Genomic DNA, 121,896 nt, shown 5'->3' with positions numbered 1-121,896 from the left:
TAACAATTTTTGGAAAATTAAGGAAAATGATGATGCTGGTTGACCGCTCCTAGAATCTGTGTATAAAATATCAAAGGGAAATAAAGCACTCTGTGGCAAAGTTAGCCAGCTACTGGCATCTCAGAACACAGTGAAGGTCAGCAATGAGCTCAGTGATAAAACTGACCAGCTCCAGAGGCACATAAACAGTCTAGAGTTTTCTAAGGACACCCTGGAGGAGAATTTTCCCTCCAGCTGCCACAGAACTCAGGTTGTGGAAAATCAGACCGATGGTGGCGCACTCCTTCAATCCCAGCACTTGGGAGGCAGAGGCAGGTGGATCTCTAAGTCAGAGGCCAGCCTGGTCTACAGAGTGAGTTTGAGAACAGCCAGGACTACATACAGGGATGTCCTGTCTCAACAAACAAACAAACAAACAAACAAAAGACTGATTGAATTACACCCTCAGAGGGTATAAAGCCATTAATTAGTTTAAAAAAATGAGATTCTGTAGCAGGATGGGCGTGTGTGGGAGGACCCTACTAAGGCTGAGAATTTTGAATCCTTAGATTCTTAAGGATTTCACCTGAGGAAGTAGTCTCTTCATCCTCAGCGGATTTACTCCAATCCCCAACCTCTGAGATACTGTCTTCTCTGCCTTTACCTGAGAAAACTCATCCTTCTTTGTCTGCTGACCTGGCAATGACTTTCTTGGAAGGAAATGTCAGGCAAAACAATACTGAGATTTCTCAGGATCCACCAATAGTTGCCTTTAGACCTACGACCGGACAAGATTAAGCAGCGCCCTAAAGAAATCCATGAGGAGGTGGGCTGTACTAGTAAAAAAAAGTCCGGGGAGTATCTATCGAGGGTTTTAAGGCTGTGAGATAACAGTGGAAGGAACCTACAACCGGATCAGGCAGAATTTATTGATATGGGCCCACTGAATGGAGATTCTAGGTTTAATAGAGAAGCTTGCATAGTACAAAAAGTGTTAAAAGTCTGTTTGAATGGCTGGCCGAAGCAGTTATCAAAAGACAGCCTACTGAAAAAGAGCTGGAGATGCCTTACATCCCTTGGCTCAGTGTCGATGAAGGGATTTTAAGGCTTAGGGAAATTGCAATACTAGAGTGGGCACACTGTGTAAAACTTAATCCTCCACAGTGGGAAGGCCCAGGAGACGTGCCCTTCGCTAATCCTATAAGATGCAGACTGGTGAGGGGGCACCAGCACATTTGAAGAGCTCTGTTGTTGCCCTTTTCGTTGTGCCAGACCATAATGGGCAGCATAGCCAAAGCAATGCACATGATGGGCAGCATAGCCAAAGCAATGCCCATAATGGGCAGCACAGGCAGAGTGGATTTTGTGGTGGCGCGACTCACACGGACCTTGCTACTGGCTAATCAATTATGGTGTTTCTAGGCATGAAATAGATCAGAAGCTGACTGCATTTCTGTTTGATCTGTGTAAGCAGAAAAAATTCTCAGATAAAAGAAAGGCTACACTGGATCATGGTGAAGTGGAATCTTGGCCTGGAACCCATTTCCAGATGAGCCAGTTTGCAGACCCAGAACCCCTCAACTGAAGGGACAGCCAGGTCTCCTGAGGAGGGCCCTTGATGAAATACCTACAAGTTCTACTGTTAGCCTTTCTCCAGCTCTTCCCCAGAGGGACCTACGGCCTTTTACAAGGGGGAAAGGAACCAACCAGACTTTCCAGGGTCTGTTAGATTCTGCTCTGAGTTGTTGCTGATTCCAGGAGACCCAAGAAATGTTGTTGCCCTTCAGTTAAAGTAGGGGCTTCTGGAGGTCAGGTGGTTAACAGAGTTTTGGCTGAAGTCCAACTCACAGTAGGTTCAGTGGGTCCCAAACTCATTCTGTGGTTATTGTGCCAGACCCAGAATGTATAATTGGGAAAGACAAACTTAGAAGTTGGTCAGGGGGGCTGGAGACATGGCTCAGAGGTTAAGAGCATTACCTGCTCTTCCAAAGGTCCTGAGTTTAATTCCCAGCAACCACATGGTGGCTCACAACCATCTGTAATGAGGTCTGGTGTCCTCTTCTGGCCTGCAGGCATACATGCAGACAGAATATTGTATATATAATAAATAAAAAAATATTTTAAAAAAAGAAGTTGGTCAGATTCTCACACTGTTCCTTGACCTGTGGAGTGAGGGCTATTATGGTTGGAAAGGAGTTGCCTCCGCCAGGAAAAAGAGTAAATCAAAAACAATAGCGCATCCTTGGAAGAGCTGCAGATGTGTGACCATCCAGGCTGAGAGATGCAGGGGTGGTGGCTCCCGCCACATCGCTCTTTAACTTTCCCATCTGGCCAGAGCAGGCCATGGAGAATGGCATCAGGCAGTGATTCCAATTGCAGCTGCTGTACCAGATGTGATGTCCTTACTTGGGCAGATTAGCGCATCTCCTGATACATGGTCCCCAGCTCTTGATCTTGCAAATGCCTTTTTCTTAGTACCTGTCCTTAAGGACCATCAAAAATTGTTTCTGTTCAGCCGCTTTACCTACAGCAGTCACGGGTGTGGGGAATAAACAAACGTCCCGTCTGCAGAGAGATCTACAACCATCGCCTGACCACTCAAAGCAGAGCCGGGCCGGTCGCGGCCCCCCAAAGCGCACAGGCCCTGTCGTCCACGCCAACGCCCGCCTTCCGCCCGCCGCGCTGCCGGGCCCCGCGCGCCCGGATCTCCCAGACCTGGCGCCGCCCGTCGTCGGCCGCTCCGCCCTGCTCCGGCCCGCGCTCGGCCAGACGCGGCGCCGCCCGCTCCGCCAGCCGGCTGCGAGAGCCCTCCCTGCGGGAGCCGGCCGGCGCTAGCGAGCCAGCGATCCGGTCTGCGACCCGAAGCGCAGGCTGACGCACGACGGCGCCCGGCAATAGCGCGAGGCGACGGGACGGCCGCGGCCAATGGGCTCCGCCCGCCCCTCCCTCCCCTCCACTTCCGCTTCCTTCGCTGAGCGACAGCCAACCGCAGACGCCGGGAGGCGGGACTCCTGCGCGCGCACGCTGGCTCGCACCCTCCCCTTTCTCCTACGGACCCGAAAGGAGTTGACCGTCTCCAACGCGACGACACCCGAGAGGCTCTGTGGGCTGCACTTCGGAATTCGAGCCTCTGGGCAGGGGACAAAATTTAAGAAAAAGCCATTGGAAACCCTGTCTCGAAAAACCAAAAAAAAAAAAAGAAGCCATTGGGGCAATATGTGGGAGGAGGGGGGAGGGAAATAGGAAACGGGGAGGAGGCGGAAATTTTAATTAAAAAAGAAATAAATAAAATTTAAAAATAAATAAATAAATAAATGCTCTTTCTAAAAAAAAAAAAGAATTTCTTTGCAAACAATGTAAACCTATTCCCATGTGCTATTAAAAAAAAAAAAAAGAAATGCTCTTGACTTCTGAGAAATGGTGTCTCACTTGGGGCTGGAGGCTAGGCTAGACTAGGCTGGGTTTCTGTGCAGAGAGGCAAGGGTTCTTTTTAAAAATATATGTATTTATTTATTTATTTATTTATTATGTATACAATATTTTGTCTGTGTGAATGCCTGCAGGCCAGAAGAGGGCACCAGACCCCATTACAGATGGTTGTGAGCCACCATGTGGTTGCTGGGAATTGAATTTAGGACCTTTGGAAGAGCAGGCAATGCTCTTAACCTCTGAGTCATCTCTCCAGCCCAAGGCAAGGGTTCTTGCATGCTACAGCCCTACAGAGGGAAAAAGTGTACCTGAGCCTCCCCCATCAGGCAGGATATACTGCTCTGCTCCCCGCCTGGCTAACACGAGGCCTGAGGCCCAGCCTCATCAGCTGTGACCTCCTTTTATGCCTCTTGTGTCAATTCCAAGGTCGTTGTCCCCCACAAAGAGAAAGGAAACCTGGCCATCTCTCTCTGCCTCTGCCCACACACCCACGAGTGTCCACTGGGCATGCACCTGCCATGTACTCTATCCTGGATGCTGGGGACAGAGGGAGGCCCAGGAAGCGACAAAGCTCACAGTATGGAAAGGCTGGCATCCCAGCTGAGGGTCCAGAGGTCAGGGGAAGTCTTCTTGAGCAGTGAAAAGGCCAAGAACAAAGACCCCGAGGCAGGAGCATGCCCAGGTTCTCAGTCTTGCGCTGTCGGCATTTAGGGCTGAGAATTCCTCATTGTGGACTGTCCTGGGCCTTGTAGGGTGTTTAGTAGAACTAAGCACTGAGGAACTCCAGCCTGTGGTGGCTAACAGCAGGGGATGGACATGAGAAGGCAGGGCAGAGGCAGAGGCCTGAGCAAGGCTACTACAGCCAAGCAATCACATCATGTCCTCTCTGTGTGTGCATGTGCGTGTGTGCGTGGATAGGCATACAGTAGTACACATGGGCACACGCACGCGCTTACATCTGTGTACTGCCTGTGCATGTGACTCTGTACACCAGTGTTTGTGGCATGTCTGTAAGTGCTTGTGTGGCAGGCACAGTGTACACGTGACGTGCTCAGGTGTGAGAGGGAAGGCGGTTCAGATACTCAGACAAGGATCGGGGAGGAACGGCCCTGTGTATCCTCTTAATGGTCTCCCCAGGCCTGAACAGCAGGATGGGGCGGGTGTGTTTGGGGTTCCCTGCTTCTGTACACACCCAAGCTGACCTTTCAGAGCTGTATTTCCCCTGGGTTGTCAGGATCAACCTCACTGTGCCCCAGGGCTGTCTGCTGGCTGTTGTGGGCCCAGTGGGGGCTGGGAAGTCCTCCCTGCTGTCTGTCCTGCTCGGGGAGCTGTTGAAGGTAGAAGGGTCTGTGAGCATTGAGGTAAGACCACCCTGTTCCTCCCTGCCCTGGCCACTGAGATGTATCCTCAGAGATCCCTCATATCTTCCCTCACAGTCCAGGTCCCTGTCAACCACTGTCAGCCTCCTGCCCTCTGAGCACCCAATCCCTACTCTCATATGAGCTACCAACTGCGAAGCGTGTTTCAGGGTTCCGTGGCCTATGTGCCCCAAGAGGCCTGGGTCCAGAATACCTCAGTGGTGGAGAATGTGTGCTTCAGGCAGGAGCTGGACCTGCCCTGGTTGCAGAAAGTTCTGGAAGCCTGTGCTCTGGAGTCTGATGTGGCCAGCTTCCCTGCAGGAGTCCACAGCCCAATAGGGGAGCAGGTGAAGAGCCCCTGGAACCAAATACCTCCCTGACCTGGGGATAGTATGATGAGGGACAATAGGGACAGAAAGGGTGTCGTGAAGGAGGCCCCAGCTCAAAGCCAAACATATAGCAGCTGCTCCGTTATTAAGGAGAAATTGGTTTTAAAAATTAAAACAGAGACAAAAGGAGAGCAGAATGCCCTGCTGAGTAATGTTAGCCAGATTGTTTCCCCTTTCTTTGCCTCACCAAAGTATCTAAGCTGAGATGGTCCCCACACAGGACACAGGCATCTGAAGCTATTGAACACACAGAATCAGAAAACTATGTGCTAAGTTCTGGCCCCCTATTTGTTTTTGTAAATAAAGTTTTATTGGGACACAGTCATCTATTCACTGCCTATGATCTATGACTACTTCAGAGCTAGGAAATTGGGACAGACATCAAATGGCCCTCAAACTTTACAAAAGTTATTCTCTGTCCCATCCTAGAAAATGTGGAGTAGCCCCTGGGTTAGGGAACTGGGAATCACTACTGGGATCAAGCTTTGCAAATTCTGAGCAACTGCTTCACCTCTGAGTTATAGTCTCTTGTTTTGTTTTATTTTTTTTGGGGGGGGTTCTCTGTGGTTTTGGAGCCTGTCCTGGAACTAGCTCTTGTAGACCAGGCTGGTCTCGAACTCACAGAGATCTGCCTGCCTCTGCCTTCCAAGTGCTGGGATTAAAGGCGTGCGCCACCACCGCCCGGCTATCCTCTTGTTTTGGTTTGAGTCAGCCTCAGCCTCTTGAGTGCTGAGACGATGGGCATGAGCCACCACAGCTGGCTCGGGCCCCTACTTTCCATCCTTTCTCCCTTCAGAGCCCAGCAGACAGAGGGTCGTGCCAAGAGTTCAAGTCCCCCCTCCCTCTTTGAGAGCTCTCAGGGATTCCCATTGCCTTCAGTCAGAGCCAAAGTTTTGAGCAGCCCCAGAAAGCCCCTGTGTGACCCCATTTCTCCCTCTACCTCATCTCCTGTCATACTTCCTGCTCTCTCCAGCTACAGGGAACCCCCATGCTCACCCGATCTCCCAAGCACACTCTTCCTGCAGGGCCCCAGCTGGAAAGCTGTCCCCAAAGAACACACAGGGCTCACATCCCGCATCACCTTTGAGGCAGGCCTGCTCTTGTCCCCTTTCCCATCACGTGTTCATTGGATGAAAGGGTCAGGAGAGTGGGACGCTCGCTGCGAGATCCCCTCAGCCAAGGGCATATGAATGAAAATAAGTTAGTTAGACAAGGGGGCGAGTGGCATCCTCAGGGAACATGTCAGTAGTTGAGGAAAGGGAAGAAATACTGGGCAGAGAGGGAGGAGACACAGTGTGAAAAAACCCAGCATCTCCAGAAGGGACACTGGGAAGGGGAGAAGCAGGCTCAGGCCAGCAAGGGTTCTGGCCCAGTGTTTAGAGACAAGCAAGACCCAAGAGCCCCGTAGTTAAAAAAAAAATAGGTCAAATGTCGTGGCACAGGTTTTTAACCTAAGCACTGGGGAATCTGAGCAGATCACTGGGTTTGAGATCAACTTGGTCTACACTGTGTGTCTCCACTGTGTGATGGGCAGATTTTGAAGGACAAGGCTAACATCAGTAAGGCTAGGAAAGAGGCTTTTGTACGACTGAGGTGGGAGATGCTGGCGGTCTGGACTGGTGGTCGTATGGCCAGGCCAGATATCAGACTGGGAATGCATGTAGTGTCTAAGACCTGGGCTGGGATGTAGCCCAGCTGGTAGAGCACTCTAGTGTTCGCTAAGCTCTGGGTTGGTCTCCACCACTGAATAAACTGGCGAGGCAGTGCAAGCCTGCAATCTCAGCACTGAGAGGAAGAGGCAGGAGGATCAAAACTCCAAGGTCACCCTTGGCTATATATGAAATTTGAGGCCAGCCTGGGCTCCACAAGACTTTGCTTAAAAACAAAATCTGAAAAAAAATCTACAAAAACAGTAGCCCCACAGAAGAGTGTCCTTCTGGAACACTGACATCAAGAAGCAAGAGTATCGAAACCACTCAAACGAGCACTGTTTCTTCAAAGAGACAACCAAAGAAATCCTCCCAGCCCAGGTTCATCCAGCTGCTTTTTCAGCGCCTAAAGCAGGCATTGAAAAAGAGAACATAGAGTTATGGCTCTCACTGCACAGAAGCCTGAGGACAGGGCTAGTCCAGACAATTTGTGGTCAAGCAAAAACTTGTACCTCGAAGAAAGAGACGAGGATGATTGTTTAACAGGAGATGGCAGAGGGGCCAGCACACCTGTTATCAAGCAAAGGTTCATGGGTTCCACCCCTAAGAAAGAAGACAGGTTGCAGAAAACATGTGACCAAGCTCAACAATCAAAACAAGTGAGCTCTCTCCAACCCAGACCTTTGGAATTGGTGAAGAACATTGTTTCTGAGAGGAATGTTGTTATCCAAGCTACTTCAATCCTACAGCCTTTGAGTAGAGTTCTAAATGTTAACAGCAGAACAAAGAAAAACTATGAATTCTTCAATCCAGAGTCTAAGAACTGTTCTAGAGTAGGAGCCAAATTTCAGGCCCAAGAGACACTCGTGCCTGACTCCCTTCTGAAGAGAACCTTGCAGAGTCACTTCAAACACGAGCAAGAATAATCGTAATCGTAATAAGTCTTCTGAAAGGAACTATCGCAGCCTGTCTGAGAGATCTCATCGGAGATGCCACAGTCCTCAAAGAAAGCCTAGGAGTCCCTCTGACAGAACCCTTAGAAGCCTCTCAGAGAGGAGATGTCGCAGAGTATACCCCTCAGAGTATCTCTGACAGGAGCCGGCCCAGGCTCTCTAAGGGGAGAGGTCGCAGTCCCTCATAGTAGTACCCGTAGTAGCTCTTGTGAGAGAAGGGGACTTAATCCCTCTCCCAAGTGTCGGCTCGGTCTTTATGGGAGGAACCAACACATTCCCCCTCACTAGGTAGACCAGGCTGGCCTCAAACTTACAGTGATCCTCCTGCCTCTGCCTCTCACCTGTTGGCATTACAGGCATGTACCACCACTCCTGGAATCCATCTTCTACCTGCTCCTTTCACACCTACTCCTTCAACTCCCTGCACTTTTCCCCTCCCATTGGGCTGCCTTGCTGGTCTGCCCTTTTGCGTTTGCTTCCCTTTCTGGGAGAGTGAGATGCTTCCCTATCAGTACTGGTCTATTTTCACTCTTTACCTTTCTAGACTCCAGGTGTTCAGCTGGAGTCTTTGAAGAAGCATCTGGGAAGAGGCCAAGCCCAAGGAGGTTGCCAACTTATACACCATCACAGCCTTGGCGTGGAAGCGGGATGGCTCCCGGCTCTGTGCGGTGTGTTGTTAGGAGCCCCTTTCTGTACTGGCGATTGTCTCCAAACTACAGTAAAATAGAAACTACTCCCTATGCCAAGGGAGTCGCTCTACTCTGACACAAGAGAACTCCAGCTGCCTTGTGACTTCAACCTAAAAAAAATCTACTGTTAAAGGCAGGAAAGGGAAACTTACAGTTTCCAGGAGGCCCTGAGGGACACGCTTGTCCAGGACAGCCTGATTCCCCTCATTGTCCAACCCACATGTGATCCCTGTAAGTCCTGGGATTGCTACTTTTTCTTCTGATATCTTCAGAACCTGCCCACCCTTTTGCTGGCCACTTCTGTCTAGATTGTGACACTGAGGTCTGAGGTCTTGGGGTATATCCAGACACCGTCCTTGGCCAGCGTGCCGCGCATCGCCTTCCATGCTGTCCCTCTCTCTCAGGGCACCCTCTGTGGTGTGGTGGAACAGTTTGACTGCTGCCTCTGAAGGAGTATTTACAAGAACAAGTTTGAGCTGACGTATGTGGGACCCAGTCAGGTGAGCAGCTGATGGCCTAGCATGCTGAGACCTCTCATGGCTCATCTGTCCTCGTAACATTTCCCCCACCTGCTGGCCACAGCCAGTGTCAAATTTAACCTTCCTTCCTCTGGCAGAGCTATCGTAGGGAACTGAATGTGTCAGGGCAACTTCTGGCAACCCTCCTGCTACGTAGTTGTTCTAACCCATCGCAAGCAAAGGTTTACACACCTGGCTCAAGAGATACAGGGATTGGTGCCTGTATCTCCCCAGTGTGAAGCTGTTCTCAGCGCCGCCCACTAGAGTTGTGGACGTGTAGGATCTCAGGCGAACTGTAAACGCACGACTCTGTTGTCCCAGAGACGCGCGTCTCACTCTCCCACTTCCCTTCCCTTGCTCTTATTACCAGTTTGTTCCTGGATCTTTCCAGTCTCTCCAGAAACGTTTATCCTTTCTCTACTGTGTGAGATCTGTTAAGGACTGAGAGTACAAAGGTAATTTATCTGTAAGACATCGTACCAGGCCAGAGATACGGCTCTTACTATTCTTACAGAGAACACAAGCTCAGTTCCCAGTGCCGTGTTAGTGTCTCACAATCGCTGCGTCTTCAGCCTTGGGGATGCAACGCCCTCTTCCGACATCCGGCACCTGCACTCACCTTTGTACACACCCACACATGTAATTCCAATTCTTTTTTAAAAAAGACATTGTGGTCTGGTATGTGGCCAGTGAGCTTGAGGCCAGCCTGGTCTATATAGCAAGTTCCAGGCCAACCAGGGTTATATGTCTCAAAAAAGAAAAAAAGTAGAAGAGGAAGAAAAAGAAAGAAAATCTTAGCATTTAGGAGGATGGCCAATTGGAGGTCATCTTAGACACATGATGATATAATAACGATAATAATAGGTTCATAATTATATAACAGTAACGATGATATAGTATTCTGTCTTCATAGGTAAAGAGCTTTGTACTAAGAAGTGCGGGAACAAAGTGAGTGATTAGTGTTACCGAGTAGAGCTCTCAAAATCGAATGGCCATGGACAGCCCAGGCCATGGGGAAGTATTTCCTAGGTAGCAAACACCTGTGTGGGTGCAAGTGTTGTCCTTATCAACAGCATCCCAGGCCGAGGGAGAAACAAGGTATTCTGGGGTTGCGTGAGGGACCAGAGCACCTGCACTCTTCTCCTGCTCTGGGAAAGCCTGATGGGTTGGACTGGTCCCTTCCCAGGTGATAGTGAAGAACCTGTCTTCAGGGACCAGGGTGGTGCTCAAGTCCCACTATGGCTATGAAGTAGAAGAGGTGAAGATCCTGGGGAAGGAACGCTACTTTGTGGCTCACACATCGGACACGCTGCTGCTCGGAGACTTGAACACCAATCGCCTCAGTGAGGTAGGAACCGAGAGAGGAAGGGTGGGTAATGGGATGTCTTGGCTTGCTAATTCTGAAGATGCGGGCCCTAAGAAGTAAGATTCCCCATAGGATACCATTCTGATATTATTTCCTGGAATATAAACTTCCACAGTCAGACTGGTTTCTCTTGGAAATATGAGGATCAGGGCAAGAGTCTGATACAGCGCACCTTTTGTGTAATGTCAAAACCTCCCTGAATACCATCTCTCTTCCTTGCCACTGACATCCTCCAGCCTTGTCTTGGGTGATTGTCTACATTGTCTATGATGTTTTCTCCTCACTTTGCAGATAGCCTGGCAGGGATCTGGTGGCAATGAGAAATATTTCTTTGAAAATGAGAATGTGAGTAGCCGCGATTCCCTGCCCCCATTTCAGTAAGCGGGAGCTTCTAGTCAGAGGGGCGAGAGGGGAGGGATGGGGAGACTGCAGGTAAAGGGTGGGGATGAAACAGGAAAAGACAGGGAGAGGTCACCCTGAACTACAGTGCCTCTTCCCCCACTTCTCTCCACACCGCCTCCATTCTTCTCCAAGTGTGCATGATCTTCAATGCTAGAGAGCTTATCCTGGTGGAATATGGGAGTAATGACTCCTTGGGTTCTGTACACACTGAATTCATGAACCCTCACCTCATCAGGTAACTGAACCCTGGAAATCCAGAAGGATTCCTTTGGGACTTCTAAAGTGTGTGTCTCCAGATCAGGCTAAAAATGTTGTCCCATGTGCTATTTCAGAACCCTCCAGAAGACCCTAGCAAAGCCCATCTTACCTTACCTTGTTGTTTCATGTTTCAGCGTCCGTATCAACAAGAGGTGCCAGCCAGGAATGGAAGATAATAAGAAACTGGCTTATCTTGTTGATATTAAGACTATTGCTATAGGTAAGATGCTCTTATAACTTTAATACTGACACAGATACCTGTAATGCACTTGTGTATTATGAGCATATTCAGTGATGAACCTGAAAGGCACTAGGTAAGTATGTAACCTCATTTTTACAGTGTTAGAGGAAATGTTTAAGTCCCTGTGGGTATGCCTTTATGAAGTGTCTGGCTATGGATACATTCATGCTCAGGCCTGTCAGAAGGCCTGTCTGTAGAATTACCATGTTCTCTCATCATATATCTTAGGGTCAGCAAGTTGTGAACAGTAGAGAATTATCAGCAAATTTAGGGATTTTCCTGTTTAGACATCATCAAATCCTAGACTCTTTAGAACTGGAAGGACTGTATTTTTTATATTTATGTTATTAGTAACCCTTATTATTAGTAACTAGTAACAATAGAAATGTAATTTGCATTTCACAAGTGTTTCATTTATAAATCTCTACTTTATGATTTCTGTCACCAAATGTTCCAAGCATGGAAGGAAGAACTAAGACTAACTTAGGATCGTGCAGAAGGTGTAGAGACGAGCATGCCACATAGTATGTCTGTAAGGATGGGACTGGCGTCAGCTACCCTGTCCGTACTTACTGCTCTGTGAGCTTACCAAAGTTACTTCGTCTTTCTTAGTGTCTTAACCCACACAGTGAACGAAGACAGCACCTCTGTCAGATGGAAGCACTCAGATCCTTCCCTGCCACATAATCGTTAATAAAGTCCAGCTGCTGAGAGTCATAACCTATTGTTAATACTTGCTTATCCATGCCTAGTGCTGTTAAATCAGAACTTTTTGTTGCATTTACATTTAGTTTTTTACCTCATCTCTTACTCATGAGCATTAGAGAGTGGCTTTTTGTTTGTTTGTTTGTTTGCTTGTTTGTTTTGTGTTTTTTTTCATTGTTTGGTTTGGTTTTATTTTATTTTATTTGAGACAGGGTTTCTCTGTGTAACCCAGGCTGACCTGGAACTCACTCTGTAGCCCAGGCTGGCCTCGAAATCAGAGAGATCCACCTGCCTCTGCCTCCCATGTGCTGGGACGAAAGGTGTGTGCTGCCACAGCATGCTGAGTATTAATTTTTTAAAGGTTTATTTTAGCTGAATGGATATTTGGCCTGCATGTATGGCTGTGCGCCAAGTGCATGCCTTATGCCTTTGGAGGCCAAAAGAGGACAGTGGGATCCCTGGAACTTGGTGGGTGTGAGCTGCCATGTGGGTGCTGGGGATTGAACCTGGGTCCTCTGGAAGAAGAGTCAATACTTTTAACCTCTGAGCCATTTCTTCAACCCCTAGTTGTTTGGGGTTTGTTGTTTGGTGTGGTTTTAATCACATCACTGCTACTTGCCGAGGGCCATGCTTAGAGCAGAATTGCTGAATCAGAGGAGCAGCTGTGCCTTCAGCCTGACTAAGTGTCTCCCATTGCTCTCCAAAGAGGACGATCAATGCCCGTTCCTCTCCCAGTCAGAGTTCCTATCCTTCCACAGCCTCCCCAGGACTTGAAATGCATGGTGTGTGTGCAATGCCGTTTTACTTACTTACTGTTCACTTGGATTTCTCTTCTGTGACTTCCAGTTTCTCATCCCTTATGCATTGTGAAAGTCAAGTGCTCTCTTTGTTAGAGATGTGAAATTCTGTATATTACCTCTGATGGTTACTTACATTGTAGTTTTTTTCCTCAGTATGTGTGGCTTGAGTTTTCTCTCTTTTAGGTATCTTTAGTATTGAGACATTTAAATTTTATTGTAGTTATTTATGTAATGGAACCGGTTGGGGAAGCATTATGCCATGGCACTCAAGTAGAAGTCAAAAGACAACCTGAGAAGCTGGGCAGTGGTGACACACACCTTTAATCCCAGAACTCAGGAGGCAGAGGCAGGTGGATCTCTGTGAATTCAAGACCAGCCTGGTCTACATAGCAAGTTCCAAAGGTACCCAGAGAGACTCGGTCTTGAAAAAAAAAAAAGACACTCTGAGGCGGTAGATCCCTCCTTCCCACTGTGTGGGTCTAGAGGATCAGACTCAGGCCCTGTAGCACACACCTTTAAATATTAATTGAAGGGCCAATGGGATGACTCAGCCTCTAAAGATACTGGTCCAAGCCTGATGACTCAGCTTCAGTCCCTCAGGAGAAGACCAACTCCTGCAAGTTGTCTTCTGACTTCCACGTGTGCTCCTTGCAAAATAGAAACAAAGAACTAAAAATGTAATTAACAAATTCTTTTTTTTTTTTTTTAAATTTTCGAGACAGGGTTTCTCCGTAGCTTTTTGGTTCCTGTCCTGGAACTAGCTCTTGTAGACCAGGCTGGCCTCGAACTCACAGAGATCCGCCTGCCTCTGCCTCCCGAGTGCTGGGATTAAAGGCGTGAGCCACCACCGCCCGGCCTATTAACAAATTCTTAGTTTAAAAAATTGAGTCTAGGGATATAGTTGAGTGGCGGAGTGCAGGGGAGCCCTGTGTTCAATCACCAGTGCTGCCAAAATAATAGTAATAGTAATTGCTGGTTTTTGAGGTCTCATTTAAAAACTTTTCCCCATGTTCCCTCCTATATTTTAACATTCTTAAGTTTTGCTTTCCATTTGGAATTTATTTTTGTATGTGATGTGGGTAGGGTTTTAACTTTATTTTTTCTATCTGTGTAACCATTTACTGAAAGCCCACTAATTAGTTATATCATCCCTGTATTAAGTCAAGCTTTCGTATACATATGGGCCTCTTCTTAAGATAGTTTCCTATTTCATGAATATTACATTTCACATCTGAGCTCAGAAACGCAGGTATCTGCACTGGGAATGATATGTAGGCCAGGAGGCCTAATTCTCGTGGCAGTGATAACTCAGACCCGTCCATTCGCTTGCGCCATGAATTTTACATATTTTTCAATATATGTAAAATGATAGTCAGTTCTCTGAGTCACCGGTCCCTTTTAATGTAATGAAAATTATAGACATTTCTCAGGAAAAATGCATAAATATCAAATTTTATGTATAATTTCAGGGTCCCCATGTGGTCCTGGAGGCTCTAACAGACTTGGTTTGGTCTGGCTTTGGTTACTGTGTTGTTTTTCAGTGTTTGAAGGCAGGGTCTCACGTTGCCCTGACTGGCTTTGAATTTCTGGTCCTCTTGTCTCAGACCCCTGGATTCTGGGATTATAGATATGAGTCACCATGTCTACTGTCATAATTTCTGTCTCCAGGTTATCAGTCTGTGTGCCGGCTGGTCCCATTGGTTATCCTCCTGCCTCAGCCTTTTTGCCTTGTGCTTGAGCTCTGGGTGTGAGCCACTGAGCTTCACTGAGTGAGCTCTCCTCAGGGCTTCCTTCTTCGTCGCCTCACTTGTGCATCCACTGCTCTGGTGACTCCACACAGCCAGGGTGACATCACCAGGTCATTTCACTCCTCAGCTCTCTCTGGTACTCAGTAACACGGTCACCCTCTTTCACTGTCTTTTCAAGATAGGGTCAAACGAGGCAGCTGGAGCTGGCCTACATAGAAGGGCCTGGTCTCAAACCCCTTCTCTTTCTGAGGGCCGGGTTATAGCAGTGTACCACCATTTCTCCATGAGATCTCCTATCTAGTTGCCTATAAAGCCAAGTAAAACATTTATAATTCTAGACAAGTTTATTAACAGTATTTCTCTGTGTAGCCTTAGCTGTTCCTGACTGTCCTTGACCTCTCTGAGTAAACCAGGCTGGCCTCAAACTCACAGAGATCCACCTGCCTCTGCCTCCTGCGTGTTAGGATTAAAGGTGTGTGCCACCACACTTGGCAAGACCCAGTTTTTTAAGCATCTTAGAAAAATCGTGCAATATTGGTCATTTGTGGTCCCCATTGATACCTCTGGACTGATAAAATGTTCCTAAATCCCAACATGATTATAAAGCCAGCATTCTAGAGACCAAATGCAGCCCTCTACATGGCGGGGTTCACTCTTCTTACCCTGTCTTCTTTGCAGTGGATCTTATTGGCGGCTACAACATTGGTACTATCAGTCACGAGAGCCGTGTGGATTGGCTGGAACTTAATGAGACTGGGCACAAGCTTCTCTTCAGGGATCGGAAACTTCGTGTTAGAGGGGTTACTAGGGTTTTAGGCCTGGGCTGGTCCACAAGCTGTTACCAGGGATTGTGGGGGCAATGCAGGACATAAGTTCTTGGTTCCATATGCCATTAGCATAGCAAAGTGGACCAAGGATAGTCTATACGCTGTCAGAACCTGACCTAGGGACTCTGACAGAGACCGTTTACAGGCTGCGTCCTCGTGAAGCTGCTTCCCCTCCTCAGGTCCAGCTGCCCTTTGCCCCATCCCACTGCTGCAGTGTGCTTCAGCCACATTAGCTGAAGGCATGGATGCTGACTCGAGCAGTCTCTTGTCAGGGTGGCATCTCCAAAGAGGTTCGCTTTTCTTGTGATGCTTCATTCCAGTGAGAGCCTCACTGTAGACTGTCAGTTCACTTAGTTTGTGTGTAGCCCTACCTGCTAATCTGGCCCAGGGTTACTCTAAGAACCTATGCTCTATAGTCTGACCTTCACCTGACCACACCTTGAATTAGATCGTGGTTGTTTGGTCATCTCATACTCGACCAGTCAGGATATACCAACTTAGCACGAACTCCAAGGGCTGGCAACTCAGCACATAACTGACTGGTGGGTCATTTCACCGTGGGGGAAATGGGTAGAACCAAATGACATCAGTGCTGTCTCCCTCTCCAGTTGCATCTATATGATACTGAAAGCTGCTCCAAGACAATGATCCTCAACTTCTGCTCCTACGTGCAGTGGGTTCCCAGGAGTGATGTGCTGGTAGCCCAGAACCGAAACAGCTTGTGTGTGTGGTACAACATTGAGGCACCCGAGAGAGTCACCATGTCCTCTATCAGAGTACGTTGGTGCCAGGAGGCCCAGGTGTGTCGCTCTAACTCATTAGCGCTCCAAGGAGAAGTATGTGGAGACCATGTGGTGTTCTCTACCCAAAACCCACAATTGCTATCATAAAACTGGCAAGCGAAACTTTCACCCCCTCCCCATACTGGCATGGCCTCCGGAATTATCCTTGCTTGCGTTTCCTGACCTTGTGTTGCATTCCTAGAGATGAGGCCACATTCCAGTGGCCCTGGGACTATATAAAGTCACCATATGGCATTCTTTGCAGTCTAGAAGACAGACCCCAGTAGGAGGGATGGTTCCATGCCATCATCCTTGTCCTTGTTCTTGGCCATTCAAAATCCCTCCTTTTTCAAATTACACATAAAACACTCTTTACTGTCCCATCGCAACACCACACACACACACACACACACACAAATTCTCCACATACATACCAAACACACACCGCATACCACACATACACACCATACAACACGTACACCACACACACATACACACACCACACACACACACCACACATACCACACACTCATATGCAAGCCCTTGAAGGCTCTCAAGTTAGCCACCATGTAACTTTCTCTCTCTCCCCACAAATAATATAGGACCTTACAAGGCTTTGGTTACCTCTCTTTTTTCTTTGTTGAACAATATTTTCATTCTAACCTTTAAATTTTTAAATTACATTTATTTATTTTGTGTATGTGTGTATGCATCTATGGAGGCCAGAGGACAACTTGTGGGAGTCTGCTCTTCCCACCATGCGGGTCCTAGGAGTGAATGCAGGCCAACAGGTGCCTCTACCTATCGAACCTTCTCTCTGGTTCTTAGTGCTAATCTTCGTTGTTGCTGCTGCTGCTGCTGCTGCTGCTGCTGCTGCTGCTGCTGCTGCTGCTGCTGCTGATGTTGTGCTGGAATCAAACCCAGGCTTCAAGCACACTGCACAAGTATTTACCACTGCACTTCCAGGAGTAGTAAAGGGTTCCTTTAGTTTTGATGGGTTTTGGTTTTTGTATTTTGTTTTGTTTTTCTTTCTTTTTTTGTGTGTGGGGTTTTTTGTTGTTGTTTTGGTTTGGTTTGGTTTTGGTTTTTGAGGGATTTTTTTTTTAAAAAATTATGTATTTATTTAATTTTTTAAGAAAGAAAACACACTATCTTTTTTCATTTTACATGTGAATCCCAGTTCCCACTCCCTCACCTTCCTCCCATTCCCCTGCCTTTACCTCCTAAGCACTTGAGTGCTGGGATTACAGACCTGGGCCACCATGCCTTCCTGTAAGATTTTTTTTAACTCCCAAAATGGGCATCATTCATATTCAATGTCTTATTCTTTCTCTTCTCTCCTTCCTCCCTGAATGACCTGGAACTGGAACTTGTAATCCAGGCTGGCCTCCATGAGGGCTGGTATCACAAACACGGGCCACCACACGTGTTTTATGACACTCAGAACTTAGATTTCCCCACTACCATATTTCTTCCTACTTTTTCTTCTTGCAGTGTTGGTCTCCCCTCAGGAATTAATTTTCTGCCTGGAGAATATTACTTAGAAATCCCTTTGGTGAGGGTCTCTTTAGTGGAAGATTATACTCTCTCAGATATATATATATATATATATATATATATATATATTATGTATACAATATTCTGTCTGTGTGTATGTCTGCAGGCCAGAAGAGGGCGCCAGACCTCATTACAGATGGTTGTGAGCCACCATGTGGTTGCCGGGAATTGAACTCAGGACCTTTGGAAGAGCAGGCAATGCTCTTAACCTCTGAGTCATCTCTCCAGCCCACTCTCTCAGGTTTTGATGATCTGAAAATAGCTTTGTTTAGCTTTTGTTCTAAAAACCCTTTGGGACTAAGTACCCAACTTCAAACTGACAGCTAACTTTTCTTAGCTTTTTGTAACATGTTATCCCAATAGATAACATGTGTTGTGCACATGTGTGCAATGCCTGCTGAGGCCAGAAGAGGGCATCAGATCCCTCAGAGCTGGAGTTATGGGCCACTTGCTGTGAGTGCCCATGTGTGCTGGGAACCAAGCTTGGGCCCTCTGCCATAGCAGTGTTCTTAATCTCTGAGCTGTCTACTCTTGCCCCTTTGGTTGCTCCTAAAACCTACTTTTTTTTCCGATGTTTTGACACTTGACTACAATTTTTGTACATAGTATTTTTCCTCATGAAGGGGTCTTGCCATATCGCACAGACTGGCCTCAGATTTCGGGACCCTGGCTGTCCTCCTGCCCTGCCTCTTGAGAGACAGGGACTGTAGTCACAGGCCACCCATCGGGTTAGAGGGTTTGGGGGTTGTTTTTGCAGTGGATGGCTAGCGACTGAACCTGTACATTAGAAGTGAATTCTCTGGTACTGAGCTGTACTCCAGCCTTTTTACATGAATTTAAATGATATCCCATGCAGCATATGTTGGGTTTCATGTAGTTCCGAACACACACATCGTGCTCAGTCTTGGGAACTTCTCGGCCACTCTCTCTCGGAACGCTGTTACCATTCTCCCAGGAATTCTGACTCAGCATATGCTACGTTTCTTGTTTCGTCTTGTTTGCCTTTTCAGCTTCTTCTTTGTCTCCTTCTTCCGCTCCATGAACATTCCAGATAGTATCTTCAGATCTCTCCTTCAGCTCCTTGGCTCACTCTTTTCCTTGTCTGCTGCTTATGCCACAACTGGGGTTTTGCTTCAGAGTTAAATTTGGGCCAGGAACTTCTCCATGTTCAATGTCTCAGGCTTCACTTCCATAAAATTTTATTTGATTCTTTTTCCAGTATGCCCAGCCACTCCAGTCTTTCCTTAGTTAATTTTCCATTCTTCAAATATGTAATATTTAATTTTATTACAATGCATTGTCTATAACTGCCATTTTTAATATCTAAAATGCTTAAAGACCTAAAATTACTGTTTATAATTACAATTTATTCTTTCATACTGGTTGTGTTGTATGTGCGTGTGCTTGCACACATACACCCACATGTTACTCTGAAGGCAGTCTCTACTTGTTTTCCCTCTGAGATGGTTGTTTGCTTCTGTAGCAATCAGAATCCATGTTAAGGCTGTGCTCCGCTTGCTTTGGTGCCCTTTGCTACAGAACGGGCTAGGCCGGGTTTACTCAGAGACTGACTCAGCCCATCCACGTGCTGAAGGCCCGAGGCTCATTGTCGGATACATGCATTTGCCTTCAGAGCAGCACCCCCTTTCCTGCTGCTCAGATTTTAGCTTTTGGCCTTTGCCCTTCTGTCTTTTCTCTTTTTTATTGTTTATTTATTTTTCTTTATTTATTTTTTGGTTTTTTGAGACAGGGTTTTTCTGTAGCTTTGGAGCCTGTCCTGGAACTAGCTCTAGTAGCCCAGGCTGGCCTTGAACTCACAGAGCTCCGACTGCTGAGAGCTCACATCATGGAACCAGCAAACAGACAGCACTGGAGATGGCAGAAAACTTTTGAAACAGCAAAGCCTCACCCACAGTGACAAACCTCCTCCAGCAAGGCCATACTTCCCAATCCCTCCTAAACAGTTCCACCTCCTGGGGACCAAGTCTTCAGACGTCTGAGCCAGTGGGAGGCAGTCCCATCCACACTGCCACAATGTGTCTGTGTGAGGGTCCATGTGTGGGTATGTCCACATGAATGATGGTCCCTGCAGAGGCCAGAGGTGTAGGATCCCCTGGAGCGAGAGCTTCAGGCAGTTATGAGCCTTCATATGTAGATACTGGGAATTGAACTCAGGTCCTCTGCAAGAGCAGTACACACTCTTAACCACTAAGCCATCTCTGCAGCCTGCCCAAGTCTTTTTAACATACCTCTGTGTCTTTCCTGGGTGTGGCACAGAGGTAATGAACACATTTGGGACCTCAAATTCCTTGAGTTCAAACGTTGGTTCAACTTTTCATCTTGTATAAACTTAGAAAGGTCATTCACCCTTTCCAACCCTGGGATTTGGTTCTTTTCATATAAAATGGGGGCAATGATGACAGTATTTACCACATAGTGTTATAAAAGAGAGTGGCGATGGTAATGGTGGTGAAGAACAAGAACGAATCTGCAAAAGGCTTAGATGTAAGGGTTTAGTAATGTCAGCTGTTTCTGGGAAGCAGCTTGAGCTTTTTCATATATACCCCTCCTCCCTTGACCCCATGTAAGCTGTCCACAAGTTCTCAGGACTCTACCTTGTCTGCCTGTGTGTCTGTGTGTCTATCTATCTATCTATCTATCTATCTATCTATCTATCTACCTACCTACCTACCTACCTACCTACCTACCTACCTCTCTGTCTGTCTGTCTACTTTTTACCTTTTAAGGTATATTTATTTTATTATTACGTATATGACTGTTTTGCTTACACAGGTACCCATGTATGGCTGGCACCCATGGAGGTCAGAAGAGGGTATCAGATCCCCTGAAACTGGAGTGGTTGTGAGCCACTTTGTAGGTGCTGGGAACCAAACTCAGGTCCTCTACAAGAGCAACAAATGCTCTTAACTGCTAAACCATCCTTCCAGCCCCAATTTGGTTTTTGTCTTGTTTTTTTGAGTTTTTTTTTTTTTTTTTTTTTTTTGGATTTTTCGAGACAGTGTTTCTCCGTAGCTTTTGGTTCCTGTCCTGGAACTAGCTCTTTTAGACCAGGCTGGCCTCGAACTCACAGAGATCCGCCTGCCTCTGCCTCCCGAGGCGTGTGCCACCACTGCCCGGCTTTTTTTGAGATTTTGTTTTTAAGCAAAGTCTTGTGGAGCCCAGGCTGGCCTCAAATTTCATATATAGCCAAGGGTGACCTTGGAGTTCTGATCCTCCTGCCTCTTCCTCTCAGTGCTGAGATTGCAGGCTTGCACTGCCTCGCCAGTTTATTCGGTGGTGGAGACCAACCCAGAGCTTAGCGAACACTAGAGTGCTCTACCAGCTGGGCTACATCCCAGCCCAGGTCTTAGACACTACATGCATTCCCAGTCTGATATCTGGCCTGGCCATACGACCACCAGTCCAGACCGCCAGCATCTCCCACCTCAGTCGTACAAAAGCCTCTTCCCTAGCCTTACTGATGTTAGCCTTGTCCTTCAAAATCTGCCCATCACACAGTGGAGACACACAGTGTAGACCAAGTTGACCTCAAACTCAGTGATCTGCTCAGATTCCCCAGTGCTTAGGTTAAAACCGTGTGCCATGACATTTGACCTATTTTTTTTAACTAAGAGGCTAGAGAGATGGCTCATCAGTTAAGAGCACTGCTTGCTCTTCCAGAGGTCCAGGATTCAATTCCCAGGACCCACCTAGAAACTTACAGTCTTCTGTAACTCCAGTCCATGGGATCCAATGCCATCTTCTAGCCTTGGGGAAAATCAGGCATGCATGTGGTGTACAGACCACATGGAACATAGACATATATGCAGACAAAATACCCATACACATAAAATAAATATTTTTTAAAACCATCAATATAGGACCGGCAAGATGTCTCACTGGTTAAAAGGTCTTGCTGCATAAGCCTACTACTGATGAGTGTTCAATCCCCAGGACCCACAGTAGATGGAGAGAATCAACTCCACAAGCACAGCATAACACAGGCATGCCTGCATCCACACACACGTCATACACACAAACAAACAACTAAAATAATTTTTAAGACCATTTTAATTTTAGAGGGCTGGGGCTTGCCTAACAAGCATGCCGCCCGACTTTGATCACCAGCACCCCATATACCAGACATATGTTTCGGGTGTGGTCCCTTGGAGAGTTGAATGTCTGGGTCTCTCCTTAGGGGAACTGTGCCGGAGCTTCCCCTTGGGGCTGTGATGGGGTCTCGCATGGTGACCTTCCTGGTTCCGCTCTAAGCGTCGGCTCCTTTCAAAATGACCGCAGCTGCTGTCAGAGGGGCTGTAGTGAGTTCTCTGAGAATGGCTGCGGTGGAGTCCGGAAGGCCTGTGGAGCCTGGACTTAGAGGGACTGCGGTAGCCTCTTCCAGAAGAGCTATGCCTTGTCCTGCCAGAGTGTCTGGAAGGGGGTCTCTCAGAGAGAGTACTATGGCTCCGTTCTGAAGAACTGGCCCATGTTCTCCGAATAGGACTGAGATGGCTCCTTTTTGAGGGGCTGCGGCATCTCTGAAAAGGGGGACTGTGTTGGTTCCTCCCATAAAGACCGAGCTGACCCTTGGGGGAGGAATTATGTCCCCTTCTCTCACAAGGGCTCCTCCCTGAGGAACTGCGAGGCCTTCTCCCAGAAGGGCTGGGTTGGCTCCTCCCTGCGGGACTGCGACCTCTCCCCTTAGAGAGCCTGGGCAGGCTCCTGTCAGAGATACTCTGAGGGGTTCTTCTAGAGGGACTGCGATCCTTCCTCTGGGAGGGACTGCGACATCTCCTCTCCGAGAGGCTTCTGAGGGTTCTGTCAGAGGGACTCGTAGGCTTTGTCTGAGGACTGTGGCGTTGGAGAGAGCTCACTTGTTTTGATTGTTGAGCTTGGTCACATGTTTTCTGCAACCTGTCTTCTTTCTTAGGGGTGGAACCCATGAACCTTTGCTTGATAACAGGTGTGCTGGCCCCTCTGCCATCTCCTGTTAAACAATCATCCTCGTCTTTTTCTTTGGGGTACAAGTTTTTGCTTGACCACAAATTGTCTGGACTAGCCCTGTCCTCAGGCTTCTGTGCAGTGAGAGCCATAACTCTTTGGAATGCCTGCTTTAGGCGCTGAAAAAGCAGCTGGATGAACCTGGGCTGGGAGGATTTCTTTGGTTGTCTCTTTGAAGAAACAGTGCTGGTTTGAGCGGTTTTGATACTCTTGCTTCTTGATGGATCTGTCAGTGTTCCAGAAGGACACTCTTCTGTGGGTCTGTTTTTGTAGAATTTTATGTTTTGCATCTTTCTGCGTCTTGACTTAGCCCATTTTTCATGCCGGTTACTTTCAGAGCCACTCTCTGACGTGGAGAGAACCTCACAGAATTCATAATGCCCAGAGTCTTTGGCTTCTGTCTTCCCTGCCACGCCACAGCTGCCCCATTGCTTTTGCCTCCTGTGAACTGGTACAGAAGCCGGAGACTGGGAAGATCTGGGCTGGAAATCTCTTGTAGAAGTTGGACTCTTGGAAGCTGGCGTATACATTTTAGCTTCCCTGTGCAGTGATGAAGGGCTCTTCGATGTGTCCGCTCTGTTTCTCCCATGATGCTTTGAGATGTGAGGTCTTTTCCTTATGCGCAACCTAAAACCAAGATGCAATCGAGTCTCACCGTGGCCTTCAGGGTTTCTTATAAGGTGGATCTGTGGGTAGATGAGAAGGTAAGACCCAAAACCAGACTGTAACTCATGACCGCACCTATATCCTGAACATTGGCCGCACTGCAAGCAGATGGGGTATTTCAGGACAAGACCTGACCCTGGGGGTGGAGGGACGTTGTGGGGTATTTGACTGCGTAAGAGTTTTGCTGCTACCTTTAGCTGTAGATCTTTAAGTAGATGGAGCTGTTCTGAGTGATCGGTCTTGGTCTGGGAAAAATAACTTGACTTTGAGCGGTGAGACTCAAAAGTTCCTGTCTGTGAATCGCTCTGGGAGGTTTTACTCGGCTCCCTGGAAACAGGATCTTCCCTATTGTAAAGTATCCCGAGAGGAGACTCTGGCTTCCCTAAGGCAGGAAACTGGGCCCCTGTACATGAGACAGGCACGTGCTGAGTGACTTCCTGGAGTATATCACTGAGTTTTGAGTTTGTTTTCTTTAGTCCCAATCTAGTACCAGAGTACTGCTGTATAATGGAGGATGTGGATCCGCGTGTCCACATCTTTAAGGGCATTCTTTTCTCGTGACCATGGCCTAAGATATGTCTCTGAATATAGTTTTTGGCCACTGACGTCTGTGAAATCGTCCTTGGGCCCCTCTCTAGTAGGCTCTGGGAAAATTCCATCAGTTCAGCTGGAACCCCAAATAAATTCTGAATCGATCGGCAGATATCCATAGTGGCTCCTTCTGTTAAAAACGGTTGAGAACAAAGCTTCCTTTCCATAGTGGTTCCCAGAACATTCCCCAGCATCAGCATATTGGAGAGGTACTTCCTGGGTAGTCGCTGCCTACAGACATGGCTTTCCCAGATGTTCAGTTGTCTGCCCAGGAAAGAACGGATAGAGTTTCTTCGAGCTCCTAATCCTGCCTGAAACTCCGAGGGTAGTAATCTCAGTGGATAAGGAGCATAGCTCTGCAGTAAATTCCCAAATTCTTCCATTTGCTTCTTTTCGGTTGATTCCTTAGTTATGATATCCATATCCCAGATCTCGGGATATAGGGATCCCACAGAGTTCCCTGTTTTATCAGAGGGAAGGACCAAGGGAAGAGCTGGTGACCGCATCCTAATAGTTTCTGTATAGGACTCTGGAGACTGCAAAATGTCAGCATTAGAGTTCTTCATAGTCCGGGCTCTTGACACTTCCGGCCTTCCAGAACCCTGAAGGGGCCCTAATTCGCTTGTTTTGACAGAGCTTGAAATAAATGGTATCGGAGGGCTGCTTATGAACCTAGAGAAGTAATTCTCTGCTTGTAACTTTTCTGATGTTATCATTTCCGAAGCTCTGTTCTGACACACCCGTCCTTGATTCAGATCCATTTCCAGTACTTTAGGAGATTCTCTTTTGAGTCCTACAGATTTTCCAGCCTGAAGCCTTTGCTTATGAGTTAATACTGGAGGTTCCTCAAGTGGAAATGTTTGCTGTACGATTAATTCTGGAAAAGTCTCTTGAATATCTGCCCTTCGAGTTCGTTTTATAGGTTTTATCTTGTCTTGAAGATGTGGTCTTGGGAGTAAATTCAAAGGATCCTTTACTTGAGTTCTTGATCTTGTGGCAACTCCTATTGGTTCGACAGCCTGAGGACTTGGTCCTGGTGCCAACTCTTCGGATTTCACAATCAGAAGCAGGGGCTTGGGAAGCAATATCGTCTTTATCACTTGAAAGCCTGATAATTCTATCGTTTCTAAAATATGATGTGTTGGTTCTGCGATTAATTTCTTAGATTGCACATTTTGTAGCCAAAGTCTTGGAGCAAACTCTGCAACTATCCTATCATGCAGTTTGGGAGTCAAATCAACATATTTTGACCCTTGAGAGGTCGGCTCCGGTATCATCACTGACTCTATAACTTGAACTGGTGGTCCAGGAATCACTGTCAGAGATTCAGAGACTTGAGGAACTTGAAGCTGTGTCTTTGCAGGTTCTGTCATTTGATCGAGTGGCTTTGGACTCACCGTTACGAAGTTTATAATCTGATCCAGTGATTCTATTGGAGTGACGTTCGCTTTTTCAATGCTTGCCTTCTGGGGCGTTGTTAGACCAATTCCTACCTCTTCTGTCTGACATTCCTCAAACGTGAGCTCTACAGAGGCTGTATTTCCCACAACTTGATTGGTTGGCTGGGTGGCCAACTCTAAGAATTTTTCCCTTTGCAGCCATGGCTTAGAGGTCAAACCTACAGATTCAGGAATCTGAGGTCCTGGTGTTATTCCTGGAGCAGAATCCGGAACATGATAGAATGGCCTTGGTGACGAGGCTACAGATTGTTCCCTTGGGGATCTTTTCTCGGAGCTCCCCATCACAGGTCCTAAGTCTTGAGGATATGGCCATGGAGATTTTTCGACACATTCAGTCTCTCTGTTTACTGGTGTTGAAGTCACTCTAAGAAATTCTTTCTCTTGCTGTCTTACCTTACGAGTTAGCACCGTCATTTCTGTGGCATGATTCTTGAGGTCGAGGGTCATTCTCTTAGATCCTGTGGCTGGTTGGGTCTGTGACTGCTTGAAATCTTTCACTTGAGGCCACGAACAAGAAAGCATCTCCAGGGTTTCTAGGCTCTGGTAGTTTTTCTGTGGGGTCAGTTCTGAGGCATTTGAATCTTGATCACTTAGTGTTGGAGTCAGATCAGCAAATCCTGGCACTTGAAGCTCTGGCTGCTGCGGCATCCCCAATAATTCTGTGACTGTATCCGTTGGCTTGGGGAACAACCTCATAGATTTCTCTGTTGTTTCTGTGCTTTTGTGTCTAAACCCTTTCGTCATTTCTGAAGATCCCGCATCTTCTTGATAAACAGGCAGCGGAATATAATTTTCCAATTTAGGGGCTTGGTACCTGATCTTCGTGTTCATCTCTGCATAGTCCACCAGGTGGTGTACTGGTCTGCACGTCACCTTAGAGGGTTCTGTGATTTGATCATTTGTTTGGGGAATTTGGTTCCCAAATGTCACATTTTGAAGGAATGGACTTGGTGATAAGCCCACAGAGTTTCCACTTCGTGGCAGGGACACTGATGATAATTTCACATGTTTTACACTTTGCCCCCTCAGTTCTGAAGTCAAAGCCTTAAATTTCATACATTGCGACTGCGACTCTGGAATTAAATCTGAAAATTTGACACTTGTCAGTGCTGGTCCTGCCAAGGACTTCCTGGTGGACTCCTGTGTTACTACCATTGGCGTTTCATCTAAAGCAATCTGTTGGCAATTCATACTTTGCTGATGCGATCCAAGCCTCAGCTCCATGGGTTTTAGATCTTGAAGACATGGCTTTGGGGCAAAGAAAGACTGAGCACATTGAGACCCGTGGCATGGAGCGAACTCTGAAGAGTTCCCGCTCTGAGACTGTGATCCTGGCTTCAAACACATAACTGTTTGAAAGCACGGTCCTAGTGAAAATTCCTTACTTTTGAAGTCCTGCAGACCATAGCCAGGTGTCAGGTTTACAGAGTTTGTACAAAGCAATGGCTGTTTGCTCATCTCTGGAAACATTTTATCTTCAGGCAGTGGTGTTGGTAAAACTTCCACAGAGTCCACACCAGTTGACTGAGGCTTCTGAGTCAACATGGGTTGTGCAGTTTGCTGCCGTGACCCAAATTGCTTCTTCAAAAATGGGATCTCTTGAAACTTTGCCCCTACCGATAAGTTAGATGGCTTCACACCTTGAAAAGGGGGTCCAGGGCTCAATAGAACAGATCTTGTACACCGCGATTCTGATCCAGATCCAGAGGTCGATGCAAAGGACTTTATGTTTTGCAACTGTGGCCCTGAACCAAGCTTCGCTAAATTTATGCATTGTAATTCTAATCCTGGATTCAATTCAGAAAAATTCACACATTGTTCCTGTGGCCCAGGGTTGTATTCTGCAGGTGCTATACCTGTAATATTTGACCCTGGAGTTAATTCAAGCCTTAAATCTTGCAAGTGCTGTCCTGGGTTAACTGTTATAGGCATCTCTCTTTGAATTCCTGTCCCTGGATTCAACTCAGGAAACTTCATACCTTGAAGTTTAGGAGCTTCTAAATGTGGCCCAGGGTTGTATCCCATAGAATTTGCAGACTGTGATTCTTGTCTTCGAGTACATGCAGAAGAATTCACATTTTGCAAATGTGTTTGGGCACTGCACCAAACACAATTTACACACATATTTTGTGGTGCTGGAAATGTTGTATCAGAATGCATTCCTTGAAGAAGTGGCCCAAGATTATTCCTATTAGAATGTTCACACTGAGGGTTTTGGCTTGGAATGCATGCAGAATTCACACCTTGAAAATGTGCTTTAGAATTGCACTCAGTGGAATTCATACATGGAGGACTTGGCTCCCGGGTGCATCCGGAAGAATTCACACACGGAGGACTTGGTCCTGGGGTGCATACGGAAGAATTGACACACGGAGGACTTGACTCTGGGGTGCATACGGAAGAATTCACACACGGAGGACTTGGCTTCGGGGTGCATCCGGAAGAATTCACACACGGAGGACTTGGTCCTGGGGTGCATATGGAAGAATTTACACATGGAGGACTTGGTAGATCTTTGTTTTGATCCACAGTTTTGATTCCTTGAGGTTGTGGCTCTGATGTTAAGTTCAAAGTTTTTGTTTTCTGAAGCCCTAGTGCTAACGGAGAGGTTTTTACTTGCTGTGACTGTGGCTCAAGATGCAACCCTACAGATTTTTCTTCTTGAGTTATTTTAGACCTGACAGTCAATTCAGAGGGCCTCACACCCCTCCATTTTGTAGACGGCTTCAATTCTGTAGGTGTGGAACTTTGAAATTGCAACCTCAAGTCTGACCCTACCCATTTCTCATTTTTAAATTTAGATATTGGTATCCATCGGACGGATTTTGTACTTCCCGTGTGTGGCTCTGTGAACACCATAGTTTTCACATCTTGAAATGGTGGCTCTAACATTGGCTCTGAGACGTTCACCTGGTGCTCCTGTGGCCCTGGAGTCACCTGGCATGGTTTCATACTTGGCACCTGGGATTCATCTTGGGCCTCTTCAGGTTTTACACTGTGAACAACTGGTTTAGGAGTCGATTCAAATGATGGTGTATCTTTAAATTGTACTTTAAATTTGATCTCTTTGGGTTTTTTATCTGCAGGTTTGGCTTCTTGACCTGACTTCATGGACAACACATTTTCTGACTCAAAATGTTTGCTCAGCTGGTCTAAAACCCTACCTTTCCACTCGGGTGATCTTACAGTTATCTGGTCATCCTGTCCAGGCTTGAGAGTTAAATCTGTAGGCGCCATCCCTCGACACGGTTGTGTTGAGACTAAATTCACAAGTTTTACTCCTGGGATTCCTTGTGTTTTGGATATATTCACAGGTTTTAGACTTTGTGGCTTCAAACATGAGATAATCACATGTTTCCTACCCCGCATTTGTGACTGTGCAGTCAGTTCCTTGGGTTTTATACCTTGTAGTTGAGGCACCTGCAACACCTCCATAAACTCATCTTGAAACTGTATCCCTGGTACAAAAGTCACAGGACTCTCTTCTTGCTTTGGTTCAAGTTTCAAACCCATGGCATTTGCATCCTGAACATGTGTATCACGGGCCAGCCCCACAGTCTTCAAGTCTTGAATTGTTGAACCTGGAATCAACTTCACAGTTTTTGTACCATCTGACTGGGAACTACATGGGGATACCACTGTAGATTTTATCCTCTCTGGACATTGTCCTACAGTTAAGACTGCAGATTTCCTATTCTCTAACTGTGGTCTTGAAGGTAGTAACTCAGATTTTAAACCTTTCAAGTTGGGGCCCCGGGGCAGCTCCTCAGGTACTTTATCTCCTGCTTGTTTCCCTGGGGTTAACAGTATAGCTTTGACTTTTCCCCGCTCTGACTTTGACCTTAACTCCATAGATTTCACATCTCCCAAATGTGGCCCTGGCGTTAACTCTTCCTGCTTTGAAGCTCTTGGCTTAATGGCATTAAGCTCTTGGCTTAATGGCAAAAATGATTCTGGCAAAAGTCCCTGAGACTTCCTATCTTGAAAGTGAATACCTGGTATGACCTGTGTACATCTGAAACCTTGGTGCTTGGGCTCAGGGGTCAGATCAGAGAATTTCACAGCTTGCAAGCATGGTCCTACATTTACTTCCACAGGCTTCACATGTTGCAGTTTTGCTTCTGGAAGATTTGGCCCCGGGATATAATCTGATGATCTGATTTCTGGTACTGGGGAACGAGATAGTGCCTCATCAGATTTCACACCATAACGTGGGGGGCCTGAGATGAAATTTCCTCGTTTTCCCCCTTGGTAGAACGTTGGAAATCTGACACTTTGCAGTTGTGGCCCTGGAATCAACCCAGATTTGATACTTAGCTGCTGTGGGCCTAGATTTAAATGCACAGATTTCACTTTCGGGGGCTGTGTCTCCTCAATCAGTTCCTTCGGGGATGGACTCTGTGGCCCTGACTCTGGCTTTGTCTTTTCAGGACCTACCTCTCCTAGAGACAACTGTCGTGTTACATTTACAGATTCCTCATTTTGCAACTGTGATTCTGTATCCATTTGCCTAAGTTTGACTTCGAGCTGGGGCCCTGGGATCACATCTTTAATGTGTGGTTTGGGTCCTGTAGTTAGTGCGATAGGCTCTGCAGCTAGTACAGGTGGTTCACCAATTACTTCCACAGACTGCAAGTGTTGAGCCAAGGACTCCGATTTCTCACCTTGCACTCCTGGTTCTAGACCCAACTCCAGAGATCCCATTTCTGAATATGGTTCTATCATGGCCCCCTGAGTATCATCAACTTTAGGAAATGTTAATCTGATAGTCTCTCTGTCTTCGTATTCTAGACTAAGATTTATTTCTGATGAGTTAGTTACTTCAGAACATGATTCTAGAGTCCCATGAAGAAACTTCCCATCTGAGGGCTGTGGTTCTGGGGCCATCACTGCTGAGTTCATATTCTGTACTTCTGATTCTGGTAGCAAATCCAGAGCATCTTTAATTGCGTTTTGTGATTCTGGAGTCTCTTCCATCTCTTTTACAACCTGGTTCCTAGTTTCAAGAGTTTCTTGGAGTGGTGGTGAGTACATCTCCATAGAGTCTGAGGTTTGGCTCAGTGGTATCAGCCTCATTCCTAATGATGATTGTGTCAGCTCAACAGATTCTTCCACCTGATGACAAATGTCAGAGCCCACTCTTTCTTCTGGGGCTTGACACCGTAGGGCCAATTCTGCAGGTTCCAGGAAATGATAACTTGGGTCGGGGTTCACTTCTAAGGATTTTACCGCACAAAGGTGTGTGCTTGGGACCAATTCACTAAGATTCACACTTTCCACCAGTGCCTCGGGAATTAAACTCCTACCTTCTACCAACAATAGAGTCTTTCTATCTTCGAGCAATGGTACATGGGCTGTCTTCTCAAAGCTGGTGCTTTGTGAATATGGTTTTCGGGTCAAGTTCACAGATTTCATATCTTCAAGTGATGGTCTTGGAGCCAACTCCACCATTTTTGAATCTCCTTGTAACTCCTGCGATAGGGCTGAATGAACAACCCCTTGCATACCTTGAGTCTGTGAACCAGGGGTCAAATGTACTGACGTATCACTTTGCCCCTGTGGACCTGGGGCCAGCCCAGCAGCCTGTATGTTTTGGAGTTGTGCTTCAACTATCACTTGGCCAGATTTCACATCTTGAAGTTGAGATTCAGGGGCCGATGGCACAGATTCCTCACCTTGCAATTGTGGCATGTGGGTTAATTCCTCAAACTGCATAGTCAGCTGATGCAATTCTAGGGTCAAATCTGTAGATACTGCTCTTGAGGTCGGTGGTCCATATTTTACCTTTTCTGGGACTAAATCCATGGCTATGTCCACAGATTTCATATTTCGCAATCTTGGATCTGGGATTAAGGGCTCAGATTTTACGTTCTGTAACTCTGGCTGTGGAGTCAAACCAGGAGGCTCTACAACTTGGAGTGGTGGGATCATTCCCACCCCAGGTGGCGCCTGTACTATCGGGGTCACCTTTAGAGCATGCGGGGACTGACCTGCTGGTAGCAGAATCACTCCTGATGACGCTAGGGCTGTAGACGGTAGCTGTGGAGGTATGCCTCGAGATTCTGCTGCTCCTCTTGGGACAGCAGAAGTCAGAACGTCTGGCTGAGCTGGCAGTGGGGTCAAATTTTTAGTTTGGATCAGAGCCCGAGGTTCTGGAATGTGTGGCTGTCCTGGTGGAATTTCCTGCATGAAATCCATGGTCTGTTGTGCCACTGGGGTTGCTTTTGTATAATCAATGGCTTTAGGAAGTGCACTTGAGCTAATTTCCAATATATTTTCACGTATTGGACCGGGAGCAATCCCAATGTGTTCTGGGGCTTGATTCTGTGGCCCCAAGGTCGTGTTCGGTGTTCCCATGACTTTATGCTGAGGCTGGGGGATCACTTCCACAGTTCCCAGAACTGATTGCTGTAGCCCTAGACTCTTATCTTCTGGTCGTATGGCTTGGTGGCCATGCAATGTATCCACCTTTGGCGACTCCATGACTTGGTATTGTGGCTTTGGGGCTATTGCTGCTGGTTCTATGACATGTGGGTATAATTCATCAATCAGCCCCATGGAATCCATGATGCGAAGCAATTCCACAGGAGTTACCTTCATTTTATCTGTGACTGGACTCAGTCTTGAGGCCATACTCTTTGATTCCGTAGCTGAATGCTGAAGACTTGTTACTGTTTTTGGTTGGTCTGATGGCCGGGGAGTTAGACTCACTGTTTCTGCTTGATTTGGTGGCTGCGGGGGAAACCCCACGCTGTCTATCACCTGCGCGTGTGATTCTGGGATCATTCCCATCAAGCCCATAACCTGAAGCAATGCCACTGGAGTAACCTTTACGCTGTCCGTGGCTGAGCGTGGTACCTGGGCTGTCAGTTCCATGTCAGTTACTTGTGCCCTTTGTGGCTGTATCCTTTTTTCTGGAAGACCTAGGACCCTCTGATCTATATTCAGCTCTAACACATGTCTTGGATCCTTTTTCAGTAAAGCTTTTTCTTCCCGAACTATGTTAATGGGAGCTGGAGTGCCCATTGATGTAACTACAGGGTTGTAGCTAAGAACCTGGCGGTCATTAGCAGACTCTAACTGCTTGTTTGAGGTCAGCGGCTGTGACACTTCCGTCCTGCTTAATTCAGAATTCACCCCAATGTTTACATGGACATGAAACGATGGAGCATCTGGAGATCGGTTGGTATTTTGCTCAGCCCTCTGAGGGAGGAGTGTAGGTAACTGAGTTTTGGGGAGCCCTTGTTCAGGGACTCCTTGTACATCCATGAAATGATTGAGTATTTCCCAGGATTTCTTCACAGGCAGAGGCATCACTTGTGCCCGCAAAGTAGAAACCTTATGAGACATGTGTCCTTCCAGTTCTCCTCTGACTAAAGGAGAGAGCTGGAGTGGAGCCCGTACTAGGGGGGGGCCTGGGCTCTCATTCAAAACAGAATTTGGCCCAAGACCTGATTGGGCCAAATGATTCTTTCTTTTATTTATTGTATTCTCTTGTTTGCTAGAATCTAGGTTTTCTAAAATTGAATTAATAAAAAAGCGTTGAGTTTTTAAGGGAGGAAGAGCTGCCAAATTTTGAAAAAGATCTGATTTCTTAAGATCTGCCTGCTGAAAAGTCGGCAGGGATGAGCCCTGGCTCCTGGGAGCGGGCGGTTCCTTTCGGGAGAAAGCAGGTAAGCTATGGCTGTGCAATTGCCACGTTGCTCCTCCAGGAAAGACTGGAAGGTAAGATGGGTTCGAGCTGTCACTGGATGATACAGCGGACTCACTGGATGATACAGAGGACACGCTGGAGTCATAAGAACGGTTTCCCGACGTACAGTAGCAAGAAGGTGGGATAGCCTCCCGACCCACAATGTCAGAGACAGAGGAGGAAGATAAATCTTGCGAGTCTTGTAAACTTATAAGTGTTGACCTGACAAAAAGAAATGTTTTCATTTTCTTTGGGATCAGTATGCATAAAATTAGTAAGAAGAGAGAGAGTGGTTGTTTCAAGTTCAAAACATTTTTGGTCTAAGGGCGAGATGAAAGGAGGGGTTGCATTCACAAACATCAGTTGTTTATGTAAAGAATCCCTCCACCAAGAGCAAAATGTGTGAGTCAGTGAGGAAAGGACATGCTGTACAAAGAGAGAAGCTGAGTTCCATCCCCAGGACCCACATGAAAAGAAAGGGACACAGTGCCCCAGTGCTGGGGAAGCAGAGAGAAGTGGGTCCCCTGGGCTCACTGGACAGCCAAGGCTAATTATCTCAAAAATCCAGCTGCATGGCTCCCCAGAAATGACACCCAAGTTTTGCAGATATATACATGCACACACACACAACCTGTGCTTGCCATTAAGCCAGAAGACCTGTGTTCGATCCCCAAGACCCACATGTTAGAAGGAAAGAACTGACTCCTGTGGCTTCTCCTCTGACCACCATGTACATGATGTGGTACACATGTGAACACATGCACAAAAATAATAAATAAATACCTAAATAAATGTGATGTGTACACACACACTTTGGGGCCTAGAGATATGGCTCAGCAGTTAAGAGTAGTGTCTGCTCTTCCAGAGGACCCAAGTTTGCTTACCAACACCCACATGGTAGTCTACAAACATTTGTAACTGCAGTGCCAGGGGATCCAATGCCCTCTTCTGGCCTCTGTGGGCATCAGGCATGAATGTGGTGCACAAACACACATGCAAGTAAAATACCCATATAAAACATGGAATAAATAAAGCTTAAAATATTATTCTCCATTGCTCAAACTCAAATTTCTTTTACCTCCCTCCTTTTACTCCCTCTCTCTCTCTCCCCTACCCAGAAACTCTGTTTCCTGACCTTGCATTTTCCAGATGTTGGAGGATCTGTTGAAGACTCCTGTCTATTGACGAGAATACATATTCCTCGCTCCAGCCCATAGAAAGTCCTGAAATACTGAACACAAAAGGGGATGTCAGTAGAATTGAAGTGATATTAAAGTACCAGTAAGCCAGCCAATAAGAATAGGAAGTTAATTTAGGAAGGAGGCAATTGCTGTCACAGTAAACGAAGTAAAAGTCCCAGGATTTTACAAACAGCATCTACGGTTAAGATGGTGTTGCAGCCAGGATTTCCATTGTTGTGCTGAAACACGATGGCCACAAGCTTAGGGGGACAGGGTTTGTCTCAGCTTACAGTTCTCAGGTTACACTCCATTGCTGACGGAAGTCATGGTAGGACCTCAGGGCAAGATGGACCCAGGAGGCAGCAGCTGATGCAAAGGCCATGGAGGAACCCTGCTTACTGGATTGCTTTCATGGCTTGCTCACCCTGCCTTCTTGTGCTACTTGAAACCACCAGTCCATGGGTGACATCACCCACAGTGAGCTGGACCTTCCTATATCAATCATCAATTAAGAAAATGTAGCTGGGCAGTGGTGGCCCACACCTGTAATCCCAGCACTTTGGAGGCAGAGGCAGGTAGATCTCTGAGTGAGTTCAAGGCCTGTCTGGTCTACAGAGTGAGTTCTAGGACAGCCAGAGAAGCCCTGTCTCGGAAAACCAAAAATAAATAAATAAATAAATAAATAAATAAATAAATAAAATAAAAAAAAATTTAAAAAAGCAGAACAGGCTTGTCCACAGGGCAATCTATAGAGGGCAATCTCTTCCAAAATGATGCCAGTTTGGATCATGTTGACATGAAACCAGCCATCATGGTATTTGTCATAGGACAGTCTGAAGACAGACTCTGCTTACCATGTTAGATCAGCTTCAATGACATTCATCATTCCAGCTTTGTTCAGCTGTGAAACTGCAACAGGAGTAAAGAGACCGTGAGCATAGTGACTACTGACATCATCTAACAATTAGGGGAGCAAAGATGAAGTTACGTCGTGAAACTGATGAGTGGTACGGCCCAGCTATCAAGTTTTGTTTTACAAGCAAACTATACTGTCTTCATCATGTACTAGAAGTGACCCCGGAATGCAGTAGTGAGGGACACAGAGGTTCCCAATACATCTTTTCCTTTAAAGATGTCTACCCCACATACACATCCGTGGGAGCGGAATAAAGGAGATGGACCTCCCTCACCAAACTCTTGGTAGTTAATTTTTGCCCATTCTCCTTTCCCATATTTTGGGCTTTCCATGAAAATATATGGGACAGAGAAGCACGAGGAAAGCAAACAACGTAGGAATTATGGAGCTGTCTGCATGACTTTGGAAGTGAAGATGTCAGAAAGATGGGGGTACTCTCCAGGAACACCCTCTTTTTCCACTTTCTTCCACCCGCTGTTCAAGACTAGAGTTTGAAAGCATGGCCCACGGTTGATCAGTCACCAGCCTTGAGCTGATCAGTAAGGGAGAGAATCATTCTGACCGGTCATTTTCTGGATTTGTTTTACATCCTGTTGCTTGGAAATCTAGAGAAACACACAAAAGAAACAAAGTCAGGTTTATGCTCTAGATTGGGGGTTTTATGGACAACACTTCTCACCTTATCTATGGGATATTGACACATTTCATATCAGGTATCAACACGGTTGTCATCTGTAACCATATTATTACTTACCATCTCATCAAATTACGTGTGAATAATTTATTAAATATACTGAGGGACCAGCAAGATGGCCCTGGTAGGCACAGGTATTTGACACCAAGCCTAATGCCCTGAGTTCCGTCTCTGGAGCCCACAGAGTAAAAGAAGAAAAGCAATTTCCACAAGTCGTCTTCACCTCCACACGCGTGCCATGGGCATTTGTACATGGATGCACACACATACAAATTAGTCCTAGATTATTGTGTGTAGTGCTGAGACTCTAGAGATAAATATGAGTCCTGTACTCTAGAGACTTGCATTCATAAGGAAAATAGTCAACCAAACAGGTAAGATGCCATGTGGAAGCCAGCAAAACGACTCAGTGGCTAAAGATACCTGTGGCCAAGCCTTGGCAACCTATGTTCAATCCCTATGACCAGTACGGTACATGAAAAGACTCTTTCAGGTTGTCCTCTACTTCCACATGCCCCTGGCCCCATGTCCTATGTACACATGTACACACACACACACACACAAAATATAATTTTCATTTTGTTTTGTTTTTGTTTTTCGAGACATGGTTTCTCTGAGAAACCTGGCTGTCCTGGAACTCACTCTGTCGATCAAGCTGATCTGGAACTCACAGGGATCCCACTTCTGCCTCCTGAGTGCTTACAAATGTAATTTTTTAAAAATGGGGTACCTCACTCAGGATAGTGTTTTCTAATTCCATCCATTTGTATGCAAAATTCAAGATGTCATTATTTTTTACTGCTGAATAGTACTCTAATGTGTAAATGTGCCACATTTTCTTTATCCATTCTTCAGTTGTGGGCCATCTAGGTTGCTTCCAGATTCTGGCTATTACAAATAATGCTGCTATGAACATAGTTGAACAAATGTCCTTGCAGTATGATTGAGCATCTTTTTGAGGTAACCCAGACCCAAAAAGATGAATATGGTATGTACTCACTCATAAGCGAATACTAGCTATAAACAAAGGACATTGAGCCTATAATTCATGATCCTAGAGAAGCTAAGTAATAAAGTGAACTCTAAGAAAAACATATATAGATCCACATGGAAAGTCGAAATAGACAAGATCGCCTGACAAAATTGGGAGCACGGGGTGGATGGAGAAGGGAGGGGAGAAGGGGAAGGCTAGGGGAGAAGGAGAGGAGTGAGGAGAACTTGAGGGAATGGGATAGTCGAGATGGAGGAAGGACAGAGATGAGAGCAAGGAAAGAGATAGCTTGATTGAGGGAGCCATTATGGGGTTAACAAGAAACATGGCTCTAGATATAGGAATTCACAAGGATGACCCCAGCTAAGACCCTAAGCAATAGAGGAGAGGGAGCCCAGTCTTAATTTGCCCTGTAGTCAGACTGATGAATATCTTAAATGTCAACATAGAACCTTCATCCAGCAACTGATGGAAACAGAGGCAGAGACCCACTTTGGAACACTGGACTGAGCTCCCAAAGTCCAGTTGAAGAGTGGAAGGAATGAGAATATGAGCAAAGAGGTCAAGATCACGATGGGTTCACCCACTGAAACAGTCTACCTGAGCTAATGGGAGCTCACCAACTTCAGCTAAACTGGGAAGGAACAAGCATAGGATCAAACTAGTCCCTCTGAATGTGGGTGACAGTTGTATGGCTGAGGCAGATTGCGGGACCACTGGCCCTACTGCATGCACTGGCTTTTTGGGAACCTACTCTCTTTGGATGGATACCTTGATCAACCCAGATATAGTAGAGAGGGCCATGGACCTTCCCCAAAGCAATGTGCCTTAACCTCTCTGAGGATGGATGGGGTAAGGTGGGAGGTGTGTGGATGGAGTGAGAGGAAGGGAGGGAGTGGGAATTTGGATTGGTGTGTGTAATGAAGGGAGATAGTTTGTTTTCTTTTTTAAATATAGAAACAAAGATGGGGTGGGGTAAACGTCATAGAAATATATCAGCCGAGCTGTGGTGGCGCACACCTTTAATTCCAGCACTTAGGAGGCAGAGGCAGGTGGATCTCTATGAGTTCAAGGCCAGCCTGGTCTACAGAGTAAGCTCCAGGATAGCCAGGGCTACACAGAGAACACTGTCTCAAAAAAAGAAGAAGGAGAGAAAAGAAACAGAAAAGAAAGAAAGATATCAGTGAACACAGAAGACCACGATTAATTTCTTAAGAAAGAATGGAAGAATTGCCATTTGGGGTAGATATCAAAGAGTCAGTGGCTTTTCAGGCAAGAAACTTGGTTTTATGGACATGTTACTAGTATGCAGATTCTTATTCTTTGTCTTCTATTGGTTACATGGATCCTGTTCTTACCCAGCATTCAACAGTCAGTGCTGCTTGCCCATACAAATCCCTACTTTCCCCGTCTTCTCTGGAACATGGATCCAAAGGCTCCTGGACCTATGCTTCTTGGATTGCTACTTATAGGACTCAAATAAGTTCTTTTAATTTTACAGGTTCGGGTTGAATTGATTATCACGTGTCAAAGAGTGAGAAATCCGGTATGGGAACAAAACAAAACAAAAACCCGAGGAGCAACAGTGAAACCTCAGAGGCCACCCTGAAATCCTAAGTCACGCCAGTGTCAGACTCTAGAAAAATCTGGGTTAGCAAAAGAGTTGGGACAAAGAATGCCCTGTATAAAATAACTAAGACCTTATTAAAAAAAAAAAGTTATCAAAGTGTCACATGCTCAGAGGAAACAAGGCGCCCTTCTCTGGGAACCCAGACTGTGTCCATGGGGAAAGAGAAGCGAGTTGAAGTCTGGACTCCTCGCTGATCTCTTCTTTACTGCAGAAGCAATGTTACCGCTACCCTAAGCTCCCACGCCCACGATTTCCCCAGTGGACCATAACCTTGGGAGACTGAGCAGAACTGAACCTTTTCCCCAATTAAGTCACTTCTGTTAGAGCAGTCAGGGGACAGGAAAGGAGCTAAGACAGTGGCAAATAACAAAGAGAAAAATAAAAGTGTATCATTTCTCAATATGGGATGCGGAGAAGGACGCTAAGAGGACTGCGAATTCAAATGTGGGGTGCTGGAGAGGTGGCTCAAGAGTTAAGAGCGCTGGTTGCTCTTGGAGAGGACCCAGGTTTGGTTCCCAGCACCCACACTGTGTCTTCTAACTGTAACTCCAGTTTCAAGGGACTTGATGCTGTCTTATGACTGCTGAAAAAACCAGGCAACATGTGTTGTCATGTACACAGGCAGGCAAAAATCTCATACACAGAAAATAAAACAATTCTTATTTTTTTTAGAAAAAATTCAAATGTGAAAAACAATGTGAATTTTTTGTTGTTGTTTTCTTTTTTTCTTTTTGTTTTTTCTTTCTTTTTTTTTCCGAGAGAGAAGGGTTCCTGACTGTCCTGGAACTCACTCTGTAGACCAGGCTGGCCTCAAACTTAAGAGATCTGCCTGCCTCTGCCTCTGAGTGCTGGGACTAAAGGCATACAGCTCCCCAATACCCCGCCGACTACTACTGCGAATTTTAAAGAATTCAGGTGTGGAAGACTGGAACAGAGAAAATAAATGTGTGGTTTTTTTTTTAAAGCCCTACAATCTTGGGCAATGAACTAATTAAAGAAACTTTTTTGTTTGTTTGTTTTCGAGACAGGATTTCTCTGTACAACAGTCTTGGCTGTCCTGGAACTTGCTTTGTAGACCAGGCTGGCCTCAAACTCACAGAGATCCCCCTGCCTCTGCCTCCAGAGTGCTGGGATTGAGGGTGTGTGCCATCACCTCCCGGCTGAAAGAAAACTTCTTAAAAACTGTAATTGCTAAAAGGATAGATCTTAAATTTCTTATCATACACATGAAAAAAATCTGAAAAGCGTGTTAACTAGCTTGATTTAATTATTATGCAATGCACGAAGCAAAACATATTATGCTTCATAAATATGTATTTGCTAATAACATTTTCTTATGTGTATGAGTGTTTACTTGTATGTATGTGAACCATATGCATGCCTGTTGTGGGAGGTCCTTCTGCTCCTCCAGCCAATAGCCGCCGAGATACCAGCCCATTGGGGCGTGGTCTCTTTCCCTTTAAAAAAAGCGGCTACTTCCCTCCTCTCTCTACTTCCTGCTCCGGTTCTGGCTACTAGACTTCTTCCTAATTGCGTGCGCAGAGGGCTGTTGTCTGGGACGGTGATCTGTAAGTTTATTCCCCTTTAAATAAATACCACCCTATTAATCACAATTCCAAACTGGTGTGGGATTGTTTATGACTTGCGCCATCACATGCCTGGTGCTCTTCTGAGTCCAGAAGTTGGTGTCAGGTTCCCTGGAACTAGAGTTACAGATGGTGAAATCTCTATGGATTCTGGGAATTGAACCTGGGTCCTCTGCAAGAACAGCAAGTGCCCTCAATCACTAAGCAATCTCACCAATTGATATCATTTTTAATCCAGCAGAAGTCACCCCACATGCTCATTTAGAAGCACTCAATGACAAATTTACCACACATTCCTAGGCCCTGGAAACTGTCAGCGGATTCGGCTTCACACTGAAAAGTTGCAGCAGATGATTCTCAGTTTCTATCAGTTACTTCTATTGCTGCGTCAGCTGCACTAAAGCGGACTGAGGAAAGAGGAAGGAACGGTGTATTTTGAGGGTCAGACCATCATGGTGGGGAAGGCAGGCCTTAGCTGGTCACATTCCAGCCCTAGTCAGAGAGAGATGAGTGGCGGTCAGCTCGTTGACACCAAAGTCCCTGGAGCCATGCTGCCCACATTTAGAGTGGGTCTTCCCACTTCAATAACACAGTCTACAAACTCCTTCACGGGCATGCTTATCTTAGGAGACTTGAGACAGCGTCGAGTTCACATTATCTGAGTGCTCCTCAAACTACCTTCAAACCGTGAATTATAAAGTGTTTCTGGATTGATGGTGCCATCCTTGAAGGCAAATGGAGCCAACGAGCATAGGAGATACAGCAATAAGAGCCCCAGAGGCAAGGGCAGCAAGAATGTAGCAAGACATTACTTGAAGATCAGTAACACTGAACTACATAGAAAATCAGTATTTTCTGTTCAGTTTTCCAAGACTCTGAAACCTGCTTTATTTTTATGTATGTTTGCGCCTGGGTATGCATGTCCCTGTGGTGTACAGGGTGTGTCTGCCTATGTGGCGGGTGCACATGGAAGCCTGAAGTCAGCCTTGGTGTCATTCCTCTGGTACCATCCACCTTGATTTTTGAGACAAGGCCTCTCATTGCTAAGAAGTTTATAAACTAACTGGGCAGGGAGCCCCAAGGGTGTACCTGTCTCTACCCCCAACCCCAGTGCTGAGGTTACAAGCGTGTGCCGCTGAACACAGATGTCTTACATAATTCTAGGATCAAAGTCGGGTCCTCATGTTTGCCAAGCAAGTGCTTTACTGATCTCTGCAGCTCTGAAAACTGCTTTGAAGCAGTCTGTCCTTGGACTTAATAACTAGGAACTTGTGAGAACTGAGAAGCACTGCCGTGTAAGAGCCGTGACGGCAGATGCCGAAGAACAGCTGAGTTAAGTACATTCAAAACTGTTGGAAGCGGAAGAGAAAGAATTCTAATACTTGTCCCCGAATAAAAGAGCTATCATAGCCACATGAATAGTGAGGTGAAGAGCTGGTGTGTTTTCAGAAACATCAGGCATCAGAAAATAGCAGAATAAATTCTCCAATGTGCTAAAAGAAAACAACCGCCCATCCTGACTTAAACTTTGCAAAACTACTCAAAAATGTAAGATAGGGCAGAGAAATTGCTATTGAACATAAACATAGTACACCTAACTGGGTAGGCGAGATCTTACAGAATGATGATGAATATAAATATTTGGAATTTATTCAAACAATGTATGGATGTTTGATGTGACAGAGACACTTACACATCAGCGTTTACCGCAAGCACCATTCATAACAACTAAGTTATGGAGCCATATGTGAGCAGCCGCAGAGGAATGGGTGTTAAATATGTCCGTATACTCAATGGATTTTTTTTCTGTCATGAAGAAGAAGTTACACAGTTTTCAGGAAAAGGGATGCAACTGGGGCTCATCTGAAGCCAGCTAAGCCAGCCTCAGAAGGACCAGCACCACATGATCTTTCTCATTTGTAGTTTCTAGATTTTATATAGATACAAAAAATCATAAGTGTAACCATGCCCCTAAAGCAGAAATGTAATTACCTGCAAGAGTAAATGAAACCAATGGGGAGACAGTGAAGATGAGTGGGGAGGAAAGGGGGATTTTGCTCAATGTACAACACTTACTCTGTGAAATTATTCTTATGGAACAATGCCATATACAACAGAGATACACCATGAAGATGATTTTTTAAATAACGCATAGCTATTTAAACATAACACAAGGATCAATACATTACACCATACTAACTGCATAAGTAGGAAACTGTCATGTCATCTCACTGGTGCAGAAAAATAAAAACAAACATCCAACAAATTAGAAATACCAGGGAACTTCCCCCGACACACACTGGGTCCAGTGCTATCCCCCAACTTGATATGTAGAAACCCTAACCCCTAGGTAATAGTGTCAGTAGGTGGGGTCTTTAGGAGGTAGCTATGTCATGAGATAGAAAACTACAAAACATTGTCGTAGAAAGTAAATAGTAATTAAGACATTCTTTGTTCATGATTGGAAGGTTTGATGCTAAAATGATATTACCAACACAATCTATAGATTCTATAGGGATACTACACAATTCCTATCCAAGCCCCTCTTTTGTATAAATGACAACTCTGTCCTAAAAATCCCTGTGGAATTACAAAGGTCCCTCAGGAGCCAAAACAATCTTGAAAAAGAAGAGTTGGAAGGCCCATATGTTCTGATTTTAAAACTTTGTACAGAGCTGGGTGGTGGTGGCATAAACCTTTGATCCCAGCACTCGGGAGGCAGAGGCAGGCAGATCTCTGTGAGTTCGAGACCAGCCTGGTCTACAGAATGAGCTCCAGGACAGCAGGGCTGCACAGGGAAACCCTGTCTTGAAAAACAAAGCAAAACAAAGAAAAAGGAAAACTGTGTACAAAACAAAACTACAGTGCTCAAAAATAGTTGTGGTTTAAGAATCTAATATTAAAAATCAGCTGGTTCTCTATAGAGACTCCATGACCATTCAATGAAAAAAAAAAAAAGAACCTTCAACAAATGGTGCTGGGACAACTGCATAACCACGTGGAAAGGAATGAAATTGGGCCTTTACTCATATGCTATTTAAAAACGGACTTGAGATGGAGTCAAAACCTAAATGTAAGAACTACTTAAGTCATGAAACTCTTTACAAATAGAAAAGAAGGGGGCTGGAGAGATGGCTCAGTGGTTAAGAGCACTGGCTGTTCTTCCAGAAGTCCTGAATTCAATTCCCAGCAACCACATGGTGGCTCAGCGCATCTATAATGAGATCTGGTGCCCTCTTCTGGCCTGCAGACACACATGGAAGGAATGTTGCATACATAATTTAAAAAAAATAAGTCTTTAAAAAAAACAAATAGAAAAGAAGAAAAGAAAGAACCGGGTTTGGAAAGATGGTTCAGCAGTTACAGCGCAGCTCTTGCAGAGGACCCAGGTTTGACTCCCAGCACACACAGCAAACGCTCACAATTGCCTGTAGCTCCACTCCAGGGGGTCCGGCACCTCTGGCTTCTGCTGGTTCCTGTGCTCATGTTCAGACTCACAATTACACAAACACAATTTTGTACACACACACACTTTTAAAAATGATAATGATAACGAGAAGTCTTTTTTTTTTTTTTTTTTTTTTTTTTTTTTGGTTTTTTGAGTCAGTGTTTCTCTGTGTAGCTTTGGACCTGTCCTGGAACTCACTGTAGACCAGGCTGGCCTCAGACTCACAGATATCCACCTATCTCTGCCTCCCAAGTGCTGGGATTAAAGGTGTGTGCCACCACTGCCTGAATGATAATAATAAATCGAAGCAAGAGAAAGGAGTGTAATGGTTAATTCTTATGTCGACTTGGCCAGGCTATGGAGCCTAGTTGTTTGGTCATATATTAGTCCAGAACATTTCTTTGACAGTAATTTTACATATGATTAACATTTAGAATCAGTACACTTTGAAGCAGATTGCTTTCCATACTGTGAGTGGGCATCACCCAATCAGCTGAAGGCTTTAAGAACAGAGACCAGAACACCCTGAAGAGGAACAAATCCTTCCACAAAACAGAAGCACACAGAAGTTACCTATTTTACTAGCCTGTCCTGTCCTGCAGATTTTGGACTGGGGACAATAATATTAACTCTTACCTAAGTTTGTCTATGAGTTTCAGAGGAGATGTGAGAGGTTTTTCTGTTTGGTTGGTTTGGTTTGGTTTTGGTGTTTGAGATAGGATTTCTCTGTGTAGCCTTGGAGCCTGTCCTGGAACTCACTCTGTAGACCAGAGGCCTTGAACTCACAGAGATCCCTTTGTCTCTGCTTCTCAAGTGCTGGGATTAAAGGCGTGCACCACCGCGGCCCAGCTGAGAGCCAATTTCTTAACTTTAGTCACTATTCCTTTGGAGAGAGAGAGAACGTGTGTGTGTTGCGTGTGTGCATGTGTGTGCATGTGTATGTGTGCGTGCGCGCATGCGTGTGTACATGTGTGTGTGCATGTGTGTGTACATGCATGTGTGTGTGTGTGTGTGTGCATGTGTGTGTGCATGCATGTGTGTGTGTGTGTAATGAACAATCTGGTCTTTGTTCCAGATTCTTAGTACAAACTCCCCAAACCCCTGTAACTCCGTGAGCATTGAGGGCGCCTGTTCCGTTAATGAGATGGAAATGTGGATTTGCTTCTGTTTTAATGGAGGAAGCTGGAACAATCACCATTCTAAAATCTAATTAAGACCTGACCACTCAATATATTTATTCAAAAGTTGCATAAGTACCAAACAAAATATTAGCAAACTGAATCTAATAAATCTAATTAAAGTGTTGGATCCAACATTACAAATGAATTATACATTTCCTAGGAATTCACAGTTGATTTATTATCTTACATTCTCATGCAACTCGGTACATTGATTGAACAAACAAGAAAAAATATGACCATCTAAATAGAGGCAGGAAATATACTTAATACTTAGCACCCAGTATGAAAAGATTAAATTTAAAATTTTAGAAGATTTTTTTTAATTAACACCAATTCTTGCTAAAATTTCCTTGATTTGATAAAGAATATTTGAAAAGCTACAGAAAACATTATACATAACTAGAGAATTACTGAAAACTTTCCTTGACTTAATAAAAGAGACAGAGGCCCACAACACACTGCTCCTGAATATTGTACTGGAAGTCATATTCATAAATGAAGGCAAGGAGAACAAAGTCATGAGTAAGAACTGGAAAATAGGTAATAAAACTGTTGTTATTTACACATAACATGATTTAGAGAATATTCCTTCAGGAGAATAGATTCAAAGTGAGAAATTTAGCAGGGTCCTCTAAGCAGATCATTATGGAAAGATGTTGTATTTGGGGGTTTCAGCATCATTTAGAAACGGTATTTACAAGGGGCAGCAGTGGCACGTATCTTTAATGCAAGCTCTCAGGAAACAGGAGCAGGTGGATCTCTGTGAGTAGGCCAGCCTGGTCTACAGAGTGACAAAGTGAGTTCCAGGGCAGCCTGGGCTACACTGAGAAACCCTGTCTTAACCCCTTCCCCCGAAAGAAAGAAAGGTGGTGGACTGCTTGCCTAGCACACCAGACCCTGGATTTGATCCCTAGCACTAAAAATACATAAAAAGATAGATATAGGCGGTGGAGGATAGACGATAGAGAGATAGATAGATAGATAGATAGATAGATAGATAGATAGATAGATAGATAGATAGATAGATGATAGATAGCCATACCAGAGCAGACAATATGTGCCTCCTGATGAGTATCATGACCTATGAAGTATGTCCTCTCTTCTCAACAGAAAACAAATTCCTCCTGGTTCTAGTTCATGTTGAGTTGCAAAAAATAGAATATTTGTCATCAGCCTATCTATGAAGGAAGGGGTTTAGTTGGCCTCATGGTTCCAGAAGTCTAAGAGCCTAGTGCTAGCTTGTCCTTAACTCGCGTGACGTCTTTGTACAGCTTCAACTCACAGCAGAAGCAGAGGAGCTGGTGGGTGCATGCGGAAGACAAAATGGATCCGACTTCTGTGGCAGCTAACCCAGTCCTCAGAGAGTAAGGAGCCCCGCCTGGGAGACCCTACCCAGTCTGCAAAGAATGGCATGAATCCCTCCTGAAGGTCACACTTGGCAACCCTGATCCCCTGGAAGATGCATATATTTCTACATGAGTTTTGGAAAAATCCCAACTCACAGGAAGTACAAGAGGCAGCAAAATGTATCAAATCACAACATGGAGGGGTTTTTAAATAATTTTTCCTAATTCAAAAATATTTTATACATGCATACAATAAAATATAATCATACCCACCCCTCCCCACTCCAACTTCCCCCATATACCTCACAACATATCCAACTCCCAACCTCATGTCTGCCTTTTTTTTGATAACCCACTAAATCCAAATAGCATCATCCTCATGTGCACGGCTGCACAGCACGGGTATTTGATCAACAAAATGTTGACTGTAAAATCTAGACAAATGTCCCTTTTATCCAATACTTAAATAAAACTATTAAAAGAAAAGAAAAGATTAGAATAAAGAAGCATTCTGGCAAGAAACCTGGCTCTAGAGAAATTCCCAGGAATCCGCATAGATGACCCCATCTAAGACACTAAGCAATAGTGGAGAGGGTGCCTGAACTGGCCTTGTCCTGTAGTCAGACTGATGACTATCTTAAATATCACCATAGAACCTTCGTCCAGCAACTGATGCAAGCAGAGGCAGAGACCCACAGCAGAGCATTGGACTGAGCTCCCAAAGTCTAGTCGAAGAGTAGGAGGAGTGAGAATACAAGCAAAGAGGTCAAGGCCATGATGGGGTTACCCACTGAAACAGCTTGCCTGAGCTAATGGGAACCCACCAACTCTGACCTGATGGCGAGGGAACCAGCATAGGACCCAACTAGGCCCTCTGAATGTGGTGACAGTTGTATGACTGGGGCAGACTGTGGGGCCACTGACAGTGAGACCAGGATTTATCCCAACTGCCTCTACTGGCTTTTTGGAGCCCATTCTCTGGAGGGATACCTTGCTCAGTCTAGAAATAGTGGGGAGGGCGTTGGTCCTGACTCAAACCTATGTGCTAGACTTTGTGGACTCCTCTCTGAGGAGTGAATGGGGGGAGGTGGAGGAAAAGGGAGGAGAGGAGAGAGTGAGAACTGGGATAGGTATGTAAAATGAGAAACTATAGTTTTTAATAAATAAATAAATAAATAAATAAATAAATAGAAACATACTGTTGCCAGGCGGTGGTGATGTACACCTTTAATCCCAGCACTCGAGAGACAGAGGCAGGCAGATTTCTGTGAGTTCGAGGCCAGCCTGATCTACAGAAAGATCTCCAGGACATCCAGGATTACATAGACAAACTGTGCCTTGAAGAACCAAAAGGAAAAAAAAAAAAACTAAAACAGACAAACAAATAAACAAAAATCAAGGAAAAAATGCACCAGAAATGTAGTCATTGCTTTGCCTGGAATGAGCAATGACCTGAATTTGATCATCACTAACATACACACAGACACCCAGATGCTCACATGCTCACACACAAACACATTCACACACTCACACCCACACACACACACACACAAATTCACACAAACAAAAAATGCACAAATGACTTGAATAGGCAGTTTACAAAGGAGAATTTCCAAACGACTAATAAACCTGAGATGTTGTTCAATGTTATTATTTATTGGGGGGCAGGGTGGGGGATGCACGTGAAACCACAGTGCAATACCACACACTCACTGGAGCGACTCAATAAAGAGGTGGGCATGCCAAGTCTGGGAAAGATGACAAGACTGTAGGAGAGCCAGCTGCTCATGGTCTGCTCAGAGGATCAGACTCAGAAGAGGCGTGATATACTGATGTCTCAAACACATGAACAATGTACTCAGACAATCCCTCTCCCACTGGAAATAGAAACTCCCCAACCCAGCGGCACTTGCAATTCACTCCCTGAGACCTTTGTCTTGTCATATGGTTATAAATCTTTCTTTGTAAGACAAGCTCACTCTACCATCTGCCTCCCATCCATGCGATGGACAATATCCACACCACTCTTACTTACCACATTCTTTTCCCTCACTTCCCCAGAGTTAAGTCACATGAATGCTCCATTTCAGCTGGAACTCCTAGACAGCACTTCCTCTATAACTAGTAATCCTCAGTGTCTATTTGATAACAGATCCTGAAGCTACCGAAGCTACTTCTTTCTTCTTTTTCTTCTCCTCCCCTTTGACTTCTCTTCCTTGTCGTCATTGTCGTCGTCGTTGTCTTCTTCTTCTTCTTCTTTCTTCTTTTTCTTCCTTCTTTCTTCTTCTTCTTCTTCTTCTTCTTCTTCTTCTTCTTCTTCTTCTTCTTCTTCTTCTTCTTCTTCTTCTTCTTCCTCTTCTTCCTCTTCTTCTCCCTCTTCTCCTTCCCCCTCCTCCTCTTTCTCCTCCCCCCTTCCTCCTCCTCTTCCCCCTCCTCCCCCTCTTTCTTCCCCTCCTCTTCCCGCTCCTCCTCCTCCCCCTCCTCGTCATCCTCCTCCTCCCCCTCCTCTTCCTCCTCCCTGTCCTCCTTGTCATCCTCCTCCTCCCCCTCCTCCTACTCGTCCTCCCCCTCCTCCTCCCTCGTCCTCCTCATCTTCGCCTCGTCCTCCTCCCCCTCCTCGTCCTCCTCCTCCTCTTCTTCTTCTTCTTCCTCTTCTTCCTCTTCTTCTTCCTCTTCTCCTTCCCCCTCCTCCTCTTTCTCCTCCCCCTTCCTCCTCCTCTTCCCCCTCCTCCCTCTTTCTTCCCCTCCTCTTCCCGCTCCTCCTCCTCCCCCTCCTCGTCATCCTCCTCCTCCCCCTCCTCTTCCTCCTCCCTGTCCTCCTCGTCATCCTCCTCCTCACCCTCCTCCTCCTCACACTCCCCCTCCTCCCCCTCCTCCTCCCTCGTCCTCCTCATCTTCGTCTCGTCCTCCTCCCCCTCCTCGTCTTCCTCTTCCTCCTCCTCCTCCTCCTCCTCCTCCTCCTCTTCTTCTTCTTCTTCTTCTTCTTCTTCTTCTTCTTCTTCTTCTTCTTCTTCTTCTTCTTCCTCTTCGTCTTCATTTTTTGAGACAGAATCTCTGTTCAGTCCTGGCTGTCCTGGAACTCACTATGTAGACCAGGCTGGTCTTGAAATCAGAGAGATCCTCCTGCCTCTCCCTCCCAAGTGTTGGGACTAAAGGTATGCACCACCATACCCATCCTAAAGCTTCTTGAAGTGAATTAAGAGAAAGACAAGGCAGGTAGTGCTGGCTAATGCCCTTAGTCTCAGCACTTGGGAGGCAGAGGCTAAAGAATCTCTGTGAGTTCAAGGCCAACCTGGTCTACAGAAATCAGGTGAGCCAGGGCTACACAGAGAAACCTTGTCTTGAAAAATCAAAAGAAAGAAAGAAAAGAGAGGAAGCATCTAGTAGTAATGTCTCAACTCCCTTCTGCCCTCCATCCAGGTCCTCCTATGGCCCAGAGAACAGGCATTCAGACAAACCTATAGGACGTCAGCATGGGGAGAAGTGACTTGAGAAAGAGTGGTTATCACGTACCTCTGTCTTGGCTGCCACCTGGCCCTGGATCTGATACCTAGAAAACAGTATCCATGCAACACAAACTAAAAAACCAAGTAACATAAGGCTGAGATCCACTGGCAGTGGGGCAGCCAGGCCCCACATTAGCGCCATTCCTCAAGCCTATGCCCCCTCTCAGCTACAGCTTCTGCCTTTATACTGAAATTCCATGACATCACAATAGGCCCTGCCAGGGAAAGCCAGGCTGTGGGCACGCCCAGGTACCAGCTGCTGCCCTTCCCTGTGTCTGCCCGTGGCTCTGAGAGCTCTGATATCTAAAGCTCATCTGTGAATCTCCTAGGGTTCAGCTAGGCAGACTTGTCATTAAGGGGGGCGTGATGAGGCAGACTTTCAAAGGTCTTCCCAAATGACTTGTTCTGACTCACATTTTCTTTGGAGCCGGTCACTGGTCACTGTCAAGTTTGGACTGGGTCTATGGCCATAAATTGCAAACTGCAGGTTAGAACACAGACCCAAGTGGAATCTAAGAGAGCTGGGATAGATCAAGTGGAACCCCTCAGGGACTTGGAGGTGCTTGGTGTTCTAGGTTCACAGGTCTCCATATTTCCTAGATGCTGTTGTCCTGACACACGTCACACTGAGCAGTGGCCTCAAGAGAGGATCGACGGTCTCATTGCCCAGCTCGGTCCTTACACCACCCATCACTCCATCTTCCCTAGAGTCACGGCAGTGCAAACAAGACTGATGTGATCACTGATAAAGAAAATGCTTGTCTTCCTCTAGAACACAACGGACTACTGCCTAGTAGGCACCGTTTTAGGAGACTAGGTCTTTTCCCCACAGGGTCTTCCGTCTATAGGGGCAGCGCAATTACTATTCTTGGGAAGCCCACTAAAAAAAGAATAAATATGGAGTGTGTGCTTTATGAAGCGCTGTGCAACTCCTACAAGGATTTTAATCATCAAGAACTCTGCCCTGTACCCTGAGCACCGGGCAGGTGCTAGCCACATAGCATGGATGTATGTACACCGGGGTAAACCAGCCTGGAGTCCTGGGAAATAATTAGCAATGAAACATCCCTTCGGGTTCTTAAAACATTTGTGTGCAGTTCAACAGGAACCCTTAAAAATTTGCTTTTCTTACTATTTTAAATTGTGTGTGTATGCGTATGCACGTATGAGTGCAGGTGCTATGGAAAGGGGCCGAGAGGGAATCTGCAGGGACAGGTGTTTGAGAACCACACAACATGGGTGCTGGGTACTGAACTTGAGTCTCTGCAAGAGCAGCCTTCATTCCCCACCTCTGGGCCACCTCCAGCCTAACAAGGAGCTTTTAGGCCCTGTCATTTAGATTATGATGTCAGCATGTCCCTTGAGGGTTCAGGGGGGGAATTTTTTTTTTTTTTTTTTATTTTCGAGACAGGGTTTCTCCCTAGCTTTTTGGTTCCTGTCCTGGAACTAGCTCTTCTAGACCAGGCTGGCCTCAAACTCACAGAGATCCACCTGCCTCTGTTTCCCAAGTGCTGGGATTAAAGGTGTGTGCCATCATCGCCCGGCCAGGGGGGGAAATTTTATCCCATAGTGAGGCATTAAGAGAGTAGGAACTTAATTCAACTACATAAATAGCTGTTAATTATTAAATAAAATGTTTACTATTTTATCTAATATTTTTACTTAACATTTTTGATACAGGACCCAATTGGGCCTCAAATTCTCTATGTAGCCAATGCTGGTCTTGAACGTCTTCCTTTTTTAAATTTTATTTTAAATTTTTAAAAATTTATTTTACATATTAACCCCAGTTTCCCTTTCCTTCTTTCCTCCACTCCCATCCCCTCCCCTGCAACTCCCTTCTATCCCCTTTTCCAACCACTCCTTCTCTAGACAGGGAAGGCCTCCCATGGGTTTGAACAAAGTATAGCACATCAAGTTGAGGTAGCACTGAGCTCTTCCCCCTGCATAAAGGCTGGGAAAGGAAATCCAGCATGGGGAATGGGTCCCCAAAAGCCAACTAAGGGCCAGGGCCAGGTCCTGATCTCACTGCTAGGAGCCTTACAAACATACCAAGCTACACAACGGTCACACGCACGTAGAGGGCCTAGGTCGGGCCCTGAACTTCTTGGTCTTTCTGCCACCACCATCCCAGTGCTGGAAGGGCAACCTAAGCACCACTAGCCTGACTTCAGCTACGGTGTTTAAAAATGGGGCCTTTCAGGGGAGATTAAGCATAAAATTAAGCAAGCGGAGCCCCCATGGTCGAAGACTGCTAACCTTAGAAGGGGAAGAAATGAAAATGGAATACATACACACATGTGCTCCCTATCTCTTGCCATGTGACAACCCTCTCTGTTCCACATCTAGACTTCACCAGCAAAAGGTCACCAGATGTGGCCTTTCAACACTGCTTCAACTCAGAACCAAAATAAACTTCTTTTCTTGATCAAGTAACCTCCTAGTCTGTACAGAAAAGCTATCCTCTCTTTCTTAATTGCTTAGCCAGTCTCTATATGTCCATTCGGCCCACTTGCATAGTGTCTATGGCTGCTTTCATGTCACTTTGTCACAGGAAAGTAGCTGTGCTGAAGGACTAGGTAGCAGCGTAGGAAACCTTTATATGCCTTTAGGAAATATCTTTTCCGCCAGTGCTGAGAGTTTCAGACCAGGGACTCATACACGCTGGCCAAGGACCCGACTACTAAGCTACCCCTAGTGAATGCCTTTTTACAAAGCACATTTATCACTTGTCTCTTTAGTGTGTGTGTGTGTGTGTGTGTGTGTGTGAGAGAGAGAGAGAGGGGGGGGTGTATGTGTGTTTTTGTTGAGAGAGAGAGGTGTGTGAATTCTTGACTCCTACATACGGAGGTCAGAGGGCAAAAAGATAAAGTCCACTCTCTCCTTATTTCCAAATATATATTTTTTAGATTTAGTTCTTTTTATGTGTTTTGTCTGCTTGTATGTATCTGTACCACATGTGTGCCTGGTGCCCAAGGAGATCATAAAGGGACATCAAATTTCTTGGAACTGGAGTTTGAGATGGTTGTGAGCTGCCTGTGGGCGCTGGGAACTGAACCTAGGTCTTCTGCAAGAACAAGAAGTGCTCTCAACCACTGAGCCAGCTCTTCATCCCTGCACTCTTCCCCTTCTGAGAATCAAACTCAGGTCACCAGGCTTGGAAGTCAGGGCCTTTACCTGGTGAGTCATCTCACCAGCCCTGGGTATCTTTTACAGTGTGCTATACACACTAATCAGAGTGTTAAATCAATCAAACATTTATTCTATTATGCATGATTCAGGGTTCTTAGATCATTTAAACTCATTTAGCCTTTCCCATGCAAAACATGCTATTATAGTCAGGACTGCGGCTGTTTGTTTGTTTTGTATAGCCCCGCCCACCCTAAAACGCTCTGTAGACCAGGCTGGCTTTGAACTCAGGGATCCTCCTGCCTCTGTATCCGAGTGCTGGGATTAAATCATGCACCACCACTGCCTGGCAGGAATTCTACTTTTTATTTTGGAGTAATCACAAAAGCTGTAATAAATGGATAGTAAACCCCATTTACCCTTGCTCCTCTATCCTTGACACCTTTTTTAAAATTTATTTTATGTATATGGATATTTTGCCTCCATATATGTCTGTTACCACATGTGTGCCCAAGAGAGTCAGAAGAGGACATCAGATCTCCTGAAACTGGAGTTACAGACAGTTGTGAGCTACCATATGGGTGCTGGGACTCAGCCTAGGTCCTCTGCAAGAGTAGCCAGTGATTTTAAACACTGAACCATCTCTCCAAACTCACTCTTTTGTTTGTTTGTTTGCTTGCTTGCTTGCTTTAGTCTTTGTTGTTGCTATTTGGGACAGGGTTTCTCTGTGTATCAGTGCTGGCTGTCCTGGAACTCACTCTGTAGATCAAGTTGGCTTTGAATTTACAGAGATCCAACTGCCTCTACCTCCTGGGTGTTGTGATTAAAGCCGTGCGCCAACACTACCCGACCCCAGCCCCACTCTAGATATCTTATAAAACTTTAGTACACTTGTCAACGCCATGAGATAAACCTGGAAGGTGGAGGCAGAAGGATCCAGAATCTAAGGTTATCCTTGGCTATACTGCAAATTCAAAGCAAACTTGAGCTACATAAATCCTATCTCAAAAAATAAAATAAAAACACTGGCATATTTACTATTAACTGAGCCTCAGCCTTCACTTGGATGTCATGTTTTCCCACCGATGCTCAGGATCCAACCTGAAGATGCCAGGCTACAAAATATCCAGAGGTCACCAGACTTTCAGTAAATATTTTCAGCTAATTTTTGTCCAATTTGTTGCTGTTGTTTATGTGGAATGCGGCTCTGGCAGACCTTGAACTCCTTCCTGTGAGCCTTGAAGGTCTAGACTTCTGGACTCTGCCAGTGGCCTGTGAGGAGTAGTTAGCATGTGCGCATGGGCGTGACAGGATACCACAGAAACTATAAAACAGGCAGTTTGCCAGCTCTGAGACAGAAAACAGACCCCAGAGAGAGAAGCCTACTTTCCACTAGCCAGAAGTCTAGTCCAAAAAGAAGGCAGGAGCTGGCTTGTTGAGGGCAGGAATGGCACCCGCATGGGCCACTGCCCTGCTGACCAAGCTCTGAGCTTTGCTTAGTCCCTTCCTGAGAAAGGCTATCGTACCATTTCACAGATGAGCAAACCATCTGTGAGGAGAAAGAGTGGCTGCCCAAGGTCCCTCTAGAGCTAAACAGCAGACATGAGACTGGAATCATCATGACCGTTCTGGCACTTAGAAATAAAATGATTTGTCAGGGCACCCTCCCCAAAGCAGACACGTGGGGTGGGACCTTTGCAGGTCAAGGTCCCAGGACAGAGTTCCCAGGAAAAGGTCTACAGAAAGCACAAAGGGGGAGCAGGCTTGGGAGAGCTCATGATAGGAGCAGGCTTTATCTTACCTTTGTATTTCCCAGGGAGCACTTTGTCAGAGGTAAAGGTCATGGAGTTGACCTTGACAGAGAGCTGGAGGCTGCGTTTCTCACCCTGGCGGCTCAGTGACTGCAGGGTCACCAACAGGTCACCGCAGGTATCTAGAGAGAAGACCCGAGAACCTCACAGGACTGCCACAGCAAACCCTGCTGAGATTCTGAGTGCTTAGCCTGAGCAATAAGCCCTGGAGACAAGTTCAGAAAGAACGCCTGGGAGCCCCCAAGAGCAGCTCTGGCCCACTTCCTCCAAGACAGTACAATGACCCAGTTCTCAGTCACCCCAAGACAGGGGAGAGTTAGTAACTTGCTCCAGGTCACAGTCCTTGGAATCTAACCAGAAGCAGCAACAACATTGAGGAAACTGCATTTAAATCCCTTATAGACTCCAAGAAGGGCAGTATGTCCATTTTACAAAGTGAAAGTCTCAGGCCTGCCGGGGGGTCGTGGTGCACACCTACAATCCTAGCATTTGGGAGCTGAAGGCAAGAAAGTTAAGATCATTCTAAGATGGCTGGAGCGATGGCTCAGTAGCTGCGGTGCCTGTTCCAGGATCCTGTTAGATACTAGAGTCTGAGTCAAGTCTCTCCTAGAAAATGGCCAAGTGTTTGTACACAGCTCCTCTCTAGATTCCTTACAGTACTGAAGATATTAGCATGTGTTGAGAGCAGATACAAAGCAAGTTTACATGTATTCTGTACAGACACAAGTATTTAAAAGTATTTGTGGTCAGCAATTACAGAAATTCACATATGGAACACAAGGAAACCAAAGACCAACTGTAGCAGAGAATTTGAGATATTCAGACATAGTTGGGTAAAGACTCACAGTAGATATATACACACTTTTCCGGAAATTTATTGCTTTTATGTGATTCAATACCAAAAGAACCCCAGAATAGCAGGTTGCACTGTCAGTCAGCCCAGATGCATCTCACTGTTACTTGGAACCCTTTAAATGAACCTATTCATACTAATGAACAGGCCTACATTTCTGCTCTAAATGATACCAATGCTGAAGACTTCTGGTGAGATAAATCCTGGAAGCATCTGTTGAATCTGGGAGGCAGAATACTATTTAACTGTCAAATTAGTGTTTACAGGTTTAAACGAGTATGGCCATAAACAATGGACTGGAGAGGACCCTACAGCCTCCACTAGAACCTTACTAACAGCTTTATGCTCTAAACTGCCCTAAGACTACTGAACAGGTTTGAGGTCTTCCAAAGATTTTTCTAAATAATTGCCTAACAAATGAAAGCTAGATGTCTTTCAAATGAAAGGGCATACCACACCACCTTATTCTTCATTGGCAAAATTCTTCTGTAAGCTCATGCTGTGCTGGCTCTTCCTTATGTCACCCTGACACAAACTAGAGTCATTCGAGAGGACAGAACTTCAACTGAGAAAATGCCTCCTTCAAGCTTGTTGGCATCTCTTAGTGAGTGACTCATGTGGGAGGGCCCAGAGCATTGTGGGTGGGGCCACCTCTGGATTGGTGGGCCTGGGTTCTCTCAGGAAGGAGGCTATGCAAGCCATGAAGAACAAGCCAGTAAGCAGCACCCCTCCTCGGCCTCTGAATCAGCTCCTGCATCCAGGTTCCCACATGGTTGAGTTCCTGCCTTAGTTTTCCTCAATGGACTGTGACTGGGCATACGGAAGGCCAAACACACCCTTTCCTTCCTAAGATGCTTTGGGTCTTGGTTTTTCATCACAGCAATAGCAACCCCAACTAAGATAGAGCCCTAGTGCCAAACAGCTGATTGCAATGACTTGATTTCCATTTCTTTAGTACAGTCCACACTAATGTTCAACTCCATTCTCTGAAAAGTCAATCTTCTTTTTCTTTTCCTCTGTTTGGGGATTGTTTCTGATATCTCATTTAAAACACAAAACATCCACCAAATATTGGTGCACACAAAAAAGAAAAAAATAAAAATATTTCTGCAAACAGAATTCAAGAACATATAAAAAGATCATTCACAATTTTAAAAAATGTTTTGTTCAATGCACCACATAAATTGGTTCATGGACAGAAATCATAAGATTATCTTAATAGATGCAGAAAAGGATTTCAACAAAGTAATCTTCATATTAAAGTTCTGGAGAAAATAGAATAAAAAAGAACATATCAACATGAGAAAAGCCATATATAACAAACCTATACCCAACCTTATACTAGTGGGGGTAACCTGAAAGCATGTCCAATAAAGTAAGAAACAAGACAAAGATGTCCCATCTGTACTTTCTTCAATATTATGCCTTTAGTTTTATGTAGGACAACATAATGAAAGAGAAATAAAAAGGATACAAGTGGAAGAAAGAAAGAAGTCAGGCTAACCTTATCTTCAGATAGTATCTACACATAAGAGAACCTAAAGACCACCAGAAAACTATCAGAGCCAATAAAAACCACTTTCAGCAAAGAGACAAGGTAAAAAAATCAGTATACAAAAATTAGTAGCTCTCCTAGATACCAATAATGAACATGTTGAGGAAGAAATCAGAAAAATAATCCCATTCACAATTACCTCATAAACAAACAAGCAAAAGCCTCGTAATAAAGTTATCCAAGGAAGTAAAACACTTCTACAGTGAAAACTTTAAAATCCTGAAGAGATTAATCAAAGATACTATATGATGGAAAACCATCCCATGCGCACCAAGTGAACAATAAATTCTATGAAAATAGGAAGACTATAAAAACAATCTACAAACTGGATGCAATTCCCATCAAAATTCCAACACCATTCTCCTGTACAAATAGGAAAAAAGGCTAAAAATTCACAAAGAAACACCAAAGATCAGTTAGTAAAGTAAAAGAAAAATGCTGGAGTTTCTCACCATACCTGATTCCAACATGTACCACACAGGCATGGTAATACAGACATCACTGGCACAAGCCTTTAATCTCAGCACTCAAGAGGAAGTGGAAGGGTAGATTTCTGTGAGCTTAAGGTCAGCCTTGGGGATTTAATGAGGTCCAGGCCAGCCGGAGCTACAAAGTAAGACCCTGTCTCAAAAAGAAAACAAAAGGCATCATAAAGTAGGACAAAGGCAGAGACAGAAATCAATGATGGCACAGGAGACCCCATATAAACCCAGAGGCCACAAGATGTTTTTACAAAAATCAGAAAAATACACATTGGAGCAAACAGTCTTCTCAACAGACATTGCTGGCAAAACTAGCTACCTACAGTGGAAGAATACAACTAGCCCTGTGCCTCTCACAACATAAAAAAACCAACTCTAAACAGATCAAAGACAATGCAACACCTGAAACCCCAAATCTAGTAAGTACGAAGTAGAAGAAATATTTAACATACCAGCACAGGCAAATACTTCTAAACTCAGTCTCTCAAGAAATAGCAGCGACAACGAGAAATGGGTTTGCATGAACATAAAGAAAATGTATACAGACTCAAGGAGACAAATGCACGAAGAGACAGCTCACAGAATCAGAGAAACCCTTGCCGCTATGCATCTGACAAAGGGTTAAAATCTAGAATACTCAAAAATCTCAAAAACCTGATCAACAGTTAACAAAAAACTAAACCACCTAATCAAAAACCGGTCTAATGAATTAGATCGACAGTTCTCAAAAGATGAAGTACAAACAGGCAACAAATGTAGGAACCCAAGAATGTTAGAGCACATCTTTAATCTCAACATTTGGAGCAGAAGCAGGTGGATCTCTGTGAGAGCAAGGCCAGCCTGGTAGACACATCAAGTTCCACATAGTGAGATCTTGTCTCAAGAGAAAGAAAATTTCAAAATATATGAAAGAACATTTAACTTCACTAGGCATTATAAACATGAATTAAAAATAACAATGAGATTTTTATCTCACTTCATTCAGAATGGCCTTTATTAAGAAAACAAATAATGACAAATGCCGGTGAGAATGCAGAGAAAAGGGACACCTTTATACACTGCTGGTGACCACGTAAACAAGTCCAGAATGTGTTAATATGGATGTCCTTGAAAAATCTAGAAATGAATCTCCGTTATGGCTCTGCTATAGCACTACTGGGTATTTGCCCCAAAATTAAAACAAATCACAGAAAAACTTGCACTTCAATGTTTACTGCACCACTGCCCAGCACTGAGGAATTGAAAATGAGGATGTGATTTACAGACAATGGAATTCATTTCTGTCATGAAGATGAAATTACGTCATCCTATGTAAAATGGGGACAACTGGAGATAGTTATAGCAAGCAAATTACGTCACCTCAGAAGGACAAATCCCCATGTTTTCTCTCACTCATGGGCCCCATACTTAACAGGTACATCGAATGCTCTGTGTGGAATGGTATGCACATAGAAGCAAAACTGGGAACAAAGGAGAGTGATGGGAAAGGGGAGGCGTGAGAATGGTGAGAGGAGGGAGGGATGGGGGATAAACTCAAAGTCCACCGCATACCCGTCGGACGTAAACCTTTATAACAATAAAATGAACTATTAAAGTATCTCGTGTGCTTTTGCTTGTCAGTCGTGGACAGGACTGGTACCAGTCTTCTACAATGAACCCATTCCTCTCTTCACTCCTTTTAAAAGACAGCTTTATTATGGTGTTCAGGGGGATTTCTAACTTTAATATTCTTCTGCACGTTTTAAAATGTATAAACACATGGCTACAGTTCAAAGTCATCTAAAGAGAGGATCAAGCTAATGGACACAGAAAGTAACACCGAGCGGCTGGACAGATGGCTCCGTGATTAAGAAGGAATGTTTCCTGTTCTTCCCGACAACCTGACAGAGGTTGCCAGCATCACAACCACCTGGAACTCCAGATCAAGGGGACACAACACCTCTCTCTGACCTCAACTGACGCCACAAGTAACACATTCACAAACACACAAACGATAAATAAAAATAATTCCTAAATGACACTAGAAAAATCATGGAGTACCAGAATTTACTATAAACTGTGAGTATCCTTATTGAATAAAGCTGCCGTCCTAAAATGAAACGCTGACAAAATCCTTTTCTTTAGAATTTAAAAGTAGCTTTTCACATTACAATTCACGCTCCATTCCAAAGACAGTCTACTCGTTCTCATAAATACACTTCAAGTGAGTTTAACTAAATTGTGTGATGATTAGAGGAGAAAACAACAAAACCAAACCAACGAAAACAACAACAAATCGAGGCATAAGGTATATTTGCGACTTCAAATATTGTGAGTTAGGAATCACATAAACTGTATTTTATGCCCAATGCACAAGCTACTTATAAAGTTTGATGATAAAACAATACTGAGAAGGTTATTGCAAAATCAGTAAGATAAAACATGGCTAGCTGTAGTAATGACTCCTTTAACTTCTTCAAATATACAAACCAGGTCATCCAGATGAATCTGAAATTCATAGGATTTTAATTGTAGCCCTTGCAAAACCTAAATCACTTAACCCTCAGTCGCCTGATAATAGTTTTTTGTTGCTCTTGTTGTTGTTTTAGGAAAAAAAAAAAAAAACAGCATTCTGAGGTGAACCTTTTACTTCAGCTCTGGGCAGGGGACCTGCAAGGCTCCAAGTCGCGCTGGGGAGGGGAGGGAGAAGAGGGGCAGCTCACCGTCCAAGTTTTCCAGGTCACTGATGTGCCACAGGTTGCAGCCCATGTCCTCGCGGCTGAGGTCCCTGTCGGCCCGGTAGGACTCCATCCTCGAGTGCACATTCCTCCGGAGTTTAGGGCTGAACGACACGCAGCACGGGGCTGTGTTTCCCTCGTTGACCGCCCGGCCGGTAGCCCCCCGGGCCCAGGCGCCCGCTACAGCGCAACGCAGGTCGCCTGTATCCCGCGGAGGACGGAAGCCGCGCCGGCCCCGGTTCCGCAGAGACAGCAGGACACCGCCATGGATGGAGACGACAAGAGGGTGGTTAATGCAACAGGCCGGCCCCGGCCCTGGAGGCTACGACCTCAGCCCCGCTTGGCAGCAGAGGAGCCCGAGTCCGCGACTGCGCCCCGCGCAAAGCTCACCCACGCGGTGCCATGGCGGGCGGGGCAGCGCAGGCCGGCTCCCCCTCACCCCCCGCGCTCTCGTTCGGCGCCCAGCTTGTACAAGCGGTTTCGGTTAACTCGGGGGACATGCGAGGGACACGCGAGGGACACGCGCGGAAGAGCCACGTTGAGGCAGGAGTGGGAGCGGCCCAGGAGGGGCGTGGCGAAAGGCGGTGCGCGAAGTGGAGTCCGAGAAGCCCCGCCCATCCCTGCGACCTGCTCCAATCGGGTGCGCTTAAGCCACGCCTCTCTTCTAGGTCCCGCCCTACCGGCGGAGATTAAGAGACATTCTAAACCATGCAGAAATAACAGATATAAACACATTTCATCCAACTCAAAAAAGAGTATAACTTCTCAGAAATTCCCCCAAATTGAACATATACTCAGTCACAAAGCAAGTCTCAGCAGACACAAGGAAATTGAAATAATCCCCTTCATGATATTAGAACACCACCGATTAAAGTTGGAGTTCAACACCTGAAACAATAGAAAGCCAACAAACTCGTGGAAACTGGACAATTCTCTACTAAATAAAAACAAGCTCATGAAAGAAATAAAGAAATTTAGGGCTTCTAGAATATAATGAAAATGAATATACAACATACCTAACCTTATGAACCTAACCTTATGGCACACAATGAAAGTAGTGCTAATAGAAAATTTAATTGTAGTAAGTGCTTATATAAAAAAATAGAGAAATCTCCTAGCAACTCAACAGTATACCTGAAAACTTTAGAATTTCTGCAAGCACACCCAAGAAGAGAGGGAAGTAGGGAATATCCCAATCTGAGAGCAGATTCAAATCACAAAGTATCAATAAAAACAATACAAAGAATCAATGAAGCAAAGAGTAGGTTCTTTGGGAAAACTCAACAAGATAGACAAACTAAATAAACTAAATAAAAAACAGGAAGAATACCCAAATTAATAAAATCAGAAAAGGGGGGGACATAATAACATATACCAAGGAAATCTAAAGAATTTTTATTACACTTTAAAAACCTGTACTCCATAAAATTGGAAAATAAAAAAGGAATGTACTAGGAAGGTGAGCATCCAAACCGGCTAGGCTCCCACAAAGCCAGTAGACGCAGTAGGGTCAAAACTCAGTGCCATTGTCCTTGGTTTCTCAGCAGTCCTCATTGTCCACCATATTCAGTGAGTCCGGTTTTAACCCATGCATTTTCAGTCCCGGTCCAGGTGGCCTTGGTGATCTCCTAGTAGATCTCAGTGAGTGGGTGCCCGCTTCGCGGTCTTGTCTTCTTTGCTCATGTTCTCCCTCCTTCTGTTCCTCATTTGGACCTTGGGAGCTCAGTCTATTGCTCCAATGTGGGTCTCTGTCTCTATCTCCATCCATTGCCAGATGAAGGTTCTATGGTGATATGCAAAATATTCGTTAGTATGGCTATAGGATCGGGCCATTTCAGGCTTTCTCTCTTCAGCTGCCCAAGCTAGGCCTGGATGGAGGGAGGAGGACCTCGGACTGCCCACAGGGCAGGGAACCCTGATTGCTTTTTGGACTGGAGAGGGAGGGGGAGGGGAGTGGGGCATGAGGAGTGGGGAGAGGGGGAGGGAAAAGGGAGGCGGGGAGGAGGCGGGAATTTTTAATTAAAAAATTTAATTAAAAATAAATAAATAAATTCTAACCAAAAAATAAATAAAAATAAACTTTCCATGATAAAAAAAGAAATGGATAATGTTCTTAATAGGTCCAATTGACAAACTTAAATCAAGATCAGATAAATATTTTAAATAGACATATAACCACTGTGGAAATAGTAGCAATCATTAAAAGTCTTTGAACACTAAAAAAAAATGCCCAGGGTTATCTGGGTTTATGGCAGTATTCTATCACACTTTTAAAGAAAATACTCCTCAAAATATCACACAAAGTAAAAGGAGAAACATTGCAAAATTTATTTTATAGGGCCAAAGTCACCCTGATAGTCAAAGCATACCATGATTGAACAAAGAGAATGACAGACCAATTCTTCTCATGAACATAGGCACAACAACACTCAAAACACATTCAAAAACTAAATCCAAGAACACATCAAAAACATCATCCACCATGACCAAGGAAGCTTCATTCCAGAGATGCAGAGATGGTAGCTCAAAATATGAAAATCAGTAAATGTAACCTACCATATGTTTAAACTGAAAAAAAAAAGTCACTTGATCTCATTAGATTCAAAAAAAGGCTTTGACAAAAATCCACACTGCTTTATGAGAAAAGTTCTGGAGAGAGTGGGGATACAAGGAACATACTTCAACATTGTCAAAGCAATCTAAAGCAAAGCTACAACCTACATCAAATGAAATGGAGAGATACTCAAAGTGATTCCACAAAAATCAGGAACAAGACAAGGCTGTCCACTCTTTCCATACGTATTCAGTATTGTACTTAAAGTAATAGCAGGGGAATCAAGATAACTAAAAGAGATCAAGGGATACAATTTGGAAAGGAAGAAGCCAAAGTGTTATTTCTGCAGATAATAGAATTGAAAGCACAAGCAGCCGAAAAAAATTCTACTGGAGAACTACTACAGCCGATGAACACATTCAGAAAAATGGCTGGATACAAGATAAACTATAAGATAAACTCATTATTTTTCCTATATGCAAATGACAAATGAAATTAGAAGGCAATCAGGGAAACCCCCTTGACACTAGCCACAAGCAATATAAAATAGTTGGGATAACCCTAGCCAAACTAGTGAAAGACGTTTATGTCAAGAAACAAAACTCTAATTGGGTTAATTAGCATTTTAAAGTCTAGTTTCTTGAGTTCTTTATATATTTTGGAAATCAGACCTTTGTCTGTTGCAGGGTTGGTGAAGATTTTCTCCCAGTCAGTGGATTGCCTTTTTGTCTTAGTGACAGTGTTCTTTGCTTTACAGAAGCTTCTCAGTTTCAGGAGGTCCCATTTATTCAATGTTGCCCTTAATGTCTGTGCTGCTGGGGTTATACGTAGGAAGTGGTCTCCTTTGTCCATGTGTTGTAGAATACTTCCCACTTTCTCTTCTATCAGGTTCAGTGTGTTCAGACTGATATTGAGGTCTTTAATCCATTTGGACTTGAGTTTTATGCATGGTGATAGATATGCATCTATTTTCATTCTTCTAAAGATTGACGTCCAGTTCTGCCAGCACCATTTGTTGAAGATGCTCTCTTTCTTCCATTATATACTTTTAGCTCCTTTATCAAAAATCAGGTGTTCATAGGATTGAGGGTTAAAATCCGGGACTTCTACTCGATTCCATTGATCGACTTCTCTGTTTTTATGCCAATACCAAGCTGTTTTCAATACTGTAGCTCTGTAATAGAGTTTGAAGTCAGGGATGGTAATGCCTCCAGAAGTTCCTTTATTGTATAAGATTGTTTTGGCTATCCTGGGTCTTTTTGTTTTTCCATATAAAGTTGATTATTGTTCTCTCAAAGTCTGTGAAGAATTTTGTTGGAATTTTGATGGGGATTGCATTGAATCTGTAGATTACTTTTGGTAGAATTGCCATTTTTACTATGTTGATCCTCCCAATCCAAGAGCATGGGAGATCCTTCCATTCTCTGTTATCCTCTTCAATTTCTTTCTTCAAAGACTTAAAGTTCTTGTCAAATAGATCTTTCACTTCCTTGGTCAGAGTTACCCCAAGATACTTTACGCTATTTGTGGCTACCGTGAAAGGTGATGCTTCTCTGATTTCCCCTTCTGCTTCTTTGTTTTTTGTGTGTAAGAGGGCAACTGATTTTTTGGAGTTGATCTTGTATCCTGCCACATTACTAAAGGTGTTTATCAGCTGTAGGAGTTCTTTGGTAGAGTTTTGGGGTCGCTTATGTACACTATCATATCATCTGCAAATAAAGAAAATTTGACTTCTTCCTTTCCAATTCGAATCCCCTTGATCTCCTTATGTTGTCTTATTGCTATTGCTAGAACTTCAAGCACTATATTGAAGAGGTATGGAGAGAGTGGACAACCTTGTCTTGTTCCTGATTTTAGTGGAATGGCTTTGAGTTTCTCTCCATTTAATTTGATGTTAGCTGTCGGCTTGCTGTATATTGCTTTTATATATTTAGTTATGAACCTTCTATCCCCAATCTCTCCAAGACCTTTATATAAAGGGATGTTGAATTTTGTCAAAAGCTTTTTCGGCATCTAATGAAATGATCATATGGTTTTTTCTTTTAGTTTATTTATATGATGGATTACATTGATAGATTTTTGTATGTTGAACCATCCCTGCATCTCTGGGATGAAGCCTACTTGATCATAATGGATAATTTTTTGGATGTGTTCTTGGATTCAGTTTGCCAGTATTTTATTGAAAATTTTTGCATTGATGTTCATGAGTGAGATTGGTCAGTAATTCTCTTTCTTGGTTGAGTCTTTGTGTGGTTTTGGTATCAGGGTAATTGTAGCTTCAAAAAAGGAGTTTGGCAATGACTCTTCTGATTCTGTTATGTGAAACACATTAAGGAGTATAGGTATTAGCTCTTCTTGGAAGTTCTGGTGGAATTCTGCATTGCAACCACCTGATCCTGGGCGTTTTTTGGTAGGGAGGTTTTTGATGACAGCTTCTAATTCCTCACAATTTACAGGTCTATTTAAATTGTTCACCAGGTCTTCATTTAACTTTGGTATATGGTACTTATCTAAAAAAAAAATGTCCATTTCTTTTACATTTTCCAGTTTTGTGGCATACAGGCTTTTGTAGTAATATCTAATAATTCTCTGAATTTCCTCTGTGTCTGTGGTTATGTCCCCCTTTTCATTTCTGATCTTATTAATTTGCATGTTCTCTCTCTGCTGTTTGATTAGTTTGGATAGGGGTTCGTCAATCTTCTTGATTTTCTCCAAGAACTAGCTTTTTGTTTCATTGATTTTTTTGGATTGTTTTCTGTGTTTCTATTTTTGTTGATTTCAGCCCTCAGTTTGACTATTTTCAGTCTTCTACTCCTCCTGGGTGAGTCTGCTTCTTTTTTTTTCTTTGTAGAGCTTTCAGGTGTGCTGTTAAGTCTCTAATGTGTTCTTTCTCCGTTTTCTTTATGTGGGCACTTAGTACTATGAATTTTCCTCTTAGCACTGCTTTTATAGTGTCCCATAGATTTAAGTATATTGTGTCTTTCTTTTCATTGAATTCAAGGAAGATTTTAATTTATTTATTTCTTCCTTGACTCAGGGATAGTTCAGGAGTTGACTGTTCAGTTTCCATGAGTTTGTAGGCTTTCTGGGGGTAGAATTGTTGTTGAATTCTAAGTTTATTCCATGGTGATTTGATAGTACACAGGTGGTTACTACAATTTATTTGTATCTATGGATGTTTGCTTTGTTACTGAGTATGTGATCAGTTTTTGAGAAGGTTTCATGAGATGCTGAGAAGAAGGTATATTCTTTTCTGTTTGAGTGGAATGTTCTATAGGTGTCTGTTAAGTCCATTTGCTTCATTACATTGTTAGTTCTCTTATTTCTCTGTTAAGTTTCTGTCTGGTTGACCTGTTTATTGGTGAGAGCAGAGTGTTGAAATCCCCTACTATTACAGTGTGGGGTTTGATGTATGCTTTGAGTTCTAGTAATGTTTCTTTTACATATGTGGGGGCTTTTATATTAGGGGCATAGGTATACAGGATTGAGACTTCTTCCTGATGAATTGTTCCTGTTATGAGTATAAAGTGTTGAGGTGTGTTTCTTGTAAACAGCAGAATGTTGGATCCTGTTTTCATATCCATTCTCTGAACCTGTGCCCTTTTATAGGTGAATTGAGTGCATTGATATTAAGTGATATTAATGACCAGTGGTTGCTAACTTCGGTTATTTTTTCTGGTGGTAGAGTTTGTGTGTTTCCTTTCTTTGAGTTGTGCTGGTGGAGGGTTGTTAGATGCTTGTGTTATTATGGGTGTTGTTGGCATCCTTGGTTTGTGGTTTTCCTTCTAGTATTTTCTGTAAGGCTGGGTTTGTGGCTATGTATTGTTTAAATCTGTTTTTGTCCTGGAATATCTTGTTTTCTCCATCGATGGTGAATGCAAGCTTTGCTGGGTATAGTAGTCTGGGCTTGTATCCATGGTCTCTTAGTGTCTGCAGCACATCTATCCAAGACCTTCTGTCTTTCATGGTTTCCACTGAGAAGTCAGGTGTAATTCTGATACGTTTCCCTTTATATGTTACTTGACCTTTTCCCATGCAGCTCTTAATATCCATACTTTATTCTGTATGTTTTGATTATTATATGCGAGGGGATGCTTTCTTTTGATCCAGTCTATTTGGTGTTCTGTATGCTTCTTGTACCTTCATAGGAATATCCTTTTTTAGGTTGGGAAAGTTTTCTTCTATAATTTTGTTGAATACATTTTCTGGGCCTTTGAGCTGTAATTCTTCTTCTTCTTCTACCCCTATTATTCTTAGGTTTGGTCATTTCATGGTGTCCCAGATTTCCTGAACGTTTTGTGTTAAGATTTTTTATATTTGTTATTTTCTATAATCAATGAGTTTATTTCCTCATGAGTGTAGTATCTTCAGTGTTTGAGATTCTTTCTTCCATCTCTTGTATTATGTTGGTTGTACTTGTCTTTGTAGTTCCTGTTCATTTACCCAGATTTCCCATACCCAGCCTTCCCTCAGTTTGTGTTTTCTTCATTTCCTCCATTTCATTTTTCAAGTCTTAAACTGTTTCCATTACCTGTTTGATTGCTTTCTCTTGGTTTTCTTGGGTATCTTTGAGAGATTTATTCATTTCTTCTACCTTTTTGTTTGTCTTCTCCATTTCTTTAAAGCAGTTTTTCACATCCTGTTTAAGGTCCTCTATTATTTTCATAATGTTACATTTAAAGTCAATTTCTTCTACTTCTTCTGGAATAGGGTGTTCAGGTCTTCTTGTTGTGTGATCCCTGGAATCTGGTGTTGTCATGTTGCCTTTCAGGTTGTTGGAGGAATTCTTGCTTTGGTGCCTGCCCATCTCTTTCTTCAAATGCAGCCAGGAGAGTCTTGGCGTCTTTGTCCAATCTATGCTACTGACTCTGGGTGGATCTCCTCAGTGCAGGAGCAAAAACTGTTCCTGGGCCAACGACCTCTCAGACAGTAGGACAGACTTGGGGGAGGCAGGATCATGTGGAACAAAGAAGCCCCTGCAGCAGGAGCTTAAGGGGCCCTGTGCTCCCTTCCTAGACTTTCCACCCCGCCCCGGGATGGCACCCACTCGCCGGTCTGGATGGTTGTCCTTAGCACAGGGAGAGGGACTCCTGGAGGTCCAAGGACCCCACAGAAAAAAAAAAAAACTTGTTGTCCAGTTTTTTTTAGTTCCTTTCATGTTTTACTTTTTATCCCTCTATCAGATGTGAAGTTGAAAACAATCTTTCCTCATTATATAGTCTGCTGCTTTGTCCAAATGATGGTGTCCTTTGCCATACAGAAGCTTTTCAGTTTCCTGAGGTTCCATTTATTAATTGTTCTTCTCACTGCCTGTGGTAATGGCGTTCTGTTCAAGTCTTTTCTGTGCCAAAGAGTTCAGGGCTGTTCTCCACCCTCTCTGCTATCAGGGTCAGTGTATCTAGTTGTATGTTGATGTTGATCCATTTAGAGTCAAGTTATGTGCAGGGTGATAAATATGGATATATTTGTGTTTTATAGGCCACCATCCAGGTTTACTAGCACCATTTGTTGAAAATGCTGTATGTTTTCCAGTGTGCATTTCTAATTCCTTTATCAAAGGTTAGGTGTCCATAGGTGTGTGTCCTTATGGATAAGTCTTCAGTTTGATTTTCTTCATCAATGTCTGTTTTGATGCCACTACCAAGTTTTTCTTATTACTCTATCTCTGTAGTACAATTTGAGATCAGAGAACACCAGCAGTTCTTGTATTACATAGGATTGCTTCAGATGTTGCCTCTGTGTGTGTGTGTGTGTGTGTGTATTATATAGGATTGCTTTAGATATTTCCTCTGTGTGTAAGCGTGTGTGTGTGTATGTATGTGTGTATTATATAGGATTGCTTTAGCTATTTCTTCTGTGTGTGTGTGTGTATTATATAGGATTGCTTTAGATATTTCCTCTGTGTGTAAGAGTGTGTGTGTGTGTGTGTGTGTGTGTACTTCCATATGAAGCTGAACATTGTCCCTTCAAGATCTGTGAAGAATTGTGTTGGAATTTTGCTGACTTCATTGAATCTGCATATTGCTTTTGATATGGTGGTCATTTCCGCTAAACTGACCCTTCCAGCCCAGGAGTATGGAAGATCTTTTTGTCTTCTGATATCATCTTCAGTTTCTTCCTTCAGTGTCTTAAAGTTTCATTCTACAATCTTTAACTTGCTTGGTTAGAGTTACCCCAAGATGATACATGTATAATTCGGGGCTGTTTTGAAAAGTGTTGTTTTTCTGACTTGTTTCTCAATCCATTTGTCATTTGTATTTAGGAAGGCTACTGATTTTGTGTGATAACTTTGTACTCTGCTACTTGCATGAAGTATTTGTCAGTTTTAAAGGTTTCTTGGCGTAGAAGTTCCTAGGTTGTTTGTACATATGTAGTCATCTCATCCGCAAGTAAACACTTTATGGTCTTCCCTTTCTATGAGTATGCACTTGGTCTCCTTCAGTTCTCTTACTGCTCTAGCTAAGAATATAAGTACTCTATTGTATAGGTATGAAGGGAATGGACAACCTTGCCTCATTTCTGCTTTTGGTGGAAATGTTTGGAGTTTCTCTCCATTTAAGTTGATGCTGACTATGGGCTTGCTGTAAACTGCCTTTATTGTTGTCAGTTATGTCCCTCAATCCATAATCTCTCCAGGAAAGTTGTCATGAAGTGGGATTAATTTTGTCAAAGGACCCATTCGTAGTCTAATAAGGTTACCATGTAGGTTTTGTCTTTTAGTTTGTTTATATGGTGGATTACATTTATGGTTTTCTGTATGTTGAACTATGTCTGCATCGTATTCACATATCTACATATGTTTATATAATTTCATAACACACAATCCATCCTCCATAGCAGCATTCTCCGACTTTGCCTAAAATCTGTTGAACTTCTGTGAATGAGCAAAGTACAAAGTGGTTATAGTCTTAAGGCAGTGTCTTAGGGATTCTATTGCTATGGAGACACCATTTCCCCGACAATTCTGAAGAAGGAAACATCTGTTTTGGGGACTTGCAGGTTCAGAAGTTTAGTCCATTATCATCATGTCAGAATATGGTGACACAGAGGCAGACATGATACGAGAGAGGTAGCAAGGACTGGAGAAGGGGCTATGTCTTGATGGTACAGAAAACAGGAAGGGCTGTGAGGCACTGAGTGTGGCTTCAGCATAAATGAGACAATCATTGAAATATAGTGTCATCTAGCATTCAATACTTCTATGTCTGGTTTAGAGTATTCCAGTTTGTAAGTGTGCTTTTGATTGCTGTTAAACAGCAGCTAATATTTGTACTCCTGCTGATGGTAACGAATGTGTACACTTACCAACAGGTGAGACAAGCCCCCTTCAGGCATGAAGGAGAACTGCAGGCACATGACAGTCACATTACTGACTTAGAAGTGTTTGAGGGTATTATCACCTGCAAAATGGTATGAATTTTCAGCTACTTTGGAGAGTTAACGAGAAAATACTGTATTATAGCCATGAAAGCATTTACTATATCTTACATCCCATAACATTCTTAGATTTCAGTCACATCATTTTCTATTTTCCTTTGATGTATATTAACCAGTTTTCCAAATTTTAATATTACTTCTGTGTGAGTCATCACCCAATTTAGTGTCCCTATGGGACAAAAGCACATTTCAGTGTCATGACCCATCTTGTGTCATATTGGGTGTGCTGTCCATATGTTCTAGATACTCAGTAGGAAATAAAAACCATGGTGAGATATATGAACAGAAATGATTACCTTGGTCAATCTGTACACATGGGTGGAGCTCTGCTTGTGAATGTGTTTCCTCTGGTCTATTGTCTTGCCTAAGGAGGAGCTCAATGGCTTGATGGTTGAGTGGGAAGACGAGATCTTCTGTGCCAAACTCTAGGTTTCCGTACACCCTTCAGACACTTATTTGCAAGTGCTTTTTTCTGAATCTGAGAGGGCAGTTGTGTTCTTAGAAGCCAACACATCCTCCCTGAAACATATCATCAATGACCATTTCACAGATTGTCTTGGGACTGGAGGACACCACAGGGGCTGCAGAGGATGTTGCTTCCTTGAAAGACACCCTTGGTGATATTGAGCTTGATGCTGGGCTTGATCGACAATGGTAAGTAGTAAATTTTATAAAATATCATGCGTAATAGATGTTGCTCTATAATAAAGCATTGGCCTATTTCAGCACCCAAGTTAATTACTGAATACATGTGGAGAAAGCTTGGAGAGCATAGAATGGGACCTAGAAGAGCATACTAATACAACATGTATTTAGCAGGAACTACAGTTTTAATAATCTCCTGGACTATGTGGCTGGAGAGATGGCTTGGAGGTTAGGAGCACTAACTGCACATCCAGAGGTCCTGAGTTCAATTCCCACCAACCACATAGTGGTTCACAACCATCTATAATGAGATCTTGTGCCCACTTCTGGCATGCAAGCAGAACACTGTATATATAATAAATGAATAAATCTTTTATAAAAAAAGGTCTCCTGGGCGAGCCCTGAAGCAAACAATAATGTTCTTCCCCAATGAATACAAAGGCACCCGAGCGGCGGCAGAGGGAAGCCATGCGGCAGAGGGAAGCCATGCGACAGAATTCCTAATGCGCGGTGGTTGTGAGCAGACCCACGGACACAGAAAGTAGCCATAAAAGCATTTATTAAAAAGGGGAGAAAGGGGGGAGGGAGGGGGAGAGAGAGAGAGAGGGAGAGAGAGAGGGGGGGGGGAGAGAAAAGAGAGCGCGTGGCCACGCTAAAGAAACAGAAGAAGGAGAGCCAAGATGGCGCGGGCAGGTCAGAGGTCAGATGGTGTGGGCAGGTCAGAGTGGGTGTGGCTTGTCCCTTAAAGGGAAAGCAAAGCACAACAGAAAGCATCTTCAACAAATGGTGCTCGCGTAACTGGATGTTGACATTTAAAAGAATACAGATAAATCCATATCTATCCCCATGCACAAAACTCAGGTCCAAATGAATTAAAAACCTCAATATAAATCTGACTACACTGAACCTGATAGAAGAGAAAGTGGGAAGAAGCCTTGAATGCATGGTCACAGGAGACCACTTCCTAAATATAACCCCAGTAGCACAGACACTGAGAGCAACAATAAATGGGACCGCCTAAAACTGAGAAGCTTCAGTCATTAAGACAAAAAGGCAGCCTACTGAATGGGAAAAAAATCTTCACCAACCCCACATCAGATGAAGGTCTGATCTCCAAAATATATAAAGAACTTAAGAAATTAGACATCAACATTCCAACCCAATTAAAAATGGGGTACAGAACTAAATAGAGAATTCTCAACAGAAGAATCTCAAATGGCCAAAAGACATTTAAGGAAATGTTCAACATCGTTAGCCATCAGGGAAATGGAAATCAAAACAACTCTGAGAATGACTAAGATCAAAAACACTAATGATAGCTTATGTTGGAGAGGATGTGGAGTAAGGGAAACACTCATGCATTGCTAGTGGGAATGCAAACTTGTACAACCACTTTGGAAATCAGTATGGTAGTTTCTGAGAAAATTGGGAATCAACCTACCTCAGGATCCCGCAATACCACTCTTGGGCATGTACCCAAAAGATGTTCAATCACACCACAAAGACATTTGTTCAGTTGTGTTTATAGCAGCATTATTTGTAATAGCCAGAACCTAGAAACAACCTAGATGCCCCTCAACAGAAGAATGAATACAGAAAGTGTGGCACTTCTACACATTAGAGTACTACTCAGTGGTAAAAGACAACGACATCTTAAAGTTTGCATGCAAATGGATGGAACTAGAAAACACCATGCTGAATGAGGTAACTCAGACCCGAAAAGATGAATGTGGTATGTACTCACTCATAAGTGAATACTAGCCATAAACAAAGAATTGCTGAGCCTATAGTTCATAATCCTAGAGAAGCTAAATAATAAAGTGAACCCTAAGAAAAACACACATAGATCCACCTAGAAAGTTGAAATAGACAAGGTCACCTGACAAAATTAGGAACATAGGGGTGGGTGAGGAGGGTTGAAAGGGAAAGAGGAGGAGAACTCGAGGGAATGGGGCAGTTGAGATGGGGGGAGGACAGAGATGAGAGCAAGGAAAGAGATATTTTGATTGAGGGAGCCATTAAAGGGTTAGCAAGAAACCTGGCTCTAGAAAAATTCTCAGAAATCTATAAGGATGACTCCAGCTAAGACCCCAAGCAATAGAGGAGAGGGTGCCTGAACTGTAGTCAGACTGATGAATATCTTAAATGTCACCATAGAACCTTCATTCAGCGACTGATGAAAACAGAGGCAGAGACCGGACACCAGAGCACTGCACTGAGCTCCCCACGTCCAGCTGAAGAGTGGGAGGAGTGAGAATATGAGCAAAGAGATCAAGACCATGATGGGTTCACCCACTGAAATAGTCAATATGAGCTAATGGAAGCTCACCAACACCAGTTGGACTGGAAAGGAACCAGCATAGGTCCAAACTAGGCCCTCTGAATGTGGTTGACAGTTGCATGGCTGGGGCAAACTGAGGGGCCACTGGCAGTGGCACCAGGATTTATCCCTACTGCTTGTACTGGCTTTGGGGAATGTATTCTCTTCGGATGGATACCTTGCTCAGCCCAGATATAGTAGGGAGGGCCTTGGACCTTCCCCAAACAATGTGCCTTACCCTCTCTGAGGAGTGGATAGGGGTGGGGTGGAGGAGGATGTGGAGAGAATGGGAGGAGAGGAGGGAGAACTTGGATTGGCATAATGAAAAAAAAGATAGTTCATTTTCTTTTTAAAAAAAAATTAAAAATCAGAGTTGAATCACATATACAGTATGTTATAACAGTTTTAACCATAAAGTTATCATTACTTAAAAGCACATATCAATTTAAAATATTTGAGACTTACTGTATTTTTAGTCTGGAATGAGGTACAATGAGCAGAGGTCTTTGGGACTGCTGAAAACATACTGTCACATTACTACATGTATATATGCACGCAGTTGAACATAAGCGACACAAAGTTGAATGAAAAGTGAGCAAGAGAAAGCTGACTTTTCTGTTTTTGATTGACACTTTCGTGTCAGGACATTTAAAGGGAAAGAGAAAAAGTAACTGGAGAATCCATGCTCCAGTGGATGGGAAAGTAGAGTGGCTGCGGGTTGGGGAGAGCGATGTGCTGCAGAGGTGGGGCTCTGTGTGTGACGGACACCTCAGCGGCCCTGCAAAGGCGTTACATCATGCAAACACATGTAACAGCATAAATGTAATTTTTAAAAGCATAGTTAGTGGCTTAAAGCAGGCCATGTGAGGCTCGCGGCAGAACCTCCCGAGTCTGCGCCTCCTCCCTATCCTAACCTCACACGTTAGCAGCGGCAGTCGTGGTTGTCCGTGCCCTGTAACTCTTTACTTTTAACCAACCGTCCCCTGGTAGAAGTTAGAAATGTAGATGGTTTTGTCAACCTGTTTCCCACGGGTGAGGCAGAAAGATAAAGGACTGGCTCAGGGCATTATCCTTTCGTCCACAAGTTAATGGGGACTGAGAAAGGGCAGTCACCCGAGAGGCACTAGGCCAAGAGGGGACCGTATCCCAAAAAGGATCCGTGGATCCGAGAAGCGAAGGCACCGTTCGGGTGGTGCTGGGGCCCTGGGCCCAAGAAACAAATGCACTGCTCAGCGAGGGCAGTGTAGGGCAAAGCCTGAAACCCTGCTCGTGGGAAGTGCCGGAGGTGATTGTCAGCAGCAAGAGCTGAAGGGAGGAAGTGACGGGAAGGAGGGCGATGTTACCAAGTGTCCAGTAGACCTGGAGTTGGAAAGCCTTGGAGCACCCATGACACAGTGGTGGCAGAGACAGGAAGAGAGACAGATTCTGCTGCAGACAGACTTAGCTGCGGGAAGTTGCAGGGAGAGGGAGACAGACTTTGGTATAGCTGTGATTATACTCTGGAACGAAGGGCAGACGAACACAGAGAAAGGAGAAAGAGTAGAGACCGCCTTTCCATCTAATGGTCACTGGCAGAATGTAAGCAGCTGTTTGCTTGATATCTGAGGAGGGAGTTTTTTTTTTTTTTTTCATGAGTGAGGAAACAAGGCCCAAGAGACCGAACTCCAGCATCCCAGGGGTTCAGTATGGACTGTGGCTCAGGCTGCCCTTGGGTCATCACTTACAAGGTCCAAAGACCTGAGAATGGCTGGGCACAAAATGAACCCCTAAGTCATCACGTGGAGTCAGGGGCCTGAGCTAGGGGTTTTAAGCTCAATAGGCAAGTGGTCAACTGGTACTGGTCTTTTATGCGGGGAACCACCGCAAGGCGATTCCATACTCGTGGAGGCATGGCCGGAGATGGGGAAGGGACCTACTGTTAGTGTTGATGTTGAGCAACCATATAGAAGGGTTGAAGGTTACAGGATCTCTAGCAGTCCTCAGCTGCAAGTTCGTGGTGCCGTGCGTGAGTGACCCTGGCAGGTCCCACAGCGAGTGGGAGAGGCCACCACAGGTGAGAGGCAGACAGATACACCATGCAGAGAGAACTTGGGCATGGAGAGTCTATTTAGTGGATACTGGGAGAGTATGGGAAGGTAGGGAGTATGGGGAGAGAAAGGGGGCAAAGAGAGAGGAAAGAGGGGGAAAAAAGGGAGGCAGAGGCTGCCTCTTCAGAAGAGTGGACACAGAGAAAGGGAAAGAATGGAGACCAGCATGCCTGGGTGAAAATGGGGAGACTGGGAGTGGGCGCAGCCTGTCTCTTAAAGGGACAGGGTACCCAGAACAGGGCAGGCCGGCATAATTATAACAGGATGTTCCTGTGGCAGTTGTTTTTATAGAGAAGCCCTGATGTGCAGTTCCCCTCTGTATGCTGTGAATGTTTTTTTGCCATTGGTTAATAAAGAAGCTGCTTTGGGCCTATGGCAGTGCAAAATAGAGCAAGGTGGGAATTCCAGAGATAGAGAAGAAAAGAAAGTGGAGTCAGGGAGATGCCATGTAGCTGGCGAAGGAGACATGCTAGACGCCAGCCAGAACCTTACCGGTAATCCACAAGCCTCATGGTAAAATACAAAATAATAGGAATGGGTTAAGATATAAGAGTAAGTTAATAAGAAGCCTGGGCTAATAGGTCAAGCAGTGTTTTAATTAATAGTTTCTGTATGATTATTTCAGGTCGGGGTGGCTGGGAAACGAATGAGCAGCCTCCACCTACAAAACCCTGCTTCCCACTGTTGGTAAAACAGGTGCCTATCATATCTAGGAAAGCCCCAGGCTAGCTGGATGCTGGATTTGGCTTTACACCAATGTCCTGACACGGAGCACACCAGTATGCAATGTCTGGATCCTGAGCTCCTCAGCCTTCAAGACAAGTGCCTCTTCCTCAGGTGGAGATGAAGAGCGGGGAGAAGGAAAGGCCTCAGCAGTAGGCACAGCATACTTAACTAAACCATTCTGTCCTGGTAAAACCCCACCTTGAGAGAGTTGGGGAGACAGGGAAGTGGGGGTAGATCTGGGAGAAGCTGGGAGTGCACACAATTGTTTGGGTGGAAGATGCACCCCATTCACTGGCATCCATATATTCAAAGCGCCTGGAATGTTCCAATGGAAGCTCCACTCCATGCCTCCTCTCCCATCTCTCTCCAAACCCTGCTGCATCTCAGAAAGGCCATGATGACCCATACCCCAGAGATGCTCAAGACCACTCCCACAGAGTATTTAAACTGCCCCCCAGGAAACAGACACATGGTTTTCCAGTCTTCCTTTCCCGTCTTCTCTCTGCACGGGGGGGGGGGGGGGGGGGGCAGGGACGGGACACAGCTGGAAAATAAAAAATCATCCAGGAGTGTTGAATCTGGCTTGATTTGATCTGATTTAGATTGCTGCTTCGGTGGTGAGGCTTATCAGGGTGAGGCTTTCCAACAATCAAAATACAATATATGAAGTTCTCAAATAACTAATTTTTAAAAGCAATTTAAAGATTTTTTAAGCTTTCATTTTTTAAATTGTGTCTATGTGAGTGTCCATGCATGCAGGTACCCTCAGAGGTTTAGGCTCCCCTCCCTGGCTGAGCAGACAGAAGCGAGTACTTGGAGGAGGCATGGAGGTCCTTTGTGCTCACAGAGAAGCATGAGGGGAACTAGGCATGTTGAACACACGAAGTTTTCTCTTCAAAGAGAGGGATGTACAACCTGTCTTCCACCCAGAAGGCTGGGAACAGGTGGTTAACAGCCTGGTGGCCAGGCCACACCAGCTTCCCCAGACCCTCCCCAGGTCTTGAGCCTGTTCATCTCCATCAATCTATAGGGCTATTCTCCCTCAGATACTTATGAGTACTATTTATCCTGTGCATGCTTCCTTAATCAACAGAACCTATCTTTATGGATATCATATCCTAAGCTTTGTTGACTTCATTTTCACCAGGAAGCTTTTTTTTAAACCAAATTGTACTGTTGCTATAGAACAATCCTTTTGTACATTATGAATATGTATTACTCTCATGGGATAATAAAAGCTGATAGCCAGGCAAAAAATATAGGCAGGGTGATCAAACTGAGGATACAGGGGGAAGGGAGGAAGGAGTCAGAGTCAAGAAAAGCCAAAAAGCAAGATGAATGCCACATTAATAAAAGTATCACTACATGGGAGACTGTAAAGAAGGAATATGGGCTAATTTAAAATGTAGGAGCTAGTTAGTAATAAGCCTGAGCTATTGGCTAAGCATTTACAATATATGCCTCTGTGTGGCAGTTTGGAAGCAGCTCCCGGGACAGGAAAACTCCACCTATATACTGTGCTTTACTATGCCTAAAACAGACTACTGGGGGTCAGACTGCAAGTTTGAGCCAACACTGGCTACTGAGTTGTGTTGAACTCAATTTCCTTCTTACCTCTTCTGCTGGCCATGGTGTTTGCACACCACACACACACACACACACACACACACACACACACAGTGGGTACTGACAGTAGAACTTGAGGTTCCTGAAGAGCAGTGTGTATTAACTGCCAAGCCATCTCTCCAGCCCAGAATTGTTTTGATATTTATGTGCACGGGTGTTTTACCTGCATATATATCTATACATTATGTGCCTGGCCCTGAAGAGAACTGAAGTTACAGATGATTGTGAACCTCACATTGGTGCTTGGTTCTATGGGATTCTAAATCTCATCAAGCTGACAATCAGATGGACCATCATGGTGACTAAGCCAGCTTTGTCCCCTGAACTTGTCTTTCTCCTGGGTTACTGTGGCCGTTAGGGACCTGCCTCTTCCTGTCTTTGGGTGCTCCATGAGTCTGCTCCATAGCAAAGCTGACGGATTAGCGGAAGGTCCTCAGTCACCTGTACCTGTTGTGATCCACCTGTCACTCACTGCCTACACCTGCACACACACATGTTCTCTAAACACTGGCACACGACACCATCGTTAGGTTCCATTTGGCAGAGGCAGAACACAGTGGTCAGGGACTCTTGGATCTAGGTTCAAATTGCTAACTGTAGAACAAGGTTGACGCTACTCAAGGGCCATGTTGAAGGACATACAACAGGGCCCTGCACAAGAACCTAGGGCCTCAAGCATGCTGGACAGGGAGTGCTCTGAGCTGCATCACTGCCCTCTTTTTACCTTTCTAAGTCACCTAGATTGGTGCCCCTCAGTCCTCCTGTCTCAGCCTCATTACTGCTGGGGACACAATGAGCCCATGTTAGGCTTCATGAATCTTCCTTCCCAACAATTAGGTCCTTGGAGCTAAGCACAAGTATGCCCCCCCCCCACAAAACCAGGAAAGACCAGAAGGAAGCCCGAGGAGAAAGTGCAACATGGCTTTAGAGGGCTCTGACCAGCTTTCTGCAATACTCTCCGCACCCGGGTATCAGGGCTGTTTTCATGGCATTTCTCATGCAGCCCAAGCTGCCTTCACCTCATTATGGAGCTAAAGATGACACTGAATTTCTGATCCTCCTGCCTCCACATCCCACGTCCTGGGATTACAGGTGTGCACCACCAGGTCCTTTGGGGCAATGCTGAGGGTGGAACCCAGCTGTGGGAATGCTAGGCAAGTGCTCCACCAACTCCAAGAGCTTGACACAGCCAAGTGTCTCAACAGTCACAGACTGTGCCGTCCACACCCACTAGATAGAAATGTTTACTTCCCGTGGGAAACTAGGGCTCTGTCCCATCGATCCAACAAATGCAGGAAGTGAGAACAGGCCAAGTTCCACTTTCAAATGGACAGAGAAAGGAGGCTGACCACCATCAAGGTGACCCACGAGTGACACAGTGAAGCTGCTACACAACGGCCCTTCTGGAGCGGGGCGGAGCCCACTAACATTTAAAGCCCCTTAAACTTTAAGGGGTTCCTTCCCTGCTGTGTCCACTTGGGAGTGAGTCGGAAACATATGTCTCGTCTGTCCCAGAGGCTCGTGTGACTCAGCAGCCCTGTGCAGCAAGCAAACCCACACAATGGTCTGTGTGAGACACACACACACACACACACACCCCAAGAAGTAAAAGAATTCTAAAGCCTCGCACTATGAAGTCTTCCTGACTTCTCTAGACTCTAGAATCTAGACTATGTGTCCCGGGAAGAAGAGTGAGCCTCAGCTCTGCCAGGCTGGCTGTGCCATAATCCCCATAATCCCCATGGCTTCTGTGGAGTCACTGGAGCTGAATGCCCACGTGTTCTGCATGCACCCAGCACTACATCAAGCCCCTGAAGATTATCTGAGATGAGCTACATCACAAATGAGTGGGTGACTTTATTCATTCCTGCTCTTGACAGATTCTTCTCGTGTGGACAGATGCTGTTGCAGCTTCCAGAGGGCCAAGTTCAGAGGGGATTTTGGGAAAGGCCCAGCAGGTACTTCACCATGCAGACAAAGGCCATGTTTACTGGACTCTTCTTGCAAACGAATGTGGAAGATTTGAGTTACGGTCTCACGCCACCAGCTAGGCTTAAATACTTCTCTGACAAAAATAATAATAATAAATTATCTTCAACTCAGAAAATAAATTGTGTTCAGCAGGGTGACAGAAGGGTCCATTCATCGCATTGCACCACAGAGCTACACAGGAAAGGACAGACAGGCAGGACACCAACGGAGTGGTCACGGGGCCCAGGGCCTGCCTGCAGAGAGTGAGCATGTGCCTTTGTCCCCAGGCAGGTGGTAGCCCTGGCTGTGCCATCTGCAGGGACGGGCCTCAGTCCTCCTCATGTGCGTCTGGTCTTCTGTTTCTTGGTCTGTCTCTTCATGTCCTCTGGGCCACTGCTATCAGAGGACACCTGGCCAAGTGCTCTGACTCCCTGGAGACGACTCGTCAGCTGCAGCAGCAAAGGGATGAGCTGGAAGGAAAGAGACCGTGAGACCCCAGGTCTGCAGAACGGTGGCCGGGATATTTCACTCCAGATGTTTTCCTCGTACTGCCTCTCTCTGGGGCAGCACCTGGCCTGAGCCTAAGGGTTAGAAATGATGTCACTGGAGCTAATAACCCCCGAAGGAGACATAGGGACCCCAGCACAGCTGCCTGGTCCCCTCTGTAACTTCTGTGACACTGGACACACTCCCGGTGGTCTATCTCCTGACACCTGCCTTCTCATGCAGCTCAGCTTCCCTACCTTGTCATGGTTGTAGCCCGCCAACAGGAGCAGCAGTGTTAGGGGCAGGGCGATGTAGGACCCTTGTGCAATGTCCTGCTCAGGTAGCTTCCTCTGCAAGAGAGCCATGACACCTTGTGAGTTCTCACACTCATCAACACTGTCATCCAGTGCTTCAACCACTCAGCCACCACTCACACTGGTACCCAAGATTACCCATCATTCCTTGGCATCCAAAAAGAAACTAACCAGGGTGTGGGTGTGAACCACCTGAGCCTGCAAACCCTCGAGACTCAGATTTGGAACTCTCTCTTACTAGCACAAGTGTACTCACTTTGGCTGAGGATGACCTTGAACCTCTGACCTTCCTACCCCTCTCCTGAGAGCTAAGATTAAAGGCCTGTACCAGCACGCCTGTTTGCTGCGACTGGGTATCCAACTCAGAGCTCTGTGTGTGCCAGACAAGGACTCTACCAGCGGAGCTACATCCCTGACTCAGCAACTCCAGTCTGTCAGCCAAAGACAGACTGACAGACACTCCAAAGAATGTACGACAGAGCAGACAACCACAGCAAGCTGCACGTCCATGCCAGGGGAGGAGCTGGACACACTGGGCTGCTGTGGCTATGAACACTGTCTCCCCCAGATTACTCTGCTGAGACCTGCTACTTCTGAACCAATGTGACATACCGACAGAAAGGTCTGGAGACACCAATTTCAGGGGGTGATTAAGAGAAGAGCCTTCATGAGTGGGGTCAGCGCCCTCCTAAGTCAGGCTGAGATGAACCGGCTCACCTATCTACGCAGCACGTATGGGGCAGAGTGGGCCTGGCACTCACTGCGCATCCCAACCTCTACAGCTATGAGGAGCCCCCTGGTCTACTGTGGATTTTTTAGTAGTCTGAGCAGTTTAAGACACACCATGCCTCCACACACGGAGAACAGTGCAGCTCTGAAATCTAGAGACCCCCAGGCATCTCAAAGAAACATAAATTCTTACTTTCCCCAGAAGCCATGACCACCTCCATAGCAGTAAAGAATGTTTCCATTGATTTAGTGTGGAGTATGTGTGTTCTCGAGTGTGTCTGCATGCGCCATGCATGTGTGGTCACCTGTGACAGCTGAGCTCCAGGACTGAACCCAGGTCATCAAGCATGGTGGTGAGTGCCCTTACCTATAGCCGAATCTCCTGCTGGCCTGGTGCCAGGGAGTTAGCAACTAGCCCTACAGCCCTAATCCCCGCTGGGCCACACCTGGCCTAGCTCGGGAGTTAGCACTCAGCCCTAACCATTCTCTGTGTCACAGATGCCTTTTGTCACCCTACGTGAATCTTGTCTGAGAGTTTCCCCAAGGATACAAACCCTATGCAAAACTTGGTTCAGAGGAACCCAGAAAATCGTGATACAATTTACTGAGAATTTGCACTTGGCTGTATTTTTGGAAGCTTCAGTCGGGTTGTCTTGAGCATATGGAAATCAACTGGTTAAAGTGTAAATGTGGGGAAATAAAAATGCCCTGGGCGAAGGGAAAGTGCTTCAGTCCACTGAGGGTGGGGACCCTGCGACCACCAAAGGCTAAGTTCATTCTAAAGGTGTCTCTGAGCCTTCTGTTGGCTAACTCACATGAACCTATACCCACACAATGACGTCCGCAATACTTACCTGCTGACCTGCCTCAATGGCATGACTTCACTTTTGTAATAGTTTCTGGGGCTCCACTCTCAGACCCCACCTCTCCCACCACTGACATCTCTACTAAATTCAGTGACTCCACCATACACAAGCTCCCAAACCAACCCAAACGATCTCCTGAATGGAGAGCACACACACCAGCTTTGTTGGACACTGAAGCCACCTACGACAGCGGCTGAAAACTGACCAGGTTCTTTACCCATGGGCATCTTGTCAATCTGCTGTTTTCCTTGCATGTAGTGGTCAAACTATTCGCGCTCTACTGTATCCATGCCTGCTGACTGTGTCCTCTGCACTACCTGTGAAGCTACAGACTGGAGTGTCCTAATGAAGGAATGCAATGACACCGGCCATAGGAAAATGGTGTCTCTCTCCCTCAAACCCCAAGCCACTGATGTGAGCAATTCTGCCCCCCCACCCCCCATGACTAGCTTCTCGTAACAGGCACCAGTGCAGGGAATGGAAGAAAGGTGTCTAGGGGGATCCAAGAGGGAAAACAACCTAGGAGGAGCCAAGGAATCCTACAGATAGCGCTGCTCATGCCCGCCACTCTTACTTACCGTGGGACTGAAAAACAGGGTGACGTGCTTGTGGCAGCCCACTGCAGCGAAAGACACTTGCGGAAGGACGTAGTCGTACTGGGATCTGGGGAGCGTCGAGTCCAGAAGCACAACGTAGTTCTGCTGGTGTAGGACAGGCAGCTCAGGCAGAGCAGGGGACACATGCGGCCACGCACTGCACTTTACGTTTGGTAAAGAAGCCCCAAGTCTGTGCATCCAACCCAAGGTCACTAACTTTCAAGCTCTAAGAGTCATAGGCCTCAGTGGCTCTGAGCCAGCATCTTCTGACAACTTCTTTATGAACATATTCCACCTGGGAAGTCACAGTCCTTCAAGAAGCACCCAGGTTCTTACAGGTGATTCTGATGAAAAGGGGTGTGATGGAGCCATGGATGCCGGCAATAACGTAAACCAAGGTTGAGAGCTGGGATTGGGACTTCATTGGCTCATGACTGGCAAGTTCTATAAAACTGACATCTCTACCATGGTCATGGTGACCACGACAATGGGAAGACGAGAGTGATAACCCCTATTTTCAGAGATTCCAGAGGTAGGGAATAATACTGTGTGGAGAGAGTGGGCAACAACCTTTGTTCCATGACAGCTGCCACCAGCATACACATGGAAGGGCACCATGTAGCAGCCCCACTGGGGTAGGAAGGAGCGACAGGATAGAACACCACACCCTAGGCTCACAGAGAACAGCCCCAAGCTAAAGCCACAAAACCAAGTTCTCTGCAAAGGCGCTCAAGTGAACTTGCAGAGACAGTAAGTGACAACTCTGGGGTGGAAGACAGAAACCCAGACCAAAGACCAGAAAATGCCAAATGGGTAGGACTTAGAGACACACTGTAATTGTCAAACACAGAGACCTGGATGCCACTCAGTGGGACAGAGCTTGCCAGACACGTGTGAGGCCCTGGTCCGATATATAGCAATAGAGGAAAACCTGAGAGCAGTAAGTGGCTTGCCACACAGGAGAAAAGCACCATCATGAGACCAAGGAGTCCAAGAGAAAGATGGGCAGTGGGTCCAGGGCACTAAGAGTGAGGGTGCCCTGGTTCAATTACAGTACTTCCCAACAGCAGAGCCACAAGCAACCACTGGGCAGCGTGCAATGAAAGAGCAGACAGATGGCAGCTCCTTCCCTGAAAAGCACAGATCACAAACAATGTGCCAAGCAGGGGCAGCTCTGAATCGGCAGAATACCTGTACTTTTGGCACACGCGCACACACACACACACACACACGCACACGCACACACACAATACAGATACCAAAAAAACCCCAAAGGAAACCAATCAACCCCTCTCGCTCCTTATTTCTGGATGCTGGGATTATGTCTGATGGTTTTAATTTCAAAATCTCTTGCTAAAATACGCATTATTTCCGTAAATAGAAAACCAGTGACCTGAGAGACTCACCCCTGAAGATCCCACCCTCCTGTGCCTCAACAGGGTTCATGTCTGAAGAGCGGTGTTTAAACTGAGTCACTAATAAGGCTCGGGTGCCCGGGCCTGGCATTACCTCGCCATCTCGGAGCAGTGGTGGGAAGTGGAAGAAAAGCGACTGGCCCAGGGATACCGTCTGGATGGGGTTGTCAAGATTCTCGCTTCTGAACAGCTTCACCTGGGGACAGAAAGGGAGAGGGCAGGTGCTCATGACCCTGAGGTGGCATCTTCACAAGGGGACAACCTCTCAGGCAGGATGGGAAAATGTGATTGATGTGACCAACCAGGCCTCAGGATACAGATTCTGGTGTGAGCCATGCAGAGAAGGCAAGTTCAGGCAGATTTTAAACAGACATTAATGCCATCATGGCAAAGAATGAATAAAACGGCTTCCACATGCCAAGTGTGCAAAAAGCACACTATAAACAATGCCACCAGTCCTGAGGACAAAGGCCCAAGCCTCCAGAGCTCCAGAGAGCTGAAGGCACCCAGGGCCATACAGACTTATCTCCCCATGGGACCTAACTACAAGTGTGTTCTGTAGCCTTCGGTTCTGCACTCATCTGCAGGTACAGCGGCCATCCTCCCTACCATCCCTGGGGTGCAGGAGTGAGACTCAGTCCTGGCCCACAACAGAGGCTATGAGCGCTGGGTCCTTGCCTGCCCCCAGGCCATGCCCAGGACCACGTCTGTGCTCTTTGGCTGGATTCAGTATTGCAGGTAAATATTAATTCACTGGCTACCTTAAAAAACAGGTGATTTCAGCTGACTCTGATTTTAGCTTTTCTAAAACCCTGAAAAGTGATGTGAACCCTGAGTCAAAATTCTAGCATGGCAACAACCAGGTGACATTAGCTGTGGTGCCATCGTCACCTCCGCACCAGCCCCTCCCTGGCAGGAGTGACCATTCAGCTCACACTTCCCTTCAGAGCATTCTGACACTATCTCCCCACCCACGCAGATGCCATCCAGTCCCGACTACATCCAGTGCCAAGAGCCAATCAGAGGCCAAACCTTCACTGCATTCTAAGTGTAATGCCCAGACCCTCCCGGATCATAGGTCTTTTTATAAAAGTTCTACATTTCCTGTGGAGCTCGAGAAAGGTTCTGGGGACATGGGAGTGCTATGTGTGGTCAAGACAGCACAATGGGCAGCTCCCAGACTGCCTGACTCAGTCAGAGTGGCCTGTATGAGGCTGTCTAACGTTATCCTTCAGTGGGCACGCCACTGTGCTGAGCCTTCATGGAGCTCTACTGCCATTGGCCAGATTGAGGGCTGACGTTCTGTCACCCCACACTGGCCTCTCCCCATCACTTGGTAATCAGTCCATATCCAGGTGTGGTAGTTGTCTGGCAGGTCCCTCTGTAGCAAGCTAAAGCCAGACCTAGCTGGGACAAATATGTCTCCTGCTGAACCTGAGAGGTGCTGGTCTTACCCACAAAGTAGAAAGATACTCAGAAGAAGTGACCACATTTCCACTCAAGTCAAACTGGTTGATCTGCCGGAAGACTATGATGTTCACATCATCCACGTCATTGTTCCCAACCTGAAGAGACAGGGATACACTGAGCATCTGCAGGAGCCCCTGCCCATCCCAGGAAAGGAATGGGTCTGTCTGTCTGCGGTCACCTGCCCACACACACGGCACGGCACGACACGACACGAGTGTGTGCTTATGTTCTAAGTCTTCACTGCCCACCAACACACTGTGAAAGCATGTGGAGCCCTGCCTGACTGCAGTCTGCACCGCTGCCCGAGAACCTGGCCTGAGCCACCAGAGGGTGACAGGCAGATCATGAAGCACTCCGGTGTGAGCAGTAGGGGCCCAACTGTTTAAAATGGCCGACCATCAACCCAGTTCCCAGGTCACAAGTACCACAGAGCCCACCGCTCTATGCCCAGTGCCTTCAGGCTTCTCCAGGAAGTTCTGTGCCCAGAAGCCCTCCAGTCTAGCCAGAGGGAGGAACAGCACTTTAACGGTGTCTGAGCACCTCCTGCAGTGACCTGGTTCAAAAGCGCATGGCGGGGAGGCTACAGGCTCTAAAGGACAACCCACTACTGTTGTGTTACCAAGTAGTCATGCGGCCAAACGGCCTCTGGATACTCATGTCTATGCCACAGACCGACGCTGCTCTTACTGCGGGCCAAGAAGCTCACTCTTGCAGTGGCAGTGGTCAGCACAGAGACTCATAGCTAATTAAAGTCGAGAACAAGCGACTGTGAGTGCTCGTGACCACATGGGACATCTGCATCAACTCCCCAACAGCACTGTAAGACTCGGGGGACACTGTGGGAAGGACAGTCATGAAGCGCTACCTCTGGGCATGAGATGGTCAGTGCGCTCATGAGCTCATAGCGGCTGCATTCAGCTGCACATGACAAACCCATCAACACTGTAGCAGATGGAAGGACAGAATGACGGAGCTCAAGACCTAGTGCAGGAGCTACTGGCAGTTTCCTTTGGGGGTGTGGCCATGGGCAGGCAGCCCTGCTCCAATGGATGGCCAGACATCCATGTGCATGTATGGACAGCACTGCCTCAGGGCCCATTGAAATAAAAGACAGGAGCTTGACAAGGGGTTTGAGAGGAATTGGAGGGGAATTGGAAGGAAGGTGGGAAGGAGGAAGGGAGGGAGGGAGGGAAGGAAAGAGGGTGGATATGATTAAAATATATTGTAATACATATGAAATTCTCAAAGAATAAACAAACTATATCACATAGCTTTAAAAAGCAGAGATGGCGCTCGCTGCAGTGTCAGGACCCAAGGAAGACAGGGGGGTGGTAGCTACTCTGTAACCCCAGCACTCAAGAAGGGGACACAAAGATCCCCAGGGCAAGCTGGCTGGCCAAGCTAGCTTAGTCAGTGAGTTCCAGGTTCTGCAAGAGACCCTACCTCAGTAAACAGAGAACAATCAGGGAGAATGTCCATCAACCTGTGGCTCCTACACACATCTTCATGTGTATACATGTATGCACATCGCACACATAAACAAAAAGAAGCCCCTTACTCATGAACTGGGATTTACAGCCCTACCCTGGAGGAGCACTAATGGGTCTCTGACCAGGGAGGCCAAGGCACAGTCATTTACTCACCTCAATTACCCGATGGTGGGGCAGTGCCCGTTCGATGTGGTCATTGCCTTCTGCCTTCAGCTGCACATGGTACATGCACCCTGGCTATGAAGATACCAGCTGTTACTTCTCTATAAAGTCCATCACACACGACCTGAGAATGCCTTTGCTACACGTGGTCACCACACAGTGCATCTCTGCCCGGCCACTGATGGAGGAGGGTCATCTTTCTATCTGTTAATTTTATTGGTTAAATAAAGAAACTGCTTAGCCTTTAATAGGACAGAAAGTTAGGTAGACGGAGTAGACTGAACAAAATTCTGGGAGAAAGAAAACCGAGTCAGGGCAGTCGCCATGATTCTCCTACTCTAGACAGAGGCAGGCTAAGATCTCCCTGGTAAGCCACCTCATGGAGCTACACAAAATATCAAAAATGGGTTAGATCAATATGTAAGAGCTAGCCAATAAGAGGTTAAAACTAATGGACCAAGCAGTGTTTAAAAAAATACAGTTTCGGGGGCTGGAGAGATGGCTCAGTGGTTAAGAGCATTGCCTGCTCTTCCAAAGGTCCTGAGTTCAATTCCCAGCAACCACATGGTGGCTCACAACCATCTGTAATGATGTCTGGTGCCCTCTTCTGGCCTGCAGACATACACACAGACAGAATATTGTATGTATAATAAATAAATATTTAAAAAAAAATACAGTTTCCGTGTAATTATTTCTGGTAAAGCTAGCCGGGTGGCGGGAAGCAGCCCGCCAGCAGCTCCACCAACAGAGTGGCGCCCAAGGAGAACCTCTTAGAAACACGTTGCTGACAAGATGCCACTGGGGCTGTAATGTCTTCCCTGACTCATGGAAGACTAGATGTGGCTTGTTCCCCGATGTCAAGCATTTGTCTTTATCCTTCTAGACTCTTCCTCCCTCTGTGCTCAGCCATCGTCGACCTACACAACTGGACCTACACTGCTAATCCTTACAGTGGACAGGATCTCAGGCAGGCAGGATTGATCTCAGGGAAGCAGGATTTGAGGCCATTTTTCTTTTAAATAAATAATACTACTACCAATTATAATAAATGTTCTTGTTTATATCTGTTTGCTACTCAATTTTACAGGACCGAAATATTGGAAAAGCTCTGGTATCAACTTCCAGCCACCAACACAGCTCTAGGGTCAAGTTCTGAAGCAGTGGGTTAAAGTTTCAGGTGTGTGTCTCTAGGAGGGGGAACACCAGGGTGCACAGCTACCTTTAAACCAGCACAGACTGGATCTCTACTCTCCTACTGCTATGTGGCTCTGAGCATTGCTGTGTGTCCAGCAGCCTCTAGGCCATTTTCCCTTTTAGGGTCATGTTCTTTTTTTATATGTTGCTTGAATTCTACAAAGAGCACATGAGATCTTTAGAGAGACAATGAATCTTTTTACTTAGATGCCCAAACATAATCCCACGCTATTGGTTACCTTCCAGAACTTGATGGTAAGATCCTATTGCTGAGATACCACATACTCACGCCACAGGACGCGGAGACTGACCTGAAGCTCCACCCCTACTGGCTAGCATTATTAGGGCTGGAAGGTGCTGTGCAGAGTAATCATCAGTCTCACCAGCTACAAACCCTGCGAGCTGCAGTAACAAAAGTGGCCCCAACAGTACAGGAGTGACCCAGCACCTCACTATTTTACTTTATTATTTTTGGATCTAAGGCCTGTTCCACAACATGGAGCCCAGACCTGACACTGCTAAAACAGCTAAGAACAGGGGAACCTACTATATCATAATGTAAATGAGCACAGCAATAAAATGACTCCTGGTGACAGACTGCTACAGCCATAGGTCAGGCCTCACTAACCCCACGCCTGCAAAGCTTCTTCCTGCTGCAGATGGTAATTAACATGGAAATCCCCAACTGGACGAGTGGAGTGCTCAGCCCTAGATGGGATTTCTATATCACACCCTTCCTCCCCCTCGGTGTCCAGGGCTATGTAGGACAGGGGTAGAAAGACTGTAAGAGCCAGAGGTAGAGTATGACTTCAAGGAAACACATATGCACTCAGAGACTGTGACAGGATGCCGAAGACCCACAGCTCAAGACACACAAAAACCCACCATGGAGAAGTGGGAACAGAGACCAGCCGTAAGCAAGAGGTTCTTTGCAATTGCTAGTTTGGGGGATAAGGAAAAACCAGCTTTCTTCAATCAAGTAACATTGGATAGGTACATCAACCACACTCCAGTCGGGCCCTGTGCCCAGGAGTGGTCAGCCAGTACAGACTGAACCACATGCTTTTTTCAGCTGGGGAGGAGGAGTGGTCAGCCAGTACAGACTGAACCACATGCTTTATTTCAGCAGTGGGGGCATTGAAAGGAGAAAAAAATATATAAAATTGGGTGAGCAGGAAGAGAGAGGGGATCTGGGAGAAAGAGGGGAAAAATATGATCATAGCATATTATATGAAATACTCAAAGAATAAATAAAACACTGTGAAGCCAGTTAAAGGTGAGTGCACAATTAGACATGTGTTCAGAGGCCTGGGAGTTCTACTCAGTTATTTGCGCTTTGAGGGGCAGAGGCTCAGAGAGAGGAGGGATGAACTATTAAATCTGGAAACTGTGACCACTAACAGGGCCAGGCTACAATCCCTCTGGACTCTCAGCTAGTTGTCCCAAGGGTTTGCCAACAGTCTTTGGCAGCTATGCTGGCCAGCTATGCCAAGCTGACATAAGCTAGAGTCATTCAGGAAGAGAACCGGCAGGTGATTCTGCAGGACACTTTCTTAGTGATTGAGGGGGAGGGCCCTGCCCGAGGTGGGTAGTGCTATCCCTGGGTTAGTGGTCCTGGATGCTCTAAGAAAGCAGGCTGAGCAAGCCAGGGGGAAGTGTTGTAGGATATTCTATCACACTGTGAACCCTGAGTTTGTGTTTGCATTAATTAAATAAAATCAACATTGGTTCAGGGGGTGGAGCCAGCAAGGAGTTGACCGGAACTAGCCATAGAGAGTCCAGAGGAGACAGAAAAATAGATAGAAAGACACAGGAAAGTGTAGGGTGGGACTTGGAGTTTTGCATTTTTCTTTTTGGTTTGGGATAAGTGGAGAGACATGTCTCTTGCTAGGTCTCCAGCAAAAAAAAGGTCAGCTGTTTGCTTCTTGGCCTCTCTGATGTAGCAGCTTTTCACTCCCACATCTGACTTCCAAGTCTCTATTGGTAAGTAGAACGATAGAGACTTAGTTTAAACCTACATATCATGGCAGCAGCAGAGCCGGGGCCACAGGACTAAGTGGCTGGCAGGGTGCTGACTGTGGGTCCACGGGGTCGCAGGTGTAGGTGAAATATCAGTTCAGGCACAGCCAGTAAGCCGACAGAAAAAGGTCAGGGAAGCAAGCCAGTAGGCAGCATTCCTCGGTGACCTCTGCATCAGCTCCTGCCCTGACTTCCCTCCTCAGCTTGATTCTGGTCATGAAGGTGCCCTAACTGAGACAGCAGTCATGTCTAAAGGTGCATCTTTTTTCCGGAGAAGTCTCCACATCTCTGGCACCCTGGCCAGCAAGGTGAAAGGAACAAGTGCAGCCCAAGTGGAGTTGAACTCCTTCATCTAAGAAGGCACCGCTAGCTTGGCCCACTCTGGAGAAGGACAAACCACCAAAGACTCACACCTGGTGTGCGGCCTCCATGTGGAAGCCACTAAAGAGGACCTATGACACGGGTGGGAGTGGTAGTGGCAGCAGAAACCACCACAAAGGGGCTATGTTCAGTTTAATTAAATCAAATGTGTTAAGTGCAAATTTAGAACAAAGCAGACCAGCAGGAGCCCGGGGGAACAAAGGTGGCACAGTTTTCACCCTAACACCAGGAGAAGGTAGAGAGCAGAGCATGGGGGTGGGGCAGTCAAGAAGAAAGAGAAGCTGATCAGTGCAGGGAGGATGAGAAGGCTCTGCTCAGTCCTGCACCACTAACCATTTCCTGACAGCAGCACTGTGTTAGCCCTCAGCCATCTCACTATACAGAGCACACACACAGTCCTTGCTGGGGACTCTGCAAACATCAAATGAGCACACACATATGTAAACAACTTCAACTCCACAAAGAAGGTACAACAGTCCAAAGCCTGTTTCAGTGGCCCCAGAAACAAGTGGCTCCTTGTGCCAGACAGTGAAGCCAAAATTTTTTTTAACTAGTTAACATCCAAAAATCAGGAACTGGGGCTATGTAGGGACAGTGGTTAAGAAATCTGTCAACAAAATAAGCCTGGGGAATCTGTCGTTGTCTGAGTCCCGCTCTCCCTTAAAAACCCTAACCACTTGGCGATGGCATTTATACGTGACTACACGTGTAACCTGGAGCTGTGTGAAGGCACACGTTACCTGTGCCATGCCCTCCAGTCCCGACCACGCCCTGCTGTTTCCCCAGCACCTTAGCCACTCACTCACAGTGCCCCTTGGTTTCACAGCCCTGGCATACACCACAAACACTCTGGGCAAAGCCATGCCAATCCCCCTTTACAGGCCTTATTTTCCCACAGACCAAAGCAGGCCTGTTGGCTAAACACACACCAATCAGCTAGAATAGGGGATTCTAGAGTCCCACCTCCATCCTGCTGACCCACGCTATGCCACAGGGACATCACACACAGCCTCACCAGCAGTCCACGCAACCGGAACTTTCCCTCCTCATCTGTCATGGTGTCTTCTCCATAGATGCTACAGTCCTTCTGGCCCACAGCTTCCACTGTGATGCCCTGCTCTGGTTCTCCGTTTAAAGAAGACACTGCGCCATAGCAGCTCGTGCGACAAGAGCAGAGCAGAGCAGAACGAGGCACCTTCAGTCCTCTGCGCACAGAGACTGCGACCCCCAGGGCTAAGGGCACAGCTGCTCTGTGGGGACCTTGCCAGCAGCAGGCCAGGCTGTATCAACATTTGGAAGACCACTCCAGGAGGCCAGAACAGGGTACACTGTCTCCACCCTCCTGATCTTCAATGCAAATTATGAAGCACTCAACAATATAAATAACTCCCAAGGTTTCCTTCCACATAATGGTCCATTTTTCTACAACTAATCTTTCTGATTATCCAAAGTGCTTTTACAAACCCACAGAAGCCTGTGCATGCACAGAATCTGTACGTATCCTCTGCTCATCCATACAGTGCATATCCACTCAGCTGTAGCTAGGATAGCACAGACTGTCTCTGAGAGCATGTCTCTGGGAAGGTGAGTTGGGGATCAGGGAGTAAAGAACAGAAAGGTCATTTATTTATTCACTTAGTGAATTTGGTGGGATTTTTTGTTTTATTTTGTTTTGTTTTGGCTCCATTTGATTGGGTTGAGGCAGGGTCTCTCTACGTAGCCCTGGTTATCCTCAAAACTCAGGGATTTACCTGCTACCTGTGTATCAGATTAAAGGCATGCACCATCATGCCCAGCCAAGAAAGGTAATTTTCCATTGCCTACTCTTTTCCAACATTTGCAAGTTCTACTTGAGTTATAGCTCATCCTCTTTAAAAATGTAAACATAGTTAAAACATTTGTTAACATAATTTTTTTTAACCAAGGTACTAGTTTCTATAGACTACTTTTCAAACAACACGCTGGTGAGCCGACAGCAAGTGAGCCACTGGAAGTGGGGGACCCTGGAGGGAGGGCAGGAAGTAGGGAGCACTGGAAGGAGGGCAGGAAGTGGGGGACACTGGAGGGAGGGCAGGAAGTGGGGGACCCTGGAGGGAGGGCAGGAAGTGGGGGGCCCTGGAAGGTAGGAAGTGGGGGACCCTGGAGGGAGGACAGGAAGTGGGGGACACTGGAGGGAGAACAGCAGTCACCCATGCATCACAAGGAAGAGCAGAGTCACCTCTCTGATCTCCACCTTACCTCAAATTCCTCCCCAAACTCAGTCAACATGAAGCCTGGGCGGTAAGTCTACATCAGAGCCCAGTGAGGCCCACCTACAGCCTGGAGGGGGCACATACCTGTAGGCAGTCCGAAAGCCAGTGATGGTGATCCTCAGGTTCTGCCCCTCCTGGACTTCTATCATCTGTGAGGACGGCTCAAAGCGAAACTCCTTCATCATGGGTTTAAAGTAGTACTGGCCTGGGCTCTGCCAAGAGACAGGCACAATCAAGATGGCTGCCACACTGTGAATGGCTTAAAGTCACAATGGGGCACAACCAGGACAGAGCATCAGAGCCTCCAGACACAGGAAGGCAGCCCTATTCCTGCACAGCAAGGAAAGGGGGGTGCTCTACCACCGTTAGCACCTCAGCAAAGACAAGCCGTGCCTGAACTTTCTGAGGAATCAGAACTGGCGTAACCAGCTAGAAATGACTCAGTAAGCAAGTAGCAGGGGGTGAGCAGAGGCGGCGTGTCCGGAGCACGTGGCCTAGGTGCCACACTAGCCCCACTTCACTCCCAGGCGTGAAGTCAATGCCCCTGCACTTCATGAACCCAAGGCCAGGGCCTTGGACTCCATCTTGAATGAAAACTTGGTACTTTACCCCCTTTATACATGGAATGGACTTTGTCCCACCAAACAGAAAAGCGGGATCCGTGGAAAGGAGAGGTCTGTCTAGGGAGGAACTGTTGTGTCAGGCAACTGATGGCACTGCCTTCGTGACAAACACAAGTCTAAGACCACAGGGGTCGTTAGCGGTGAGTCCTAGTGCACCGCTAGAGCCCTAGACCACTGCACACCACAGTCTGTCCTCACATTGTCCCGCCACACACCGCTACTGTGTCCCACTCGGGAGCCATCGACCACGGCCTTACCAGGTTTGAGAACGTCAGAATGCCATTGTCTTGAGTCAGGAGGTTGGAACGAAACACACCACCACTGAGGGATAAGAGGACCCCAGGGAGAGGCTGATCATCTTCAGCTTTTATCTGGGGAGAAAGGAACAACGGGGCAAGGTCAGACTTAAGAACCACACAGGTGTGCTCCCTTCTATCATCGCTCTTCCGCCCACAAGGAGCGCTAAAATGCCGCGGAAGTTTCTAGAACTCATTCTATGGCTATGCTCAATGGTGGGTATGCTGGGGAGGGGAGGCAGAAATGGCGGGCTGTGCATGGAGCTCTGCGGCTTGCTCTCGACAGTTAGTTCACCAGTTCTCGTCAGTGCCGCCTTGCTGCTGTTTACTCTAGAGCACAGGCCAGCTGCTCATTTCTGTGGTACACAACGGAAGCAATCAAAATGTCCCCAAATGTGTACCTTCTCCTGAGCAATCGACCACAATGGACTGCCATTATGGTCTGAATGTCAAATGTCACCACAGGCTCACGTTTGAACACTTGGTCCCCAATGGGCAGGTGATGTTTTAGGAGGAGCCCCGTAGCAGGCAGTGGGTCATGACAGGAGGGGACTTGCGACATTTCCTCTGTTCCTAATCTATGGAGATGTCAGCGTGATGTAGGAGGGTCTTCTGTTTATGTGTTACTTTCATTGATCAAATAAAGAGATTGCTTTGGCTTTTGATAGGACAGCAGCTTAGATAGGCGGAGTAGACAGAACAGAATGCTGGGAAGAAGGCAATGAGGTAGATACCATGCTTCTTCTACCCAAGACAGACAGTGGTTAGAATCTCCCCGGTAAGCCACCACCTCATGGTGCTACACACATTAATAGAAATGGATTAATCAAGATGTGAGAGTTAGCCAAATAAGAGGCTAGAAATAACGGGCCAGGCAGTGATTAAATGAATACAATTTGTGTGTTATTTCTGGGGCTAAGCTAGCCGTGTGGAAGCCAGGCGGGACGAAAAGCAGGCCTGCTTGTCTCCTCCCAACATGAGTGAGTGGCCACCTGTTCCTGCATCACCACGCCTCCCCACCATGGATTGTGAACCCAGCTACCCTTCTTCTTTCTTTGGTTGTTTGTATCAGGCAGTTTGTCACGGCAGTACCATAGATTATCTTTTCACAGCAAAACAAGGTCACCCCATAGATAAATAAATAAATAAATAAATAAATAAATAAATAAATACTCAAAGAGTATTTCTGTGGTAACCTCGCTGGCACTGAGCAGAGTGTGTCTAGTCACTGAGATTACTGCCAGGAAAGCCCATCTGTGTTCTCTCCTCCCTCAGGCATTCTAGGAGTTTCACCCACGGTGCACACGGTCCTTGCACATCTGCACCGCCTTACTCTGGTCAAAGCCACTCAGCAGTGGCTCTTCGGTCTGCCTGTTGTGTCCTTTACACACAGTCACACTCAACTATGCCACAGCCCATGCTGTACAACACACCGCCCAAGACGAGAGACAAGAGGCAGACACGAGGCAACAGCACGCAACCACACAGCACGTGAGAGTGACATCCTAGGACCTAGGGAGACAGCCCGAGTGGCTGAGTGCCTGCCCGGCATGCACAAAGTTCTGGGCACCATCCCCAGTCCCAAATACACTGGGTGTGGACGTGCACGCCTGTCATCTCAGAACGTGGCAGAGACAGGAGGACTAGGAGTTCAAAGACACACTTCACTGCAGGGAGTCAGAGGCTCAGACACTAGTCTGGGCTAAACAGCCTGCCTCCAAAAAAGGGTGAAAGCTGAAACACACACAACCACGTGAAAGTCCATGTCTCCCCAGTGTACCCGAGTGAAGAACGCCACAGTTCACAATCCCATTTATAGAACTGCTCTGGAGATGGTAACTGACTGGCAGAAGCAGTGACATCACCATCAGTGTAGAAGACCATGGGGACAGGAAACTCGCTATTTGACAGTGGTGGTGTCTGCAATGTGTGTGACATGTGTAAAGCTGACTCTGCACTTCCTGAGTGGTTTATTGCCCTCAGTGAAACGGCCTTTGAAACACGTTACCTCGAAGCTTACACCGGCCAAGGCGTAAGCCTTGGAGTCTCCCACAGTTCCTTCCACGGCAGTCAGTACGTAGCCCTCCTTCTGGGAGGTCACAGTGTACTCCAGGTCACTGTGCAGGGGGCCAACGCTGCAGGAAGGAGAACCAAACACTCCAATGGCTGTTGGCAGCTACAGAGGAAGCCTGAGACCCACCTGCCTCAGGGCAGTCTTTTGCCTTCTTCCCCCCCTCCCCCGCTTTGTACTGGGGTATAAAGGTAAACAGAAAATTAAACACAGGCAAACTCAGAACTTGGAAATTCAGCATTCGGGATCCGCTGAGTTGCCCTTCCGGTATTATCCTGTGTCTCTGTGTTTCTTTTTTATCCCCGTTCCTCCTGCCTGATTTTCCTAATCCTCACACCCCTACCCTGGACCATACGAACCTGCCGCGGCTGGGATTGTGACGACAGTCAACTCCAAAAAGGTGGCTCACATATGGCAGCCCAGTGTGGCAATTCAGACAAAGGTGGGGAGCTGGAGAGATAGCTGGTGGTTAAGAGCACTGGCTGCCCTTCCAGAGGTCGTAAATTCAATTCTCAGCAACCATGTGGTGGCTCACAACCATCTGTAATGGGATTGGATACCCTCTTCTGTAATACAGCATACATGCAGAGAGAGCTCTCGTACATAAAAATAAATAAATAAATGTTTAATTTAAAAGAAAAATGGTGGACTGAGCAATCAATGGGAAGCAAGCCAGTAAGCAGCACCTTCCATGGCCTCTGCATCAGCTCTTGCCTCCAGGATCCTACCCTGTTTGAGTACCTGTCCTGACTTCCTTCAGTGATGAACAGCAATGTTGAAGTGTAAACCAAATAAACCCTTTCCTCCCCAAGTTGCTTTTGGGTCATGGTGTTTCATTGCAGCAACAGAAACCCTACAACAGAGGGGCTGGTGGCTAAGAGACTAAGAGCCCTTGGGGCGGTTGCCGAGGACCTGGGTTCAGTTCTAAGCACCCACATGGTAGCTCAAAACCATCTATAAACTCTGGTTCAGATTCATGAACACAGACAAAGCACTCATATACAGAAAATAAATCTAAAAAAGGTTTGTAAAAAGCCAAGCTGTGCCAACTCAGGTTTGAAATCCCAGCACTGAGGGGACAAAGGGACCCTTGGGTGGCCTGGCCAGCCAGACTAGCCTACTTATCCAGTGAGAGACCCTGTCTTTAAAAAAAAAAAAAAAAAAAAAAAAAAGTACTGCTACTGGAGGAGATGCCACCCTTCCCTGCACCCATGGACTGGAGGCTCACAGGAGCCTAATCCTGTGTTTCCCTCGGTGTTCATGATGACTTTGTTTTGTTTGTTTTTCGAGACAGGGTTTCTCAGTGTAGGCCTGGCTGTCTTGGAACTCTCGCTCTATAGACCAGGCTAGCCTTGAATTCACAGAGGTCTGCCTGCCTCTGCCTCCCGAGCACTGGGATTAAAGATGTGCACCCCCACCGCCACCCGGCTCATGATGGCTTTTATAGTGTACAACTACAGCCAGTAACAAAAGCTGATCGTGTGTAAGGGTGGCTCGTAATCATCAGTTGAACGAACACTGTAAGCTGTGGAATAGTGAGTGTAGATGATCCCATATGTGGGAAGGAAGAAAAGGTGTATGTGGGTGGTGGGGAGTCTCCATGTGGAGACAGTGGAGAGGCTAGCCCTCTCTGCCCTCCATCTCCCATATTACCAAAGACAGAACTGAAACCTTCCTTAAGCCCATCACCCTATAATTCTATCTGCTAGCATTTTGGCAAGATCTCTTTGTGGTATTGCTGTTTGTAACTCTTGGCACCCTGGTGCTCCCAACACCTCATCCTCGACTGTGCTGGGAAGCAACTGCTTTTCTGGGGGACATGGGACCTTTTACATAGCAATGTCTACAACTGCCTGGACACTCGGCCGCTTTCTAGTTGTGTCTTGCTACCCATGGTCTCTCTCACCCCAGCTGTGTATGGGTCTGTGCGCTCTCTTGAAGCAATGACTAACCCGTTTGCAGAACTGGCAGCCACCTCTGTGGTGCAGAGGGCTGGCAGCAAGTCCTGATTTAGCTGAGACAGAACACCCACAGTGCCACCCACACAGGCTGCTGGGAACATGGCTCCGATTGGTCCCCAAGTCCTCTCTGATGTGGAACTGTCAGACAGGAGTGCTTTCGTGTGTCACCTGCCTACTCTTGGCTCTGGCTCATCTCTGAGAATGATGGGACCTCTCTTCCTCAGTCAGGCTGAAGCAGGGTCAGCGGCAGTCCAGAACAGCCTGGACTTTCCAGATCCTTGAAGGATCAAGGGATTCTCAACTGTGCTCCAGACGGGGACTGGACATGAGAGCGGGTGCTGAGAAAGAGGTGTTGGGGACCAGCAGAAAATGCCAGTGATTCAGGGACTCGCGGGAAGCTAAGACTGCTGTGATATTTTGTTTGTGCTCTATCAAATAAAGCTTGCCTGAAGATTAGAGGGTGGGGCTAGCCACTAGTTAACCATAGAGGCCAGGCAGTGGTGGCACAGACCCTTAATCCCAGCTCTTGGGAGGTAGAAGCCGGAAAATCATGAGTTCAAGGCCACACTGGGCTACGTGAGGTTTAACCAATCTAGAAGAGAAACGGAGCTCACACCTTTAATACCAGCACGAGGGAGGTGGAGACAGGAAGAGATATGCCTGGGTGGAGAGAGGAATATAAGGCAGGAGGAGACAGGAGCTCAATCCTTTGGTCTGAGGATTGGGTAGAGGTCAGAAGTCTCTCTAGTGACTGCTCCTTTACTTCTCTGGTCTTTCGGCATTTACCCTGATATTTGACTCTTGGTTTTTATTATTAAGATCAATTAGAATTCATGCTATATAAGATCCATGCTTGAGGACATAGAGGAAGACAACTCTCACAATATGATACTTCCATGCTCCCAAACACAGCCTGGCCCCAGCAGCCGGAGTTCATCAGACAGTATAGGAAACAGGCTTGGAGGCTCCTCGGCTTTTCCATGTTAAATTCACACCCCCCCCCCCAACTCATATGTTTAGTATCTCAGTACCTCAGTCTGAGGAATTTGGAAATAGGAGGTTTGTTTGTTTGCTTGCTTGCTTGTTTGAAACAGGGTCTCACTCTGCAGCCCAGGCTAGCTCGAAGATTTTGATCCTTCAGTCTCAACCTCCTGAGTACTGGAACTACAGATGTGTACCTTGGAGGGAGGATCTTTAGTTCAGAGACTGGAGAGCAGGCTTAGTAGTTGCTGCTCTTGTTTTTTTTTTTTTTTAGATTTTATTTATTTATTATGTCTATAGTGTTCTGGCTACATGTATGCTTGCATGTAAGAAGAAGGTACCAGATCTCATTATAGATGGTTGTGAGCCATCATGTGGTTGCTGGGAACTGAACTCAGGACAAGAGTAGTCAGCGCTCTTAGCCTCTGAGCCAGCTCTCCAGCCCCGCACTTGCTGCTCTTCAAGAGTACCCATTTCAATTCCCAGCACCCACATGATAGCTTACAACTTTGTAACTCCACTTCTAGGGAGTCCTACACCCTCTTCTGATCTCTGTCAGCAGGCATGCGCATGTTAAATAGACACACATGCAGACACACACACACAAAAAAACCACAAAACAAAAACCATTTTTAAAGGACTGGAGAGATGATTTGGCAGGTAAGAGCACTTTCTGCTTTTATATTGGATTAGGGTTCAGTCCCCTGAATCTACCTGGCAGCTGACAACTGCCTGCAATGCCAGTTTCGGGGGATCAGACACCCTCTGCCCTCCGTGGGCACCAGGCATGCGCATGGCACACATAAATTCATGGAGTCACACACACATTCACATACATAAAAATAACAAATCAACCTGTGGTGTGGCCTGACCACCTCTGTCTGAGAACCCAGCATGGGGACAGGAGATGTTTCTGTGCTGTCCCAGCCCGTAGATAAATACAGGCAAAACACTCATACACATAAAATAAAAATCTTTAAAGAGCTCATTAAATTGAATTAGATCCTTACCCAAGATGATCGAACTGGAGGTTAGGACATAACCACACACCAAGGGAAGACCACGGAAGACACAGAGGGAAGATACTTTGGCTACAAGGCAGGACGAGAAGCCTTAGAAGATGCCAACCCTGCCGTTGGTGCCTTGAGCATTGCTGCGGCACTTGGCTGGGGCACCTTGCCACCATCTTTCCTAACAGGTGGGATGCTGATGTGGGAGGAAGGGTAAACTGTGGTCCTAGGCACTGATTCAAGCACTTACCCAGTGTCCCTTGTGTGTCAGGGATGTGCAAGGGCAGGAATACGATGTGAATGGCCGAAGTAGTCCCTGCTGGTATTGTAATCTCCAAAGCCAGCAAGAGTGCTTGACCATCAGTGCTTGACTCTAGTGAGTCACATGAAGACTTCTGGGGGTCCATGGGGGGACCTAGCGTCACCCGTCTGCCTGGCAATGCTGTACCAGCTGCACTGCTGTCAGACCAAATAAGGGGGGTACTGTAGTCAAGTTGATGAAATTAGCCACTGAGAGGTAGCTCCGGATTCTGGAAGGGCCTTGGATGGTTCTGTCTGTTCTTTCCCAGGCTAGCCCAGCAGAGGGTACAGAATGCTAGGCAAACATTCCCCCTGCTCTTCTCTTCCCAAGGTCAAGCCCCTTCCCCTTCCTTCTCTATTCACAGGGTCCAGTGACTGAGATCCTTACTGGGTTTGTTGCTCTCAATCCCCTTTGTAAATTATGGAGCCTTTGGAGAGTCAGCTTCCCCAAAGGATTCAAGAGCTATTGATGTGCTATGTAAGGGATTGATGCTCTCCACTGAAGATCAAGAAGGGGGTGGAGGAAGTAGGATGTTGAAAGCATAGAGCTTGGTGGGGAGGGAGTTCTAACAAAGCCCCAGGTTCTGGCTAACCCAGAGGGCCCCAGAAAGAGAATTTCAGAGCAGAGTGTGTGTGTGTGTGTGTGTGTGTGTGTGTGTGAGAGAGAGAGAGAGGGGGGGGGTAGTTACCCAGTGGGGGAGTGGCACCTTTTCCAGCACAAGGCACCTGTGTAGCACAAATTCTAATTGATCTTAATAATAAAAACCTGGAGTCAGCTATTGGGGTGAAAACTGAAAGATCAGAGAAGCAGAGCCTTCTGACACTTGAGTTCTCACCTCTGCGAAATTCTCAGACCAAAAAGGGACTGAGCTCCTGTCTCCTCCTGCTTTATATTCCTCTCTCCGCCCAGCCACATCACTTCCTGTCTCCACCTCCCTAGTGCTGGGATTAAAGGTGTGAGCCACCACTGCCTGGCCTCCTAGGTTAACCAGTGGCTAGCTCCACCCTCTGATCTCCAGGCAAGCTTTATTTGTTAGAGCACAAACAAAATATCCCCATGTACCTGTGGCTTGGAAATCAGGAAGGGAACATTTTTTAGCTATGAAACTGTATCCCCACACCCCAAAATCAAAGGATGGTACCCCGAACCGTCTTGTTGAAGATGGTTGGGAGATAACCCCTGCCTAAATTCCTTACTGGGAAATAATACTGATTGACCTATCTGGTTCAGAGCCAGAATCCTAGCAAAAGAAGTCTGGAAGAAGTTTGTACAGCATAGCCAGGCTTCACAGCAGTGTCGCTAGTCTCCTAGTCACTAAGTTGTGCTGATGATAAACTTGTGATCCACAAGGGACACTAGACTTTTTCTCACCTCCGAACCTCGGGGACACTGTGTAGGACTGTTGCAGGTATCATGATCCAAACGTTTTTGTTGCAGTTTCTGAGACAGAGATAATAAAGTTTGTCACGGAAAAATCTGGGTGTGGTAGTGCATGATTGTAAACACAGCACTTGGGGAAGCTGAGGCAGGAGGATCATCATGAGCTCCAGGCTAGCTTAAGGTATGCAGTGAACTCTAGGCCAGCTTTTGCTACCTTGTAAGATATTGCCTCCAATAAATAAATAATAATAATCCGGGCATGGCATGTATGCCTTTAATCCTAGCATTTAGGAGGCAGAGGCAGGCGGATCTCTGAGTCTGAGGTCAGCCTGATCTACAGGGCAAGTACCAAGACAACCAGGGCTACATAGAGAACCCTGTCTCAAAAAACCAATAATAATAACAATAAGAACAACAATACATTTCCAGGCATTTTTAGACAGTCTCAAAACAGTGTAGGCTTTCTTCAAACCTGCTGTTATTCAGGAATGACCTTGAACTTTTGATCCCTCCTGCCTTCACCTCCTAAATGCTAGGATGACAGGCCTATGCAAGTAATTCATTAAAAAATAAATAAATAAAAAAGGAATTTGTGGGGCTAAAGCGGTGTCTTAAGGGTTTAGAACAAATACTGCTCTTTTTTTTTAAATATTTATTTATTTATTATACAATAGTCTGTGTACATGTATGCCTGCAGGCCAGAAGAGGGCACCAGACCTCATTACAGATGGTTGTGAGCCACCATGTGGTTGCTGGGAATTGAACTCAGGACCTTTGGAAGAGCAGGCAATGCTCTTAACCGCTGAGCCATCTCTCCAGCCCCCAAATACTGCTCTTGCAGAGGACCCAAGTTCAATTCCCAGAACCCATGTTGGGTGGTTCACAACTGCCTGTCTCTTAGTCGGGGTTACTATTGCTGTGATGAAACACCATGCCCAAAGCCACCTGGGGAGGAAAGGGTTTATTTGGCTCACACCTCCACACCACAGTTCCTGAAGGAAGTCAGGACAGAAACTCAAGGAGGACAGGAACCTGGTGGCAGGAGCTGATGCAGAGGCCACAGAGGGTGCTGCTGGTACTGGCTTGCTCAGTCTGCTTTCTTATAGACTCTAGGGCCACCAGCCCAGGGATGGCACTGCCCCCAATGGACTGGGCCCGCCCCCATTGATCACAAATTAAGAAAATGCCTTACAGCTGGATCTCATTGGGACATTTTTCTCAATAGACGCTCCCTCCTCCCAAATGACCCTAGCTTGTGTCCAAGTTGATATAAATCCAGCCAGCACAGTCTGTAACTCCATGGATCCAATACCTCTAGCTTCTAAGGGAACCTGTACTCCTGTGTACATAGGCACACAGGAACACAGACACAACTGAAAATCAAAATAAAAGCTAGGCGTGGTGGTGCATGCCTTTAATCCCAGAGGCAGATTTCCTGCAGAGTAATTTATCTCTGTAAATCTGAGGCCAGCCTGGCCTATAGGGTGAGTTCCAGGATAGCCAGGGTTATGTTATATAGAGAAACCCTGTCTTGAAACACCAAAAAAAAAAAAAAAAAAAAAAGGACTGGTTAAAAATAAATCTTGCCGGGCGGTGGTGGCGCATGCCTTTAATCCCAGCACTCGGGAGGCAGAGGCAGGCGGATCTCTGGAAGTTCGAGGCCAGCCTGGTCTGTGGATGGGCACCAAAGCTACAGAGAAACCCTGTCTCGAAAAACCAAAAATAAATAAATAAATAATAAATAAATAAATAAGTCTTGAGGGGGCTGGAGAGATGGCTCAGAGGTTAAGAGCACTTCTAGAGGTCCTGAGTTCAATTCCCAGCAACCACATGGTGGCTCACAACCATCTGTACTGAGATCTGGCGCCCTCTTCTGGCGTGCAGGCATACATCGAGGCAGAATGCTGTATACACAATAAATAAATAAATCTTTAAAAAAAATCTTGAGGGGCTGGAGAGATGGCTCATGGCTCAGTGGTTAAGAGCACTGACTGCTCTTCCAGAGGACCCAGGTTCAATTCCCAGCATCCACATGGCAGCTAACAACTGTCTGTAACTCCAAGATCTCACACCCTCACACATACATGCAGGCAAAAACACCAATGCAAATAAAATGAAAATATTTTAAAAAGTAAATCTTGAAAAAAATTGTTATGGTAGTAAAAAATTATGCAGAAATATACTGGTCTTTCCACAGCTTCATATGTCTAGAAGGTATAGCTTCTCAGTGCATTCGCTGTCAAGACTTGGGGATATGGGACTGAGGAGTTTGACTCAGTTGGTAAAATGTCCCCCATGAAAACATGAGGACCTGAGTTTGATCCACAGCACCCATGTTGAAAGCCAGACGTGATGGCTCACTTGTTTTTTTATTTGTTTTGTTTTCTGAGACACGGTTTCTATGTGGAGCTCTGGCTGTCCTGGAACTCGTTTTGTAGACTCGGCTAGCCTCGAGCTCACTGAGATCCACCTGCCTCTGCCTCCCGAGTGTTGGGATTAAAGGCGTGTGCCACCACTGCCTGGCAACACAAACTATTTTTAAGAGGCAGTACAAGAGCCAGACATCTGAGTATATACTTGTAATCCCAGAGTTTGGGAGGTAGAGGCAGGATCATGAATTCAGTTCCAGATGTCTTGATACACATACCAAGACTCTGCCAAACAGCTGGGCATTGTGGCTCATGCCCATACTCTGCATTTAAGAGGCAAAGGTGGGGGGATGGCTCATAAATTGGCAGCCAGCATGAGGATTGTGTGTAGTGAGTTCAAGTACAACCCGAGGTGCCTAGTCAGTTCTCTGTCAGCCTGGGCTATGGAGTATGACCTGCCTTCAAAATACAAACCAAACAGCATTCCAGAGGCTGAAGCAGGAGGATAGTGAATTTGAGGCCAACTTGGTCTACATAATAATCCAGGAGAGCCTGGGTTGCAAAGGAAAATCCCTGCTTGAACAAGTCAGACTATGGAGTTAGTGACCTAGCACTTGCTTAGCATACTCAAGTATCAGCTTCAACACCTGCAAATCACACCACACACACCCCCACATACACACCATACCTATCTTCCCACCAGGTGTACTAGTGCATACCTGTAGACCCCATCCTTCAGGAGCAAGAGCCAGGATGATGGTGAACTCAGCTCAAGTTACTAGCTCTTGGGCCACACAGTGAGACCCTAACTCAAAGAAAGAAAAGAAATAGTTACTCTGGGTTCTCATACTGGGTCAGCCACTGACCAGCCAAGACTTCACATGTCTGGGATTGGGGTTTGCCAGGGTGACGTGTCGCTAGTGTTCACTGCAACAGTTGGAGTAGGGGTAGCGCTCAGTGACGGTGTGGTTACCCCAGTGTCTGGCGCAACATACCCACTCAGTCGTTAACCCCTAGTAGGTTTCATGCTGCGAACAAATCCCAATGCAGCAAATCCTGCACCATTTTCAATGCTAATCAAGCTTGCTTCCAAGTACGTTGTAAGTTGTCAGAGCTGCCACACGGTGGCGCGCCTGCTCTTGCCTCCGTGGAAACTCTTGAAGAATGGTGCTTTTGACAGGTGTCCGGCTTCTTTTTTTTTTTTTTTTCAACTTTATTCTGCAGCCTTGGTTTGCTTGGAAATCACTATATAACCTCAGACTCTCTGTGATCATCCCGCCTCGCCCTCTTGAGGGACGAGAATACAGTGTTGAGCCACTACGCCAGCTCCAGGAGACAGGCTTCCAGAACGTGTGCCCTTGACTGCACTGCAGTGTGCTGCCTGCCGGGAAAGGCACACGGAGAAGGATGCTGGGCTTGGCAAGAGCCGCTTTGAGTCAGAGAACTGGCAGTGATGGGACAGACTCTTGCTAAAGCAGGCCAAAGACAGGAACAAGAGTTCGCTGGAAGGGAGGGGCAGGAATGTCTCCGACATTTTCCTTCTTCTTGAGCCCCCACTCATCTGCTTCATTACCCTCTGGTTTGTTCACTGACTCTCAGGTCGCTGAGCTCCTCTGCAAACCTCCAGCCTAGGCCCTTCCTCCAGTAGACCCAGGCTAGAGAGCAGGTCTCACCCAGTTAGCTCTCAGGGAAAGTGGTGGACACAGGAGCTGTCAAAAGGGCCACAGAGGCCCATCTGGTCTAGCTGACAGGGAGGTCATAATGGACACCTCTGGGTCACAGGCTCTGACTTAGAATCTTCTTTTTTACAAAAGCATGTTTTCAGAAGTTTGAAGCCATGTGAGGTTCAGCATCATATGGATTATGTATCCAATGGCGTTTGCAGGAAGGTCGCTTTGGAATCTGGCCCAAACCACGCCACGGTTTCCATGGACCTGAGTTACCTTTGCCCCAGATTACCCTGGGTTTGTTCTGTCTGCTACTAGGAGTCGTGTGTGTGTGTGTGTGTGTGTGTTTTCTTTATACGCATAAGCACATCTCTTGCCTAAGTAGAATTAATTTTCATCTCAGGCATAAACATCTTCAATTTTAAGCAGGGCCATGTGTTCTCTTTGGTTCCAGAGGCCTCGATTATCGTCTTTGGAAATTACCTTTTCTGAGCTAAGCCTCCAGCAGTGTGGGCTCAGAACTCAGCACGTATTTGTTGAGAGAATGAATGTCAATAACCCGCCCACACTCTGGCCACTGGGAACATCATGTCTGAGCCTTCAGAGATGTTCCGGACTTCAGCTGTGAGATCCGGGCAAGGTAAGAACCTCCTTACCTTACAGGCATTGTCTACACTTCAGGCATTAGATGCCCCCACCCCACCAAAGAGAAATGACCTTTTTTCATTTTATGAGGGTCTGTAAAGATGAGAAGGACCCTGGCTGAAAGGAAACCGCAGAAATGGGAAAGCAAAGCTGGGAAGGGGCTGATATTTAGGTAAGGACAGGGTCTGAAGTCCCCAGGCTCCATTCAACTGTCCGGATGTCCCCAGCAATGTAGATGATGTCCTTGACCCACGTCAGAGTTTGAAAAGTGAAGAGGAATCAGGAGGGGGAGAGGTGTCCAGATCACCCCATAAAGTAGTGGTCCTGACGTGGCTAACCATCCAGACGCGGGCGTAGCACCGCCCACTTCGCTTAGATCGAGAAGTCTTTCCCGCCGCCAAGCTAGGCTCGGTGCGCGCTTGCTTCCGAGCAGAAACCCCCGGCAGAGAGCGCTGTTGGACAATGCGCGGAGCAGCGTCAGCACACCAGAGCCGCTAGGTCAGAACAGCGGAGCAGAGGACCCTGGGTTCCCCTGCGAGACCGAAAGGAAGAAAATGTGGGTGGGAGTGTGGGAGACCCTTAAGAACATCTGTGTCTGCAAGAGCTTTCATTTAGTCTGGTCAGATCTCGCAGCTCTGCAGGTCTCGCCAGCTGCGGTTCTGGAGCCCAGAGGAGTGGGAGGGATCGTTTGAGCTGCAGAGTGATCTGGCTTGGTTGGGTCCTGCGGCCTTTCTCCTCCCGCTTCCCAGGCCTGCCAGGAGCGGCGCCCATCGAACGGTGCATCGGACGGTGCTCTCTTGCTGAGTCCTGAGTCCCACCTGCACCCTTTCTTGGTTCACAGTACCCATCTTTGCCCTCTCATTGGCTCCTCCGTGGCTATACTCTAGAAATCTGTTTCTAGGAATGGTCAAAACAGGCAGACCAGAGGCCGGATCGACTTTTAGAAGCCCTGTGCATCAGGGTTGACGACCTGGTAACCCTACAGCAAGTGACCTTGCTCTGGGAGAAGCAGTGGCCGGCCTTTCCTGAGCTTTCCTGGGCCACTGATATTCGAACTTCCTCGTTGTTTCATGGGTTCAAGGCCAACACATAGTCTCTGGGAGACAGTGTCAGGATCCCAGCCTGCCTAGGGTGTTTCTGGGACATATGGCCTTGGAGTCCTTCCTAGGATACCCACCTCATCCTCGCAAGAGTCACGCCTCTCTGTAGCCATGGTTCCCATGAGGAGGAGGAGGGTGTCCTCCCTCAGTCATACTCTTGGATCTGGAAGCAAGATCATACTTGGCCACTTCTCAGTGAACCTGGGAAGGTGTCATGTTGGGGAGGCAATTTGGGCACGGGACACAGTGGTGCTCCCAGAGGGGATTCCTACTGAAGAGGGACCCCCTTCCGGCGCTCCTTTTGTTCAGGAGCGACTTCGAGCCGCTGGAGAGACCTGAGGAAAGCCAAGAAGGGAAATGCCTGCTGTGAGGGTGGAAATGGGAGACTGGAGACACGGAGAAGGTCTTTGCTGGTTGTTACTTCCCCATCCAATCCCCGAGATCCAGTTCCCTCAAAAAGCAACCACTAGCCAAGCATCCAGCGGCAAGCCAAAGGGCGTTCAGGCTGAGGTGAGTGGGCCAGATTCGTTGGAGGCAGTTGCGATCACTCTCTCTGAGAGTGAGACCCGTGTAACCTCAAGGCGAACCTGCCCTTTTCAGTGACTTTATTTCATCCAAAAAAGGCTGCCGAGGGCGGGAGCGTAGGGGACAAGCTTTGACGCAAGGCCCATAGCTGCAGAGGCCTAATGGATTCAAGGCCTGCACAGGCTGAGGCGCACCCGCCGGCCTGCCCGCGCTCTCAATAGCGGACAATGGAGTCCCGGGGTGACCCGAACAAAGAATTTGGAAGTAGTTAAACTGCAGAACACGTTCTGGGCCTGGGTGCCTCCTTTCAAAAGGAGCGCTAGGAGAAGAAAAGAAAGCACTGGGGGGTGAAGGGGGTGAGAAAATGCCCAGGGGAAAAGTTGGTAGGTCGCCCTAGTTGCCGCCAGCTACCAGACGCCAGGAATTGAATAGGAAGTGGGGGAAGGGGAAGAGTGGCCCAGTCTGCCAGACTGTAAGGGGAGCCTGAGAAAGTTAGGGGAATGCTGGGGTTCCAAAACAAGGAATAGCCTTTGCCTCAGGCAAGGACACCCCCACACCCACACACCCCTACTCTAGATCAAGCCTTCAGGTTAGTCTGATCAAAGAGGCCAGAGGAAGACCATCTTCAACTTTAGAGACTACAGCAGAAGCCAGTGGACGGAGTGCAAGGGACCCTTCAAGGGTTCCCCACCAAGAACAACTACCCCACCTCTCTCTCTAGGTTCCTGTGTCTACATTCCTATCTCCCAGGGTCTCTGAGGCTGCTCTAGCAGGTCTCTGGACGTGTCTCCCTCTCAGATCCTTTTCTGGAAGCGTCTTTCTGGTTTCCTTTTCCCATTCAGTTCCAGAAGCCTGATTCATCGCATTTATTCCATCCCCCCCTCCCCTGCCTTCCTTCCCCCTCTCTCTTTCTCTTCTTGCTCCTGCTCTTCACAACCAGCAATCTAGATTCTTCCAATAAGAAAAATTTCATTATTTTTTCTTTTAAGGTCAGGCCTCCAAGTGTCGATTGAGGCCATTTGGTATTTTTCTGAACTAAATTTTCCAAAATGAACATACCACGACCTGGGAAGAGAAGACGTCTAGAAAACCAGCTATGTATGTATCTATCTCAAACTAATTTATAAGAGGAAGACTCTAGAAATATCCTGGAGACCAAAATTAGTAAGAAAGTAACAGGAAAAAAATTTCGGAGTGAGACCAGGAAGAAGAAAGGAGCTGTGGCAGGCGCAGCTTCCGGGAGGTGGTGTCCCAGGAATCCCAGACAGCATTCCCTATTCAAAAGGCTCCCTCCTTTGGGAGGCGAACAGTTTGCAAGGGGTTAACTGCGTTGCTCATGAACTTGGCCTGTCTGTCTGGCTCGTGATGAATGATGAGACCCGCTGACAAGTTCGGCCGGAGGGACCTCCCCTGCTGTGGTGGCGAGAGAAACATACACTGGCAGAAGGGACCCTGAGCGAGCCTCCGGGGCGCAAGAGGAAGAGGTGGTTCCGCAGGTCAGGCACTCGGGTCTGCCTGCCCTTTCTGTTCCCGCCTCCTCTTGACCTCTCGCCCCCTTCCTTGTAGCTTCCCAATATCATCTCAGAGCACTAGAATTTCAGGGGCTCTGTCTCGGAGTCCCAGAACCCTGTGCCCTCCCTGCGGACAATGCCGAGCGAGGTGCAGCCAGGCTCCGGAGCCCGCCCCGGGGAGGCCGGATTCAGCATTTGGACAGCGGCTCGGGGGCGGTCTGCGACCCAACGAGTTTGCAGGTGCACCGCCCACGGGTGAGACGGGGTGGGGGAGGCACTGGGTCTCGGAGCAGCACGATCCAGCCTAGAACACAACCCAGGCTGTCAACGAGACACGTTCCTGAAAACTAAAGGGTCGCTTCCGAGCCCGCACTGGGACCCCCAGGACCTGCCAATCCCTCATGGGTCCCCTCAATCACCACTTGTGTGTGCGAAAAGATCAAAAGACCCCTTTGCGCCCAGGGCGTCTCAAGCCCTCAGTTCTCCATTCTTCGCCGAGCATCCTGGATCCTGGATCCTGGAGCTGCCATCGAGATTTCCAGCCCTGGCTTGTCACCACTTCCCAGGTGGTTTGTGGCTCTGGGTGAGCCCGGTAGTGCGGGTCGTTTGCGGAGAGGGTTGCTCGAACGCAAGCTGGGCAGGGGCAGACAGGGCCGGGTCTCAGGACAGGGCGCCCCTAGCCTCCTGCCTCCGCCTCTCTGTTCCGCACTGGTCCGGGTGAAGCCAGGGGGGGCGGGGGGAGCCGCGCTGACGTCACTGCGGGCCGTGCCCGCCCGAGAAGGCGGCGCTGAGCCGCTCAAAGCCCGGAGAAGCAGCGCGCCGCCAGGAGCCCCCGCGCCACCTCCGCCGCGCCTGCCTCTAGCAGCTCTCGGCCACGCGACCGTGCGAGTAGCGGCTCCTGGAGGGCGACCGGAGCTGGGCCTGAGCCTGGGGACTCGCCTGATCCTGGGCGACCGAACCACCGTCACCACAACCGCCCCACCCCCGCCGTCGCCTCACGGGGCCCCGGCCCCCTCCCGGGTCCGTAAGTTCCAATGCCTTTTGCGTTTCGGTCAGGCCAGCAAAGAGGAGCTGGGGCGCCAGGGCGGTAGTCTGCACTAGGACAGCGTCAGGAAGACGGTTGGACTGGTGAAGGGGCCTGGGGTATCCCTGCGGGTCCCTCTTGGGTATCTCACGGGGGCTCAGGGCTTTCCTTGACTACAGGAGGGATGGGGGTTGCGCTCTGATTGTGGGTCAGAGCTCAGGCATCTCTCGCAAATCGTCAAGACCAAGGTCAAGGGTCTTGGGACAGTGAGACGCGCCCACGGTGTTCAGAACGGGACAGGGTAAGGGGTCCGATGGAAGTTGTGGGAAGGTAGAAAGGTTTGAGAGAAAGAAAATGTTTCTGAAAGAGGTTCCAGGGAGGCCCCCTCCCTAACTCCTACCCGTGACTCCCGTCTTCCTTCTTATCCCTCAGCCCCCGCCAACACACACAAATAATCTACAAAGTGGCTTCCCGGGAAAATGTATTTTGAGAGAATGCAACACACAGAACCCGCTCTAAACAAGATTTATGACGCCCCTTTCCCCTTCTGAAATGGGAAGTTGGGAAAGCTCTTCTGCTCAGCACCCCCGCTCTGTGCTTTCTCGGACAGGCCTTTGGATCTGTCTGTGGGTGTCTCTGGAGCCTTCTCCAGCCCAGCCTCCTCTGAGCTGAGAAGAATGAGGGAAGGCATGGAGGCTGAGACTGTCGAGGGGGATTCTCTTGGAGCAGCTGGGATGGTGGGATGGCGTAGGATGGCCCAAGCAGAGCAAGGAGGTGGCCGACTCTAGCAAGGAGAGACTCCAGCCCAGATCTCTGGAGGAGTAAAAACATCCCCCCCCCAAAAAAAATACAAGCTTGGAGCCATTGTGCCAGGGATTGATGCAGGGTGCTGAGTCTAAAGGGTAGACCCCCTTTGAATCTCCATGTTCAAGAGGTGATAGATTCTTAAGCCATGGCGGTGGGGCAGTGGGGGATGGAGTTTGTTTGAGGGTCTGGCTTTCAATCAAGGGAGGTCAGAGGCAGGCTAAGTGGGCAGAAGCTGGGGTACACCTCAGGAGTCTCTACCAGCAATATTGGCTGCTAGAAGTCCCAAAGAAAGGCTTGGCCTTTGGAAAGGGTGTTTTTGAGGTTCCTGTTTAGAAGAGCCCACACCCTGCCTGCCTACACCTCAGCTGCTGGGGAAACAGGCCGGGTGGAAAGCCAGAGAAGGAACTGCAGCCCAATTGGCCATGTGTATTTGAGGGTAGGTGTGGAGGCCTCTTAGCCTCAGGGTACCAGGAGCTGGCTCCAGCTGAGGGAACCCAAAGCTGGCTCTCCCAGTGAACAGCTTTTCCAGCCTCCAGACAATAGGAAGATCAGCTCATCAAAGCCTGGGCCCGAGGAAAGAATGAGAGAGGAAGGCAGCAATGGGGGGGAAAAGGCACCTGGAATTGGCCTGGGTTGTGGCTAGAGATTCTGTGTCCTAATTACAGCCCAGAGGGGATCAAAAGGAGTGCTCATTCCAGACTGAATAGCAGGCCAAGTGGCTACATCTGCTGTGCTCCATCAGCCTCAGGCTCCCAGCCGCAGAATCTGGGCAAGTCTGGTCACAGGACAAGGGTGTGAGCAAGGCTGTGAATTGGCCCATCCTTCTCTGAACCCCTTAACTCATTGTATCCTGAAGGGGAAGGTGCCCGTCTACGGCCTGTATTGAGATGAATAACTACTGATCATCGGGAAATAGAAACGTGGGCTAGAGGCAAGCGGAGCACTTGCATACAGATTGCTCGCACAAGTAACACACCAGCCTTAGGGGCAACCTAAGGAGAAAGTGCAGTGTGGGTTTCCTGAGTCAGTGGGCTCTAGAGCAAATGTCTAGTAGCTTCTGTAGATTCAGTTAAGGGCTTTTTTTCCCTCTGTGGAGCTTTGACTATGAAAGATGTTGTCTCCTATCTTTGGTGGAGATGTCTAAATGTTGGACTTGCCCCCGGATGCTTGCTTCTCTAATTAGCCTTAGGCACCTCTAGAGCTTGGGTTTCAAACCTTAGCTGACTGAAGAAATTCTGGGCAAGTGGCACCGCAGAGGGAGAGAAATGTCAGGTGGGTGACTCTCAGCACCATGGCCAGTGCCCACCAGCCGCCAGCAGTTTTCTAGCTGGGCCACCTCTAGACCCAGAGGCGGTTCTTCTTGCGAGTTAGGGACTGTGCTGGGACAGTAGGCTAGAGGTGAGAGATTGACGTGTGGCGAACTCAACTCAGACCCAGTCCAGGATGCAGAGGAGGAGACAATTAGAGCCAATGTCAGTAGGGTCTTCCTTGAGTAGCCTCAGCTCCAAACAATGTGCCTCTGCTGGGTGCTGACCTGGGGGCTTCCCCTGCTGTACCTGGGTGTGGCTGCTAACAGACAGCCCATTGCCCTGTCCCATCAGAACAACCTCCAAATGGCAGGCAGCTCGTGGTTCAAGGTTCACCCTTACTGTAGTCTCCCTCCTGAGAGTGAGCCTATGATGCTTTCATGTCCCTGGGTACTGGAGGGGAAAAATGAAGGACTCTCTGTTCCAGGATGGTGTCTTATGCCAGCATGGTGTGGGTGCCTCTGCCTGGTCGACCTCACCTGTTCTGGCAAGGGACGTGGTTTCCTTAAAAACAACAGAAATGCGGCCTTGGTGGCATTGACCTGCTGCACCTGAACTGAATGTAAAATCAAGCTTTTTAATCTTTCTCCCAGAGCGCTAACCAGCCCTAGGCTTGCGGGCCAGGGCTCCAGTGTGCTGTTACCGTGAGCCTCGCTGAGGAGCCATTTTGTGCAGCATCCTGCTTAAATTGCACTCTGAGAAGGCTCCTTCTTTTCTCTCTCTCCTCTTTCTCCTGTCCCCTATTCCCCTCCTTTCTTTCCCCCTCTCACTCTCAGGTGAATCCTGTTCGGACACCTCCCCTCTGCCATCCAAGCTCAGGGTGGCCCAGAAAGACTAGAGCTCAGGAGGTCGCCCACACTGACAGACAAACAGCTAAATGGAAAAGGGTGTAGATTCCAGAAGCCGTAGGCGGAGAAGAAAGGGGCACCTTCTAATTATGAAAATCCTTTAGAATTAACCACATAGGGCCAAATTCGAGGTTCCTTCCAAATCCTTGCTGTTGGTAGGTCGGTAGGTCGGCCTCTCTATTTCTCTGAGGCTCATCTAGGTCTGGCTTATGTCCCTTTTCTGGAGAGAAGAATGTGTCTGTGAGGTGGAATTTGGAGAGTGGTGTTTGACCGCTAGCTGGCTTGGTCACAGGCTGACAAGATTGGCACTGGGAATACAGCCCACCTTGGATTTTGGGTCAAGCTAAAATAGGACAAATCCAAAACAAGCAGCAGTGTAAAGAGGTGCATGGCAAAACCTGGTCCTTGACAAAAATCCAGATGTGTCATTTAAAGGGAGAATGCCTTGGATGTGTTTAGGAAAATCCCCAAACCCCTTCCAAACCACCCGCTTTGGGCCTATGCTTCCAACACACCCTGCAGAGATTTGCTGGTGGAGAGTGGCCAGGGATTTCCAGCCCCACTAAAATAGATCCGAATGAGTAGCCCCCACCTAAGCCTGGGGTGTTCCCTGGACTTTAGGACAGGAGTCTCTGACACTCCTGTCTAGTCACTGCTGGGATCCTGGGATCAGCTAGCCTACTCTCTTGTTGCATTTCTCCCTAGCTCCTGGAACAAATCTATCGAATTTTTCATATTTAATCCTTGGCCTCCCAGGGATGGGTGCAGGGGTGAGTCAGAGGGCCCAAGTGGGAGCATAGGCACCAGAAGGAAGGGAGTGGTTTCCAGAGAGTACCTATGAGCCAGTCACATTTGGGAGCCTGAAATGGGGCTCCAGTTTAGTGGCCAGGCCAATTCTACGGTGGCTCTGGGAAACCCAAGGTGTCAATCTTTTTGCCCTGTGAACCAGTTGGAGTGAGTAGGCCAGTTGTGTGCTGAGAGTAGAAAGATGGTAGGAGATGCGGGTTGTTTTTTTTTTTTTTCCTCTCCCTGTGGGAGATAAATAGGAGCCCAATTCCGGTCTTGGGTATCTTCAAAGCGCCAGGGCACAATCGATTGCACCTTATTGGCTATGCCTAGGAATAACCAGAGGGAAGGGAGCCAGGAGCCTGATATCAACATCTAGAACCTGGTTTGAATGTAGCTTGCCGCTGGAATCCTTACAAGTCAGGCGTTATGTATGGGATACACTTACTGATCTAGACACAGGAGGACACTCAATCCCTCCCTTAACCCCCAGTCTTTACCGCGTAGTCTGCACAGTGCTGAGTACGGGGGAAAGAGAGACAGTAGATGAAGTGACCGGTTCGCAGCCTATCAAGCGCTCACTTGGGTTGCCCTGGCGAGACCACGACCTTAACCCTCTTTCCTCAAACTCTAACTCTGGTGGTCTGCGGTGGCCTCCAGGCACCCAAGACTTTGAGGGGAGGTCAGAGAGACTGGGAAGAAAAGCCAGAGAGTGTGCATCCAGGGACGAAGGCCTAACGCTTCTGAGGGCAGAAGGGGGCACTCCCCTGTCCTCGCGGCGCAGAAGCCGTGGACGCCGAGGCCATTGTAAGGCTGGGTGGTGCCGAGCGCGGGAAGGGGGCTGGGATTTGAATGGGAGTCCGTGATAGGCCGATTCCCGGACTGACGTCACTTCCCCGCGGGGCGATTAGCCTGCAAGAGGAGGGCTGACGGTCCAGTGCGCTGGGGGCAGCCGGGGCGCCCGAGGCTGTCCGAGCGCAGCGCACCGGTGCCCCGAGTGCGCCCCGGGTTGCCATCGAAGCGGGCCGCGGGCGCACTGAACGGGGAACTGGGGATGGAGATGCCGCGAGGGCGAGGGAGGAAGGGAGCTGGGCGAGCCGGGTAGCAGGAGTCCGTGTGTCTGTGTGTCTGTCGGTCCCCTCTGGCTCTCCGCGTGCGCCCGAGGCTGCGGGAGGGGCGCCCGCTCAGGCCCCCGCGCCGGGTCGGCAGCGGCACGTGGGGCCCACAGCGCGGCAGCGGTGCCGGCGAAAGGAGGCCCGTTTCTCTCTTTGGTTATCTAGCTGTATGAGTGCCACAGAGCCGTCATAAAGCTAGATAACCGAAAGTAGAAATGACTCTCACAACTTCTGCGTGCGATCGCCCGCCCTACCGCCCTGGCCACAGGAGCCAGAGGAGCCCATTGAAGCCCACGCCAACCAGGGACTCCAACTCGACGGAGCGGCCGCGCCCGGACCAGGTATCCGACCTCGGCTTTCCCAGGGACACCCGCCGCGTCCTGGAGGTACTCCCTTCACCTCTTCCTCGTTCCCTGCCCCCTATCCCCATTCCCCAGCGCCGAGGCTGGAACCCCAAAGTGGAGTGGGCTGGGGGCAGGGAGCGGGCTGGGGTTGCAGAGGGGTCGCTGGAGGAGAAGGCGCCAGCCTTTGCCTTCACCCCATAAATCAGGCTAGACAATCCGCTCCCGGAGCTGCGGACGGGGATTTTGGGATGCTAATGCGATGAGAAAGAGAGGGGGAGCGAGAGGAAAGGAGAGAGAGAGAGAGGAGAGAGAGAGAGAGAGAGAGAGAGAGAGAGAGAGAGAGAGAGAGAGAGAGAGAGAGAGAGAGCGGTAGGCGGTGGGGTGGGGGGAGTAAAAGGGTGGGCGGGGGGCTGCCCTGCCGCTAACAATGCGGCCTTTATCGAATTATTCGACGAGTCAGCCCCTGAGCGCCATTAGCATACGGCTGGGGGGTTGCTGGAGCTTCGCCCCTCGGTGAGGTCAAGTTCTTGATAATTTGATCACTTTTCACCGGCTCTGGCAGCTGCCTTTGTGTGCAGTTGGGGGGTCTGTGTGCAGCGTGAAGCGGAGCAGAACTGGCGGGGAGTGTGCTCAATGGCAAGGGGCCTAGGCGGGGGCCTCCCGCCCCGACCGACCAGCCCTGCCCTGCATACAAACCAAGAGCAGGCTGGTGGGCGGGAGAGACCTAACCTCTATGCCTGCCCCGGTGCGACGACTTGAGCCGGCGTCTCCCCAACTTCCCCAACTGGTTAAGGGGCAGCTAGAGCTGTTCTCCTTCCCGCCCCAATAAGTGGCAACATAAGATGTATTACAATGTCTAGCAAATAAAAAAGCAATTGGGGGAAATCTGAATTCCGTTCCCATGGCAACCTAATGCTGCACACCGGCCACTCAAGCTCCAGGTCCCTCTTAGCTGGGCGCAGCGAGTGGGGCGTGCCACTGCTCAGTGTACGAGGTTCTTAGCCCCACGTAGCACCGAAGGTCCCCCTTCGGGGTTTATCTGCCTTCCGGGCCATTCTCCTCCTTGACACTCCCTTCACCCTCTTTCCTTATCTTGAAGTTTGGGGCCCCTGCAACTTGGGAAACCGTTGACCGCCCCCACCCCCAGTGGATATAGATGCAGAGAAGAAAGGATCCAAAAAGTCAGTCCCTTCACGTTCCTTGAAGGGCTTGCAGTGTTTTTGCGGGAATATCGGTGTGTGAGTGCCTTACCAGATTGACTGGGAAGGACTGGAGCCACCATCCTGACTTGACCCGTTTTCATTTCCTTGAACAAATAAGGAAGCAGATGGGGCGGGGAGACAGACTCCTCCAGGGTCACACGGCTCAGAAGTGGCAGAGGTGGGCCTTACCTATATTGCTTTACCTCCATCTTGGCCCAGTTCAATCCCAAGAGCCTCTGCCTTAGTTTTTTTTTTTTTTTTTTATAAGATTGTTCTCTCAGCCCCCTTGTAAGAATAGAAATCTTTTTCCATCTTCGCACCTACAAGTCATTTTTTCTTTGCTTAGCAAAAAATATTTTAACAAAGAAAAGGCTACGTGTGTAAAAGTCAAAAATTCAAGAGGTTACAATAGGGAAACCCCCTTGGCTCTGGAGAGGGCAAGGTGTGGCTGAGGCAGTTGGAGACTTTGCGCTGTGTTGCCATTTGAATTTTAGCTGCTGGTCCAAATTAAGAGCAGACAGGCAATAGCAGGAAATCAACTATCTCTGCCTCCTTCTCAGAGATGATCACTGGGTGGAAGAAGGGTTTCCATGATCCTGTTACAACACCTTCCTTTTTTGAAAGCCCAGTCTCTCTTTTTTGACCTGGGAAGGGTCACTCACTGGCTTGGTACCCCAGGAGCACCCCCCACCCCAGTATCTCCTGGGCCTGCCCTCCCTTCCCAGTGCACTTGGGAGCCTGTGTGCTGCTGGTGACCTCATTTCAGAGGAAACCAGAGCAGCTTTCTCAGCCTGCTAGCCCAGCACTCCCTGCCTCCACGCCTCACAGTTGAGCTGGGCTTCTGTGGACCCTGCCTCACCCTCACTGCTTACATCCTTCTTCCCACCATCCCTGCTCCTTTGCTATTTTGGAAGAACTGGTCCCTCCATAAGGCAAAATGGCTTTAGCTGTGCCTGTGCAGTTCAAATGTATGTTGCTTTGAAACACCAGCTTCCCTTGCTGTCAGGGGCAGGCCTAAACCTCCATCCAGGACTGCGGTGGAGGGAGAGTCTGAGCCTGAGGAAGTGCAGGACTTTTTCTGCTTGCTTTGTACCAAGGGGAAATCTGCTGATACAAAACCTTGCACCTAAGGGAAAGGATGAGGGCTTCAAGGGAGGTAGTGGTGGCGCTTGATAGAAAGGCATACTGATTCTGATTCAGAGTTTATCCTCACACCCATTTCATCCTAACCGAGAAATGTTCAAATCCTACCCCGGACACTTGGAGCCCAAGATACAGGCTCAGAATTATGTTCCTTATCAACCCCCCTAGCTAGTTTAGGCCTGGAGGAGCCAGCAAGGCCTGGGGCCTCCTCAGTCTTTGCTTCCCACCCCATCCCCTTCCCATCTGTTCTCCAGGTCTCCTCTGGTCTGGCTGCCCAAGTTTGGGCTACACTGTTCCAATTTCCACTAACTAGTCTCTTTCCAAAGAAAAGGCTTGTGGGCCCCGAAAACGCGGCTGAAAGTAGAGTTGGAAGCCAGAATTGGCTGGAATCTCAAAGATGTCAACCCCTTTCATTTTACAACTAGAAACACCACGGGACCTTTGGCAGAAGGTCGCACGGAGGCCACTTGGCAGGGCAGGGTTGCAGGCAGCCCTCGTTGATCACGAGGCTTCGAGAACAACTTCCTGGTCCACGGAATTTCAACCCTGAACCATACCGGCCTCATATAGGCCTCAGCCCGACCAATGAAAAGCTGGCATCAGCAGGCATCACCGAAACGCAGGCTGCTGTGAGGCCAGGAGCCCGGCTCTGGACTGGTCCAGGAGCTCTCGACCGCAGTCGGACCTCCCGGGAAATGGGAACAGAGCACGAAGCAGCGGGGCCAGGAGGCCTCCCAGGACCCAGCGCGACGCTGAAAAGCATGAAGGGTCGGAATTAGGCCCTCATTTAGCGAGCGTTACTAATCCGAAGTTACAGCGCTAATTCCCTGATCCCGCCGCTCCCACACGCAGCGCCGGGATTAGAGGCGAGGCCGCCGCCGCCCCGCCCTCGCCCCCAACGCGCAGCCCCGCGCCCCGGGGTCCGCGGATCCCGCTAAGCCACCGGACTGCGCCTGGCAGGCAAGAGTGTGCAGATCTGCCTGCGGGGAGCGCTCATCCGTGAGCCCCAGGACATCCTTACAGGGATTGATGCACCCTCCAAAACCCCTGAGGAGCGGTGCGGCCCGCCGGGCCTTCTCCCACCCGGGTGTCCGCACCCAGAGCAGCGGCCCTTTGGAGGCTGCGGCGCCATTTTAATCGCCTTCTCTTCCACCCTTGGCTTCTCACGCGCGTGGGGTGGGGTGTCCTTGTCTCCTATTCCACCCAGACTGGAGCCCACCCTACCTTCCTCTACTCTGGTTTATATGACCAATCAGCTCTGGCCTAGGGTGGGATGCGCGTTACCATGGCGACAGCCAGAGCCCCCTAGTAAGTGCTACCCACCACAGAGGGTGAGTCTTCATCCCACCTGGATGGGGGTAAAAGGAAAATTGGGGACAAGCGAGAGGTAGTGGCCTGAAGGAAGGTTGTGGCACTTTATTCTTCACTCATTCCTTCTTAGACCCTATGGAGATGTGGGCAATGTGGATCCCATCTTGGTAGATAGCTGGGCTTGTCCCTGCTTTTGATTTTTTAAGTCAGTTTTTCAGTGAGCTCTCCATAATCTTTCTCATCTTGGTCTGAAGGTCCCTCTCTTTCTTCCTAAGAGAGTATTCGGGAGTTCCCAAAAGCTTTCCCTAAACTGCCTGTGATTTCAGGCGAGTCAGTTTTCTCATCCAGAAGATGGGGTGTTTGTTCAGGTGCAGCCAAGAAAAACAAGTTTATAGTGGGTGCTCTATCGTGGTTATCGCCTTCAAGGACAGGGCTTGGGGGAAGACTCAAAAGCTGTGTTGCCCTTTCTATCTAGAGTAGCCAAATTTAGGTGTCTCAGGGATTCCTAGAGTTAGCTTTTGATTTCTCCCCCAGACAGCTGGAAAGTGAAGAGAAGGGAGGGTCGTTAGCAGTAGAGCCAGGGTGGGGGCTGTGGCTGGAACAAAACCTTGGTCAGTGGCTCTGAGAATGGGCGGCGGCAGCCCCTATAGCGCTGGCTCCTTCCTTCCAGCCCGGTCCGGCTTAAGCACCACTTTAAGTGGTCCCGGCATTCACTGGCCAGCCCCTCACCGCAATTGAGCCGCAGGGGTTTGAAAAGAGGGCCAGGGCCTCAATGACAGGACCTTGGGCCAGGCTAATTGGTTTTGGTTCAAGGGGATACTAGATTTGTGAAAAGCTCCAAACCGCCTTTCCCACGCCAGAGCCAGGTCACAGCATTACAGGTCACAGCATTACCGAGAAAGGTTGGAAGAGACTGGGGTCAGGGGAGAAGTCTTGGAGCCAGGTGCCTAGGGCTGGTCCTCTTGCAGTATCTGAAACAACCCTCTGCTTGAAGAATAGGGGGTTGTGAGGGGCCTCAGCAGCACCTGTGTTTAGGGACAGCTTGGTCCTGGAGATAGTCACCCAGCACTCCTGGGCTGTGCCAAGAAAACGGTCTTCCACCTCTTACCCTTTGGCTAACCCTCCTTGGGAAGAGGTCCCACTTTCCCTGCTGGGGTCACTCAGAAAACAAACAAACAGAAATGGTGGCGATAATAGTTCTTGTCCCAAGGGCTAGACCAAACCTGGCCTTTGTCCTGAGACTGCACTACAGTTGGTCTCAAGAAGACCACCTGTCCCTTGATATGTCTCTAAACTATCTTGAGCACTGACAGACATTTCAGAAACAAGAAACAGGAAGTCCTCAGTACTTGAAAAAAGTAATAATAAAAGTGATGATCCAAAGGTTTCTTTACAGTCTCAAAAAACCAAGCATTTATTGTGATATGTCTTAAATCTAGTATGACTGCACAAAGTGTCTTTGTAAATGCTTTACAGTGTGTATCTCAATACCTATGTGTTTGCACCAAATGGTCTATAACATACCCATTCTTAAGTGCACATATGCACACATTCTGTTGATATGTAGAATTCTACACTTATATTAACAGTCATGGGAGTATGCTATAAGAGTCAGCTTTACTGGATTTTTTTCTTAATACTATGGATGCTATGGAGTGCTCCACCATAGAGCTACATCCCTCCTCAGGCCCTATTTAAAGAGACAGTGCATCCACAAAGACCTGTGTGTGATCCATTGTGTCTATGGAACATTCCAATGGGATCAGGAGCTGAAGAAACTGCCTCCCCCAGTCTTCCAAATTTTGCCCTGTGTTTGCCCACGTGAAGCATATGATCAGTAGGGAAAAGGCACTTGGGAGAGATAGAGAACTCGATGTATTCCATTTTCTATTTTTATTTCTATTTTTAATTGCCCAGAGCCTAATTTCTCTGGGCCTCTGTTGATTTGCACATTGGAGATTCATGTGTAAATATGCATGTGGCATGTATGCACGCCTGGGCCTTCTTATCACCAAGTGTGCGTTCTCGGTGTTTAAATACACACAATCCACATCGAGGCATGATTATGGGCTTACTATTTGCCTCTTCTCTAGAATCGGGTTAATTTTCCCTTGGCTAATCCTCAAACCCATTAAGTTCTCCTCTCCCCACCCCCACACACAAAAAAAAATTGCAAACCCTACTACAGACCAGTGGGCTCGCCCTGCTTTTTCAGCAGGCAGCTCTCCAGGCAGGGTGCTGGAGTGAAGGTCCCTATTAGGCAGACTTCATTAATGTTACCAAATATACCCCGGCACATTTACTCGTCTACTATGAAGTATTATCATAAATAATTAAAATTAAACTGCACTTGTCAAAATAAATGAACAAAGTAGAGTTAGTGATGTCTTTGCTTTGATTTGCTTGCTAGGGGTTTGCTTATTCACTAATTTGAAGAAAAGAAGAAAGGAAAGGAGGAAAGAAAGAACAGAACAGACTGCCATGGGAAGGGCAGAGCCGGGGAGAGAGGAGAGGAAAACCCCTCAGTCATCTGCCATTGGGTTTCCAGTCATTAGGGCACTCTGGGAGGCTGGAATGCAGCCTCAGACGTCAGCTCATAATGAATATTGAGGTGTGGATGTGGAAGGGGGGACTTCTTTGTTTACTGAGGAATGGCCATGGGAATGGGGGAGAGGATTGCCTTTGGGGATTAAGGAGTGGGCTTTGTTTTTATGAAGGGCCTTACTTCTTTTCTGAAGTTTT

General features: G+C 47.0%; 2 protein-coding genes across 3 annotated transcripts; both read right to left on the bottom strand.

The window, feature by feature from the left end:
* Positions 1-21,737: 21,737 nt before the first annotated feature.
* Positions 21,738-60,571, bottom strand: LOC130865092 (BOS complex subunit NOMO1-like). 2 transcript variants are annotated; one of them, XM_057755968.1, is made up of 5 exons: positions 60,073-60,371; positions 54,471-54,602; positions 35,097-35,763; positions 34,197-34,292; positions 21,738-33,283 (listed from the first exon to the last, which is right to left on the bottom strand). In XM_057755968.1, exons 3-5 carry the CDS (start codon positions 35,126-35,128, stop codon positions 21,772-21,774), a joined length of 11,640 nt encoding a protein of 3,879 aa, XP_057611951.1. In that variant the 5' UTR covers positions 35,129-35,763; positions 54,471-54,602; positions 60,073-60,371; the 3' UTR covers positions 21,738-21,771. The 2 variants fall into 2 exon arrangements, with proteins under 2 accessions (XP_057611951.1, XP_057611952.1); XM_057755969.1 differs by lacking the exons at positions 21,738-33,283; positions 34,197-34,292; positions 35,097-35,763 and adding an exon at positions 53,561-53,941 and having other exon boundaries at positions 60,073-60,571.
* Positions 60,572-79,440: 18,869 nt separating this feature from the next.
* On the bottom strand, positions 79,441-97,879 carry LOC130865549 (BOS complex subunit NOMO1). Its single transcript, XM_057756655.1, has 11 exons — positions 97,724-97,879; positions 95,755-95,922; positions 93,708-93,821; positions 92,912-93,039; positions 91,591-91,732; positions 86,973-87,056; positions 85,314-85,424; positions 83,954-84,055; positions 82,427-82,546; positions 80,197-80,289; positions 79,441-79,923 (listed from the first exon to the last, which is right to left on the bottom strand). The coding sequence occupies exons 1-11, from the start codon at positions 97,877-97,879 to the stop codon at positions 79,792-79,794; spliced, it is 1,350 nt and encodes a 449-aa protein (XP_057612638.1). The 3' UTR covers positions 79,441-79,791.
* Between the last annotated feature and the right edge of the window lie 24,017 nt (positions 97,880-121,896).

Source organism: Chionomys nivalis, chromosome 23 (genome assembly GCF_950005125.1).
Source record: "Chionomys nivalis chromosome 23, mChiNiv1.1, whole genome shotgun sequence".
In the NCBI taxonomy this organism is placed as follows: Eukaryota; Metazoa; Chordata; class Mammalia; order Rodentia; family Cricetidae; genus Chionomys; species Chionomys nivalis.
This window is presented reverse-complemented; position numbering and strand designations above follow the sequence as displayed.

What these genes read in the sequence shown, in the direction of transcription:
- LOC130865549 (XM_057756655.1), bottom strand. Translation starts at nt 97,879, where the DNA reads ATGTTCCCAGCAGCCTGTGTGGGTGGCACTGTGGGTGTTCTGTCTCAG. An exon ending in CAGACCCATACACAGCTGGG is followed by an intron (nt 95,923 to 97,723) that starts GTGAGAGAGACC and finishes CTTCCTCTGTAG; the next exon opens with CTGCCAACAGCCATTGGAGT. An exon ending in TTCTGACGTTCTCAAACCTG is followed by an intron (nt 93,040 to 93,707) that starts GTAAGGCCGTGG and finishes GTCTCTTGGCAG; the next exon opens with AGCCCAGGCCAGTACTACTT.
- LOC130865092 (XM_057755968.1), bottom strand. Translation starts at nt 35,128, where the DNA reads ATGATGAATGTCATTGAAGCTGATCTAACATG. An exon ending in ATTGAAGCTGATCTAACATG is followed by an intron (nt 34,293 to 35,096) that starts GTAAGCAGAGTC and finishes TTTTGTGTTCAG; the next exon opens with TATTTCAGGACTTTCTATGG. An exon ending in CAACATCTGGAAAATGCAAG is followed by an intron (nt 33,284 to 34,196) that starts GTCAGGAAACAG and finishes TCTTTTTGTCAG; the next exon opens with GTCAACACTTATAAGTTTAC.